Here is a 144,179-nt window from a genome sequence, read left to right as displayed (position 1 = left end):
AACATGAGCCAAAATAGACGTTGTTGTAAATGCTCGTTTTAAACTTTCGAACGCCTCGGTCGCCTTTGAATTCCATATGAACGGTTGATTTTTGTGTGTGAGTCGGGCGAGTGGAAGCACGACCTTGGAATAATTTTTAATGAATTTTCGATAAAAATTTGCAAACCCGAGAAAACATTGTAGATCACGCACTGAAAGGGGTGTTTACAAATCTAAAATTGTTTGAACCTTCATTGGGTCCATAGAGATACCAGTTGATGATACACCATACCCCAAAAACTCCACTTGATTCTAGGCAAAATTGCACTTTCTAATTTTGTGTAGAGACCATATTCTCGTAGTCGATGTAATACCTGACGAACATGTGTATCATGCTCCTCTTTAGTCTTCGAGTAGATCAAAATGTCGTCCAAGTAAACTATAGTGAAGATATCGAGAAAATCTCGAAAAATATCATTCGCCATATGCTGGAACACTGCATGTGCATTTATGAAACCGAATGGCATCACGGTATACTCGAAATGTCCATAACGAGTGTGAAAAGAAGTTTTCCATTCATCCCCTAGATGAATCCGAACTAAGATTGTATGCACTGCAAAAGGTTCGAGATCAATGGTAGAGCATATCTATTCCGGATAGTCACTTTGTTCAGCCCTCGATAATCCACGACCAACCGAAGAGACCCGTTTTTCTTCTTAACGAAGAAGATAGGTGCACCAGCAGGGGATCTAGAATGCTGGATGAATCCGTTTGCCAGATTCTCATCCATATATTCCCTCAAAGTCTCTAGCTCTACGGGTGAGAGATTATAAATTGGCCCCCATGGCGGTTCTTTCCCTAGTTGTAAGTCAATAGGGTAGTCGTATGGCCTATTCTCTTGCAGTGTATTTGCCTTCACCTTATCAAAGACGTCTAAAAACTCTTTATATTCTTTTGGTAATTGGACGTCCGGCTCTCGTAAGATGGGTGATGGGCTTGATGGAGTTGCTACGATTGCAAATACGAACATGTCCTCTTTCCCCCCCATCCTCACGTAACTGATGGAGAGAGATGGTTGATAACTTATGGGATCTAGTATCAAATATTGGAGTGTTGAGAGATGTGGGTGTAGTTCTTTTTTCTTGGGATTCCTCAATTGTTCTTTTCATCCAATCAATCTTCGGGTTATGTAGTTACCAAGGGAGACCTAGAACTGATGGGTGTTCTGGACTACGAATAATGTTGAATGAGATTATGCTTGCCAAATCACCAAGAAGTACACGAATTGGCTCGGACTCTTCGACTATATCACCTGATGCTATGGGACGACCATCGATGACTTCTACGGATACTGGGTTAGGGAGGCTATTCAAGAGGACTTTTTGTGTTAATGCAAACTCACGATCCATGAAACAAGAGTTGGCTCCAGAATTGAAGAGGGCAGAGGCTAGGACTCGATGACAAGTAGATGTGCTAAACTCAACTTGTGAAGAAAAAACTCGACTAACTTGATTTGATGAAATGGAACCACGACTAGGAACTAACTCTACATATCTAGGGTTGTCCAACCAAATGGCTCCTATTTTGGCCGAACTTACTTGTTTAACACATCCTCTAATTGGCTCAAGACATTGAATCTATTCTCATGGCATGGACTACTAGGCTTACTTATGTTATTAGAAGTAATAATGGACCTTGAAGTAGGGTTTAGGGGGTGTTGCGATTAAAGAAGCGTACATTTGTTCCGGTTGACAGTGCAACATTTGTTGGCGCTCCGAGCGTCGCTCAAATAGGCAATTATCACATCGCGCAGCTCAACTAATCGCCTCTGTAAGAGATTTTGGATCTTCATGAAAGGTAAGAAGAAGATCTTTAACATCATTACACAAACCTTGACGGAATTGATCCATCAGAGCCGCCTCATCCAAAGGTATATCTCTCATGCCAAGAGACGGAAATCGGCAACGTAAGCCGATGCAGGACGATCTCCTTGTCGGAGCCTTCAAATCTTGTTTATTGTCGTCCTAGTGTTGTCGGTATCTCCGAAGCTAGCTTGAAACTCCTTAACAAACGCCTCAAAATCCTCCAACAATGGTGATTTCTTCTCGAAGAGTGGTGCAAACCATGCTAGTGTTGTACCGCTTAGCAAGGTTCCTACTAATCCCACACGAGCAGCTTCCGTTGGGTATCGATTGGGATGTAACTGAGTAACCAAACTTACTTGATTCAAAAAGCCTCGAAATAGAGACCTCGTACCATCAAACTTAACAAGGAGGCTAATCTTCGGTTCTTTGGGGTAGTTTTGAACCCCCGACGCTTGTTCTCGTAATGATAATATAGTCGCCTCGAGTTGGCGAACCCGTTGTGAGAACTCTTCATATTGTTGCGCTTTCTTGGTACTCACATGTTGTAGGTCCCCGAGTAGCCTTTGATTTTCTTGCTCTAGTGCCACAAATTTATTCGTGAGCATGTCGAGCTCAGAAAGGACGTGCATATATTCTTGTTTGATCACGGACTCCATATCTTACCAGGGAAGAGAAAAAGAAAGAAAGAAGCTTATTAAGGTTCTTGGAAGAGAAAGAAATGAGGGAGGAAAGAAAATTTTGCTTCAAACTGTCAAGACTGAGAGAGAGAGTATATTGTAAAGATAATGTATTGCACTAGAAGATATTGTCAAGACTGAGAGAGAGAGAGAGAGAGATAGAGAGAGAGAGAGAGAGAGTATTGTAAAGATAATGTATTGCACTAGAAGATGGAATACAATAAACAACAAGGGAGCTCTAGAATGGCGTTAAACCAAATTGGTTCATCCCTTATTATTAGATGCATATTTATAAGTCTTACTAGGGTATTCTAGAAAATCTTAGAGTAAAGATTATGCTAGAATATTCTAGAACGTTCTAGAATATAGAGCACTCTCGAATATTCTAGAACATAGAGTACTTTAGAATACTTTATGATATTCTATATAGTTTATAAATTCTTTACACATAAATATATCATTACAATGGTTAAGAACTTCACACGTATATAATAAGGTTGTGGGTTCTATTCCTTGTAAATCCAAATCGTATGTAAGTGTCATCATGACAACACGTTCCCAATTGTAACTTTAATATTGGGGCATGCGCTACATAAATCCTCCACGACCTCAGTCGTTGCTCTGACCTTCCACCCGTGGTTTCTTTCTATTGGTCATCTCCCCGGATTGTAGAAATCAGATGATATGATGTTAATCTCGGAGTCGTGGTCGATGAGTGCCACACACGGTTCCATCTGATCACCAATTCTGACTGGAGCCTGGGTTGTCGCCCGATCCTAGTGTGTGCGGGTGTAATGGCTACTTTCCTCTTCATGACTACATTGTATGTCAGCTCTCCATACCCCGGCTAACAATGCAGTCTCCATATCTTCATCTTCCTCCCATATTGTGACGGTATTTACTCCACCCATTTCTTAAATCACTTGTCTTTTTCTACGAATCACATCAATGATCACTTCATGAAATTCCACCTTCGCGATCCCTAGTACTTCTCGGAGTGTTAACTCAACTTTACTATCGAGAATCCTAGATTCAAGTGCATGCTTTAGGTTGGTGGATGTTTCTATGTCGGAGGCGAGTTTGAATGACGGGGCGACCTTCTACTTACCTTTGTCTTCTTTCATTGCCTCCGCAGCAACTCGTTCCATTTCCCGTGTCTTTTGCTCTCGGGTCTCAGGTTTTCTTAAAAGTCCCGCTTCCTCAGTTCTCCTTCTCTTTTCTTCTGTTGTCACTTCGTGGGCATTCACCCCTGCTATCTTGGTGATTGCATTGAGTGACTCTACTGGGTCATTCCACCCAGTTCTACTCCTGATCTCATCGTCGACCTTCCGTAAGTCCTGTGGTTGGACTCGTTTGTCGTTAGTAGACTTTATCACTTTCCCCCAGAATTCTGATCCAATTTGGGGATCATCAACCTTCAATCCGGAAATAGTACATTGCCTGAACATTCATCGACTCTTTGTCCTCCATCACTTTCTTCATCCCACCTTTGCCAAAGTGGGTTTTTAGGGGTTTTCGGGTCTCCGAGAAGTGTATTCTCCCATTTTGATAGAAGATAACATTTCTTTCTAATGCTTCCTTATGGCTCTGACAATCCCTTTTTTAGTGCTTCGTGCTATCGCACCATATGCATCAACGGATGAATTCACCCTTTTCTCCTTCATTGGGCTTTTGTCTCACACCCAAGCTTTCACCCTTCTCAAGCTTTGTGAACTTGAGTTGTAGATCCCGCATTCCCTTTATCAGTTCATCAATCCCAGATTTTGGCTCCTTTCCTTTGCCAACATCCGTTCGGGTTCCCGATTCTTGTTTTGGATGTTCTTTGGTTGTTATCATTATTCTATTGTCATAGCCATCCTCCATCCTTAGCTCCCTCCTTAGTACTCGACAAGCCTCGGGTACTTTCGCCCAATTGGACACCAAACTAGTCGTGTTTGTCTGGTTTCTAGAAGGATAGTGATATCTTTTCTAAAAGATTTATCTGCCGCTCGGATGAATAAATCCACCTTTTTTTACTGTAATAGTTCTCGGTCTTTTACCGAGAGCGCATTATATCTTTTCTCGAACTCCCTCAACAACTCTGAGACTAAGAGTCCTTTACCCCCTTTCTCGGTCCATTCAAGAAAGCTTTTCTTTGACATTCTGGTTCGATCGTCTAGCATATATTCATCAAGTAATGCTAGACGAAACCCGGGCCAATCTTCACGGAATTTCTCTAATAATTCTGTTACCCTTGCTCGGACATCAACTGTGCACACCCAGTTGATATGTGACACTATCTGTACTCCGGTTGCCCCTCTACTGGCCATCTTGTATTCGTAGACCTCGAGGAACCGAGTGATGTCCTCGCCATCAAATCTGCTTATCCTCTCGATGACCGTTTGTACGGCGAGTGTTAACTCACTTTCTATCCGATTCATCGCACTTTGCTCCTGCAGCATCTAATTCATCATCGTCATCATGAAACTTGCCATCTCTTCATTGAAGCCCTTATTCGCCATCTCTGTGTTGGCACCTTTATCCGCCTTTTTCTTTGATTTTCCGACCTTCTCTTTGGAAAATTTTAACTCCGAAACTCCCCTTGTCGGCGACACTTCACGTCGGGTTCACCAAATTTATGTCGTAAAGATTGTGGTTGTGTGTCGCAACTGTCGGGGTTCTGTGACTCGGGGATGATCAGGATGACAAGGCATAATCGCAAATGGTGCGATGACAAGAAGCCGAGAAAGGAAGATAGATGCGACGTTGACGTGAAAAGAAATTTATTTGTAAAACACCACTTATAATATTTATTTGCCAAAAGTTACTTGGCAAACTTGAATTCACGACCTCTGTTTGAGAGGAAGTGTTTGAGGTAGACCACTTCAACTTCTTTTATTTCTATTTATTTACTTCTCTTTCTCTTTCTCTTTATACAAACCAAATTTATATTACAAAAATTGATTACCAAAAGAAATTGTTTTGAGAGGATTCAAACTCACAACCTTTTGTTTGCAAAGAGGCATTTGTGATACACCACTTCAAGTTCTTCCTTTCCTTGTATTTCTTTTCTTTTCTTTAACTTTTGTCTTTGTTTATGCAAGCCACCATCTTCTTTGGCAAGTTGTGCATCCCACACCCACGTGAGCTTCCTCACTCGCCTTTTCTTCCTCCTTCCTTCTCCTCTTCCTTTTCTCCCTCTACTCTTCCTCTTTAACCACCATGGGCGTGGCTTTTATAGGGTGGTCAATTGCCCTACCACCCTCTTGAGGCAATTGTATTTTTATATATATATATTATTATTATTATTATCTATTGATTCTACAAATTCGATTTTGTAGTTGTACATTTGAGAAATTATAGAAATAGCCCTCATTTAATTTTGACTCCCCCTTTTGACATAATTACATTTGTGTCCCGAGTAACATTAATCTTTCTGAAGGTTGTATCTTGGGCTCCTGAACTTCGATTCACAAACCGAAAATTTACATATGCTCCTCGTCATAAGCTTCATATGGGAAATGTACTTCTATAGATTTTTGACATTGTTTTGACATCATGAAGCAACAACTTCACAACAACGGATCCAAGAGGAATCAGGCATACCTTCACTAAAAAGATAAGAGTGAAGCTTCGTGTCGGGAAAGATGAGTTTCTCTTGCTAGAAGAAGAAGTCGCATTTCGGGAAATGCTCAAAAGACATGGGAAAGCATTTGCATTCTATCCAAACAAAATTGGATGGACCAATCCAAGGATAATAGAACCGATGGTGATATTCACAACACGTTCGCGTTCTAAAGTGGAAGGATCTCGCATTCCATTATTAGATTCCTTTTATAATCTTGCGATTTTAGGAAATGTCAAAAAGTTGATACACCAATATCACATGTCGTAAATAACATATAAATTTTGCCGATTTTTTGACATTTAACAAGTGTCAAAATGATAATTTCTAAAATTCAATAGTTTTTCGATAAATGTTTAAACATTGAAGATCTACTAATATGAAATGTAGTTAACTTAAGGAAAATCACAATGGTTAACTCAAATCACAAGTTAAGATTTATGGTTTCACTATCTTGAAGAGATGTAGGTACCAAAAGTCTCATCAACATCTATAAATTTAGTGCTCATCAACATCCATAAATTCAGAACTCCAAAAATGTAGACAATATTCATGAACTATCAAACCTAGATGTGAACATTAATATATCATTGGAACATATCACATAGTTATCAGGGTATCCACACTACTCTCCTCTTCTTCTTTTTGAGAACTCTCCTCCAAAATTTGTGAAGTAGTATCTACTCCACATAGGCTGGCAATGGTAAGGTCCTCTACTAGCTCGTCGTCAAAATCAATAAGCTCTTTAAGTTCACCAGCTAATGGAGCAATTGGTTCATGCGATGCATGGTGAAAACGTTATGGCTTTAATCCTCATGTGAATGAAATGCACTTGGTCATCCAACTTTTATCTGTGTAAAGTCATACACAATGATTATCATCCAACTATTTAAAAAACAGAGATTTCAGTACAATTCGATACTCAGATTCAAAGTGTTTCCATCACAATTTGGTTCGAGAAAAAAAAACTTTAAATCTAAATTCGTTACTCAATATCGAATTGTGATTAAAATATCACAATTAGAAACCTAACTTCGATACATAGTATTGAGTTCAGGTTTAAAGTATTTATTTATTTATTTTCGTAAGTGTCATGATAACACTCACATCATGCCTCGAAAGGATTTGAACCCATGACATTGTTGTACACATGTCAAATCCTTAGCCATTGTATTAATATTCTTTTATAGTTTTTAGAATATGAAATCTAATATCATAGGAATATTCTATATTACTCTACATTCTAGAATGACCTAGAATATTCTATACACTAGAACCTTCTAGAATACTCTAGAGATCTTCTAGATTACTCTACATTCTAGGATAACCTAGAATATTCTAGAGTGTTCTCTATTACTTATAAATTGGGATCTACCACTCACCCCAAACCTAAATTGGTTCAACGCCATTTTGTAGTACTCTGTTGCCTACTCTTTGTAATCCATTTACTCTTCAATATAATAATTCCTTTTCAATTATCTCTCTATCTTCTTTCTCTCTCTCTCTCTCTCTCTTGACAGTTTGAAGAACCAATTTAGGTTTGGGATGAGTGGTAGATCCCAATTTATAAGTAATAGATAACACTCTAGAATATTCTAGGTTATCTCTCTCTCTCTCTCTCTCTCTCTCTCTCTCTCTCTCTCTCTCTCTCTCTCTCTCTCTTGACAGTAAGTATCCAATTGTGATGAAAAATCATCACAATTCGAAACCTGATTGTGATGAAAACACCCTGTTTTCCTCACAACTCGATACTTAGTGTTGAATTTTGATGAAAACATCCCGTTTGCATCACAATTCGATACTTAATATCGAATTTAGGTTTACCGTTTCTTTTTTTCAAAAAAAACTATAATTAAAGAAAGTAAAAACTGTGAACGTGAATTCGATACTAAGAACCGAATTGTGATGAAAATACTTTGAATTGTACTGCAATTTGAATTCGTTACATTGACATATCGAATTGTACTGAAATCTCTGTTTTTAAAATAATTGTGTCAATGGTAATAATTGTGTATGACTTTACACATTGGACGTTTAAGGATGTCAACAATAGAAATAATAAAAGAGAAATTACCAAGTCTAGAAGGTGGCTCAAATTGAATGCAAACAAGATTTAGTGCACATAATTTGGAGACACCATCTGGTTTTCGATGAAGACAATGCTTTGATTGGTACATTTGAAAATGAGGAGGAAGAGTCACAATTGTATATTAGCTATAATAGTGACTCTCATGAAAGGAATGATCACAGTGATGCAAATAACTCCTAAATGTATATTTTGTGCAACGATATGTAACAAATTTAGACAACATATTATTCAATGATACTCAAAAGCTAATTGTTTTGAAGTCTTTCGCTTTTGATTTCTTTACGATCTAAAAAATTATTTGTTCTCATTTTTCCTTAAAAATACACAAAGTTACTTTTCGTATTTGGCGAAATTCTGACATTTTCCAATTTTAACCAAACAATGAAATTTTCAACTTTTTCATCAAGTTTTTGAGAACGTGAGATACTAGTATCAAGGTGTTTTGTGAAATGGCCAAAAATGCCCCAAAATCAAACGAAATATTCCTTATCCTTCCATTTGTGTGTGATCCTTCCACTTGTGAACGCGGACATGTTTCACAATACCGCATGTGTCGTGGAACCTAAAGCCGATATTGGTCCCAAGAGCGCACATTCCAAAATTAATCGAGCTCTTGAAAGATAAGGTTGAGATGGGAATTCTAGAACCGTCGAATGCTCCTTACTCAAATAGGTGCTTCATAGTACCAAAGAAGAATGGGACCTTAAAGTTCATACAAGACCTTCAACTAGTGAATAAGGTGACGATCCGCAAATTATGTTGGAATTGTCCAAGTACCGATGAGTTCGCAAAAGCATTTGAGGCAAGATCCATTTATTCTATTGGTGATCTCTACTCACGCTATGACTGATTTCAACTAGCAGTCGACAATAGAGACATTACAACGATGAGGACACCGAGTGGATAGGTACGAATGTGCACCTTACCTCAAGGTGCAACCAACTCTATAGTGCACATGGTAAATGCGATGAATAAAGTACTAAGAGATTGCATTCCCGAGATAATGATGTCATTTTTGGTGACATACAAATCAAGTGTTCTTTGGAAGAAGAAAAAGATGAATCAAAGGATGAAGTTGGGTGTCGAAGATTTGTGATAGAGCACATTAAGGATTGTGAGAAGGTATTGTAGAAACTAGAAGACATGAACCTCATGCTTTTGGGAGAGAAGTCTGCATTCGTGCAACCAGAAGTATTGGTAGTAGGGCACTTGTGTGGATCATATGGTCGGAAACTGTCTCCAACCAAAGTGGATGCTATCCAGGAGATGACGGAAGAAAGTATAACCTAGATAGAGGAGCGAAGATTCTTGGGAGCATGATTCAGTGCTACGCTCATATCGCCAAGCCATTATATGGATTACTGAAGAAAAGGAAGAAGTTTGAATGGCAACTTAGATGAGCATACAAATGCGATACGAAGATTGAAGTAACTACTACTTGAAGCTCCGGCACTACGAAAGGTTGACTATGTCGAAGATAAGCCAATATATGTGACCGTGGATACGAGCCCAACCAGGATTAGATGGGTTATCAATTAAGAAGACAAAGAAAAGAATCGATATGAGATTCGATTCGATTCGGTGTGAAGGTGTTGAGTGACCGACAAAGGAAGTACACTCAAGTAAAGAGGGGGCTATGGGGGGTTGTATCTTATGTGAACGACAACCGTGATTATCTTATTGGAATGGAGGTCATAATCGAGATAGAGTGCCTACCCATACTTGGTATGATTTCCAAGCACGCCACTTCTAACATCACTATGTTGCGATGGATTGCGTATATCAAGTGACTTAATCCAAAAATACGACATGTAACAGGAAAGCATAATGTGGTGGTAGATATGTTGTCACGAGCAATATATGACAAATAAACCAACCAAATTTGAATAGGGAATTCAATATATGTATGTGTAAAACTATTTAGAAAATATGGATCACCAAGATATGTGTGCAACATAGTCTATGATATATGTCCTTGTAACAAAAGAAATTTGTTTTCCCAATGTCCGTACGTGAGTTGTGTGACTTAGACAACTTCTTCGATTCAGGGCCTTAGGTTGGCCAATGCAAAATAGGTTTGCCCTAGCTTGAAAACTTTTTCTTTTTTTCAAGAACGACCAAATAACATTTCAATGATCGGAGACGGGAGATATAGAATGAACTAGGGAATCTATTTGGTCATGCCAAAAGACGTAGTAGTGGGAAACAAGTAATGTGTCTGGTGCTCTATTTTATAGTGCCCAAATGTGAGGCACATAAATTGGGAAATCACATTTGGAAAATAAATAAAAATATTGTGCATATCATTCTTCGAAAATTCCTGAACGGTGGTGGGGAGCATGTAAATCATGGGCGTTGTATCATTAGCTAGGTATATATATAAAGATGAATATTTATATATCTCATATCCAATTGGGAAAAAACACTAGTGGGAGCTATGGATAGACATTTATATCAATCATATCCCACTCGGAAAATGCACTAGTGACGAGAAAAAAAAACACCTAGCTATTGATTAGAAAAAGTACACCTAGCTATTAACTTGAGTAGATGTATGTATATCTACTAGAAAAAAGTACATTCCATAGAGCTTAAAAGCGGCAAATATACATAGCTTGTGAATGTAGGATAAATATACATTGAGAAAAAAGTAGACTCCCTTAAAAAAACAAGTCATATATATAGAAAATAAAATCACTCCATATATATGAATATTTGGAGCCATCAATTTGAAGCATAATATTTTTTTCTCTCGCACATCCCACTGGGGAAAAAAACACAAGTTTTTTTTTTCAAATTCTTTTTTTCTTTGGGTTTCCATATAGGCGAGGTAGTTCTAATCAGACATAGCTTGATGCCAAAAAGTAATCAAACTCTTTGAGGTGATTAAAAATATGGATGCAAAAACACAACCATACACACCAACGTATAGGTAATCTATAAGGAACACAAATTTAATTTAGAGTACGCGAACACATAGAATTCTAAGACATAGTTGTATATGATAAGAAAGAATAGAGAGAGTTGTTTTTTGCATAATGTCCGAATTTCGCGCTCCCATCGTTTCTGGATCGAGTAGTTAGGCCTCGTTTGTTGTTCTAGGAATCACTCAAACAAATATGTGAAAACATGTGTCGTTTGTTGTTCTTTATATCAACAAAAACCTTGGGCCCTACTCTGTTCGGAATTGATTGCTTTATTTGAAGTTGTCAAGTGATAACACACTTAATAGTTATCCCACCGCGTGGAATTGAATATTACAATTCATACTCTCGTTCCTTTCAGAATTAACCCACACACACTCATCAGAAGATTAGGAAAAACTACGGAAAACCTACTTCATCATTACTTATGGTTATGCACATAACACCTTGGGTTTTTTAATTGCTGGATATGGGTCAAATAACAAATATTCATTTTCGGGTGGTTTGAGAGCAACTACTCAATCAATCAGTTATGAAATCCCTTTTGCATTTTGCGTTTTCTCGATATCCCTACGTGTGATTCGCTGAATGAAATGAAGACGAATTTTTTTTCCAACTAAATAGTCATTTGGGCGAGATCGAACAAACATATCGCAATTACTAGATCAAATAAACATTATTTACCTTTTGTCATTATATATTATTATTCATTTTCCGTAATACATATTTACATTTACTTTTATCTATTTCTACCGTACCACGTGCCGCATCTTGGAACCTTTTTTCGGCTTGGTCCGCTTCATCCTTTTAGAGTGTCCCCTTTGTGAGAATCTTAATGATAGATGGCCAAAACTCCGCCTCCTCTTCTTGGCTCTAGGCCTCTTTCCCAACTCGAATCCAAGCCAATGTCGGGTAGTGGATGGCTTCGACATTCTACGTCTTAGCCTCTTCATACCTCTAACTAGAGTTCAAATTCAAGGGGCGTCTCGTTTTCATCGAATAAACCTTGTTTCCTAGAGCCAAATGAAAGCCTTCAAATTCCCTTCTTTGGTGGTCGGGGTTATCGCACCACATACATCTCTACAGAAATGTAGAGTCCGTCAATCGTAAGGAGAGCACATGTCATCTCTCCTTGCTTGGGCTATTTGGTGCTCCCTTACCATCTTCGTGAGTCCATCTATTCCCCAACCCCCAACTGGTTCTTCTACCACCTTCATTGTTGGCCTTGAGCCCACGTTTGCGTGTCCTCTACGTTCCATCATTTTGGTGCCCTTTGTATCATGCATAGGGTTCCCTTCCCACATACCTTGACTGCTTGATGATTCCCACCATACAATTGTCATTGCTTAGCAAAGCAACTACACTATCTTTTTACTGTGACCCAATCCGTGGTGTGTTTGTCTTCATTCTCAAGCAGGATGCCCTTCTTCTCCCTCTCTCGAGAATCCACTACCTTGAGGAACAATAGAACTTTACCGTGTCCGAGTATCCTCCTATCAAGTGTCAAGATGCAAGAGTCATGCGAACTGCTTCTCGATGTGTGAACACTACTCACTCTTCTCACCTCTCCCCAAGATGTCCTTTTGTAAAATCCCTTTTATTAGTGTTTCGTAGATATAGAGCTGGGGTTTTTTGTTCGTTTCGTAGCTCAGGAATTTGAGGATTAGAGTGGGGCGAATGTTCTGTGTTCTTCCAAGGAGGTATAAATCCCCGCGGAAACGAAGGTTTGAGGTGGGTGACTTTCGGGGGCTAAACCGCCAGCCCTGTCTGTGTTCCTCCTCTCCCTCCCCTCTCGTTTTGCAAATAATGGTGTAGAATTAATTAATAGTCATCAGATTTAATCACAGATTATTTGCACAAAACACACATGATTAATAATAACACCAGTAATGGAAGGTTAAGACCTTAAACATTTGATTTAATCAAGAAATGCTCCTTTTACGAAATGGGTTCACCAAATAATACCCACGAATATGGTGGTTTTTACAAAATGACCCCTAAGATTAAATGAGAAATACATGCAGTGGTAGATGGAGAATGGTTGAGCTTTTGATATAGAGTTGAGTCACCTCTTTGTCAAACTACAGTTCTCGATACACCACATACATACATCACAACAACGTGCAAGATAGTGAGTGATTAAGATTAAGTGAATGAAAACTTAACCTTAATCAATCACTCTACAGATAGGATGGAAGACTTAGGTATTAGGAGGCAAGATTTAAGCTTCAAGAAGAAACTAAAATTCCACAATAAAGTTACTTATATATAGCTTTCTTACTGTGGGTTTTTCTTGCTCTTTGCCCCTTTCAACTACGTTTGTTCCTTTCACTTGGTCCTTGATGTCCTTATTAGCCTCTGGATGTGGCATATCCAAAGTGAGAAAAGTGCCTAGAGGTCTAGTGTTGCAATAGAGGAAGATTTTGAAGGAAGATTGTCCTAAGAAAAATTGATGAAGATAGCTCAAGGGATGAGACTTGTCCCCTTGAATGATGAGGTTAATGGTTTGAACATGGCTAGGGTTGACGAAGGGAAATTCTGAGACATAATGAAGTAAAAAACATTTGATCTCGCATTACATGCCCTTGCTAGGACGAGAATAGGTGCATACGAAAAGAGAAAGCGATGATGCACATGATAAAAGAAGCGCCACTATTTTTATTTGAGGTAGGAGCTCCAAAATGCTAGCGAATGTGCAAGAGGGCTCATCATTACTATTAGAGATATGTACTAAAGTAAGCATTAGATAAGGATAGATCTAGGTAGATAGAAAGAAAGGAGAGAGAGAAAGAAGGGTGCCGATCCACCCGACCACCCCCGAGTGAAGGGATCGAGATGGACTCGAGCCTCGATCGGCGTCCCATACCACCTCCGTGGCATCGAGTCGTACCTGGTGCTGGCGCGCTCGCTACAAGAGTTGACCCACTACAAGACAGAGTCTCGACGTAGTCAACCAGATCATCAAATGAGGGTAGCTAGACCTCTTATTTATAGCGATACCCAAGGCCCCCAGCCATGTTCACACTTGGCCTAATGGGGTTGTCTCAATCCCGAGGATTAAAAAGTAATCCTCCCCTTCTTTAAACTCTCGTTTAACCCTCACACTTATCCACGTGTATAGAATACTACGGTAAATTCTCACCACGGGATATTATATGGTCATGCCTGTAACATACTCCCCCTCTTTAAAACATTGCACTCTTGCAATGGAAAGTTAGGGAAGTTAGTTCTGAGAGTATTCTCACGTTCCCAGGTGGCATCTTTTGTTGATTTATCCATCCATTTTATTTTAAATTCTCGGATTTCTTTAGTACGTAATTTTTTTGTTTTAACATCGAGAATTCTTTCTAGTACATGTGGTTTAGAAGATAATTCTTCAGAAGTAACCAGAGTTTCAGTTGTAACTGTATTGTCGCCAGAACCTAGAAGTTCTTTTAGACGACTCACATGAAAGACTGGATGAATTCCAACACCATCGGGAAGAGCGAGACAATAGGCTGATGACCCAATGCGTTTGAGGACTGTAAAAGGTCCACAAAACTGTGGGGCTAACTTAGCGCACTTACCCGTAGACAATGTCTTAGAATTATGAGGTACACGTAAAAATACCTTCTGTCCAGGGTTGAATACACGAGGTTGCCTATGATGGTCGACATAAAAACATGCTCTATCTTGAGCTGTTTTTATATTATCTCGTGCAATATGCAACATATATTGCATATCCCGAAGAAAGTTTTGCGTACTTCGCAACTCATCATGATGTATATTAACATCAATTGGGGCTCGTGGCTGAAAACCATACATCAACATAAAAGGACTATATCCCGTCGATGTATGCTTGGAGTTGTTATAAGCAAACTCCAAAATTGGGAGATAACGTTCCCATTTTGTCGGTTTTATACCAACATATGCTCGAAGCATGTCCTCAATAATTTGATTTACTCGTTCTGTTTGTCCATCGGATTGAGGATGATCCGTGGAGCTCATGCTCAACGTAGTTTCTAACTTCTTGAAGACTTGCGTCCAGAAGTCACTAGTAAACTTTGGATCTCGATCACTCACGATATCCATTGGCAGCCCATAAAAACGAAATAACTCGTCCACGAATTGGTAAGCCAATTCAGGAGCTGTTACCGTGGTTTTAGTAGCAATAAATCTGGCCATTTTAGTTAGTCGATCAACCACAACCCAGATGGCGTCATGGCCTTTTTGGGTGTGAGGAAAGCTAACAATAAAATCCATGGATATACTTTCCCACTTATTATTGGGAATGTCCAAGGGATGTAAAAGTCATGCGTCTTTAAGTCGCTCGGCTTTGTTAACCTGACATTGGTGACATTTAGTCACATAGCTATGTATGTCAGGACGCATCTTAGGCCAATAAAATTGAGTGGAGATGAGAACGAGTGTACGATGTATTCCAGGGTGCCCTGCTGAGGGTGCATCATGGCATTCAAAAAGAATCCTCTTTTTTACCTCGGGTAAAGCTGGAACACAAACCTTCCCATTACGGTAGAGCAGACCGTTAGCAATGTGGAAGTATTCCTTCGAGGATGTGGTGATGTCTGTTCCAGACTCAACTCTTGCCTAGTATTTTGCGAAATAACTGTCATCAGGATACTTTCCTCGAAGGTGATCATAAAGATCTGATGATATTTCAGTGAAGCTAAGCATGTTAACTTCACGGATGCGACTTAGTGCATCAGCGACAGTGTTCATGGAACCTTTACGATATCGTATGGAAAAATCAAAGTCCTGGATGAGATCAACCCATCGTGCCTTACGACCTTTCAAGTTTTGTTGGTAACAAAAATATTTCAAGGACTAATGGTCCGTAGTTACCACAAAGAGATTTCCAAGTTCCTCGAAATTAAAGTGATATGTGAAGTTTACACTTATCCACTTGTATTGAACCCTATAATCTTGATGGAAGACATGTAATTATGTTCACATGATCTATGCTTGAACAAAGATTGAGAGAGAAAATTTGACTTTTTAAACAATGCAACAAGTGACATTTTACACAAAAATATCTTAAATTGGCGTGAGACAGGTTTCAATTTCACACATTAAGGAGCCTGGGCCAACATCATCTTGAGAATTCTATGGTCATGGCAAAAAAATTGGTTCACTAATAGAGTTTTTTGTTTTGAGAGGAAGTTAAGGAGCAAAAGGAGTTTGTGAATGGCAAGGGCAAACTCGCAACACCAATTTTCAAGAAAAACCTTGGCATCTCACCAACCATGTGGTGGCATTTGCACTTTAAAGAGCAAAGAGAGAACAAGGGCATTTACAATCCAAGTATAAATAAGGACAACTTTTGAAGAAAAAAATGTTACAAGGGGCATCCCGTGTTTACTCTTATCAAGTGTTATATTTTAATGGCTTGAGGTTTTTACATGAATAAGGGCTTCATGGATCTCCATTACTCTATTTAATGCTCACCTTGTAGTCTACCATTTGAAGTTTTTATTGTGTGTCTAGGGGTTTCCCATCAACAAGTTGAGGTGTCTACATTGAAACCACTTGCCTCAAATTTGTTGTGAACCCTTCTGATTAAACTTCATGCATGGAACAATGGAATTTAGTATAAATCATGACGATAAGACTACAATTGGATTGGAATTTACATCACCCTTAAATTAATGACTTGAAACTATTGCACAATTCAAGACGACTAGATTCCCAGTTTTGTGTTTTTATAGCATTTCACTATTGATGCTTCACAAAACCAACAGTTTGCAAACACTTTCAACATACATGTATGGTTTCTAATTTAGTATTTCGTTAAACTCATATTCAATAAATATAAAGATTACTTGTTGTACAAATGTGCATGCCCTTTTAGCCAATCCTAGAATGGAAAACATACCCACTTTGATGCATCAAATGTAGATAAAGCAGTGACAAAATCACTGCAAGTACCGTGACTACATTATTACTATCATAAAAGGAGAGAAGAAATTTAGTGCAGGGCAAATGCACTCAAGCAATAGAGAGAAGTGGCTGGTATATAAATACAAATTGATGATCCATCAACCTAATATGCTTGATTGTCCTTGCCTAATTATAATTAGGGCAATAAATAGAACCCATGTAAACTGCTCTTAAGTTAATGCATTGATTTAGTGGAAATTCTATTGGAATCCTTGATCCCAAAAATATGGCATTACTTAAACATATGCTAAACATTTATATATGTATTGCATTACCTAATTGTAACATATGCCCTGAAAAAGTTCATTCTATATGACAAAGCATACATGTACATGCACTGTTAGAGCATATCAGCATATCCACACATAAATTAATGATGCAGACCATATGAAGAAGATATCTTTAAACCGAACAGCAAATATCAGAGAATCCTTTTACCTGACTGTCAAGAGAATATCCAATACACCATCAGAGGAGTACAGAAGCTGTATCATTCAAGCAAAATAAAAAGAGCACTACAAATAATTCATGGTAGCAATAAATTTACATCAAATCAAAAAGTACACTCAACCTTGTTTTCTTCTATATTGCATTATAGAAACATATTTTCATCTGCCTTCATCATCATTCCAATGAACGAGCAGTCCCACGCCATTTTATTTGAAAATCTATCAAACTACCTTAAAAGAACTGTATTACTTCTCAACACAAGCATGCGGATGGCATTACAATATGAAACATACATAATTAGTGAAACACACAAGATTAGCATAACAATAGTTGGATGGTTGTCCCTTTAATGAAAATACAGTCCAAGAAAGTTAGAAAAAATTCGTCAAACCAAAACATACAAATGAATTTCATAACCAGTGGAGTGAGTATCTTTGAATGTCTACTTGCACCCTTCAATTCAACTGTAGATTAATCGTCTCATCTAAGAAACATTATTTCCCATGCTTTGTGCTATAAAATCTGTTGGCAATCACTGTACATTGCATAAAGCATCCAAGGGGACGCTTTATCCAACATACAGCAACTTTTATAGCATAGGAGAAAAGTTGAAAATGCTTGTCAAACAAGCAAACAGAAAATATATGGCAGCCAGTTGACACAAACAAGACAACGTAAAGTGTTAATTCCATCTGATTAGATGTATGCATTTTCATAACATTGAAATTACCGTTATCCTTACTGCAGCTAATGTAAGAATACATACTGATCACATAGATAAAAGGCAAAGCAGACTTGTTCCTCCAGCACATTGTTCACCTGTTCTATACGAGTGCATACGCCATTTCCAGCATACAACAGTGTGCACAACTGGTAGACGTAATACAGGATGACTATGAAGCTATCTGAACCATGCAGATTTTTCTTCCTCATTTGATCGTTTGAAACCCAAATGTATAAGTGTCTGCCTGACTTTAGAGATGCATGTTTCTGCCCAGCTATACAAGTTTCCAGTTCTTTCTCAATATTACACTGTTTGTTACATACTTCACAAGTTGATGAGTTTCCTAATGAGAGAATCATGTCGTTTTCCAGAAAGATGTGATGTGACCTCAGATTTGTTTCCACACTTAATATGACTTACCTTACAAACCAGCTAATCTGTTCCAGATATACAGGGAATAGTTGTGCCATCATTTTCTTTCAAAACAGAAGAAGAAGAAGAAGACCGCAGGAGATCTTCTAGTCGAGCAGTTCGTAAATCCTTCATCATATTAAGAAGGCACAAACTATGCATTGTTACAAAGTTATGATGCATAAAATCCACTTTTGAAGATTGGCAAGCTTGTTCTTTATCATTGCCATTATTAATGCTTTCAATTCCAGGGCATATAGTTGCCGCTAACGCTAAATTCAAAGACTTCACTATACAATCATCCCCACCATTCAAAGACAATAATGATGTAATTAGTGGCTCAAAACAGAACTTCTTCCTGTTCTCTTTAAGCAAAATGTCAAATGATTCATTGCTACCAGAACGCTCCTTACGGGCCTCATTCTCCTTAAAATGGGCTTCATTCTGAACTTGACCGTTTTCAGTGTTCACTTTGGACAGGAAAAGGTTGCTGGAGTCTTCTGTAGATTTCTTGCAAATTCGCGCATGTCTTTTTCCATTCAAATGATTACTGAAGTCGACTTCACTTGTACATAATACTGAGCATCTATCACATTGAAATTTCTTGAGATCTAGTTCACATACAATTTCTTGCGTAGATGAAGGCTGAGTTGTATTACCTTTGACATTTCCTAATATTTCTGATTTAGATATTGTACTCTTCATGGGATCGTAACAAGTTTCTTCATTTATGCTTGAGTTTAAATCGAAAGCCTCACATTTCAACCTTTTCTTATCAAACAGGTTAACAAAGTGGTCTCCTCCACCATCTATTTCATCATTCATGTGGTTGGAGTTAGCAGATTGATTAGTTACTATGTTTTGAGTCCTTGATCTTTTCCCAGTGCAACTGGACAAATCTAGCAAGTTTCCTATACAGATTACAAACTCTGTGTTTCGAGGTTCATTGTTTCTCTTTTCATCTGTGCCTCTTAGACTTGTATCCTGTGGTTTATCATCTATTTCCTCAGCATCATGACCTAACACCTTACTCTTATTGTGTCGTATTGTATTCAGTGCTTCATGATTGCTCTCTTCTCCCGAATTAACTCCTTGCGCATGGTGATCATTGATAGGAAAAAACTCTATTTCTTTTGTTTTGCTGGATGGATCAACAATTTCTTGAGCATTCATCTCCCTTGGCTTCTCTTCATTGCAAGTTGTCATATCAGAGATCTTCAATGCCATTGTGTTAAGTTCACCTGACGAATAGTAATTTTCTTTTGTTTCGCTGGATGGATCAACAACTTCTTGAGCATTCTTCTCCCTTGGCTTCTCTTCATTGCAAGTTGTCATATCAGAGATCTTCGATTCCATTGTCTTAAGTTCACCTGATGAATAGTAATTTTCTTTTGTTTTGCTGGATGGATCGACAATTTCTTGAGCATTCTTCTCCCTTGGCTTCTCTTCATTGCAAGTTGTCATCTCAGAGATCTTGGATTCCATTGTGTTAAGTTCACCTGATGAATAGTAATTTTCTTTTGTTTTGCTGGATGGATCGACAATTTCTTGAGCATTCTTCTCCCTTGGCTTCTCTTCATTGCAAGTTGTCATGTCAGAGATCTTCGATGCCATCGTGTTAAGTTCACCTGATGAATAGTAATTATGAATCTAATCAAGAAGAATGTTCCGTACTATCTCCTTCATCATGCATGCAAGAATGAAAAACCGCATCCAAAATTATGTGTTTGTAAATATCATATTGTCATCAAAACATTGCCATGAAAGCGTGACAATCTCCTCACAAAGGAAATAGATAATTTCAGCACAGTCAGAATCTACATTTCTATCACAAAAGCTTCTATATTTCCATCGCAAAAAGTTATATTCTCCTTGGAAAATGAATCTATAATTTCATTGTAACATCTGTATTTACCTCGTAAACAGAATCTATGTTTCCATCACAAACAGATATATCCCCATCACCACTATATATGCACCATAAGTTTCATTGCGAACAGATAATAATCCATCAAAGAAGCGAAAAAAGAGAATATAATCACAATCTACATTCCCAACGGAAACAGAAACATTCCACTAGACCAACAAAACCTACACTTCCATCACCGGTGTATGTTTCATCCTACTCGTATAATATTCTACCAAAGAACAAGACGAAGATCCCAATTCAGCACAACAAACAAATTTCTTTGAAGGAAAGCGGTGCAAGAAGGATTCATGAAAGGCGGTCAGAGTGGCGAGAGGTAGCGCATACCGTCTTTTGCACAGGAAAACACAAGAGCGTCGAAGGAGGAAGAAACCCTAGGTCGCCATGGATCGATCTCTCTCTCTCTCTGATAAATTCTCCGAGGGAAGCAGATTAATTCATTTTAATGGAAAAGAATTCTCTTTGGACAATCCTCCTCCGAGACTCCAATTCCGAGAGAGAGAGAAAGAAAGAAAGAAAGATGTATTAACGTCTTGAGAGAGAGAGAAGAGCCCATATTGATGGATCTCGATGTAGCTCAATTGGTAAGGTTGGCCGATGCAGACCAGGAGATAATGGGTTCAACCCCCTGGATGTAGCTCAATTGGTAAGGTTGGCCGATGGAGACCAGGAGATAATGGGTTCAACCCCTTGGATGTAGCTCAATTGGTAAGGTTGGCCGATGGAGACCAGGAGATAATGGGTTCAACCCCTGGATGTAGCTCAGTTGATAAGGTTGGCCCATGGAGACCATGAGATAATGGGTTCAACCCCTGGATGTAGCTCAGTTGGTAAGGTTGGCCGATGGAGACCAGGAGATAATGGGTTCAACCCCTGGATGTAGCTCAGTTGGTAAGGTTGGCCGATGGAGACCATGAGATAATGGGTTCAACCCCTGGATGTAGCTCAGTTGGTAAGGTTGGCCGATGGAGACCAGGAGATAATGGGTTCAACCCCTGGATGTAGGTCAATTAGTAAGGTTGGCCGATGGAGACCATGAGATAATGGGTTCAACCCCTGGATGTAGCTCAGTTGGTAAGGTTGCCGGATGGAGACCAGGAGGTCATGGGTTCAACCCCTACATTCCATAGTGGCATCTCGTACATTAAGAGATATTTGTGGAGTAATAGAGTGGTGAGAGGAAATTGGGTTTTGAACCCAATATCTAGGGCTAGTAGTGTAACCACTAATAAAAGGAAGAGAGAAAGGGAGAAGAATGCATTCACACTCATGTGAGTACAATAGATTGTAATAACATCACGTTGGACATTCTTTCAGAATATTGAAACTTATCAGCCTTATAATGACACGAGTGACATAACATAGCAACTATTATTAGTAGTATATTGGTATTGCAATTAGCACTTGATAACAAAGTAAGGCATATGAAATCACAATAGTGTTAGGGTACCCATGTGCATGTTTAATGGCCATATTTGAATAAATCTCTAGTTATAGTGGCTTAATTAGAGATAATCTTTGTGTGTTGGTTAGCAAAAGGTGTATGGGTTCAAAGCTCTTTCAACCCAACATTGGCAATGCAACTTTTAAGTGTTGCAGCTTGTGGCATTAGAAACTTATTCTTAATTATTGGAAAGCTTGACATCATCTATGCATAATCTGTTTTTTGCAAAATAGTGAATATGAGGCTATGATAATGTCTTTGAGTTTAGAGAGAGAGAGATGTTGGGCTTAAGTACAATGTCACATGACATGTTATGTCTAAAATGGTGGAGTTGTAAGGCAATTGATGCCATTGACAATGTCGCTTAGACTAGGATGCCCATTGAGTCCATTATTATTTGTCATTGTTACATACCTGATTCTCGTTGAGATGTACGAGTTGGCAATAGTCTATGTTAAGAATTAGGTAAGTAATTAAGCAAAGATTAATTAGTACCTAATTATGTGATTAGTTGATAAGCGGAAGATTATGCGATATGTGTGTATGTGTGTGTGTGTGTGTGAGAGAGAGAGAGAGAGAGAGATGCACTTATGAACAACACAAGATGGGGGATGAGTAAGTATATTAAATTAGCATTATCATCATCATCAAATACAAAAATACCCACAATGAGGTATATATAGATCTCATGTGCAAGGGTGCACATGTGTGAGGATAATATAGGTACAAAAGTGTAAGTCCTATATTAAATGTACTTAGGAGTGGAGGATCTAGAATATACCACTTAAGTACAAGGTCCTATTTAAGGCGTTATAGTCAACACTTCTAACTAGATTCTATCTAGGTAACTACGAAATTACATGGTTGACTAACTAACTAAACAAGTTGAGCTTGAATCTCTCAACACGCCCCCTCAAGCTCAAGTGTGAGGCGTGCGACATCCGCTTTGGCTTTTGTCGGCTTCATGTGCTTCTTCGCCGTGATAATCTCGGTTCCTCCCCCTCAAGCTGATGACGAAGGCTTGTAGTGTGTGGACGAAGGTCGACTACTTCCACCCATCATGGGTTACGAGCCGCTTCGGCGGAGCTCTTGGGCTCTTGTTCGGCCGTTACCTTCATCGTGAAGGCGTAGTGATGGGCCATATACTCGTTGTAGCCAAGCCGAGTGACAGAATTCTTCTCTCTAGAAGAGCGTCAAAGTTTTTCGCTCGCCGATGTGAGCGCCTTCTTTACTCCGGGTGTACGCATGATGGGTACACCAAACTCATTGTCTAGTGAGGGAGCCTATCCATCCGAATCATTGTCATCGAGGTGGTCAACTTCGTATTCGGGCATCTTACCTTTGCCTTTGTCCAAGTTCATACTTGGCCGCGACGTGCTTTGGTCGCATGGGGGCTCTTGTGGCCCACTAGGCTTTGCCGTAATCGGACTTTCTTCGAACATGTGTTCGAAGCGATCTCCATCTTCTACCTCTTGTTCGGCGGATTCCGGGTTGAGCGGAGTCGGAGTCGAAGTTGTCTCTGGTGCGTACCAGGATGCAAACTCGTCGAATTCTACGTCTCGACTTACCCGAACCGCTCGGGTAGAAGGGTTGTAGCACTTGTATGCCTTCTTCTCGGACGAGTATCCTATAAGGATACATTCCTCCGACTTCGCGTCGGGCTTCTGTCGGCTTTCGTTCGGGATGCGTACATTCACAATGCTTCCGAACACCTTGAGGTGTGACAGGATCAGCTTCCTTTCGAGGAGCTCATAGGGAGTTAGCTCATGGACTCCATTGGTGGTACACCGGTTCATGAGATAGACGGTCGTGGATGCCACTTCGGCCCAATAGAAATTCGACATGTGCTTCTCATGCATCATGGCGAGTGCTACCTCAAGTATTTGCCGATTCTTCATTTCGGCTACTCCATTTTGTTGGGGTGTGTGTCGGCATGAGAATTCTCTCCGAATGCCTTCACTTTGGAGATAGGAGGTGAGTTCGTCGGAGAAGTACTCCTTTCCTCCGTCCGATCGTAGGCATCGAATGTGCCGACCGGTTTCTTTTTTGACTTGCCCCTTGAGCTTTTCGAAGTGGGAGAGCACTTCGCTTTTCTTCTTCATCGGGTAGATCCACGCATAGCGGGAGTAGTTGTCGATGAAGGTTACGTAGTATCGGCATGCACCGATCGTCGGCGTTTGAGCCGGTTCCCATACATCTGAGTGTATGACGTTGAGGAGGCCTTTGCTTGCGGAGCTCTCCTTCGGGAATGGGAGTCGATGTTGTTTGCCGAGTTCACACACTTCGCATACTCGGTCGACTCGTTTCGACTCGAATGTCGGAAGTCCGATGACGACTCCCTTGGTTTGCATCGCTCGAAGCCGTTGGAGGTTTATGTGGCCAATTCTCTTGTGCCACAACTCGATGCTTGTCTCGGTTTTGAGACCTTTAGCGTACATTGCCGATTTCACCTTGTTCGACTCGAGGATGAACATTCGACCATCTCTCCACCCCTTCGCTATAAGTCGGCCATCTTTCTCGATGAAACAACCTTCGTTGTTGAAGCGGACTTGCATGCCTTGCTCCACGATTTGGCCGACCGAGACCAAATTCTTCGTTATTGTGGGCATGTGCAAGACATTCTTGATGCAAGTTTGCTTGCCTTCTTTCCCGAATGGGACATTGCTGATGTGCCGAATGGGATGTGTGGTGTCGTCTCTCGTCTCTATGTAGCCAGGTCAATCCGGTGTACGCAAGTCATTGAACCACTCTTTGTGGGATGTCATGTGATGTGAGGCACCGGAATCGACGAACCACACGTCTTCCGAATTGGAGGTGCTTGTGGAGTTGGAGGCCGTCATAGAGTTCGCTCTATGCCTCATTACGAATAGTCCGCCATAATCATCGTATTCGGAGTTGACGACGTAATTTGTGAGTTGTTGACTTGTTGAAGCCAACTCGTTTCTTCTTTTTCGGCACTCCTCCTCGCAATGGCCGATTTTGCCGCAATAGTTGCAAGTTGCGGGCCTCATTTGCCGACCATGTTCGGCGTGGAAGCTCCCCCTTCTTTTGAAGGTTCCTCAATGGCTTCCGTGAAGGTTTGAGTTCCCTTCGTGTGATGGGTCGAATTGACCTCTTCTACCGCAGTGACCCCCTCCTCCGTGACCTCCTCCTCGGCCATCGTCTAAACTTGAGAAGAACATTTGTCCTTCCAACGTCTTCATCTTGGTTCGAACATGGTTCTCTTCGACCAATAACATTGATTGGAGGTCGAAGAATGAAGGAGGGTTTTCCCTCGCCAAGATTGCCGTCCTCAACGAGTCAAATCGTTGTGCGAGGCCACCCAAGCATACTTGAACCATCTCGTCTTCGTCGACGTTTATTTTGATGGAGCCAAGTAAGTTGCAAATGCTCTTGATCTTGGTGGTGTAGTCCGACATGGACATATGTCTTTTTGCCGAATGTTGTTCAACTCTTGACGGAGTTGAAGCTTTCGGGCAGTTGTGTTGGTGGCGAACATTTTCTTTAAGTTCGCCCACGCTTCTTTAGGCGTCTTGGCGTCTCGAATGTGTCTAAGCATGTGGTCGTGGACACATGTTGCCAAGCAATACATGACTCGACTCGCCGCTTGCTCCCATGTTGCGTAGTTGGCGTTCTTTAAGTCGGGTCGATTTTCTTGTGCACCATTGATGTAGCTCCAATACCCTTGGTCGACAAGGTATTGGGTCATCTTGTACTCCCAAGATGAATAATTACTCCAGTCTAGCTTTTCACTAGGGAGTGAGCTACCCATTTGTGTGTTCATTTTGATGTAGTGTCTTCCGTTTTGCTTTTCTCCCTTCGATCACATACACGTGCTACGTAACGGCACTACGGTAGCCGATAGCCAAATTTTGTCGTCGGCGTTTCAAACACACAATTATGAAGTCGGGTGGGCTTAGTGGATTTTCTAAACCACACGCTCTGATACCATGTTAAGAATTAGGTAAGTAATTAAGCAAGGATTAATTAGTACCTAATTATGTGATTAGTTGATAAGCGGAAGATTATGCGATATGTGTGTGTGTGTGTGTGTGAGAGAGAGAGAGAGAGAGATGCACTTATGAACAACACAAGATGGGGGATGAGTAAGTATATTAAATTAGCATTATCATCATCATCAAATACAAAAATACCCACAATGAGGTATATATAGATCTCATATGCAAGGGTGCACATATGTGAGGATAATATAGGTACAAAAGTGTAAGTTCTATATTAAATGTACTTAAGAGTGGAGGATCTAGAATATCCCACTTAAGTACAAGGTCCTATTTAAGGCGTTATAGTCAACACTTCTAACTAGATTCTATCTAGGTAACTACGAAGTTACATGGTTGATTAACTAACTAAACTAAGTTGAGCTTGATCTCTCAACAGTCTACATAGTCGAAGGTACGTTAGAGTTGAAGGTTCTGAAGAGTCGAGGATAAGATAGAGTCGAAGATAGGTTAGAGTAGAAAGCTATACAGAGTCGAATGTTCTATAGAGTCAAAGATTCTTCAAAGCTGAAGACTCCTCAATGTTGAAGATCTGTTAGAGTTGAAGGTTTGTTAGAGTCGAAGGTCGCGACAACCCGAACAATGGATTACACATAAGATTAGGATTCAGTCACGTAATTAACCCAAAGATCATGAAATTACAAATGGATTTTAGGATATTAAGTCTGAAATTGCTAGATTAAGAAAGAGATTCCCTTTATAAAATAGGGATTACAAGTTTTGGAGGTATTTGTTTACAACCAACAATGGTAATTTTCAAAAATTAATCATGAACTAAGAACCGTAAATTTCACAAAGAAGAAAGAAATTAAACCCACAAACAACAAATACGTTGTGGAGAGGAAGAAGAAGATCAAGAAGAAGAGAATAAGGGTGAAGCTTCAAGAGGACATTCATGAGTTTCGGTGTAATCTCCCAACGATCAACGACAATCTCGCCTCTTGTTGATGTAGGTCTTACTGCCCTATTGATTCACTACCCTCGCTTCTTAATCCGACAGAGCTTCCGCATCTCCCTTTTTGCCCCCCCTTTGTCTGTGTTCTCTTCACCCCTTTTATAGATAAAGCTAGCATTGGATGCTTTCTTTTTCTCTTACATGCTCTAATTTTTCCCTTTTGATGTCCCTCTAACTCAAAACATGTCTTTTCTATCACACCTTCAATCTATCCTTCAACTTTTTTAATATTTCTATTTCAACTTATTTCCCCCTATGTGCACCCCACATCACAATAATATCATGTGCCCTCTTTCTTTTTTACCAAGAAAATTGGTGTATCCCATGGAGATTTACTATAACGTATATAACCCATTCATAAATATTTTTTGGCTTGCTTTGAGGTTTCATCCTCTTCAGATCGACTCAATCAATACAAAGGTATACAATATACTTATTGGTGTAACCCTAGGTAAAAGATCTATACGATGGTCTATATTACTTTTAGGTGGTAACCCATGTGGTAGTTCACTTAGAAAAACATCACGAAAATTAGTTAAGATTTCATTGAGTAGTTGTTCAAAGTTAGATAAACATTCCATGACATAGTACGTAATATACTCGAATGCATTGGCAAACATTCTTTTTCATACAAATGCAAGCAAATGTGTATGTTATCAAAACATTCTTATGTTTATTTTATACTTTTTACCTTAAAAAAATTACCTTATAATAAATAATGAATACAAAAGTATGGTATTTACCATACTTCGAGTGTGTTTACTATACTTGAATGATTGAAACATTCTCGAGCACGAATGCACATATGGTACGTATGGTTCATACTATGCATGGCACTATTGATATTATAAACTTGAATATTCAAATCAACTACACAATAAATTAAAGTAGAATAAGACAACCTAAATATTAATGGAGAGGGAACAATTGAAGGAGATTGTTTTTTAACACATTGAATAAAATGGACACAATCTTTTAGTGTAATTGTTATTGAATGGTGAACCCAATCAATAGAAAAGAAGAGTTTTTATTAAAGAACATGGAATAACCTCATATTATATCAATGGTAGGAAGATTCATTACGTAGAAATCTACTTGTTTGACATAAGTATCTGTTGGACTAAAAGTCCTACTTTAACCATTTGTCTTAAGTGTGAACACTCCTTAGGAGTTAGGGATTAGTTACCCTTCACAATCGGCAATGGTTCGGTTTGGTTCGAGATGGTCCAAACCGAGCCGTTTAAACATTTTGAAACTTGAACCAAATCAAACCAAACCAGGAAACCGTTAAACTGAACCATTAAAAAAAATTCAAACTATTAAGCCATTAAACCGGTAAACCGTGGTTTCGTGGTTCGATTTTGGTTTTCAGCTTAGGTCAAAATTTTAAAATTTAAAATATTTCATTATTTAAATTATTTAAATTATAAATATTTTCTTAAAATGTGAGAATAAGGCATGAAAATAAAAAGTTTGTTTAAAATTAATTTTTAAATAATTTTTAATTGTTTTTATAAATTTAAAAATAAAAAATAAAAAACTGTTAAACCATTTAAACCATGGTTTCTAACAGTTGAAACCGAACCGAACCGTTAAAAAAACCCGAACTTGAATCGAATCGAACTGAATCGTTTAAACTGTTAATTTGCGGTTTCGCGGTTCGGTTCGGTTCAAACCGAACCGTTGCCGATTGTTAGTTACCCTAAGTATAAATAAGAGGAACTAAGCCTTGTAACAAAGTTCGGCAAGATTTGAATAATGCATTATTTCTCTCATGAAACTGTGTTACTGTCTTTCACCCTCATTCTTTGTGTAACTTGTTAATGATTAAACAATACACCATCTCTTTACTTGTCTTATGTTTGCTTGTTCCTACTAAGAAGATCCATATACATATTTTGCATAAGTCGACCAACCTCACACACTAGTCGACCAAGGCACCATATAGTGCCGTCAAGTGGTATCATAGCTTGTTGGAACTAAGCAACATCAATACAAAAAGATGAAAAGCTCTAGACTGAAGGAAAGGACTAGACTAGGCTAATCAAGACCTCCATGAGAACTATGCCTTCAACATTCGGCATAGGCTGTGAGATTAGGAAGTGCAACGGCAAAAATTTTGCCTTATTAACGGAAATGATGCAAGATGTGTTGATAATCAGACGCCAAATAGAGGTGATTCGACACAACAACAAGTCAAAATTGATGACGATAGAAGAATGGTGATCACTCGATGAAATAACGAGGTTGATCATCCAAATGCCAAGGAGACGATTGCATTAGCCCTATGGGAGAAGTTACAATCTGTGTATGAAAAGAAGTCAAGCTCGTAAAAAATCATCGTGATTCGGCAATTGTTCAGCATGAAGATGAGAGACACAGAGTCAACTACCTCCCATATCAACACCTTTAGTCGGGTGTTGACCAAACTCTCCTCACAAGGCCTGAATTTCGAAGAGGAAATCAAGGAACTTGAACTTCTCTCGAGCCTCCCGACGAGTTGGGAAGTTTTTTGTATGACAATCAACAACAATTCCTCCAAGCTAACATTAGAAGACGCAATCGGAGCAGTGCTATCAGAAGAGCTTTGAAGGAAATCGATGGTACTTACTGTCGTCAATAGTGTCGAAGCTCATTTCTCCGGGGGGAATGGCTCAAGGAACCGGCCGAGATCACAACCAGCTGAGGAGGAGGAATGATAAACAATGATTGAAGCTAAGAAGGGGGAAGCCAAATACCTACTACACACATTGCAAAAGGCCGGCCATAATGTTGCTGGTTGTTGGTTTGCCAACAAGAAGGGGAAAGGCTGGAAATTTGAGCGGAATGTAAAGAATTGGATATGACTCTTGTGCAGTGGAAGAGATGTGTGTTATGTGTTTTTATGTGTGTGAGAGAAAAGAGAGGAGAGAAGAGAAAACACAACATAGATAAAAGAGGAAATGAAGTACTCAAGAAGAAGGTGTATATTCACAAGGAGAATACCAATTACGAAATGTAGCATTACAAGGAGTCACAACCGACACTCTATGAAGTAGGAGAAGGGTGCTTTATATAAGGCCACCCTCTCTCTTCATTAATGCACTACAACAACTACACTCTCTTGGGGAATGTGAAGACTCATAGTCATGGTGAATATAGAACTCATTAGTTATGTGTCATAGAATATGATTATATGGCACATAGTTAATGTGTAGAGAGTAGTGGTGTGACTCTTGACCTTAGAGTGATCATAGATTCTCAAAGGGTGTGTTCATACGTTGTCGTGAAGATTTCCGGCTATAGTGTGAAACCGGGGTGGAATGGGCAAGTCGGTGGTGTGCAACATGTGCATGTGTAAAGTAGGAAACGGTGTATAGAATAAAGAGGGGGATTTATCCCAAATTGTTACGCATCCCTCTCCTTGTTCTATAAAAGGAAGGGAGCGCCCTTTGTAAAGGGGTTGCCCATTTTGAGTTAGGAGGGTATACCGTTAGATTTAGGGTTAGGCAGTTTCCCTTTTTCTTACTTCGTTCTAGGGTTTCATCTAGGTAGTTTTTCTTCTTCGTCGTCATGCGTGTGGAGAGTTCGTGTATGTTCAGGGTTTGCTTCTGCTCGGTCTCCTGTGCAAGACCCCGCTCGGCGTGATGAGCCTGAGAGCTCCCAATCGGCGGCTTGGCAGCAAACTGCTGTTGTAACCTACCCTACCTTGGTCTAGCTTGAAGCCGGGGTTGTATCTTTCCCCTTGTAATATATATACTCATATCTATTTGTGCATATTGGTGTATTTGGTGGTGTCGGGAGCATATCCCCTTGTTTCCCGTGCATAAGAGTCGGTGTCGCGCGCAGACTCTTTCCCCCTTCTTTCTCTCTCTCTCTCTCTCTCTCTCTCTCTCATGTTCGGTTGCCTCCGGGTCGTGTCCGAATTCGGTTTTCTTGGCGTCTCGTTCTCCCTCGTCCAAGACCCCCGTGGTCTCGCCTGTTTTACATGCACGCACGTAACAACGCGACAACGTTGCACTAGGAGTGGAAGGAGTTGTTACCAATGCAGGACTGGGTTTGTTGGGATAGCGACGATGGAAGTTGTCAATAAGAGCTTGGGCATTACAAACATTATCGACGGGTTCCCATGTGTGATCACTCGGAGTATAGCCTAGCCAATCAACTAGATAATACAACTTATTGCGCACAATCTTTGAATCAAGAATGGAGGCTACCTCATACTCTGGCCATCAGCAAGTTAGAGAGGAGGGGGTGGCGGCACGACACGATTGGGAATCGAGCTGGTGTGGTAAGGTTCCAAAAGAGAGTTGTGAAAGACTAGATGAAGCCGCAAACTTGCAGGAAGATCAAGGCGAAATGTTGCATCATTAATCCTCTTCATGATGACAAAAGGACCCAAGCGTTTATAATCTAGTTTATCACACGGTTGAGTAGTCTTTATGTGACGACGTAACAACCATACCCGATCACCAACCTTGAATGGAGATGGAAGACGATGTCGATCAGCATGGGCCTTATGTTGGGCTTGAGCTTTCTGAAGATGTGAAGACAACTCAGACTGAAGGTGTTGTAGTCGGTGGAGGTGTTGCTCTGCACTAGGGTTTGGTGAGATCACTGGAATGTCCAAGAGACACCATCGAGGATGGTTGCCAGTATAGGCATAGAAAGGTGTGACCTTGGTAGAAGAGTGTATGGTGTTATTGTATGCAAACTCTGCAAGATGCAATATATGACTCCAATCATCTTGTTGATAACTGATGAAACATCGAAGATACTGCTCAAGTGTTTGATTTGTGCACTTTGTTTGGCCATCAGTTTCGGGATGATATGTTGAAGAGAGTTTGCAAGAGATTCGGAGCCCGTCACATAGGTGCTTCCAAAAGTGAGAGATAAATTGCGGTCCACGATCACTAATTATGTCGTTTGGAAGACCATGATGGCGAAATACTTCACGCATAATGATATCTGCTATTTCTTGACTACTGATACTTTTTACGCAGGGTAGAAAATGTGCCATCTTGGTAAACCAATCCACTACAGTTAAAATAACATCAAAACCTTGTGAAGGTAGCAGATCTGTAATGAAATCCATAGTAATTGACTGCCATGGCTTGCTCGGAGTCGGCAATGGTTGTAACAACCCATAAGGATGATTCCTAGGCATTTTAGCTCGACAACATGTGTCACATGTGCGAACATAATCTTCAACAAATTGTTGTAAATGAGGCCACCAAAATGATCGCTTCACTAGCTCCATGGTCTTGGCAAAATACCAAAGTGTCCGGCCATATGGGCATCATGACAGTGCTCCAATACTCGAAGGCATGGCGATCCATCAGGGACATAAAGTAGATTCTTGTAGAAAAGTAAGTTATCTTGCCACTTGAACTCCTTATAGCGTCGAGATGTCGCTGGCAATGTGGAGCAAAATGCATGATTTGGACCAACGTGAGTGAAGACATCCTTAGCAAAATCATCAGAGTTAAGTTGTTGTCGAATAGTATCAAGAAGACTTGAATCCAATGGCGTGGCACAAACCGTGGTTGCTTGTAGCTTTGTTGGACCAAGGAGAACTTGCTTTTGATTATTGAAAGTTGGATCTCCTGGGCGAAGTGCCAAATATGAGCGTTGAGATAGAGCATTTGCTTCCCCTTGTTGGTTCCCTGGGCGGAAAATGATCTTGAAATCAAAATGAGTTAAAAATTGCGCCCACCGAGCTTTTTGCCTATTTAGCACTCGAGCCGTCTGAAAATATGTAAGATTTTTGTGGTCACTATAAATGATGATTTAATGAGGCGAACCTTCCAAGAAATGTCGCCATTGCGCAAAAGAGTCAACCACAACTAGTAACTCTTTATCATGCACCTCGTAGTCGATCTCCGCAACATTAAACTTTCTTGAGTGAAACACGACTGGATGTAAGTGCCCATCTTCACCTGGTTGTGATAGGATGCTCCCCAATGCAAAGTCGGATGCATCTGCCTCAATGATAAATGGCTTTTCTGGATCAACATGAGCTAAGACATGAGTTGATGTGAATGCCTCTTTCAACTGAGTAAAGGCTTTGTCTGCTTCAGGAGTCCAAACAAATGCTTGATTTTTCTTGGTCAGTTGAGTAAGCGGCAATACAATCTTCGAATAATTCCATATGAATTTGCGGTAGAAGTTGGCAAATCCAAGGAAACACTGGACATAGCGAACGGAACTTGGAGTGTCATTCCAATACTATTTGAACTTTTGTTGGATCCATGAAGATACCTTTGGATGAAATGGTATAACCCAAGAACTCAACTTCTTTGCCATATTAGTTGCACCTTCTAGTGACACTCAAGGGAAGTCAGAGGTCTACATTCCTAAAAAGTACCAAGAATATGTTGATGTCTTCGACAAAGTCAAAGCTAGTGTACTTCCAAAGCATCGGCCATACGATTGTCCCATTGATCTACAACCAGGAAAAAAGCCACCATGGGGTCCGATCTACAATTTGTCACCAACGGAGCTTGAGGTTCTTCGAGCATACATTGACGAGAATCTTGCAAGTGGATTTATTCGACATTCAAAGTCTCCAGCTGGTGCTCCTATCTTTTTCGTGAAGAAAAAGGACGACTCACTTCGTTTGGTCGTGGATTATCAGGGATTAAATAAAGTGACAATAAGAAATAGGTATGCTCTACCTTTAATTTCCAGTCTTCTCTTGGTTCTGACATTTCGATCGAGAGGGGTTGCCACATATTTGCACTCAATCATGCCGAACTTATATAACAAGTTGAGGATGTAGTGCCGTTGAGAGATCATAATGCCGGCCGGAGTTCGAATTACCTCGATGCCAAGGAAGTAATGTAATGAAGAGAGAGAGAAAAAAGATAGAGAAGAGAAGAGGAAGAAAAAAGAATACTCCAATATACTATTAAGAAAAGAATACAATCCTCTTAGACACCAAGAGGAACAACCCCAAATAACTACTTCAATATACTATTACTAAAATAGTCTTTTTGCCTTCTCTCTTTCTTCTACTAATCGTCTTCCCACTTCTTCTAATCTTCTTCTTCTTCTTCACTTCTTCTTGTAGATATTTTATCCTTCCTTGTAGATATTCTATTCTTCCTCCATCCCCCATATTGCTAAGAATACCGCATATTTATAGGTTTTTAGTTGCGTTATTCTTGCTTTTTTCTTTTCTTTTCTTTTACATATCCTCGATTGTGTGGTGCGTTTCTCTTATAATTATTTCTGGGTTTTCATCCAATTTTTTCATACAAGAAAGCTCTCTTTGTCAGCTTTCTTATGAATATTTTCTTTTGAAATTTGGATAAGAGATGAAGAAATTATGAGCTTTTTTCTCTACCTTGCTTTTTTTGCTTAATTTCCTGCGTTTTTCTTCTTTTTCATTTTTTCTGCTTTTTCTACTTTTATAAAACGCCTCTAACTTTATTCCTTTTCAATTTCATTTATCTTTTAACTGTTGGACCTAAATTCATATTGTGCTTTATTCTTCTATACCTTCGCATCTAATGTATTTGTCACGGTCTTTTCCTATGAGCAAAAATTGACTTCACATAATGCAACTCCTTCATGTCCGTCATCTCGAATTTGTTGGAGAGGAGGGACTTCACCTTGTTGATGTCGACTAAATGCTCACCTCCAATAACTAGATCATCCACGTATAGGATGATGACAATCAGGCTTCTAGAGTCGTTTCGTACGTAGAGGGAGTTGTCGAATTTCGACATTCGAAAGCCGATTTGATGAAGATATTGTGTTATCTTCGAATGCCAAGCATGCGGTGCTTGCTTAAGGCCATAGAGAGACTTCTTGAGTTGGCATACGACTTTCGGATGAATGTTGGATTCGAAACCGGGTGGTTGTACCATGTATACCTCCCCTTCTAATTCACCTTGAAGAAAGGCGTTCTTGACGTCCATCTGATGGAGGTGCCACCCTTTCGCCACTGCAAGTGCAATCACGGTTCGCACAATAGTCATCTTTGCCACCGGGTTAAAGGTCTCTTCATAGTCAACTCCATGTGTTTGTGCGTATCCTTTCACTACGAGTCGAGCTTTGTAGTGCCTTATTGTGCAGTGAGTGGGGAACGAGATCCCATGTCTCGTTTTTCCATAGTGCCTACATCTCCTCGTTCATTGCTTCAACCCATCGTGGATCCTTGATTACTTCCGAAAAACATTCTTGTTCTAGAACTGTCACCACCTTCATCATAAAGGCATAGTGGTGTGCCATATAATCGTTGTAGCCGAATTGGCTAACAAGATTCTTCTCACGGGTGGAGCGGCAGAGTTTTTCGTTTGCCGTGGCAATGGATTTCTTTACACCAGGTGTCCTCATGATAGGTACATCGAAGCCACTGAACTCATTGTCGAGGGAGTGAGTCAATTCGTTGTCGTCAAATTGATCGTCTTCATACTCCAACATTTTCACCTTGCCTTTGTCCATCTTCAAACAAGGTCGAGATGTGCTTTGGTCACTCGGGGGTTCTTGTCGCCCACTAAGCCTTGTCGTAATCAGAGTTTCTTCGAACATGTGTTCCAGCCGATCTCCATCTTCTATCTCTTGTTTGGCGGATTCCGGGTCAACTAAAAAATATTCGGGAGGAGTCGGCTCGGATTCATACCATTATGTCGATTCGTCGAAGACTACATCTCGACTCACATGAACCTTCCAAGTCGAGGGGTTATAGCACTCGTACCCCTTGGGGATGTTGTCGAATACAAGTGTATAATGGACGTATTCACACTATCCCTTTGTATAGATCAAGTTTGGGCCATTTGTGTAATTAGCATAAATGGTAGTTGCCCTAAGTCGGTCACTATATATAGTGACCTTGTAACCTTTTTGTAAGGTTGGTTGTATTATTGTTTCTATGGAATAGAAAGAGTCGTTTTGTGCCTCCTCTCTCTCTCTCTCTCTCTGTGCACGATCTTGGAAACTGTCATACGCAGGTACAAAACTCGAATCGAATGCTTCTTGATCTTCCGCATTGACGGCCTTGTCTCCAACATCTGGTATCAGAGCCTGCACAGTATTCGGTCCTTCAACCCGCTGTCGGTCGTCGTCTCAGCCTGCACAACATTCGGTTTCTTGCGTCATTCGAAGAAGAGAGAAGAAGAAGAAAAACGAGGCTTGCATCTCATCGCGTTAGATCATCTTCGCTTGGAGTAAGCCAGCAGGTTGTACTCTGTTCCTTGTGATCGTAACCGCTCGAGGTGAAATCCCCTTGTGCAACATTGACACGATCGTGCTCCACTCGGTTAAACGGCATCCGAAGAGGTCATCAAACGCTGCTCGCCGCTCATTGTAACCACTCGGTGCAGATCGGTCTCAAGACAACAACCCCAATTCGTGCTTCATCCGGCTGATCGACATTCGGGAGGATCAGTTGGATCCGTCTCTCTCGTCGCTGCAGTCACCCGAAGCAGAATCGGTCCAGACAATCGGTTTCAATAATCGGTATTTGGCATATATATTCGGAAACGAACCGGGCTCACTCCGACTCGGCAACATTCGGGAAGACCAGTCGGTTCTGTCCCTCAAGTTACCGGAGTCAATTCGAGCAAGTTCAACAATACATATATCCGAAGCCGAACCGACTCGGGTCCAAATCCGACTAGAACGATATCGGGTGAGCCAACCGGCTGCACTCCAACAAGGTTCGTAGTCAACTCCGAACCGAGCTTCGTCAACCGAAACCAAATTTGATGGCATCAACATCCGGCTCGTCAGAAATGAGTCTACGAAAGTTCGATGGATCGAACTTCAACTTCTGGAAGGAGCAAATGCAGGACTATCTCATAGTCAAGGGGCAAATCGATCCCATCGAAAATGAAGAACCTCCAGAAGGATACAAACCAATTGAGTGGCAGAAGATGGACAGAATCGTCCGCGCCACGATTCGGATGCACCTATCGGAATCGGTATACTTTACGGTGCAATCGTGTACGACAGCATTCGAACTGTGGAAAACACTGTCGGACACTTACGAAAAGAAGGTCGCTGCAACAAAGATGTTTCTGATCCGGCGCCTCTACAACTTGCGGATGAAAGAATCAGATTCGGTTCAAGCACATCTCAATGAGTACGAAAGCATAAGCTCCCAAATCTCATCTCAGGGGACGGCAATCGAGGATGAACTCAGAGCAATGATACTCATGAGCAGCCTTCCCTCATCATGGGAAACTTTCGTCACAACCGTGTGCAACGCGTCAACCACGGCTGTTAGATACTCCGAAGTCACGAGCGCAATCCTGACCGAAGCAGCTCGGAGAAAGTCTTTCGCCAAAGACTCAACAGACGACGCTTATGTAGTACAAGGTTCGACAAACCGATCGAACATACGAGGAAGAGATTCCTCACGGCAGCCGAACAATCAGCGAAGACGGAGCCAGTCACGGGATAATCGAATCTGCAACTATTGCAAGAAACCCGGACACATCAAAGCCGACTGCCGCGCACTCAAGAACAAGAACGACAAGTCTCAGAAATCAGACAAGAAGAGTGGCCGGCATGAGGAGATCAATTACGTCAGCTTCTCAGCTGATGTGCTACCAAACGACCCGAATATACTATCAATCGAAAATCCAGTCGGATCAGAAGTTCTGCTCACGACTGAAGAATCGAGCACATGGCTCTTAGATTCGAGCGCGTCATTTCATGTGACTCCTCATCGATCCCAATTTCGGCAATATACGACCCGTCACTCCGACTCAGTTCGAGTCGGCAACTCGCAACACTGTGACATCATTGGAATCGGCACAGTAGAGCTCAACCTTGCAGGTGGCTCTACACTTGTACTTCACAATGTCCGACATGTACTCGAGCTCTCAAGGCCATTGATCTCAGTCGGACAACTAGATGAAGACGGCATTCGTGCCGGTTTTTCTTCGGGAGGGTGGACACTCCACAGGGGGAACCTCTTGCTTGCTAGAGGACCCAAGATACACTCACTGTATCCGTTACATGTTACGCTCAGAGAGGGTAACCTGTTTTTGGTGGATATTCCTGTGTCATCACTATGGCACAGAAGATTAGGACACCTCAGCAAGGCCGGCATTACGCATCTATCTAGAGCCGGATACATCCCTAAACTCTCCTTCTCGGACCATCAATTCTGCGAACACTGCCAGTATGGCAAACAAGCAGCCGCATCACACCCGACATCAGCACCAAGAGAAACGAGACCTCTCGATTTAGTCCACTCGGACGTCTGTGGCCCAATGCCGCATCAGTCTCTCGGCGGTGCCTCTTACTTCGTCAGTTTTATTGACGATTCGACTCGAAAGGTGTGGGCTTATCCAATTCGCACCAAAGATCGTGTCTTCTCGATCTTCTCCGATTGGCTCGCTATGGTAGAAAATCAAACTGACCGAAAGCTGAAATACTTTCGGATCGACAATGGGGGAGAGTTCAAATCAGAAGAATTCGTCAAATTCTGCCGACAACGCGGCATCCGACGTGAATTTACGGCACCACACAGTCCGGAGCAAAACGGGATTGCAGAACGAATGAATCGGACAATCCAAGAACGGATAGTTTCCATGCTCCAACACTCTGGACTGTCGGATGGCTTCTGGGCAGAGGCTCTACTCACGGCAGTACACATAATCAATATGTCGCCAAGCAGACCTCTAGGACTTCAAATTCCTCAGGAACTATGGATCGGCAGTAAGCCGAATTACGACAAGCTGAGGATCTTCGGATGCGAGGCGTACGCCCTTATTCCGAAAGATGATCGCCGAAAACTTGTACCTCGGTCCAGGAAATGCATTTTCCTTGGATATGGATCAGACGGCGAAATGGGATACCGACTCTAGGACCCCGAACGCAGACAAATCGTTCGAAGTTCGGACGTTGTGTTCAACGAGTCGGCTATGAATCCATCAGTCGAAAAACCGATCGAAGTCCGAAGGGTAACATTTTCCGATGTGCCGACCCTTCAAGAAGGCCCCGCTCTTAACACACGGTCAGCTTCACGGGTAGCTGAACCTTACACCACCGACTCGGACAACTCTGACTCGGCACAGCAGAATAATTCGCTTTCGGACCATCCGACCTCGATACCCGATGCGACCAGTCCAATCATACCTCGACGATCCGAGAGACTGTTGCAACCTCCGGAGAGGTATTCTCCTGGAATTTTCTTCACCGACGCCGGCGAACCGACGTCTTACGAAGAAGCATCGACATCTGTCGATTCAGCCACCTGGCATCTGGCGATGGAGTCGGAAATGCACTCCATTCGGGCAAACAAGACTTGGGATCTGGTCGAATTACCTAAGAATCGACGTGCTCTTCCTTGCAAGTGGGTTTATCGACTAAAAGAGACGTCTGATTCGACCACCCCAAAGTACAAGGCCAGATTAGTTGCAAAGGGCTTCCGACAAGAATATGGCGTCGACTTCGATGAGATTTTTTCACCAGTGGTGAAAATGACAACCCTTCGTTTTCTACTCAGCGTAGTGGCAGCCGACAACTTGGAGCTGATTCATCTAGATGTCAAAACAGCCTTCCTCCATGGTGATCTTGAAGAGGAAATTTATATGGAGCAGCCAAAAGGCTTCGTGGCAACTGGCCAAGAACATCTAGTCTGCCGACTCAGGAAGAGTCTATACGGCCTCAAACAGGCACCGCGACAATGGTACAAGAAGTTCGACGACTTCATCCAATCGATCGGCTTCTCAAAAAGCGATGAGGACCATTGTCTTTTTACCAACACAGCTCAAGATGGATCACCCATCTTCCTCATCATTTACGTGGACGACATGCTAATTTCTGGACGCCACGCGGGCGAACTTGCCGATCTCATTCGGCAACTGCAGTTGAAGTTTGCCATGAAGGACCTCGGTCCGGCACGACACATACTTGGCATGAAGATTAGTCGGCATCGCGATAAACGACATCTTTTTTTGTCTCAGACCGACTATATCGGACGTGTCTTGGAACGCTTCAACATGCAATCAGCCAAATCTGCTTCAACCCCGCTCCCCATGAATCTTCGGCTCTCTCAGCGAGACTGCCCGACATCCGGTCCGGAGGGGGAAGATATGAAGTCGGTACCGTATGCACCGGCAGTCGGCTCCCTTATGTACCTGATGGTCGCGACACAGCCTGATATTTCTCATGCCGTAGGAGTCGTTAGCAGATTTATGCACAATCCTGGCCGATCGCATTGGAACGCAGTCAAGCATGTGTTCAAATATCTGGCTGGCACAAAAGACCACGGCATTCTTTTCGGTCCGAACTCAACCTCAGGCGTAGTCGGTTACACCGACTCGGACTTCGCCGGCTGTATAGACAGTCGGAAATCAACAACCGGATACTGCTTCAAATTCGGCAATGGAGCAATTTCGTGGAAGTCGAAACTTCAGGAGTGCACAGCGACCTCAACGACCGAAGCAGAATATGTAGCTGCGTCCGACGCTGCAAAAGAAGCTTTGTGGCTCGGCCGGCTGGCGCACACGTTTCGGCAAGTCGACCATGACTCGGCTCCAGTTGTCTATAGCGACAGTCAAGGTGCTGTTGCCTTGTCGAGAAATCCGGTTCACCACAACGCCTCCAAACATATCGACGTTCGATATCACTTCGTTCGGGACTGCGTCATTTCAGGGAAAATCGGTCTAGAGAAAATATCCACAACCGACAATGTCGCAGATGGAATGACCAAGTGTCTTTCGGCAGACCGCTTTCAGTCCCTTCGGCATCAGATGGGCGTAAGGACAAACCAGTCCGGTTAGAGCCGGACACAGCGCAGGATGGTTTCAGACAACTGACATCAGTTCCCTAATGATCGGCTTCAACTCTTCCGACCCGACCAGTCCAGTCTTCTGCCTTCGGACCCTGCCGACTCGAACAAAACTGATATGTCCGAGAACCTAGGTTTATACCTGTAATCTTAGATAACCCATGTATACGCCCATTACGGGGGAGTGTCGAATACAAGTGTATAATGGACGTATTCACACTATCCCTTTGTATAGATCAAGTTTGGGCCATTTGTGTAATTAGCATAAATGGTAGTTGCCCTAAGTCGGTCACTATATAAAGTGACCTTGTAACCTTTTTGTAAGGTTGGTTGTATTATTGTTTCTATGGAATAGAAAGAGTCGTTTTGTGCCTCCTCTCTCTCTCTCTCTCTCTGTGCACGATCTTGGAAACTGTCATACGCAGGTACAAAACTCGAATCGAATGCTTCTTGATCTTCCGCATTGACGGCCTTGTCTCCAACAGATGTGCAGGTATGCAATGGAGCCAAAAATCCGAACATGTGATATATCCAGATTCTTTCCGAAAAACATCTCGTGCGGGGTAACCTCATGCACGTCAGATGTTGTACACCGGTTCATTAGGTAGGCGGCTGTGTTGGCAGCTTCTGCCCAGTACGACTTCGACATGTGCTTATCGTTAAGCATGACTCGTGCTACTTCGAGCATGTGCCAATTCTTTCGTTTGGTTAATGTGTTTTGTTGTGGCGTTGTCGTGCCTTTCGGCTCCGGATCGTTTGCGTGAGTCGGGTGGGAACCGCCGAGGTTTTGGACTAGGAGAAAGAAGAATATGAGATGAGGCTAGTAATGAATAGATTATTACAAAGAGAGATAGAAATTTCGTGAATCCCACGAGTGTATTGTATTCGATTAATCAATATTTAGATAAGAATATGTATTTAGATTGAAAGAAAGATATAAGAAACTTGTGAATCCCACAAGTATAGATTATATTATTTTCGTGAATCCCACGATTATATTAATTGGTGTTTTAGGAAATATATCCAATTTCCCAAATATTTTTCACACCTATTACATTGTGCTCCCCATCCTTATGTAGTGATGGGAGAGACTAAGCATAGCTACATGCTTTTTTTCTAATATGTTCATGCACTCTAAATGTGCATGTGATGCTTTTCTAATCCTTGCTTTTATTTGCTAAATATAGTGCTCATGCACGCTAGATGTGCATGAGTCACTTTTTAGTCGCTTGCGTTTTTCTATAAAATATTCACGCACTCTAAAAATACATGATTTACCTTTTAATAAAGGTAGGCGCAAATAAAGCACTTATAGTTATTAAATCTATTTATAGAACACTAAAGATAAGGTAGCATAATGGTAAAGTTGAAGTTTGGCTACGTGGAGGTACATGGTTCGAATCCTACCCTATGCACGTGATAAATATCTTGATATTCTTATTTTATTTATTGGTGATAAATATCTTAATATTCTTATTTTATTTATTTATATGTAATTAAATCGGTTATATTATTTTTACTTTTTCACGTAGTGTACGAAATACACTACGACACTCGCCCCCTCCGAACCCGCACATCCTCCGGTATGTGCCGAAGTTGCCGATGCTCGTTGTCTCCCCTTCATCCTCCGTTTTGTCCCGCTATGTCAACTTTGTCTCTCCATTTTGAGTAGACCCATTCTTTCCACCCGAACCATTGTCGCCATCCGATCCACCATATTCTTTGTTCTCTCTCGTCATATTCTTGGCCCTTGTCATTCGTGGTAGTGTCTTTTACTGGCCTCTTTCTTGTCTTCATCAACCTTGACTTTTTTCCGGATCGCTCTCGTCCGATCAACTTTCGGTTTGATCGGCTTCCGATCGGATTCGTATTCGGCCGAATCGGAATCGGTTGTTCGGTTTTGATTGAGTCGGTCTCCTTCCGCCCCGGTTTCGATCTATCGGTTTCGGTTTCGGTTGGCTTTCTTTTTCTCGTTGTCACCAGCCTCGACCGGTCCAACCTCCGGTTGAGTCGGATTAGCTTCTTTTCGGATCGGTTTCGTCCGATCGGCTTTCGGCTAGGTCGGCTTCCATCCATATTCGCGTTCGGCCAAGTCAGACTCAGTCGATCGGTTTTGACCGAGTCGACCCCTTTTCGGGTCGGCTTTCTTTCGGGTCGTCTTTCGGCCGAATCCTCATTCGCCCGGTTCGGCTTTCGTTTGTGTCGTCTTTCGGCCGAATTCTCTTCCTTTCGGTTCAGCTTTCTTTCGGGTCGACTTTTGGTCGAATCCTCTTTTACCCGGTTCGGCTTTCTTTCGGATCGAAATCCCGTCCGGATCACCTTCCATCCAAACCGGCTTCCGATATTACCTTTCTTGCTGCCACCTCCCGTCTCTCCGGTCTCACGTTGGTTCTCGGACACAACTGCCGAAGTCTCTAGAATTAGTGGGTAGGAATCCTCGGTATTATCATCTTCCGTTGTTTCACCCATAGCCATGTTCTCCTTGGCTATCTCTCCTTCGTATGCATCGGCTTCGACCTTCGTTTCGTTGCCGCCACTTTCCTTATCTTCGGTGTTATGTCGACACCCGGGCTCCAGTACCGAAGTCTCCGAAACAATGGTGAAGGAATCCCTTCGTTCGTGCTCATTTACTTTGTCTTCCTCGTTGCCCTTCCGGTCCTCCACTTTTCCACCGACACATTCCGTCTCTCCGGTCTCACGTTGGTGCACGGGCACAGCCGCCGAAGTCTCTGGAACCGGTGTGGGGATACCCTTTCGTCCTCGATCTTCCTCCTCCTCGTCCTTTGTTGGCCTCGACTTTGGTTCGGTTTTAAGCTCCCCTTCAATGTCGACTTGCGACTTTTCATGCATCTCCGAACCCTTCCGCATCAAGCTCTCCTTCGGTGGTAGTCGGTGGCCGCTTTTCACCCACTGTTGACCGCCGTTCGTGGACCATGTCCTCGTCCGCTTCGGTCTTAGATAGTCATATGTGTCTCGTATAGCTTCTTCAAAGGACTCCCACATCGGGCTTTGTTGTCGTATCTCGTGGATTCTCTCTTGAAGCTCATCCGTAGCCACCCGGTTGAAAGATAACACTTGCAATCTTTCTGAGATACCATATCGCAACATCTCCATTTTGTAGTCACGTAGATAGCGTGACACGTCCTTTCCATCGAATTGCCCGTTCTGTTGCACGAGCCGTTGTACTACTGTCGTGATCTCCGACATCTCGCGTTGTTCTTGTAGCATTCTCTCGAACATCATCATCATCATGTTCATCGCCTCTTGTTGATTCTCCATCTCCTTGCCACCCGCCTTCACGTCGGGTTCACCAACTGTGTCGTGCCTTTCGGCTCCGGATCGTTGCGTGAGTCGGGTGGGAACCACCGAGGTTTTGGACTAGGAGGAGGAAGAATTTGAGGCTAATCTAGTTATGAATATGAATAGATTATAAGAAAGAGATATAGAAACTTGTGAATCCCACAAGTATAATTGTTTTAGTTTATCTAAATCGTAGTAATAAATTGAAATAATTTAGAATAGATTAGAGTAGATTGAGAAAAGAGATCAAACCTTGTGAATCCCACAAGTATTACATTAATCAATATTTATGTAAGAATATGAATTTAGATTGAAAGAGATAGATTATCTTAAACTTCGTGAATCCCACGAGTATATTTTATTGATTGTTGGTGTTTTAGGAAATAAAGCACTTATAGTTATTAAATCTATTTGTAGAACATTAAAGATAAGGTAGCATAATGGTAAAGTTGAGGTTTGGCTATGTGGAGGTATAGGGTTTGAATCTTGCCCTATGCACGTGATAAATATTTTGATATTCTTATTTTTTTTATTTATATGTAATTAAATCGGTTATATTATTTTTACTTTTTCACGTAGTGTACGAAATACACTACGACACTAGCCCACTCCGAACCCGCACATCCTCCGGTATGTGCCGAAGTTGCCGATGCTCGTTGTCTCCCCTTTATCCTCCGTTTGTCCCGCTATGTCAACTTTGTCTCTCCATTTTGAGTAGACCCATTCTTTCCACCCGAACCATTGTCGCCATCCGATCCACCATATTCTTTGTTCATTCGTGGTAGTGTCTTTTACTGGGCTCTTTCTTGTCTTCATCAACCTTGACTTTTTTCCGGATCGCTCTCGTCCGATCAACTTTTGGTTTGATCGGCTTCCGATCGGATTCGTATTCGGCCGAATCGGAATCGGTTGTTCGGTTTTGATTGAGTCGGTCTCCTTCCGCCCCGGTTTCGATCTATCGGTTTCGGTTTCGGTTGGCTTTCTTTTCCTCGTTTTCACCAGCCTCGACCGGTCCAACCTCCGGTTGAGTCGGATTAGCTTCTTTCCGGATCGATCTCGTCCGATTGGCTTTCGGCTAGGTCGGCTTCCATCCATATTCGCGTTCGGCCAAGTCAGAACCGATTCGACCCCTTTTCGGGTCGGCTTTCTTTCGGGTCGTCTTTCGGCCGAATCCTCATTCGCCCGGTTCGGCTTTCGTTTGTGTCGTCTTTCGGCCGAATTCTCTTGCTTTCGGTTCGGCTTTCTTTCGGGTCGACTTTCGGTCGAATCCTCTTTTACCCGGTTAGACTTTCTTTCGGATCGGAATCCCGTCCGGATCACCTTCCATCCGAACCGGCTTCCGACTTTACCTTTCTTGCCGCCACCTCCCGTCTCTCCGGTCTCACGTTGGTTCTCGGACACAACCGCCGAAGTCTCTAGAATTAGTGGGTAGGAATCCTCGGTATTATCATCCTCTGTCATTTCAACCATAGCCTCCTTCTCGGCTATCTCTCCGTCGTATGAATCGGCTTCGACCTTTGTTTTCTCTCCACCACCTTCCGTCTCTTCGGTCTCACGTTGCCTTTCGAACGCAACCGCCGGAGTCTCTGGAATCAGTGGTGGAGAAATCTCGATATGGCCATCCGCCATTGATTCGTCCATAGCCACCTTCGATTCGATGTCATCTTTCTTGGTGACCTCCTCAATCAAGTCCTCCTTGCTCTCTTTCACTGCATCAATTATGCAAACATCAATTATGCTTACCCCTTTTTCACCCGATGTTTCGGACACTTGTATTCCGAAATCTTCTTCTACACTTGGGTTATCGGCCTTATCCTTTGTCGTTGTTCTTTCGCAAGACAAGAGGGTAGCTTGTTTTACACCCTCTTCCGTCGGACCATCATGTTGTATTTCGGCCTTCATATCGGCTCCATCGTTTGTCTTCAATCGACCATCCTTCATCGGCCATGTCGTTGACAAGATTCTCATCTTCCTCTCATCATGTCTCCGGCATACCCTTTGGACTTCGGCCCAATCTTCGGTAAGACCATTCGTACCTTCATCGTCTTCGAGTTTGATCCCGATGTCCATCCTTTCTTTTCGATCGATCGATTTTACGAACATTAGGACTTTATCTTCTCCCACCAATCGTTGTTCCCGCTCCGAGAGTCGAGCAAAACGATGCTCGAACTCTAGGAATGCTTGTGTTGCACTTCGGTGGGTCTTCTCCGATGCCACCCATTCGTCGAATTCTCGCCGATCTTGTCCCTTCGATCTCTTGTAATCATATGACTCTCGTAAAGCTTCTTCGAATGACCCCCATGTCGAGTTTTGTTGCCGTATCTTGTGGATTCTCTCTTGTAGCTCATCCGTGGCCACCCGATTAAAGGATGTCACTTGCAATCCTTCCGGTATCCCACATCGTATCATCTCCGCCTTGTAGTCACGTAGATAGCGTGACACATCGTTTCCGTTGAATTGTCCGTTTCGTTGTACGAGCCGCTTTACTGCCCCCGTGATCTCCGACATCACTCGTTGTTCTTGTAGCATCCGCTCGAACATCATCATCATCGTTATGCTCATTGCCTCTTGTTGATTCTCCATCTCCTTGCCACCCGTCTTCACGTCGGGTTCACCAACTATGTCGTGCCTTTTGGCTCCGGATCGTTTGCGTGAGTCGGGTGGGAACCACCGGGGTTTTGGACTAGGAGAAAAGAAAAATACAAATAAGGCTAGTAAAGAATAGGTATAAAGAGTTATAAGATAAAAATCTCGTGAATCCCACGAGTTTAGTATATTTAGTCAATATTTAGGTAGTAAGAGAGAATTATTTTAGCAAATTCGTGAATCCCACGAATATTTTAGATTGATTGATCATTATAGAAAAATAATCAACAAAAACTACAATGTGCTCCCCATCCTTATATAGTGATGGGAGAGATTAAGCATAGCTACATGCTTTTTCTCATATGTTCATGCACACTAAATGTGCATGTGATGCTTTTCTAATCCTTGCTTTTATTTGCTAAATATAGTGCTCATGCACGCTAGATGTGCATGAGTCACTTTTTAGTTGCTTGCTTTTTTCTATAAAATATTCACGCACTCTAAAAATGCATGATTTACCTTTTAATAAAGGTAGGCGCAAATAAAGCAGTTATAGTTATTAAATCTATTTATAGAACACTAAAGATAAGGTAGCATAATGGTAAAGTTGAGGTTTGGCTACGTGGAGGTACAAGGTTTGAATCTTGCCCTATGCACGTGATAAATATCTTAATATTCTTATTTTATTTATTTATATGTAATTAAATCGGTTATATTATTTTTACTTTTTCACGTAGTGTACAAAATACACTACGACAACGTATGTCAACACGAAAACTCTCGCCGAATTCCTTCTTTCCGGAGAAAAGCCGAAAATTAATCGGAGAAGTACTCTTTTCCTCCATTCAACTGAAGACATCGTACATGTTGACCTGTTTCCTTTTCGACACCACTCTTGAATTTTTGGAAGTGTCCGAACACTTCACTCTTTTGCCGCATGGGGTAGATGCAGGTGTGCTTGAAGAAGTCGTCAATGAAGGCCACATAGTATCTGATGGAAAATTAATCGACACTTTCCAAACTTCACCTCTCGGCCACAACCAAGGAAACACACGAATCGTTGTTGCAGAAAATGGGAAATGCGAAAAATAGAGTGGACACACGATTTAACGTGGAAAACCCTGTACGGGAAAAAACCACGGGAGTACAAGACTCCGAACCAAAACTATGCACAGAGAAGTATACAATGGCGAGCTGCAAGGCGACGACCTTGAGCTCGCTGTCCTCGCCACAGGCGGCGGAAATACACAGAGGCGTCGACCTCTTCCTCTCTCACGCATCTCTCTCACGGCTGCTCTCTCTTCACTCCTCTTGAGTGGAAAAACAGAAAAATGAGTAGCAACGTTAAAACTGTTTGCCCTAAGTCATATTTATACACATATGACTTTGGGGCTATTTACAACTATAGCCTCAAGGGCCCTTGGCAAACATATTCACAGATATGTCCCCGCATCCGGATCTCTCTCCGGGTACATTCGTCATCCGGCTCCAAAGCCGGGGTCTTCATCATCCGGTTCCGAAACCGCAACCGGGCTTGTCGGCATTCATCTCCGATATCCGACCATCCCATCCGAAGGGACCGTAATCCCAACAAACTCCCCCTTCACTTCGGCATGGGATGTCTCTCCAATCCGATCCTCTTCCGGCATGCTTCCAGCTTGTCGGGTGTGAGCACCTTGGTCAGCATATCCGACCCGTTCTCGTCCGTGTGGACCTTCGTCAGCACGAACTCCTTGTCTTCTATCCTTTCCCGGATCCAGTGATATCTTCGCTGGATGTGCTTCGTCTGGGAGTGATAGGCCGCGTTCTTCGCAAGGTGGATGGCACTCTGACTGTCGCAGTAGAGTCGGTACTCCTCCTGCTCGATACCGAGCTCTCTAATGAAGTCCTTCATCCATATTATTTCCTTGCCGGCTTCAACAGCCGCCATGTACTCCGCCTCCGTGGTTGACAACGCAACCGTCTTCTGCAGCCTCGACTGCCATGAAACAGCTCCCCCTGCATACGTCATCACATACCCTGATGTGGACCGGCTGGTATCTGCATCAGCCGACATATCCGAATCGGTAAAGCCGTCGAGTTCGGGCTTACCGGAGCCGAATCGGAGGCACACGTTTGCCGTGCCCTTCAGGTATCGGAGTATCCACTTGGCCGCGTTCCAATGCTCTTTGCCGGGATTGCTCATGTACCGGCTCACCACTCCGACTGCGTATCCAATGTCCGGTCTTGTACACACCATTGCGTACATCAAGCTTCCGACGGCAGAGGCATATGGCACTTTCATCATGTCCTCCTTCTCAGCCTTTGTCTTGGGGCTTTGCTTGCTGGACAGCTTGCAGTTTGCCGGGAGGGTCGATCCGACCGGTCTTGCTTCCGACATGTTGAACCGTTTAAGCACCTTTGTCACGTACTTCTCCTGTGACAGCCACAACTGCTTCTTGCTCCGGTCCCGGATGATGTGCATCCCTAGTATTTGTCTCGCCGGACCCAAGTCCTTCATTGAGAAGGTTCGGTGAAGAGCCTTCTTCAGCATCCGTATCTTGACCTGGTCCCGTCCGACGATCAACATGTCGTCCACGTACAGGAGGAGTATTAGAAAGTCTCCTCCTTCGAACTTCTTCACAAACACGCAGTGGTCGGACTGCGTTTTGAGGTACCCTTCGTCGGTCATGAAAGAGTCGAACTTCCGGTACCATTGCTGGGGAGCCTGCTTCAGTCCGTAAAGGCTCTTCTTCAACCGGCATACCAGGTGCTCCTTCCCTTTCTTCTCGAATCCTTCCGGTTGCTGCATGTAGATCTCTTCTTCGAGGTCACCGTGAAGGAATGCCGTCTTCACGTCCATCTGTTCTACCTCGAGGTCCATGCTTGCCGCTATGCTCAGCACCGTCCGGATGGAGGTCATCTTCACTACCGGGGCAAATATCTCGTCGAAGTCGACGCCCTTCTTCTGCTGAAACCCCTTCACCACGATCCTGGCTTTGTATCTCGGGGGGTTTCCGGCATCTCCCGGTTTCAGCTTGAACACCCACTTGTTTCGAAGTGCCCGCTTTCCTTTCGGCAACTCCACAAGTTCATATGTGTGGTTCTCATGCAGGGAATCCATCTCGTCCTGCATGGCACTCAACCACCTGCGGCTCTGGGTGTCATGCTTTGCTTCTTCAAAGCTCTCCGGCTCCCCCTCGTCGGTTAGCAGCACGTGCTCTGGTTCCGGAAATCTCCGGGGGGGCCTTCTCTCTCTTAGAGGATATCTCCGTTCCGGAGCTTCGGTAACCGGTTCTTCCGATTCTTCTTCATCCGAATCCATTTCGGGATCGGGGCCGGTTCCGGTATCATTTTCATCTTCTTCGGCCGGTTCTGTTTCTTCACCGTCTTCGGCCGGATCCTCGAGTGCTAACCGGTCCCTCGCCGGTCGGGACTGCTCCTCGTAGAGTTGATCCTCACCGGTCGACTTGGAGCTCTTCATCTTCTTCTCCGACTCCCAGTCGGCGAGTGTCTTGTTCTCCATGAAGATGATATCACGACTCCGGAATATCTTCTTGTCGACCGGGTCCCATACTCGGTAGCCGAACTCGTCATCGCCGTAACCGAGGAATATGCATGGCCGGGTCTTTGGATCTAGCTTTCCTCTCCGGTCCTTAGCCACATGCACATATGCGAGACACCCGAACACCTTCAGATGCCGGTAGGATACTTCCCTGCCGGTCCACACTCTCTGCGGCGTGTCTCCGTCCAAAGGTACTGAGGGTGATCTGTTTATCACGTATGTCGCCGTCGACATTGCCTCAGCCCAAAACCCCTTGGGTAATTTCGCATGCGCCAGCATACTCCGGACCCTCTCCATTATGGTCCGGTTCATCCTCTCGGCCAACCCGTTCAGTTCCGGCGTCTTCGGCACAGTAAACTCGAGCCGGATTCCCTTCGAGCGACAGTACTCCGCGAACTGCCCCCGGTATTCCCCTCCGTTATCCGCTCGTATCGCTTTCAGCTTCTTGCCGGATTCCCTTTCCACTCTCGCGTGGAGTTCTTTGAAGACGCACAACACTTGGTCCTTTGTCTTCAACGGTGCCGTCCACAGCTTCCGGCTGTGATCATCAATGAATGTTACGAAGTACTGGGCTCCGCCATGTGACTTCGTTTCTACCTGACACACATCAGTGTGCACCAACTCCAATGGTGCGCTACGTCTCGTCGGTGGCCTTGAATGGAAGGAGGTTCGGTTCTGCTTACCGGCCAGACAATCGGTGCACTTCTCCAGGTGCACATGCTTCACTGGAATAAGGTTGTCTTCTGCAAGCCTCTTCATCCCCTTCTCACTCATGTGGCACAGTCTCTTGTGCCACAGCTCACCGGCAGTGTCGGCTGCCACGTTCAACTCTTCCGAACACAACCAGGCATTCATAAGGTATAGTGTGTTGACTTTCCGGGCCCGAGCCACTATCAGGCTCCCCTTGCTGAACTTCATTACGCCGTTCCGGATGCTACCTGTGTAGCCTTCATCGTCTAGCCTCCCGGCCGAAATCAGGTTCAATCGAACCTCCGGAACGTGTCTGACATCCTTCAGCAGCATTTTGCATCCGGTCGAGGTTGTCAACCACACGTCTCCTATGCCGGCAATCCGGCACGTACCTTCATTTCCCATCCGAACACAGCCATGCTCACCGGCTGTGTAGGATGAGAAGTATCTTCTCTCCGGGGTCAGGTGGAACGATGCTCCGGAATCGACCACCCAGGTCATCTCATCGCCGGCAATGTTTAGTTCACCTTCTTCGGTGATGAGCATGATTTCTTCCTCACTTGCCGCGAGTGCCGTCGTTCCTTTCCGGTCCTGCCCTCGCCGATCCGGACCTCTCCGGTCCGTGGCTCCCCGGTATGCACCGTTTCTCTCCGGTGACCTCTTCGAATCGGTGTCGTCGGCTCCGTTGTCCTTTCGGTAATGCCGACAATTCTTCCGGAAGTGCCCCGGCTTCCCACAGTGGAAGCATGTGGGTCTTCCTCTTGACTGCGACCGGGTCCCCGACTTCTCCCGTCTTTGCGGACTCCGGTTCCATTGTCTTCCCCGTTCCGATTCGGTAAGCAGCGCCTTCGAGTCGGAGGCCGGTTCTTTATCTCTCCGACGCGCTTCTTCGTTCAAAATACTTGTCTTTACTGTTTGTAGGGACAAGTTATCTTCCGTGCAGGAGGTGCTGAGAGTCACCACCAAGTTCTCCCAGCTTTCCGGCAGTGTACACATCAGAATGATGGCTTGCATTGCATCCTCCAGCGGGAACTTGATCGCCGCAAGCTGGTTCACGAATCCCATGAACGTGCTTACGTGTTCCACCATACTCTCGCCGTCCCGGTACTTGAGGTTCACTATCTTCCTCATCAGGGAGGTCCGGTTCAACGCATTCTTCCTCTCGTAGAGGCCCGACAGCTTCCGCCACATCTCATATGCGTTGATGTCGTTCGCCACATGTTGTAGAACGCTCACGTCCACGTATTGCCGAATGGTTGCAACGGCTTTCCGGTTCAGAAGCCTCCATTCCGACTCAAGTACTCCCTTCGGTATTTCCGACCTGTCAATCGGTTCGTACAGGTCCCGAACAATCAGAAGATCCTCCATCTTGATCTTCCAGTCGGCGTAATTCTGCGCATTCAGCACCATCATCCCCGGCTGCCCTCTGCCGCCGCCTTCCATTTTCTGCAGCAGCTCGCTCTGATACCAAATTGATGGAAAATTAATCGACACTTTCCAAACTTCACCTCTCGGCCACAACCAAGGAAACACACGAATCATTGTTGCAGAAAATGGGAAATGCGAAAAATAGAGTGGACACACGATTTAACGTGGAAAACCCTGTACGGGAAAAAACCACGGGAGTACAAGACTCCGAACCAAAACTATGCACAGAGAAGTATACAATGGCGAGCTGCAAGGCGACGACCTTGAGCTCGCTGTCCTCGCCACAGGCGGCGGAAATACACAGAGGCGTCGACCTCTTCCTCTCTCACGCTCTATCTCTCTCACGGCTGCTCTCTCTTCACTCCTCTTGAGTGGAAAAACAGAAAAATGAGTAGCAACGTTAAAACTGTTTGCCCTAAGTCATATTTATACACATATGACTTTGGGGCTATTTACAACTATAGCCTCAAGGGCCCTTGGCAAACATATTCACAGATATGTCCCCGCATCCGGATCTCTCTCCGGGTACATTCGTCATCCGGCTCCGAAGCCGGGGTCTTCATCATCTGGTTCCGAAACCGCAACCGGGCTTGTCGGCATTCATCTCCGATATCCGACCATCCCATCCGAAGGGACCGTAATCCCAACAGTATCGACATCCGCCGAATGTAGCCGTCTGAGCCGGTCCCCATACATCGGAATGAATCATGTCGAGTATGCCTTTGCTCACGTTCCTCTCCTTCGGAAACAGGTGCCGATGTTGCTTGCCGAATTGGCATGCTACACATACACCTTCAATCTCTTTCTCTTTGAAGGTTGGGAGTCCGATGATGACTCCTTTCGATTGCATTGCCTAGAGCTTTTGGAGGTTGATGTGGCCAATCCGCTTGTGCCACAACTAACAATCGGCAATGGTTCAGTTTAAATGGTTTAATGGTTTTTTTTTTAATTTTAAAAAAATTATAAAAAATTATAAAAAATCTAAAAAATGTTTTTAAACAATCTTTTCATTTTTAGACCTTATTCTCCCATTTTAGGAACATCTTAAAAATTTTAAAAAATTTTAAAAATGAAATATTATAAATTTTAAAAAATTAAAATTTTGACCTATGTTGAAAACTGAAACCGAACCACGAAACCGCAGTTTTTACGGTTTAATGGTTTAACGGTTCGGTTCAATCGTTTCGTGCTTCGGTTCGGTTTGGTTCAGGTTTCAAAAAAATTTAATGGTTTGGATTGTCTCGAACTGAACCGAACCGTTGTCGATTGTTAGCCACAACCCAATGTCGATGTCGGCTTTGGTGCCTTTTGCAAACATGGCCAATTTCATCTCGTGCGAGTCGAGAATGAACATTCGGCCCTCTCTTCGTCCACGAGCGATGAGTTGACCCTCTTTCTCGATGAAGCAACCGCCTTGATTAAATTGAACTTGCATCCCTTGCTCAACAATTTGGCTGACAAAGACCAAATTCGTCGTAATGGTTGGTACATGCAAGACATTCTTAATGTAAGTTTGGTTACCTTCTTTTCCGAATGGAACACTGCCGATGTCGTGTGGTTTTTCACATACAATATGAAAACTAGTAAAATAATTATTGAAGATTAGCTTAATGGTTTGATATGGAAAGATAGATGTCTTCAAGATCTTCATAACGCCTTTTACTACACATGAAACGAATAAATAAGTATTAAGATATGTGAATATAAAGTTTAAGAAGATAAGGAAAATAGAATTGTGAAATATCCCACATAGATAGGAAACTTTAGGATCTATCGATATAAACAGATTGAGAACCATTAGTTTTTATCTATGTGTTGAGAGCACAAAAGGAATGGTTGGATTTGGACCAATTTGTCTACATGGACAAATGTGGCGAAAGAACCGGCGTCCGAATGGAGCCGGCAACCGGAAATCGGATGGAGTTGGCAACCGGATAGAACCAGCAACAAAGTTGGGAACCAGAAACTGGATGGAGCCGGCAACAGGATAAAATCGGCAACATAGTTGGGAATTGGAAACCGGATGGAGACAGTAACCAGAAATCGGATGGCGACGGAAATGGCAACCGGCAACCTATTGGACGGAGCCGGTAACCGGCAACCGGACGACAACGGAACGGAAACCGAATGCGGATCAGACGGATCGAATGGGCGACGGTCGAGATGAACGGATGATAGGATCATGGGGCGAATTAAAGTAAAGAAAAGTAAAGTAAAAGTGAAGGCGAAGCAACTAAAAAAAGAGGCCATGCAACTAAAAGTAAAGGCAAAACAACTAAAAAAAGAGGCCATGCAACTAAAAATAAAGCCCAAGCAACTAAAAGTGGAGGCCATGCAACTAAAAGGGGGGGCTCTCCATTTTTATTTTTTTCTTCTCGGTTCCATTATCTCATGAAGCGATAACACTCATAAACCCTAATTTTCCTTACGGAAGCGATATCACTCATAAATCCTAATTATCTTATGAAACCCTAATCTTTTATCGAAGCGATAAACCCTAATTTTCTTTACGGAAGCTATCGCTCACATAAACCCTAATTTTCCTTACGGAACGTATCTCTCAAAAACTGGAACCCTAATAATTTCCTTACGGAAGCCATATCTCTCACATATAACCATAATATTCCTTACGGAAACCATATCTCTCAAATAGCCCTATTTTTTTCTTATGAAAGCCATATCTCATCAATTTGAAACCTAATTTTCTTATCGAAACCAAAAACCCTAATTTTTCTTATCTATTAATCTGGGATAGATTGTAAATTTTCTTTTCCTTTACTAATAAACTTTATTAAATTTTCTCATTTTCGTTAATTCTTAAAGTATAAACACACGAATGTGATATCCTCTAGTCGGAGGCCCCGGGGTCCTGCCTCAAGTTCAAGTATCCTCGTCATTTTTTCGCGACACTGATGTGTTGAATAAGATGAGTAGTGTCGTCTCCTGTTTCGACATAGCCAAGTTGATCCAACTCTCGAAGTTCTTGGAACTATTCTTGATGAGACGTCATATGGTTCGAGGTACCAGAGTCGACGAACCATACATCTTTCGAACTAGAGGCACTATTCGAAGTAGAAACCGACATAGAATTTGCTCTATGTCACATCACGAACATTCTGCCACGATCGTCATAGTCGGAGTTGGTGACGTAATTCATGAGTTGTCGGCTTGTGGAAGCCGACTTGCGTTTCTTCTTTTTGCACTCTTCTTCGTGGTGGCCGATTTTGCCGCAATATCTACATTCGATTGAGGTTTGTTGGCTCGGACCGGAATGGAAGCTCCCCCTTCTTCTAAAGGTTTCTCGATGGCTTCCGCCTTGTTGCTGAAATTGCAAGTTGTTTTCGTAAGTCAGACCTCGTCCGACTCATCCTTGGCCGAATCCGCCTCTTGCTCGGCCATGTCCTCTTCCTCCGTTCGAATATGTGTAGAGCATGTGGCCTTTCGAGGCCACTTGCTCCCATGTTGAGTAGTGGCGTCTTTCAGGTCGGGTTGATTTTCTTATGCTCCTTTGATGTAGCTCCAATATCCTTGACCGACAAGGTATTGGTGCATCTTGTACTCCCAAGATGCAAAGTTGTTTCAATCCAACTTCTCACTAGGGAGAGCGCTCCCCATTTGAGTATTCATTGTCGATGGAGCTTTCTTTCTTCTTTTCCTTCTCTCTCGAACACGAGCTATGTAGTCGCACTACAATAGCGATGAGCCAATTCTTCTTGAATGTCGGCGTAGAACACAACACACGCGGATGGGCTAGATCAAGCTACCAAACAAGTTTGATACCATGTAAAGAATCATATATGATTCTTGTGCAGCGGAAGAGATGTGTGTGTATGTGTGTGAGAGAAAAGAGAGGAGAGAAGAGAAAACACAAGATAGATAAAAGAGGAAATGAAGTGCTCAAGAAGAAGGTGTATATTCATAAGGAGAATACCAATTACAAAATGTAGGATTACAAGGAGTCACAACTGACACTCATTAACCCACTCTCTTCATTAATCCACTACAACAACTACACTCTCTTGGGGAATGTGAAGACTCATAGTCATGGGGAATATGGAACTTATTAGTTATGTGTCATAGAATATGATTCTATGACACATAGTTAATGTGTAGAGAGTAGTGGTGTGACCCTTGACCTTTGAGTGATCATAGATTTTCAAAGGGTGTGTTCACACGTTGCACTAGGTTGAGCTTGATTCTCAACACGGAATACAAGCTCTTTCGACTCAAATTACCTTTCGATTGGCAACCAAATACACATTGCTGAATCCCAGTTAGGAGAAGTCCTTTCACTAGAAGGCTTGTCGACTAGAGAGATTTTGTTCAGTGCACAAGATGCACAAATGTGGCAGCTCAATTTGGGCACCACGGTTTCTGTTACCCCCCAAAAAGAATGGTTTTCGGACTAATTAACCGGTGCCGGCTTTGTCTGACTCGACAATGGGCAAGAGTGTTGAATTGTTGGAATATACGAAATACCCATTCGATTGCCGAATGGAAATGTGATTACCTTGCACCAAGTCCGACACGTACCCGAACTAAAAAGGAGCCTTATCTCCATCAACATGTAAGTTGAAGACGGGTACAAGACGACACTTAGTGAGTCGTCATGGAAAATTGCAAAAGGAAACCTTCATATCAACCATGGCGTCAGGTACAACAACCTTTATCAACTCACTATGATCAGTCGGGAGGGATCACTAAATGGAGCCGAATTGCTGACTCCATCATTGTGGCATGGTCGACTCGGCCATGTGTCACAAACTGGGCTCGAAAGGCTTTTGGTACTCAGCTACATCTCAAAGCTCAATCATGTCGAGTTTGACTTCTGCGAGCATTGCCAATATGGGAAATAAACCCAAATTCCTCACTCCACACAGTATGAGACGGTACGAATGCCACTAGAACCGATCCATAGTGACATTTGTGAGCCGATGCCCGAAAGATCTCTAGGTGGCACGTAGTGTTGAGAATCGACCGGCCACAACCGGTTAACACTTGTCCGTATGTGGGTGCAAAGATCGAGAACGCTAGTGCCCAGACAAACAGAAAACAAAAAGTACAGAGACACAAATATTTATGTGGAAAATCTGAAAGGGAAAAACCATGGGGTCCACAAACCCCAAGAAACAAACCACCATATGAAGAGAGGAATACAAGGAGACTTTGAGGCAACGACCTTGAACTCGTCTTCCTCTAACATACAACGGTAGAGTTACAACACAGACACACGCTCTCTCTCTCACTCTCAATTGGTACCGTTGTTGTGAAGATCCGACACTATGTGTGGATCGTGAGGCGGAACCGCCGAGGTTCTAGACCGGAAGGACTCGAAGCACACACTAGCTTTAGTGAGAAATGATTTAAGATGGATTGAGGGAGAGAGATTGAGATAAGATTAATATGGCGAGAGATAGAGAGTGAGAGAGATAAGATCGAACTTTTAACTTTAGATTTGAGAGACAAGATATATAATCAAATGGAGAACGAATTTTTCTTCTTCTTAAATTCTTGAAAAAAAACATAACATCCCTTTTATCCTTTTCATCCATCCTCTTATAGACACACCCATGCACATGATGCATGTGAGGGTACAAGTCATGCATACAATGCATGTTTAGCGAGAAATGATTTAAGATGGATTGAGGGAGAGAGATTGAGATAAGATTAATATGGCGAGAGATAGAGAGTGAGAGAGATAAGATCGAACTTTTAACTTTAGATTTGAGAGACAAGATATATAATCAAATAGAGAACGAATTTTTCTTCTTAAATTCTTGAAAAAAAACATAACATCCCTTTTATCCTTTTCATCCATCCTCTTATAGACACACCCATGCACATGATGCATGTGAGGGTACAAGTCATGCATACAATGCATGGAATGCATGTGATGCATGTTTGCCATTTGGCGCTCATGCATCACATCTCACTCAATTAAGCTCTAGTATGAGAATTTACATGTAAAACTATAATGATAGGGAAAACAATTCTAAAGAAATAACATAGCCTAGTGGTAATTCTATAAACTCTCAATGTGGAGGTGCAAGGATCAAGTCTTCACTTGCACTCCTTTTGAATATACACACATATATATATGTTTTTTATTATTAGTCACCGTCGTCGGACACCGTTGCCGGATTTGTCCAAAACACATAGTTATATGCATTCAACTTCATCTATTCGTTAAGTCATACAACTTAACTTTTTCTATACTCCACACATAAACACAAAGATAATAGCTTTTGCTCTTCATTATATATGGTGGGTTCCTTATTTGTCCTGTCTATGTGGGATATCACATATTTTTCTCTTCTTCTTTGCAAACTTCATACCCACACAACTTGACACTTAGATGTCTGTTTCCTACGTAGTAAAGCACATTTAGAAGCTCTTCAAGACCTCCATCTTTTTGTATCAATATATTAAACTTATTTAAGATAGTATCTTTACTATTATTGTTTTATATTTCGTGAGAAGAACCACGCTCGATTTCGTATGTTCCTTACAAGTTTCACACTATTGCCGAAAATCTTCAAGACATCCACCCCCACCAGACCACACGTCCTCCGGTACGTGCCAAGAAGAGAGAGTGCAAGATTTCAGCGACGGTGATTAATCAGATTCTTCCACATCTTCATTCACATTTGCCCTATTACCTTCATCGTCGAGGTGATCGAGGTCAGGATCCTCGTCTTGTCTTTTCTTGAAAATTTTTACTCTTTTCCCCGCAATGGGTATGGCCAGCCTTGATCCATCTAGCTCCGCAAGGTGGTATGTTGCATTGTCGTTGGCACTTATCACTATATACGGTTCGAACCATCTTCTTGCAAACTTCCTTGTTGTACTGTGTTGGTTGTCAAGGTTGTTGTCGTAGACCAATACCCAATCTCCTTCTTCGATCTTCATGGGACGTAGTCGATGCGTCTTGTCGAACCGAATTTTGTTCTTCACTTGGGTTGCCTCCAACATCTTTCGCGCTTTTTCTAGATCTTCAGGTCTCCTTTCAAGTTTCCTTATTCGTGCTGCTAATAACTCTTCTCGGCTCATCTCGTTCTCCCATGGTATCGCTACCCATGAGGCAATCGTCCTTTCGATGGGCATTACTGGCTTTTGTCCATACATAAGCTCCGTTGGCATATACCCCGTCACCGAGCTGTGTGTCGTTCTACAGCCCACAAGGCATAGGGTAATAGTCATGGACAATTCCCTACTCGACCGTTGCATGCTCGTACGATGGCTTTGACGATAGGTCCATGCCCTCGCTCGATCTTCCCATTCGCTTCTGGATTGTAGGCAGTCGTAAGGGAGAGCTTCACACCTAGTCGTTCGAAGAGCTCCGTTGCTTCGTGTGCATCCAACTCCCCTCGGTCGGCAACTATCTTTCCCACACATCCGTATCGACAGACAACCTCTTCGAGTAGAAATTTGCAAACAGCCAACGTCGTTTTATTTGTCAAGGCTCGTCCTTCCACTTGATTTGTCAAGTCTTCTCTTGCCAGAGCTAAGTACTTCATTTGTCCCACTCCCATTGGCATTGAGACCAGATCCACCAACCATTTGAAGTATATGGTGAGCGGGTATGTCGGTCGTAGCTCATCACGATGATGGATATTCGAATGTACTTGGCATGTTTCGCATGTGGTCACGAAATGGAGTACATCTTTGTACATGCTTGGCCACCAGTACTTCTCCTTCAACTTCTTGAACGTCACCCATGTTCCTCTATGACCTGCCCAGGCACTCTCGTGGAATTCGGTCATTAGTGTCACTTGCTCTTCTTTCTTCACCACCATTCAACGTGGTATTCCTGTCCTTCTTTTTGGGTGTCGCCAAAGGAATCCTCCCTTCAAGAAGTATTGGTAGGCTTTCTTCCGGATTTGTAGGGCCTCCTCCTTCATCAACGAAGCATCCGCCGTCATCGTTCTTAGGAATCTATCGATAAGTAATCACTCCCCTTCGTACTCGTCCTCGTTGAAGGCGTGGAGGGTTAGCGTGCCCTTGTCTTCCGCCGATAGTGGAGCCATCTTGAAGAAGTCGAGGGTGACGTCTTAATCTTCCGAAACCATGTCACCTTCATTCTCAAATCTTGCCCTCGACAGCATGTCAGCCATGGCGTTCTTCTTCCTTGCAATATGGCGGATCTCTGGGTTTGAAGACTTGATATAGGCGATCCACCTTAGCATAGCTAGATCTGGTGTTGCACATCCTGAGATCATTCCGAGGATTGGGAGACAATCTGTCTCAATTATTACTTCCGATCCGATCAGGTCGTCTTTGTCCGTCTTCACTGCCGACACAATACCCCAAAGTTCTCGCTTGACTTGGGCGTATCTTTGTTGTCGTTCGCTGAGAACCTTTGCTCTGAACCGGATGGCATACCGCACATTATCTTCTCCTTCTTGGTTGATGACCCACCCGATTCCAGTTGGGCTCATATCGACAGTCATATAAATCGGCTTTCCTTCGGTATAGTCGGATTTTCTTAGTGTTGGAGCTTCAAGAAGTAGTTTCTTCAATCTTCGCATCGCGTTCGTGTGCTCGTCTCGCCATTCGAACTTCATTCTTTTCTTTAGCAACCCATATAAAGGCTCGGCGACATGGGCGTAGTGCGGAATCCAAATATGGTAAAATGCGCATGCTCCAAGGAACCTTCGAACCTCCGTTTGGTTTACGCATTCTTCTTGCATATCTTGGATCACGTTCACCTTGGATGGCGAAGGCTTCCGGCCATATGCCCCACACAAGTGACCTTCCACCAAGATCTCTAGTTGCCCGAAAGTGGATTTTCCTCCCGAAAATGTCAAATTCGCATCTTCGAGCCTTTGAAGCACCTTTTTGCAATCTTTCATATGATCCACGACAAACTTTCTACACCCTTCCTTATCTTTCGATTCATCTTTCTCCTCATCCAAACATCCTTTTATCGGAATATCATCCAAGAATGGCATTGTGATATCCGGGATGCAATCCTTCAAGACCTTGTTCATGGTATTCACCATATCAGCCACCGAGTTCGTTGCACCTTGAGGTAAGGTACACATCTGCACAAGCCCGATCGGAGTCCTCATGGTTGTAATGTCACGATTGTCGATCGCCAATTGGAATTAGTCGTAGAGATCGCCAATGGAGTAGATGGACCACCCCGCAAACGCTTCAGCAAATTCGTCCACGCTCAAACCGATTCCAGCATTCCGAATTGTCACCTTGTTGACGGGTTGAAGATCTTGGATGAATCGCAATGATCCATTCTTCTTCGACACCGTGAACCACCTATTAGATTAAGGAGCATTCGACGGTTCTAGAATACCCATATTCACTTTCTCCTTTAAGAGCTTGATCAGCTTCGGAAGGTGCACTCTTGGAACTGGTATCGGTTTCAAATTCCAAGGCACATGCGGCACTGTGAAGATCACCATCGGCTCTATAATCTTTGGGTCAGCACATCCGATTTCCTGGGGAGAGAACACGAAGGCTTTCCCATGCCTTTCAATCATTTCAAGAAACTTTCGCTCCTCTTCAGGGAGGAGGAAATCCTCCCTTCCAACTCGTAACTTTCCCTTCGTCTCTTCAGTGAAGATATGACCTATTGTCTTCGGATCTCTTAAACTTGGATCATTAGCAACTTCCTTCATCTTTTGCCAGCTATCTTCCGGTAACGGAACCGCAACTGGCTTGATCTTCTTATCCACCGTTTTATATTTTGTGTTGACTTCGGTTTCGTCCATCAAGATGTCACGATAGTATTCATCGATGATAGCGTACATGTTGACAGATTTAACCGAAATCATGCATTGGTGGTCAAGATAGCTCAAGTCCACGACGTCCTCGATTTCGCCGATGGTGTCGTTAAATGAGGCTTCTTCCATAATATGTATGAGTCACAAACTCTTCTTCTTCTATTATGTTTTCTTCTTTCAGCATCTTCTCGAATTCTTGTATTCGACGCTTGTCCTTCTTGTCGGGTAGTACTAGTTTACATGTGCCACTAGGTGTGACACATGTTGCTTCTCCTCGCAATCCACGCTCTCCTCTTTCTTGTGGGGACTTGTGATCGCTCAGACTATTTGTGCCCCATGTTTCAATAGTCCGCTCTAAAAATCCGAGGATTCACCTCCAAGACTATCTCGATTTCTTTCATGATTAGCTCGCATTATTAGGAATTGAACAGATCTTTGGTTGTCAAGACTCTTTATTCGAGCAAATGCTGCACCATTGTCGAACACTTTGATTTCCATCCGAGATGATGTAATATACGGTTGTCCTAGGATGACAGGATGCGACGCCGATTCTTGCACGAAGAAGTGTTGATCCATCTCCACATCCCCAATCGCGACTTTAACATTGGGACAAGCTCTGTACAAGTCCTCCGTAGTCTTTGTTGTCGGGCGAATCTTCCATCTGTGATTTGTATTGATTGGCCATCTTCATTTTTTGTAGAAGTCGGTTGACATGAGGTTTATCTCCGAGCCGTGGTCGATCAAGGCTACCATTGTCTCTTTCTTCTCCCCGATCTTCACCGGCTTCTCCGTTGTCGCTCGTGCCCAATGAGGTCGGGTATAGTGGTTGTCGACCATTTCTTCATCGACTTCGTCTCTTGCCATCGTTATGGCATTTGCTTTCGCTTTTAGTGGCTTCTCTTCGTCTTCGTTCGATTGTTGCCTTCTCCACTTAACAAGGTCCACGATCGTGTCGTGGAACTCCTTCATAATGCTGAGTAATTCCCTCAAGGACAAGGTCACGTGGTTGTCAAGAACGTGTTCCTCGAGAATCTTCTTTAGGTCTGTCGTCTGCTCTATGTCCGACCTTAGCTTATAGGTAGGCATAGTCCTTGTCTTTCGAGCGGGGTCTTCGACACCAATCTTCATGGGCCGAACCGTTTCTTCGACTCGTTTGCTTGACTCCGCTTTTCGGCTAGCATCTCCTTCCTCCATTTGCAAAGATTGACTCGTTTTTGCATCTTCTTTCTTTTTCGTGTTCCTTGTTTCATGTCTTTTTGATGGGCCTTGCTCTTCTATTCTTTTTCTCTTTTCTTCGACAAACACGTCATGGTTGTCGCATATCACTTCCGCGAGTATGGTGGTGTCATCCACCGGATCCGACCACCCGGTTATGCTTTGCATGCTTCGGTCTGTAAGCTCTACCTCGTTCGATGTGACCTTTCCCATCTTCTCATACTCGAGAACGGAAGACCAAAACTTTTCTCCCACTTTCGCAGCTTCATTTCTGTCTTTCCCGACTCTTATTCCGACCGTTGTAGCATAGTGCATCGCATCCACATGAGTCGCCTCAACATCTTCTATAGATTTCTTCATTCTTCCTCTTCCGAAATTCACCTGCAGGGGTCTTCGAGTTTCAGTCGAGCAGATCATGTTGTCATCTATGTATACGATATTTTGTCGGATCGCCTCTCGAAGGCTCGCGCAATCCCTTCTCATGTGGTCCATGCCATCGCACCACATGCATCTAAAGGGTTCTTTTCCTTTGGGGCCCCGACGATTCCTGTTGGCTAGCGTGACCATCTCGAACTTCTTCGCCAGTTCTTCGATGATGTCATCACCAATCTTCTTTTCTTCCACGTCACTTTGTTTTGGCGGCTCAACTACTTTCGGCGGTCTTGCTTTCTCCGTGACAGTCGATCCCGTCAAGTCGGTGTCATCAACCCATTGGCGACGCTTGTCGAGCCTATTGCACGCCCGCTTCACCGCGATCCAGTCCGCTACAAGCCCATTTGCTTGGGTATCGACTTCGAGAAGAGTCCCCAATTCTCTTCTATCCTTCATGTCCACAGCTTTCAAGAAGTACAAAGTCTTGTCCTCTTCAAGCAGCACTTGGTCCGTGTTGGGGAGATGACGAAACATTTGGTCGAATTCGTCGTACACCCTCAAAGCGCTCATCTTCTTATTCTTCTTTTCTATCCACTTCATCAAGGCATGTTGAGTCATCCTTGACAAATCTTCCATCGCGAACTCCGCTAATATCGCTTTCTCGAACTCCAACCACATTGTCTTCCCTACTTGAAGCTCGATGACGCGCCTTTGGATGTTGTTGGCGACAACTCTCTTGAAGCTTGTGATTTGACGTTGTCGTGCCTTTCGGCTCCGGATCGTTGCGTGAGTCGGGTGGGAACCACCGAGGTTTTGGACTAGGAGGAGGAAGAATTTGAGGCTAATCTAGTTATGAATATGAATAGATTATAAGAAAGAGATATAGAAACTTGTGAATCCCACAAGTATAATTGTTTTAGTTTATCTAAATCGTAGTAATAAATTGAAATAATTTAGAATAGATTAGAGTAGATTGAGAAAAGAGATCAAACCTTGTGAATCCCACAAGTATTACATTAATCAATATTTATGTAAGAATATGAATTTAGATTGAAAGAGATAGATTATCTTAAACTTCGTGAATCCCACGAGTATATTTTATTGATTGTTGGTGTTTTAGGAAATATATCCAATTTCCCAAATATTTTTCACACACCTATTACATTGTGCTCCCCATCCTTATGTAGTGATGGGAGAGACTAAGCATAGCTACATGCTTTTTTTCTAATATGTTCATGCACACTAAATGTGCATGTGATGCTTTTCTAATCCTTGCTTTTATTTGCTAAATATAGTGCTCATGCACGCTAGATGTGCATGAGTCACTTTTTAGTCGCTTGCGTTTTTCTATAAAATATTCACGCACTCTAAAAATACATGATTTACCTTTTAATAAAGGTAGGCGCAAATAAAGCACTTATAGTTATTAAATCTATTTATAGAACACTAAAGATAAGGTAGCATAATGGTAAAGTTGAAGTTTGGCTACGTGGAGGTACATGGTTCGAATCTTGCCCTATGCACGTGATAAATATCTTGATATTCTTATTTTATTTATTGGTGATAAATATCTTAATATTCTTATTTTATTTATTTATATGTAATTAAATCGGTTATATTATTTTTACTTTTTCACGTAGTGTACGAAATACACTACGACACTCGCCCCCTCCGAACCCGCACATCCTCCGGTATGTGCCGAAGTTGCCGATGCTCGTTGTCTCCCCTTCATCCTCCGTTTTGTCCCGCTATGTCAACTTTGTCTCTCCATTTTGAGTAGACCCATTCTTTCCACCCGAACCATTGTCGCCATCCGATCCACCATATTCTTTGTTCTCTCTCGTCATATTCTTGGCCCTTGTCATTCGTGGTAGTGTCTTTTACTGGCCTCTTTCTTGTCTTCATCAACCTTGACTTTTTTCCGGATCGCTCTCGTCCGATCAACTTTCGGTTTGATCGGCTTCCGATCGGATTCGTATTCGGCCGAATCGGAATCGGTTGTTCGGTTTTGATTGAGTCGGTCTCCTTCCGCCCCGGTTTCGATCTATCGGTTTCGGTTTCGGTTGGCTTTCTTTTTCTCGTTTTCACCAGCCTCGACCGGTCCAACCTCCGGTTGAGTCGGATTAGCTTCTTTTCGGATCGGTTTCGTCCGATCGGCTTTCGGCTAGGTCGGCTTCCATCCATATTCGCGTTCGGCCAAGTCAGACTCAGTCGATCGGTTTTGACCGAGTCGACCCCTTTTCGGGTCGGCTTTCTTTCGGGTCGTCTTTCGGCCGAATCCTCATTCGCCCGGTTCGGCTTTCGTTTGTGTCGTCTTTCGGCCGAATTCTCTTCCTTTCGGTTCAGCTTTCTTTCGGGTCGACTTTTGGTCGAATCCTCTTTTACCCGGTTCGGCTTTCTTTCGGATCGAAATCCCGTCCGGATCACCTTCCATCCAAACCGGCTTCCGATATTACCTTTCTTGCTGCCACCTCCCGTCTCTCCGGTCTCACGTTGGTTCTCGGACACAACTGCCGAAGTCTCTAGAATTAGTGGGTAGGAATCCTCGGTATTATCATCTTCCATTGTTTCACCCATAGCCATGTTCTCCTTGGCTATCTCTCCTTCGTATGCATCGGCTTCGACCTTCGTTTCGTTGCTGCCACTTTCCTTATCTTCGGTGTTATGTCGACACCCGGGCTCCAGTACCGAAGTCTCCGAAACAATGGTGAAGGAATCCCTTCGTTCGTGCTCATTTACTTTGTCTTCCTCGTTGCCCTTCCGGTCCTCCACTTTTCCACCGACACATTCCGTCTCTCCGGTCTCACGTTGGTGCACGGGCACAGCCGCCGAAGTCTCTGGAACCGGTGTGGGGATACCCTTTCGTCCTCGATCTTCCTCCTCCTCGTCCTTTGTTGGCCTCGACTTTGGTTCGGTTTTAAGCTCCCCTTCAATGTCGACTTGCGACTTTTCATGCATCTCCGAACCCTTCCGCATCAAGCTCTCCTTCGGTGGTAGTCGGTGGCCGCTTTTCACCCACTGTTGACCGCCGTTCGTGGACCATGTCCTCGTCCGCTTCGGTCTTAGATAGTCATATGTGTCTCGTATAGCTTCTTCAAAGGACTCCCACATCGGGCTTTGTTGTCGTATCTCGTGGATTCTCTCTTGAAGCTCATCCGTAGCCACCCGGTTGAAAGATAACACTTGCAATCTTTCTGAGATACCATATCGCAACATCTCCATTTTGTAGTCACGTAGATAGCGTGACACGTCCTTTCCATCGATTTGCCCGTTCTGTTGCACGAGCCGTTGTACTACTGTCGTGATCTCCGACATCTCGCGTTGTTCTTGTAGCATTCTCTCGAACATCATCATCATCATGTTCATCGCCTCTTGTTGATTCTCCATCTCCTTGCCACCCGCCTTCACGTCGGGTTCACCAACTGTGTCGTGCCTTTCGGCTCCGGATCGTTGCGTGAGTCGGGTGGGAACCACCGAGGTTTTGGACTAGGAGGAGAAAGAATTTGAGGCTAATCTAGTTATGAATATGAATAGATTATAAGAAAGAGATATAGAAACTTGTGAATCCCACAAGTATAATTGTTTTAGTTTATCTAAATCGTAGTAATAAATTGAAATAATTTAGAATAGATTAGAGTAGATTGAGAAAAGAGATCAAACCTTGTGAATCCCACAAGTATTACATTAATCAATATTTATGTAAGAATATGAATTTAGATTGAAAGAGATAGATTATCTTAAACTTCGTGAATCCCACGAGTATATTTTATTGATTGTTGGTGTTTTAGGAAATATATCCAATTTCCCAAATATTTTTCACACACCTATTACATTGTGCTCCCCATCCTTATGTAGTGATGGGAGAGACTAAGCATAGCTACATGCTTTTTTTTCTAATATGTTCATGCACACTAAATGTGCATGTGATGCTTTTCTAATCCTTGCTTTTATTTGCTAAATATAGTGCTCATGCACGCTAGATGTGCATGAGTCACTTTTTAGTCGCTTGCGTTTTTCTATAAAATATTCACGCACTCTAAAAATACATGATTTACCTTTTAATAAAGGTAGGCGCAAATAAAGCACTTATAGTTATTAAATCTATTTATAGAACACTAAAGATAAGGTAGCATAATGGTAAAGTTGAAGTTTGGCTACGTGGAGGTACATGGTTTGAATCTTGCCCTATGCACGTGATAAATATCTTGATATTCTTATTTTATTTATTGGTGATAAATATCTTAATATTCTTATTTTATTTATTTATATGTAATTAAATCGGTTATATTATTTTTACTTTTTCACGTAGTGTACGAAATACACTACGACAACGTGCTTCAGACACGTCTTGTTGATTCATCTCCCTTTTGTATGCGTCAAGGAACTTCGTAATGTTCCTTCCATCGAATTGACCCTCGAGCTCCACGACACGGTGGACGGCCTTCTCCACGCTTGCATCGTTGTCTCGAAATCTCATCATTTGTTCGACGATCAGCATCATCCTTTCGAAGTCTCCCGCTTGATTGCTTGAGGACGCCATCTCCAAGTATCGGTTGATCCTCGATTTGATCCTTGAGGCGGACCCGTCGGGGTTCTGGACCGGAAGGACTCGAAGCACGCACTAGCTTTAGTGAGAAAGGATTTAAGATGGATTGAGGGAGAGAGATTGAGATAAGATTAATATGGCGAGAGATAGAGAGTGAGAGAGATAAGATCGAACTTAACTTTAGATTTGAGAGACAAGATATATAATCAAATGGAGAACGAATTTTTCTTCTTCTTAAATTCTTGAAAAAAAACATAACATCCCTTTGATCCTTTTCATCCATCCTCTTATAGACGCACCCATGCATATGATGCATGTGAGGGTACAAGTCATGCATACAATGCATGGAATGCATGCGATGCATGTTTGCCATTGGGCGCTCATGCATCACATCTCACTCAATTAAGCTCTAATATGAGAATTTACATGTAAAACTATAATGATAGGGAAAACATTTCTAAAGAAATGACATAGCCTAGTGGTAAGTCTATAGACTCTCAATATGGAGGTGCAAGGATCAAGTCTTCACTTGCACTCCTTTTGAATATACATATATATATATATATATATGTTTTTTATTATTAATGTATTTTTACAAGGCATTCCTCCGTCCCGTCGTTTTCTCGTCGGCTCCGTCAGTCACGGTCGTCGGGTGATGTCGGATGTCGAACACCGTCGGTCGCCGTTGGACACCGTTGCCAGATTTGTCCAAAACACATAGTAATATGCATTCGACTTCATCAATTCGTTAAGTCATACAACTTAACCTTTCTATGCTCCACACATAGACACAAAGATAATAGCTTTTGCTCTGCCTTGTATATGGTGGGATATCACATATTTTGCTCTTCTTCTTTGCAAACTTCATACCCATACAACTTGACACTTAGATGTCCGTTTCCTACATAGTAAAGCACATTTAGAAGCTCTTCAAGACCTCCATCTTTTTGTATCAAGATATTAAACGTATTTAAGATAGTATCATTACTATTATTGTTTTATATTTCGTGAGAAGAACCACGCTCGATTTCGTATGTCCCTTACAAGTTTCACACTATCGCCGAAAATCTTCACGACACTGTGGCAATAACCAATTACAACTTTACAGCAATAATGATCATACTCCTCATCACATAATGATTGCCCTAGGTGTATTTATACTAATACAACATTCAGGGCTATTTACAAATATAGCCCACACGGGTTCATTAACTCTATTTACAGATATAGCCCTCTGATTCGGTTATTAGCTGAATCGATTAGGATTCAATTATTCGGTGAAGACCGAATCGAACAATCGATTGCTTTTTCGATCCCTTCTTCAACTCGTGCTCCTCTTCCCATCCATGCCTTCGGTCCTGCTCTAGCCGGCCGCTACCATTGCAAACTGATCTGCCTCATCCACCATGCCCACCGGGCGGATCCGCCTTTGTGTATAGCATCCGGTTGTCAATGGGTGCACTTGTTGACGCACCGGTGTGGTTCTCCTCTACAAGGAGCATCAATTGTAAGTCAAAAAATGACGGTGTATTCTCCCTTGTACATACCGCCGTTCGGAACGCTCTGATACCAAGACAGATCTGCACCATCTCATCTTCCTCTATAGTGACGTTGATAGAGGCAAGTGAGTCACAGATCTCTTTGATTCGGGCCATGTAATCGACTACCGACATGTCCTTCTGTTGGACATTGTTCAACTCCTGTCGGAGTTGCAGCTTCCGGGCCGTAGTGCTTGCCGCAAAAACCTTCTTCAAATTTCCCCAAGCTTCTTTTAGCGTCTTGGCATCTCGGACATGGCTCAGCAGCTGGTCTCCAACACTGGACGCAAAGCAGTACATCACTCTGCTTACCGCTTGTTCCCACACTAGGAAGTCCTTATGTGCCGCATCAGGTGTTGTGTTGTTAACTCCGTCGACATAGCTCCAGTAACCATGCCCAAGTAGGTACTTGTGCATCTTGTATGACCAAGATGCATAGTTGGATCTGTCGAGCTTCTCCACCGGGAGCGAGCTAGCCATTCCTCTGTCCATTACTTCTCTTTCTGTTTTTAGGGTTTGTCTTCAGATGCTGATGTCGGCTGCAGAGGTTCTCAACCCTCGCGCTCTGATACCATGTAAAAAGAATAGTGTGCGGAAGCAATAGAAAACCGAAAACAGAAATGCATGTTTAATGGAGAGCTTGAATATACACAGTACGCGGGAGAGACAGAGAAAGAGCAGAACATAAAACTCAATTCAAAAATCAACTCTAAAACTCTGTACATACGACATGCTCAACATCACTATTCATACAAGTCCTAAGAGAACTGACAGAAGTACAGTGTACTTCAATGCTCACACGAGCGTCTGACACTAACTACAAGACATTAACTACCTAGTAGTCTAGTTGCTACTAGGCTTCTGGTTACTGCTTGATCCGGCTAACCGGCTCCCCAGCTCACCGGCTCACCGATATGGCTCATCCTCTCAAATGCCGATTCGGATCCGGTTGAGCTTGCCGCTCAACATGGGGTTACTTGAGCCGAATCAGAGGCACACATTCAAGGTGCCTCTCATGTACCAAAGTATCCATTTGATCGTTGCCCAATGCTCTCTCCAGGATTGCTCATATATCGGTTGATGACTCCGACTGCATATGCGATGTCTGGCCCAGTGTAAACCATTGCATACATCAGGCTTTCGACTGTTGAGGCATACGGGACCTTGCTCATCTCAGCCTTCTGCGTTTTCGTATTCGGACATTGACTTCTGGACAACTTGTTGTTTGTCGACAGTGTCGAGCCGACCGGTTTCGCATTCTGCATGTTGAATCTCTAGAGCACCTTCGACACGTATTTCTCTTGTGACAACCATAACAGCTTCTTTGTTCGATCCTGAATAATGTGCATCCCCAGGACCTGCTTTTCCGGACCCATATCCTTCATCGCAAACGATTTTCTCAGGGCCTTCCTTAAACTTCTAATTTCTTTGAGTCCTATCCGAAAATTAACATGTCGTCAACATACAATAGGAGGATGAGGAAGTCTCATTCATCATATTTCTTAACAAAGAGACAATGATCGGCTTGTGTCTTGTTGAAGCCATGATCCACCATGAAGGATTCGAATTTTCGATACCATTTCCGGGGAGCTTGCTTCAATCCATACAAGCTCTTCCTCAGTTGGCATACCAGGTTCTCTTTACCTTTCTCTTCGAATCCTTCCTACTGCTACATGTAGATTTCTTCCTCTAAATCTCCATGTAGGAATGTCATTTTGACATCCAATTGTTCGACTTCTAAGTCCATGTTGGTCGCAATGCTCAGCACTATCCGTATGGATGTCATATTCACTACCAGGGCAAATATTTCATCGAAATCCATGCCCTTCTTCTGATGAAAGCCTTTCACTACAAATACGGGCCTTGTATCTGGGTGGATTCCCACCATCTCACGGTTTCAATTTATATACCCACTTATTTCAGAGTGTCTTCTTTCCTTTCGACAACTCGGTCAATTCGTATGTCTAGTTCTCATGCGTGCGGCGAAGTCACACGAACTAAGGTCAAGGGGAGTTTGAGCAAGTTTTTATAAGGATTGTGCGACAATGTCACACAGATTAAGGATACGAGGAATAAAAGTTGAAAGTAATGTGCGAGAGAGATATTAGTAAAGAGAAGAGATAGAGACAATATATGATTAAAGAAGTAAGAGTTATGATAAGATTATGTATTATATTGAAAATCCAAGATTTTACCAGCTTTACAATGCTAGATCACAAAGATGAAACTTTTCCCCTATCAAACTCCAGATTTGAACCCTTCACTTCAACTTCGAAAGACAAGACACTTCTCGAATGAGCTAACTTTCTTGATTAATAAATTATTTGATTTCTTACTTTCTCTTCATTGCTTTCCTTCTTTTCCCTTTCACTCTTTTTATAGGTGCCCCCATGCATACAATGCATGTGCGGGTACAAGACATGCATGATCGCCATTTGGCGTACATGCATTACATGTGATGCATGATAGACATCTCGCTCATTTGAGCTCTCATGTATGAAAATAGACATGGATAAGTACAATGATGGAAAGCAATTTTAATAATAAAGAACCTAGCCTAGTGGTTGTACTTTGTACTTGGTAGATAAGGTTGAGGGTTCAAGTCTCTTAAATTTTACTCAATACAATATTTAAGTTTATTTTTATATCGTGAAGCAAATCCTTCATGACAGCGGTGCCTACATCATTGGTTTCAAGGATGAACATTATTCCATCCCGGCGCCATTGCACAATGATCCGGCCTTCCTCCTCAATGAAGCATCCGTGGTGAGTGAACCGAACCTGCATTCCTTGATCCACGATCTCGCCGACTGACACCAAGTTCTTGGTGATCGTCGGTACATGCAGGATGTTCCTCATGATTCCCTTTTGGCCAATATGACTCAGAGGGACATCCCTGACATGCTCAATGGGGTGTGGGGGTGTCATCTCCGGTTTCAACCACCCACGAGTTCTCCGGCTTCTCAAGAAAGGAGAACCACTCTTTGTGGTTCGTCATATGATTTGAAGCTTTGGAGTCCGCATACCAAACTTCTTCCTACTTCGAGTCAGAAGCTCCCATCCAGTTGGCCTCATGCTTCATTACGAGGGTCGATCCTGACCCAGCTCTAACTGAGTCTCCGACGAAGTGCGATCGGTGACGCCTGTCTGCATCTTTCCGGCTCGATTTGGCTTTGTCAGAATCGGCTCTTTTCTTCCAACACTCACTTTCTCTATGGCCCTTCCTGTCGAATACAAGTGTATAATGGACGTATTCACACTATCCCTTTGTATAGCTCAAGTTTGGGCCATTTGTGTAATTAGCATAAATGGTAGTTGCCCTAAGTCGGTCACTATATAAAGTGACCTAGTAACCTTTTTGTAAGGTTGGTTGTATTATTGTTTCTATTGAATAGAAAGAGTCTTTGTGTGTCTCTCTCCTTCTCTCTCTCTCTCTCTCTCTCTCTCTCTCTCTCTCTCTGTGCACGATCTTGGAAACTGTCAGACGCAGGTACTCAACTCGAATCGAATGCTATTTGATCTTCCGCATTGACGGCCTTGTCTTCAACATTTGGTATCAGAGCCTGCACAGTATTCGGTCCTTCAACCCGTTGTCGGCCGTCGTCTCAGCCTGCACAGCATTCGGTTTCTTGCGTCATTCGAAGAAGAGAGAAGAAGAAGAAAAACGAGGCTTGCATCTCATCGCGTTAGATCATCTTCGCTTGGAGTAAGCCAGCCGGTTGTACTCTGTTCCTTGTGATCGTAACCGCTCGAGGTGAAATCCCCTTGTGCAACATTGACACGATCGTGCTCCACTCGGTTAAACGGCATCCGAAGAGGTCATCAAACGCTGCTCGCCGCTCATTGTAACCACTCGGTGCAGATCGGTCTCAAGACAACAACCCAAATTCGTGCTTCATCCGGCTGATCGACATTCGGGAGGATCAGTTGGATCCGTCTCTCTCGTCGCTGCAGTCACCCGAAGCAGAATCGGTCCAGACAATCGGTTTCAATAATCGGTATTTGGCATATATATTCGGAAGCGAACCGGGCTCACTCCGACTCGGCAACATTCGGGAAGACCAGTCGGTTCTGTCCCTCAAGTTACCGGAGTCAATTCGAGCAAGTTCAACAATACATATATCCGAAACCGAACCGACTCGGGTCCAAATCCGACTAGAACGATATCGGGTGAGCCAACCGGCTGCACTCCAACAAGGTTCGTAGTCAACTCCGAACCGAGCTTCGTCAACCGAAACCAAATTTGATGGCATCAACATCGGGCTCGTCAGAAATGAGTCTACGAAAGTTCGATGGATTGAACTTCAACTTCTGGAAGGAGCAAATGCAGGACTATCTCATAGTCAAGGGGCAAATCGATCCCATCGAAAATGAAGAACCTCCAGAAGGATAGAAACCAATTGAGTGGCAGAAGCTGGACAGAATCGTCCGCGCCACGATTCGGATGCACCTATCGGAATCGGTATACTTTACGGTGCAATCGTGTACGACAGCATTCGAACTGTGGAAAACACTGTCGGACACTTACGAAAAGAAGGTCGCTGCAACAAAGATGTTTCTGATCCGGCGCCTCTACAACTTGCGGATGAAAGAATCAGATTCGGTTCAAGCACATCTCAATGAGTACGAAAGCATAAGCTCCCAAATCTCATCTCAGGGGACGGCAATCGAGGATGAACTCAGAGCAATGATACTCATGAGCAGCCTTCCCTCATCATGGGAAACTTTCGTCACAACCGTGTGAAACGCGTCAACCACGGCTGTTAAATACTCCGAAGTCACGAGCGCAATCCTGACCGAAGCAGCTCGGAGAAAGTCTTTCGCCAAAGACTCAACAGACGACGCTTATGTAGTACAAGGTTCGACAAACCGATCGAACATACGAGGAAGAGATTCCTCACGGCAGCCGAACAATCAGCGAAGACGGAGCCAGTCACGGGATAATCGAATCTGCAACTATTGCAAGAAACCCGGACACATCAAAGCCGACTGCCGCGCACTCAAGAACAAGAACGACAAGTCTCAGAAATCAGACAAGAAGAGTGGCCGGCATGAGGAGATCAATTACGTCAGCTTCTCAGCTGATGTGCTACCAAACGACCCGAATATACTATCAATCGAAAATCCAGTCAGATCAGAAGTTCTGCTCACGACTGAAGAATCGAGCACATGGCTCTTAGATTCGGGCGCGTCATTTCACGTGACTCCTCATCGATCCCAATTTCGGCAATATACGACCCGTCACTCCGACTCAGTTCGAGTCGGCAACTCGCAACACTGTGACATCATTGGAATCGGCACAGTAGAGCTCAACCTTGCAGGTGGCTCTACACTTGTACTTCACAATGTCCGACATGTACCCGAGCTCTCAAGGCCATTGATCTCAGTCGGACAACTAGATGAAGACGGCATTCGTGCCGGTTTTTCTTCGGGAGGGTGGACACTCCACAGGGGGAACCTCCTGCTTGCTAGAGGACCCAAGATACACTCACTGTATCCGTTACATGTTACGCTCAGAGAGGGTAACCTGTTTTTGGTGGATATTCCTGTGTCATCACTATGGCACAGAAGATTAGGACACCTCAGCAAGGCCGGCATTACGCACCTATCTAGAGCCAGATACATCCCTAAACTCTCCTTCTCGGACCATCAATTCTGCGAACATTGCCAGTATGGCAAACAAGCAGCCGCATCACACCCGACATCAGCACCAAGAGAAACGAGACCTCTCGATTTAGTCCACTCGGACGTTTGTGGCCCAATGCCGCATCAGTCTCTCGGCGGTGCCTCTTACTTCGTCAGTTTTATTGACGATTCGACTCGAAAGGTGTGGGCTTATCCAATTCGCACCAAAGATCGTGTCTTCTCGATCTTCTCCGATTGGCTCGCTATGGTAGCAAATCAAACTGACCGAAAGAAGAAATGCTTTCGGATCGACAATGGGGGAGAGTTCAAATCAGAAGAATTCGTCAAATTCTGCCGACAACGCGGCATCCGACGTGAATTTACGGCACCACACAGTCCGGAGCTAAACGGGATTGCAGAACGCATGAATCGGACAATCCAAGAACGGATAGTTTCCATGCTCCAACACTCCGGACTGTCGGATGGCTTCTGGGCAGAGGCTCTACTCACGGCAGTACACATAATCAATATGTCGCCAAGCAGACCTCTAGGACTTCAAATTCCTCAGGAACTATGGATCGGCAGTAACCGAATTACGACAAGCTGAGGATCTTCGGATGCAAGGCATACGCCCTTATTCCGAAAGATGATCGCCGAAAACTTGCACCTCGGTCCAGGAAATGCATTTTCCTTGGATATGGATCAGACGGCGAAATGGGATACCGACTCTGGGACCCCGAACGCAGACAAATCGTTCGAAGTTCGGACGTTGTGTTCAACGAGTCGGCTATGAATCCATCAGTCGAAAAACCGATCGAAGTCCGAAGGGTAACATTTTCCGATGTGCCGACCCTTCAAGAAGGCCCCGCTCTTAACACACGGTCAGCTTCACGGGTAGCTGAACCTTACACCACCGACTCGGACAACTCTGACTCGGCACAGCAGAACAATTCGCTTTCGGACCATCCGACCTCGATACCCGATGCGACCAGTCCAATCATACCTCGACGATCCGAGAGACTGTCGCAACCTCCGGAGAGGTATTCTCCTGGAATTTTCTTCGCCGACGCCGGCGAACCGACGTCTTACGAAGAAGCATCGACATCTGTCGATTCAGCCACCTGGCATCTGGCGATGGAGTCGGAAATACACTCCATTCGGGCAAACAAGACTTGGGATCTGGTCGAATTACCTAAGAATCGACGTGCTCTTCCTTGCAAGTGGGTTTATCGACTAAAAGAGACGTCTGATTCGACCACCCCAAAGTACAAGGCCAGATTAGTTGCGAAGGGCTTCCGACAAGAATATGGCGTCGACTTCGACGAGATTTTTTCACCAGTGGTGAAAATGACAACCCTTCGTTTCCTACTCGGCGTAGTGGCAGCCGACAACTTGGAGCTGATTCAGCTAGATGTCAAAACAGCCTTCCTCCATGGTGATCTTGAAGAGGAAATTTATATGGAGCAGCCAAAAGGCTTCGTGGCAACTGGCCAAGAACATCTAGTCTGCCGACTCAGGAAGAGTCTATACGGCCTCAAACAGGCACCGCGACAATGGTACAAGAAGTTCGACGACTTCATCCAATCGATCGGCTTCTCAAAAAGCGATGAGGACCATTGTCTTTTTACCAACACAGCTCAAGATGGATCACCCATCTTCCTCATCATTTACGTGGACGACATGCTAATTTCTGGACGCCACGCGGGCGAACTTGCCGATCTCATTCGGCAATTGCGGTTGAAGTTTGCCATGAAGGACCTCGGTCCGGCACGACACATACTTGGCATGAAGATTAGTCGGCATCGCGATAAACGACATCTTTTTTTGTCTCAGACCGACTATATCGGACGTGTCTTGGAACGCTTCAACATGCAATCAGCCAAATCTGCTTCAACCCCGCTCCCCATGAATCTTCGGCTCTCTCAGCGAGACTGCCCGACATCCGGTCCGGAGGGGGAAGATATGAAGTCGGTACCGTATGCACCGGCAGTCGGCTCCCTTATGTACCTGATGGTCGCGACACGGCCTGATATTTCTCATGCCGTAGGAGTCGTTAGCAGATTTATGCACAATCCTGGCCGATCGCATTGGAACGCAGTCAAGCATGTGTTCAAATATCTGGCTGGCACAAAAGACCACGACATTCTTTTCGGTCCGAACTCAACCTCAGGCGTAGTCGGTTACACCGACTCGGACTTCGCCGGTTGTATAGACAGTCGGAAATCAACAACTGGATACTGCTTCAAATTCGGCAATGGAGCAATTTCGTGGAAGTCGAAACTTCAGGAGTGCACAGCGACCTCAACGACCGAAGCAGAATATGTAGCTGCGTCCGACGTTGCAAAAGAAGCTTTGTGGCTCGGCCGGCTGGCGCACACGTTTCGACAAGTCGACCATGACTCGGCCCCAGTTGTCTATAGCGACAGTCAAGGTGCTGTTGCCTTGTCGAAAAATCCGGTTCACCACAACACCTCCAAACATATCGACATTCGATATCACTTCGTTCGGGACTGCGTCATTTCAGGGAAAATCGGTCTAGAGAAAATATCCACAACCGACAATGTCGCAGATGGAATGACCAAATGTCTTTCGGCAGACCGCTTTCGGTCCCTTCGGCATCAGATGGGCGTAACGACAAACCAGTCCGGTTAGAGCCGGACACAGCGCAGGATGGTTTCAGACAACCGACATCAGTTCCTTAATGATCGGCTTCAACTCTTCCGACCCGACCAGTCCGGTCTTCTGCCTTCGGACCCTGCCGACTCGAACAAAACTGATATGTCCGAGAACCTAGGTTTATACCTGTAATCTTAGATAACCCATGTATACGCCCATTACGGGGGAGTGTCGAATACAAGTGTATAATGGACGTATTCACACTATCCCTTTGTATAGCTCAAGTTTGGGCCATTTGTGTAATTAGCATAAATGGTAGTTGCCCTAAGTCGGTCACTATATAAAGTGACCTAGTAACCTTTTTGTAAGGTTGGTTGTATTATTGTTTCTATTGAATAGAAAGAGTCTTTGTGTGTCTCTCTCCTTCTCTCTCTCTCTCTCTCTCTCTCTCTCTCTCTCTCTCTCTCTTTGTGCACGATCTTGGAAACTGTCAGACGCAGGTACTCAACTCGAATCGAATGCTATTTGATCTTCCGCATTGACGGCCTTGTCTTCAACACTTCCGACCACAGTACCAACATTCTATTTCGGCCTTTCCTTGTCGGTTTCCTGCGCCACTTTGACTCCCCCTAATTCCAGAGGGTTCGGAATTGCTGTTAGCATTTCGATTATGCCTTCGGTTTTGTTCTTGTCGGCCACCTCCATTGCATGCTGAAAAGAATGGCGTGCGGAAGCAATATAGGAAAACCGAACAACAGAAAACGCAGGTTTAATGGAAAGCTTAGGTTTTCACAGTACGCACGGGAGAGACAAGGAGAGAGTAACACACGAACTTAAATTCGAAAAATAATACTCAATCTGTACATAGGATGTGCTCAGTGAGCACTTTTATACAAGCCCTGACAATGGGCTGACACAAGTACTGACAGTACTTGACTGCTCATAAATGAGCCTCGACACTTACTCCCAAAACTATTCCTTACGAGGAATATCTTTCTAACGGCCTTCTGGTCTACGCACCAATACGACCTTTCTACGCACCGGTCTGTGTACCGGTTTTATGCACCCAGTCTACGCACTGGTTACACATCGTATTACGCACAAATGTTGAGCTTGTCTCTCAACACTCCCCCTCAAGCTCAACTTGAGGTTCTGCCTGCTCTGCCGGACCTACGCTTCGGCTTCTCCTAGCTCCACGCCTCACTCGCACTCCTCGGCCTGTTCGACTCCTCGCGCTTCGACCCTTCTGGTCGGCTTGTCTGCTCCCACGGCCCTTCACAGGTCCCTTGCTGTCGCGGTGTTGGCGCTTCTCCTGCTGCCTTCTTTTCCGCTTGGCCCTCAGTTGATTCAGTGTATCTGAATCAAACATCCGAACTGACTCGGCTACCTCCGATCGGTTTTCGCTCTCGTCCGAGCTCTCATCCGAGTTGGCTGTCTCCAACTCGTCTCCGGTCTTCTCGCCCTTGACGGCGTCATCTCCCCCATGCCTGGTTGGCTTTGGCTCTTTCTTTTGGCTACTCCCCTTGTCTCCGCTTTCGGACTCTTCCGCGGATCCGCTCTCGGCTTCTTCAGCCGATTCGAGGTCTTTTCCGCTCCTTTCCTGCTCCCTTTCGTGGTCATCTGGGACGTTTCTCCCCCTCAAGTTCGGCATGTCGAAGTGACGCAACCCAAGCGCACTCGAAAATTGCCGCAACTTGTCCAGACCAAGAGGCTTGGCGAAGATGTCGGCGGTCTGCCGATCTGTCGGAACATATTGAAGTTTGACTTCACCAGAAAGGACACGCTCACGGACAAAATGGTAGTGCACCTCAATGTGCTTGGTCCAGGCGTGGAAGACGGGGTTCTTCGCGAGTTGGATGTTGTTGAGGTTGTCGCAGTAGATCGTCGTTGGATCGCACACCTCCACCTGCAGATCCTTAAGTAGCCGCTTCAACCAGGTGGCTTCGCATGTTGCGACAGCTGCTCCTCTATACTCGGCTTCGGTGCTCGACAGTGCAACTATCGGCTGCTTCTTGCTACTCCACGCTATCGCGGCACTCCCAAGAGAGAACGCATGTCCGGACGTGGATCGGCGATCGGCGACATTGCTAGCCCAGTCGGCATCAGTGTAGCCGACCAACTGCGGGGCTGTATCGGTCCGATATAGCAGTCTGCGGTCCTTAGTGCCGCTTACGTACCGCAGTACGCGTTGCGCACACTGAAGGTGCTCCTCGGTAGGTCACGCTATGAACTGACTGATCACCGCGACCGGATAACTGAGATCGGGTCGGGTGATGGTCAAGTAGATAAGGCTTCCGACAACTTGTCGGAACCTTGTCGGATCACAAACCTTGCCGGAATTGGGGCGAAGCTTGACAGTTCTATCCAGAGGAGTCGAGACGGACTTACAGTCTGCCATCCCGAATTTGAAGAGCATATTCAATGCGTAATGACGTTGGCTGATTAGTATGCCTTCGAGGGTGCGGATCACTTCGATCCCGAGGAAGTAATGAAGGTCCCCAAGATCCTTCATGTCAAATGATGCCGCAAGCTGGAGCTTCACCCGGTTGATTTCACCTAGGTCGGCGCCGGTGATGACCAAGTCATCAACATAGAGTAAAATACTGACCGGCCCGAGTCGACCTTTCCGAATGAACAATGAGGAGTCCGATTTTGACGTCGCAAAGCCCATCCGACGTAGCCGATGCGTGATTTTTGCATTCCAGGCACACGGGGCTTGCTTCAATCCGTAAAGGGACTTCTTCAATTGACATACTACCGACGTGTTCGTTCCGGAGTGAAATCTGGGGGGTTGTACCATGTACACTTGGTCCTCAAGCTCACCTTGTAGGAATGCATTCTTTACATCCATCTGATGTAGATGCCACCCCTGGCCGCGGCTACCGTGAGCAAAACACGGACGGTCGTCATCTTTGCGACCGGCGTGAACGTCTCATCGTAGTCGATGTCGTGTTTCTGCACATAGCCTTTTGCCACTAACCGGGCCTTGTATCAGTTGACGGAGCCGTCGGTGTTGTACTTAACTTTGTACACCCACCTACATCCGATCGGCTTCACACCCTTCGGTGCATCAACCAGGTCCCAGGTCTCGTTTTCCGCCAATGCGTGCATCTCTTCCTCCATCGCGGCGCGCCAATTCGCGTCCTTCGCCGCTTCTGCGTAGCTCTCCGGCTCACGCACTTCCGCTACACGGGTCATGTATGCATAGTGATGCGCCATGTACTCGTTGTATCCGAACCGCACAACTGGGTTCTTTTGGCGGGTAGATCGGCATAATCGGTCATTTGCCGATGTCGAGGTCTTCTCGGCCGACGCAGACTTCGTTCCTGAAGGCCCGTCGCCGCTTCCCTCGAAGTCGAACTCACGTCGGTCCGACCCGTTCCTGTCCGTGCCGGAATCCGACACCTTCTTCTTCCCTTTCTCTTCGCGCTCCTCGGCTTCCTACGCGGGGAATGCACGGCCGAGTCTCCACTACTCGCCGGCTCTTCATCGGACTGGTCATACCGACTCAATCATCCATTCGGTCCACTTAACCGAACCAAAATCGGTCTCTCTTCGAGGGTCCCGATTTCAAGCTCAGCCGGAGGCACCTCGGCCTCGTTGTCCTCGTCGTCAGAACTCGGATTGGAGGTGAGGTCTAGAGTCGGAGGCAAGTATCAGGACGCGGACTCATCAAACACAACGTCGCGGCTCACGCGCGGTTGTTTGGTACGCGGGTTATAGCACTTATAACCCTTCTGCTCGTCCGAATAGCCGACCAAGATACACTTCTCGGCTTTTGCGTCCAACTTCCTCCTTTTCTCCTTCGGCACATGTACATATGCAATGCTACTGAAAACTTGTAAGTGTCGCAAGTTCGGCTTTCTTCCAAAGTATAGCTCGTGCGCCGACACTTTTTCTCCGATCCGGTTTTGGATGTATACAATGGTTCTTACCGCCTCGGCCCAATAGAACTTGGGCAAGCTCTTCTCCTCCAGCATTGCGCGTGCAGCTTCCACAACTGACCGATTTTTTCTCTCGGCCACGCCGTTTTGCTCCGGCGTGTATCTACAACTGAATTTGTGCCGAATTCCCATTTGTTGTAGATAACCGTTGAATTGACCGGAAAAGTATTCTTTTCCGCCATCCGACCGCAGGCACTTGATCTTTCTTCATGTTTCCATTTCCACGAACCCTTTGAGGTCCCAGAAACAGTTGAAGACTTCGCTTTTCCTCTCAATGAGGTAGATCCACGTGTGCCGCGTGTAGTCGTCGATGAAGGAGACAAAATATCGGCTCCCGCCAAGACTAACGTTTTGTGTCGGCCCCCACACATCAAAGTGTATCAAGTCTATAGCTTGTTCCGGCTCCGGTTACGCTCGTTTGGGAAAGGAAGTCGGTGTTGCTTCCCAAGCTGGCAGGCTTCACAAATTTGTGCCTTCCGGCCACTAAATTTGGGCAATCCAAACACCACTTGTTTCGATTGCAGGTCTTGAAGCCGCTGGTAGTTGACGTGGCCTATCCGTTTGTGCCATAAGTCGATGTCTAACTCGACTTTTTGTCCCTTCGCGAACATTGTGGTGCCACCGTCAGTAGAGTCGAGGATAAACATCCTCCCATCTCTGCGCCCTTGCGCAATAATACAGCCTTCTTCCTCAATGAAGCACCCAAGATGCGTAAACCGAACCTGCATCCCCTGGTCGATGATCTGCCCGACCGACACCAGATTCTTCGTGATGGTCAGGATGTGTAACACGTTCATAAGTTTCCCTTTCTGCCCGACATGGCTCAAGGGAACTTCACCGACATTCGCGATCGGATGCAGAGTGTCGTCTCCAGTTGCGACTACTCCTGGTTACGTTGGTTTCTCAAGGTATGAGAACCACTCCTTGTGGCACGTCATGTGGTTTGACGCGCCGGAGTCAACATACCACACCTCGTCTGATTTTGGGGCGGACTGTTTCATTGAGTTGGCTTCGTGTCTCGTCACGAAGACTGACCCTTTTCCGGCTTTTCCGAATCCTTCGGCGTAGTGCGATCGCTGCGGATTTCCTTTGTCGGTATGTCCAAAACCAAACCTCTCCGACTCGGCGCGCTTCTTCCAGCACTCGCTCTCCCTGTGGCCTTTCTTGCCATAGTACCAACATTTCGTGGCGGATTTCCCTTTCTGGTTCTCATCGCCTCGACTCCCCCTGTTTCCGGAGGGTCCGGAATTGCTGTAGGTATCACTTCGGTGCATTCTTCCTTGATCCCGTCAGCCGCCTCCATTGCGTACCGACTCGCCTCGTCCACCACGACCACGGGGCCTTTCTCCCTCCATGTACAACATCTTGTTGTCGGTGTGCGTGCTCGTCGACGCACCCGCGTGGTTCTCCTCTACCAGGAGCATCGACTGTAAGTCGAAAAAGGACGGCGTATTCTCCCGGGTACATACTGCAGTTCTGAACGCCCCGAACTTTGATGCCAAACCCCCGAGACAGACCTGGACCATCTCGCTTTCCTCGATGTTCACATCGATGGAAGCTAAGGAGTCGCATATGTCCTTAATCTTCGAGGTATAGTCAGCCACCGACAAATCGCATTGTCGTAGGTTGCTCAACTCCTATTGAAGCTGAAGCTTCCTAGCTATGGTGCTCGCGGCGAAAATCTTCTTTAGATTTTCCCATGAACCCTTGGGCGTTTTTGCATCCCGAACGTAGCTTAGCAGTTGTTCACCCACACAAGACGCGAAGCAGTATAGCACTCTGCTCGCCGATTGTTCCCACGCCGGGAAGTCTTTGTGTGTCGAATCGGGTGCTGTGTCATTTGCTCCATCGACATAGCTCCAGTAACCGTGTCTGAGCAGGTACTGGTGCATCTTGTAGGACCAAGATGCGTAGTTGGTTCTGTCGAGCTTCTCCGTTGGAAGCGAGCTAGCCATTCCTCTGTCCATCGTTTTTCTTGTTCTTCTTTGTTGGTTTTTCCTTCAAGCAAAGTCAGTTGCAGAGGTTCTCAACCCTCGCGCTCTGATACCATGAAAAGAATGGCGTGCGGAAGCAATATAGGAAAACCGAACAACAGAAAACGCAGGTTTAATGGAAAGCTTAGGTTTTCACAGTACGCACGGGAGAGACAAAGAGAGAGTAACACACGAACTTAAATTCGAAAAATAATACTCAATCTGTACATAGGATGTGCTCAATGAGCACTTTTATACAAGCCCTGACAGTGGGCTGACACAAGTACTGACAGTACTTGACTGCTCATAAATGAGCCTCGACACTTACTCCCAAAACTATTCCTTACGAGGAATATCTTTCTAACGGCCTTCTGGTTTACGCACCCGTCTGCGTACCGGTTTTATGCACCCAGTCTACGCACTGGTTACGCATCGTATTACACACAAATGTTGAGCTTGTCTCTCAACACATGCCGACCCACCTCGTCTGCCACGACCATGTGACCTCTCTTCCTCCATGTACAACATCTTGTTGTCAGTGTGCGTAGTCATTGACGCACCCGTGTGGTTCTCCTCTAGAAGGAGCATCGATTGTAAGTCGAAAAACGAAGGTGTATTCTCTCTTGTACATACCGCCATCCGGAATGCTCTGAACTTTGACGCCAGGCCCCCGAGACAGACCTGCAACATCTCATCTTCCTCGACGGTCACATTGATGGAGTCAAGTGAGTTGTAGATGTCTTTAATCCGGGCCATGTAGTCGGCCACAGACATATCCTTCTATCGAACATTTCTCAACTCCTGTCGGAGTTGCAGCTTTCGGTTCGTGGTGCTTGCAGCAAAGACCTTTCTCAGGTTTCCCCAAGCTTCCTTTGGCGACTTGGCATCCCAAATATGGCTAAGCAGTTGATCGGCGACACTAGAGGCAAAACAGTACATCACCTTACTTGTCGCTTGTTCCCAAGCCGGAAAGTCCCTGTGTGCCACATCAGTGTTGTATCGTGGGCTCCGTCGACATAACTCTAGTAGCCATGCCCGAGCAGGTACTAGTGCATCTTGTACAACCAAGGTGCGTAGTTGGTTCTGTCGAGAGCAAGATAGTCATTCCTCGGTTCATTCTCTCCTTCTTGTTCTTTACCGATCGTTAGGGTTTGTCTATTGAAGTCGTTTGTCGGCAGCAGAGGTTCTCAACCCTCACGCTCTAATACCATGAAAAAGTGAAAGTGCGGAAGCGTAGACAAAACCGATTGAGCCGCATAGCAACAGAACACAAAGATGAAGGTTGTGAATGTTAATGTGCAGAAGCGTTAGACAGAACCGGCTCAGCCGGATAGCAATAGAGAATAAGATGAAGGTTTAATGGAGAAGCTTAATGCACAGAGAGTATACGCAGGAGAGACAGAGAGAGCAGAACGTAAACGTAGATTCAAAAATCATAAACACACTTTGTTAACTCTGTACATACAATGTGCTATAACAACACTATTTATACAAATCCATAAACGACTGACAAAAGTACTTACAGGTACTTCAATGCTCATATGAGCGATTGACACTAAGTACGAGACAATGATTACCTAGTAGTCTAGGCTACTACTAGGCTTCTGGTTCCCGCTCGAATCCGGCTCTCCAATCTGTCTCCCCGATCCGGCCGGTTGTTTCCGGATACCATCCAGTTACCGATCCGACTCTTAGTTCCAGATGCCGATCCGGCTCAGGATTATCCAGCCGATCCAGATCCAGTTGAGCTTGCTCACTCAACAAAGGTTTAATGGAAGCTTAACATAGTACGTGGGAGAGACAGAGTTCAAGCAGAAACCTTAAATTTCAAAATTACTCAAAGACTCTGTACATACAATTGTGCTTTACAACACTATTTATACAAGTCCTTAAAGGACTGACTAAAGTACTGACAAGTACTTTAATGCTCATACAGAGCATCAGACGCTGACTCCCAAAAATATGCCTACGTACTGTCGTGACTTGAGAATAGGAGAGAGAAAAATAAGATGACAATAGAAGGTAGAGAGAGAGAGAGAGAGAGAAAGAACACTAGAAATGGAAAGAGAGTTTATATTATAAGAGAGCAAGGATTACAAAGAGTAGGTTAAGGGGCTACAAACTAGTGTTGAACCGAATGGGTTGTGATGAATGAATAGACACCTATTTATAGGTCCTTATGGAGTGTTCTAGAATGTTCTAGAATATTTTAGATATTTATGATATTTAATATAATCATGGAATATCCTAGAATGTTCGAGAATACTCTAAATATCTTGTAATAACTAATAATACATTTATTATACTGATACATCATATATGTTAGTATAATGGTTAAAGGTTTAACATATAGACCAAGATGTATTGGGCTCGAATCCTTGTAAGGCCAAAATGTATGTCGTCATGACATTATCCCCCCTTTTCGACGACGAGTTCCACGAGTCGGAAGACAAGATTTTGGACTTGGCTTATGAGGATATTTGTTGTGAAACGCAGCAACCATTTCGAAGGCATTAGCAAGATTCTCAAGAGGTTCCCATGTTCGATCATTAGGTGTATAACCTAACCAGTCAACCAAATAATACAGTTTGTTGTGAATGATCTTGGAGTCGAGAATGGCAGCAACTTCATATTCGGAGCCATCCGAAACTTCGATTAGAGGTGGGGGGTCAAGACGAAATGCCACATCATTGATCTTACCAGATATCACATATGGGCCAAAACGTTGATAATCCAATTTGCAGCAAGGTCGGGTTGTTTTAATGTGACCTTGTAAAAGCCATACTCGAACTCCCACTTGAAACGTAGTCGATGAATCACGTCGATGACGGTCGGCAACCTTCTTTTGAGTGTTTTGAGCATCACATAAATGGTGCAAAAGGATATGTTGAACTTCTTGGAGTCGAGTGAGCTGATCTTCAACAGCCGGGTTTGTCGGGAGTTCGGGATGTTCAAGCATAGTCCAACGAGGATGGTACCCAATGTTTGCAAAAAATGGGGAATATCCAGTAGAAGAATGTTCTAAGTTGTTGTAAGCAAATTCCGCCAAATGTAATAGATCAACCCAATCATCTTGTTGATAGTTGACAAAACAACGAAGATATTGTTCTATTGTTTGGTTGGTGCGCTCACTCTGTCCATTAGTTTCTGGATGGTAGCTGGAAGAGAGTTTGCAAGAAGTATGTAAGAGTTTGAACATGTGTCGCCAAAATTTTGAGATGAACTGGGGACACCGATCACTGATAATATCATCAGGAAGACCATGATGCCGAAACACCTCTCGCATGAGTAACTCAGTTGTCTCTTGGCTCGTAATGGCCTTTGTGCAGGGAAGAAAATGTGCCATCTTGGTAAAACGATCTACTACCATGAGAATAGAATCAAAACCCTTGGAAGGTGGTAGATCCGTAATGAAGTCCAATGAAATAGATTTCCATGGACTCTCAGGAATAGGCATTGGCTGTAATAAGCCATATGGATGATGTCGAGGTTTTTTGGATCGGCAACATGTATCACAACTACGAGCATAATCCGTAACAAAATGGCGAAGTCGTGGCCACCAATACCTTCAAGATATTAACGCCAAAGTCTTGTGGATGCCAAAATGTCCAGCCATTGGTGTATCATGACTTTGTTGCAAGACTTGGAGTCGAGAAGGACCATCAGGGACATATAAGAGATTTTGTCGAAAAAGAAAACCATCATGCCAATTGAACCGGTTGTCGTCTTGATGAGGATTTTGAGATTGTGAACAAGAAGCACGATCTGGGATAATGTGGTTCAGAATATCTTGGGCAAATTCATCAGTCTCAATATGCTCCCGAATGGAGTCTAGAAGACTTGAATCCTCGGGTGTGTCTATAGCATGAAAAGCCATTAGTCGTAGACGGTCAGGACCAAAGAGGATTTGCTTCTGATTTTCAAATGTGGCCTCTCCTGGTTGAAGTTCTATATATGAACGCCGAGATAAAGCATCTGCTTTGCCTTTTGTGTCCTAGGGCGATATAGAATTACGAAATAAAAAAGAGTTAAAATTTGCGCCCAACGAGCTTGTCAACGACTCAAGACTCGAGCACTTTGGAAGTACGTTAGATTTTTGTGATCATTATAGACAATGATTTGTTGAGACGAACCCTCCAAAAAATGATGCCATTGTTGAAAAGAATCCACAATGGCAAGAAGCTCTTTGTCATGAATCTCATAGTTGATTTCTGCAGCTTCGAATTTCCGTGAATGAAAAGCCACAAGGTGCAGTTGGCCATCATTGCTAATCTGGGATAATACGCTTCCTAGTGCGAAGTCGGATGCATCAGCTTCCAGTATAAAGCGCTTCAATGGATCAACATGCATCAAAATTGGTGCAGATGTAAATGCTTGCTTTAATCCTTTAAATGAAGAGTTTGCATTTATACTCTACACAAATGGTTGATTCTTCTGTGTCAGTTGAGTGAGGGGCAATACGATCTTTGAATAGTCTTTGATGAACTTGCAATAAAAGTTTGCGAACCCTATAAAACATTGTACATCTCGCACAGACTATGGTGTTTGCCAATCCAAAACTGTTTGAACCTTTGCTGGATCCATAGAGATGCCATGTGAAGAGACTATGTACCCCAAAAATTCCACTTGACGCTGGTCAAAACTGCAGTTCTCCAATTTTGCATAGAGACCATATTCACGCAACCGTTGCAAAGCTTGTCGAACATGTATATCATGATCCTCTTGAGTTTTTTAGTAGATTAAGATATCATCTAGGTAAATTATGACGAAAATATCGAGGAAATCTCGAAAAATGTCATTCGCCATATGTTGGAAAACTATTGGTGCATTTGTGAGACCAAATGGCATCACTGTATACTCAAAATGGCCATAGCGAGTACGAAAAGCAGTCTTCCATTCATCCCCAGGACGAATTCGAACAAGATTGTAAGCACCTCGAAGATCTAACTTTGTGAAATACTTAGCTCCATTGAGGCGTTCTAGAAGGCTCGAAATCAATGGTAGAGCATATCGGTTTCAAATAGTTACTTTATTCAATCCTCAATAATCCACGACCAGACAAAGCGAACCATCTTTCTTCTTAACGAAAAATATGGGTGCGCCGGCAGGAGATCTTGAATGCTGGATAAACCCATTCACCAAGTTCTCATCGATATATTCCTGAAGAACCTCTAAATCCGTGGGTGAAAGGTTATAAATTGGCCCCCATGGAGGCTCTTTTCCGGGCTGCAAATCAATCGGGCAATCATATGGTTGATGCTCTGGTAGTCTATTGGCCTTCACCTTATCAAAAACATCAGAGAATTCTATATATTTCTTCGGTAGTTGGACCCCCGATTCTTGTGAGCTCGATGTGGGAGTTGCTAAAACTGTGAACACCAACATGTCTTCCTTCCATCCTTCCTCACATAATTGATGTATAGAGATTGTCGAAATCTTTTGGAATGTCATATCCTTTGTTGGAGTTTTAAGAGGCTCAAACAGTATTGTGACCTCTTCAATGGTTCTTTTTCTCCAATCAATAGTTGGGTTATGTAGCTCAAACCATGGAAGACCAAGAACTAGGGAGTGGTCTGGACTACTAATGATGTTGAATGAGATGACACTAGCCAAATTGCCTAGGACTACATGAATTGGTTCAGACTCTTCAACTATATCACTTGATGCTATGGGGCGTCCATCAATGACTCCGACTGACACTGGGCTTGGGAGCTTATGCAACTGAATATTATGCATTACAGCAAACTCACGATCCATGAAACAAGAGTTGGCTCCAAAGTCTAAGAGGGTAGAAGCTGGGACTCGATGGCACTTGTGTAGAGAAAACTCGACTAACTTGACCGGATGAAATGGAACCACAACTAGGGACGTACGTTACATGCCTAGGGCTGTCCACCCAAATGGCTCCGATTTTGGCCAGACTTACTCGTTTAACACATCATCTAATTGGCTCAAGACATCAAATGTATTTTTATGACAGGAACTACTAGGCCTACTTGGGTTACGAGAAGGCGGGGCAAAAATTGAGATGGGATTGTCATGAGCACTTACTTGGTTAACTTGTCGTCGTGGTTTATGTGGACAATTCACAACAATATGCCCTGGACCACCACAATAGAGGCATAGACGATTCTCTTGCCGTCGTTGCTTTTTAGCATCCAATAATGGTCCTCGACGTCGTGTTGTCTCGATTTCCATTGGAATAGGGCCTTCCACCACACTTGACTTTGATACTTGGGGTGGAGTTGCAACCACCGAAGCATATGTTTCTGTTGGTTGAAAGCGTAACATTTGTTGGCGCTCAGAACACCGCTCAAATAAGTGATTGTCACATCGCACGGCCCGGCTTACTGCTTCAGTAAGAGATTTTGGATCATCATGGAAGGTAAGAAGTAAATCCTTCACATCATTGTGCAAACCTTGATGAAATTGGTCCATTAATGTCGCCTCGTCCCATGGAATATCACATGCTAGAAGGCGAAAATCTGCAGCATAAGCGGAAGCAGGACGATCTCCTTGTCGTAATCTCCGAATTTTGTTTATTGCAGTCCTCATACTATCAGTGTCTCCAAATTTAGCTTGGAACTCATTAATAAACCCTTCAAAATCTTCTAATAATGGTGAGTGCTTCTCTAGGAATGGTGCAAACCACGCTAATGCGGTACCCGTTAACAAGGTACCAACTAGACCCACACAAGCAACATCAGTTGGGTAACTGCTAGGATGCAATTTAATCACAAGTCGTACCTGATTTAAAAATCCATGAAATTGAGACCTTGTACCATCAAACTTGGCCGGCAAACTAATCTTGGGTTCCTTCAGCAAGGTTTGAACTTCCGCCGCTTGTCGTTGCAATAGAGTAGTCTCCAATTGATGCACCCGTTGAGATAATTCTTCATATTGTTGTACTTTCTCAACATTTACTTGTTGTAGGTCTCCCAACAATCTTTGATTTTCATGCTCTAGTGCCACGAATTCGGTTGTTTGCATTTCGAGCTCGGAGAGAACACGCATATATTCTTGCTTGTTGACGGACTCCATAGTTGCGATAGAAAATTGCTAGATTTGCTTGAATAAGGTTAAGATGAGAAGAAGAAGTTGGAGAAGAAGAAAAGAGATAGATTCGGTTCAAATTGTCATGACTTAAGAATAGGAGAGAGAAAAATAAGATGACAATAGAAGGTAGAGAGAGAGAGAGAGAGAGAGAGAGAGAAAGAACACCAGAAATGGAAAGAGAGTTTATATTATAAGAGAGCAAGGATTACAAAGAGTAGGCTAAGGGGCTACAAACTAGTGTTGAACTGAATGGGTTGTGATGAATGAATAGATACCTATTTATAGGTCCTTATGGAGTATTCTAGAATGTTCTAGAATCTCTTTAGATATTTATGATATTTAATATAATCATGGAATATCCTAGAATGTTCTAGAATACTCTAAATATCTTGTAATAACTAATAATACATTTATTATAACTATACATCATATATGTTAGTATAATGGTTAAAGGTCTAACATATAGACCAAGATGTCTTGGGCTTGAATCCTTGTAAGCCAAAAATGTATGTCATCATGACACGTACTAGGCTAGATTCGTAAGCCTCTAACAGCCTACTGGTTACGGTTTAATTTAGATTATGATCCGGTTCTCCGATCCGGCTCTGGCTTATTCAGTCGATTCGGATCCAATTGAGCTTGTCCGCTCAACACCTTTACTATAAAGGGAGAAGGGAGTGTCCTCACAAGGGATATAAAAAAAATTATATATCCTAAGATAGGCGGGAAGATATATCGAGAATAATATGATTGAGAGAAGGTAGAGAATATAAACAATCTTTTTAAAGATACAAAAGAAGAACCAGCTTGATAGTTATGGTGCTCACCTTACAATGAAATGGCGAAGGTTCAAGTTGTGGCGTCTTTGGAAAATAGATGGAAAAATTGTGGTTTGTTTCTTAAAAAAGAGAAGAGTGGATCAATGCTTTGTGGTGATTGGCTTACAATACAAAGGGCAAAGATTCAACGACACTCACAAACATTTTGTAACCTCTTTCATGAAAATATTATAAATTTCTTACATTCTCTCAAATATCAATTTTGAGCTTATTGTGTTATCTCTCTTTACTACATCTCTACTCACCCTTGTTAAAACATGTGAATAATAGGAGTTAAGTTGGGACAGAGGATCCCATGTAATAAGGGATTTATCCCACATTGTTACACATCCCTCTCCTTATTCTATAAAAGGAAGGGAGCGCCCTTTGTAAAAAGGGTTGCCTATTTTGCGTATGAAAGGTATACCACTTAGTCTAGAGTTCTTATCGTTTTAGGGTTAGTGTTTCGTTTAGGGTTTCATTATTCATCCTCGGTTAGGGTTTTCTCATAGTCGTTTGGTGCGGCCCATGCGGCCACCATTGTTGTAATCATTCGTTTGTTTTAATATAACTTGTTGAGCATCTTGCCTCGGCCGATCTCTCCTTCTATGTCATGGTCTTATTCTTGCCTCTTCTCCTCTTGAGCTAAGCTTCCAAATTATATCTTATTCTTTCTCCTCTACTCCCTAGTCCGAGACCCCGGTGGTCCTGTCCCTTCTACACGCACGCGCGTAACAAAGCGACAACGGATCGGCAGGTTGCCGACATCTTCACCAAGCCGCTTGGGTCGGACAAGTTGCAACACTTTTAAGAGATGCTCGGCCTACAGCATCTCGATGTGCCGCACTTGAGGGGGAGAACATGAACGTGAACGGATGGCATCAGACAAGGAGCCGGAGAGGAAGAAAGAACCAAAGGAGGAGATGAGCAGAAAAAGGAAGCCAAGTTGACCAAAGGAGTCAGCACATCTGAACAAGTCGAAGCAAGCAGCAGTGGCGGCAAAGTAAAAAAGGACAGAGCCGACCAGAAGAAGAAGGCCAAGACCCGGTCATGGTCTGATGTGGTGAAGGACCTGAAAACCGGAGACGAGTTGGAGAACACCAACTCGGACAAGACCTAGAACGAATCAGAAGTGACTGATTCAAACAAGAGCTGGAATGAATTGGAGACAGCCAATTCGGTTCAACAGATGGATTCGGAAGAGCCAGATCTTCTTTAGGCCAAGCAAACACAAACGCAATGGAAGTCGATGCCAACACGGAGGAGCCGACAGGTCGACAAGCGCCAGAGTTGTAGCAGCGAGGGAGCTGAAATGGGCCTGTTGAGCAGACAAGCCGACCAAGGAGATCGAGGTGCGTAGAACCAGAAGGGTCGTAGGCAAACGAGACCGGACCGGATGAGGAGCGCAAGCAAGGCGGAACGACGCCAAAAGGAGCCGGGTGGAAGGACCGGCTGCCACAGACACTAACACCATGATCCAACCTCAAGTTGAGCTTGAGGGGGAGTGTTGAGCGAGCAAGCTCAACCGTATCCGGATCGGTATCCAGAACGGAGAACCGGATCGGTGTCCGGATGATATCCGGAACCAGGAGACAAATCGGAGAGCCGGATTCGAGTGTGAACCGGAAGCCTAGTAGTAGCCTAGACTACTAGGTAATCATTGTCTCGTAGTTAGTGTCAATTGCTCGTATGAGCATTGAAGTACATAGTACTTCTGTCAATCCTTTTGAGGACTTGTATAAATAGTGTTGTTTAGCACATTGTATACAGAGAGTTTTCAAAGTGTTATTTTGAATTGAGTTTATGTTTTGCTCTCTCTCTCTCTCTCCTATGTACGCGTACTCTATGTGTGTGTTTGGCTAAGCCGGTTTGTCAAACGCTGTGAAGAATAGGGCGGAATACTATTCGGCCACAACCGAGTCCTAGATCACTTCTTCAGGGATCAAACATAGAAATGGGAATAGTGATGAATGCTCGTACACCAAGAGATAGTACATAGGATGTTTACGTGGAAAACCCTAATAGGAAAAAACCACGGGAGCCCACAGACTCCGAACTATCACTGTATGAGAAAGGTACAAACAGAGACTCGGAGGCAACGATCGCGAGCTCTGTTTCTTCACCAAGCGGCGGTTACAACAGAAACCGTTTTGTATCTCTCTCTCTCTCACACACACACTCTCTCTCTGATACTCGCACTGTACAACAATTATCTGCATACAACAATATGACAACAACAACTAAAGTGATTGCCCTAAGTCATATTTATACTTATATGAACTTAGGGCTATTTACAATAGGCTTACTCAAACATATTTACAAAATATGTCTTCTCTTCCGGAATGTGAGTAACTAATGGCAACAAGTGTTATTCGTACAAATAGCGCTTGCCAAATTGATGTGAGGGGCTCAGTAGGATCAAATACAACCTTTGATGGGGATGATGTGATGTTTCAATAAGATATGTTCAACATTATGGTCGTGCTTTTTTGTTTGTGTGAAGCCGTTGCTTGGTCGAAGTAAAAAGTGTTGGTTGAATAAACAAAAGAATAAGGTGGCCTCTATGGGGCTGAAGATGACAATTAGAAATTTGTTAGTGGTCAAATATGAACTCTTAGGAGTTGTGGGGCATGGCATGGATGGTTGTAGGTATTTGATATAAAATTGCCACATTCGAACAACAGTCACTATATTGTCCACTACAATAGGACGAGTTGTCATCATGGTCACCAAGTGCTACTCATGGGGTGTAGTGAACAATGTCAACCACGACTGTCTATTTCTAGCTAGGGCTTGTGTGACCATTTTATTAGCTCATCCTTGGTCAACTATTGAGCAACAATAGCTAGGCCCAACCACTTACGTAGGAGGTCGGTCAAGGTATATGGCATTCCATCTTCCAATGGCCAAGAGGTTTGAAGCATAGGTTAGTAAATATATGCCGGAGGTGGTTGGGGCTACAGGATGGGGGGGGGGGGGGGGGGAGGGTACGACTCACTTAAATCACTCAAGGCACACATAGGTCAACACTTAAATATAGCCCTCGTGCTATCAGACGAGATAACAGTTATGGTTACCGAACATGTTTCCAAGAAAGATCGCTAGATACAGAGTGAAAGGTGTGGGCGGCAAAGCGCCCCGAACAAGGTAGTCGTGCGGTGCGTAAGGTTCCTCTCCCAAACCCTCTCTACGTCCCCCCCCCCCCCCCCCCCCCCCCCCCATTGTGTGTGAAAAAGGGAAGGAAGGAATAGAGTGGTGTAGCAGCATGATGGGTCGTGCACGCACGCAACTCACACGTTCACCCCCCCACCCCCCCCAACGAGCCTCCGGTTCGGGATATGAACCTCCGGCTCGGCAAACGAACCTCATCCCCGCCCCCCCCTTCGGTTTGGACGGCTCAGTCAGTCGGCTCCCCACACGAACCTCCGCCTCGGTTCCCCTCCTCAGGAAGCCTTCATCACCGGGTACGCTAAGCTCTTCGCGTTTTTGCAGAAACCTCCCCCTCCCCCTCCCCCTCCCCCTCCCCCCGTCTTCTCTTCTATCATTTCATTTTCTCATTTTTTTTGTTTGATCCTCTTTCTTCTTCCAAGACTCAAATCTATTAGTAGGCGGAGGAGGAGTCTTTCCCCTTCGCTTTGGGCAATGCACTTTGATCCCTTCCACCATCTCGTGCAGAGACAGAAGCAGCTTTCAGGTCAATCTTAACAGACTTTGTCTCATAAACATCCATTAAATTAGTTCATTTTAGTTTTGAACTCGACTTTTTAACATTCTCTTCTTCTTCTGCATACATACATTCATCAAATTTAGCTCCATTTTTTGAACTGGGGTTCTAAGGTAGTCGTATATACATGCGCTCAAGCACAGACACAGATACTTGCATTACATTGGCCCAAATTCTCAAATAGATTTTCAAACGAATCTTTCAAAAGCACAAAATACGGGTTCGTCATAAAGAATTAGAAGAGATATTTTCAGAACTATAAGAGTTGAATTTGTGTAGAAATGTTTTGGACCTCTTTTGTCACTTCATTTGCTGTTCACATCCTTCTAAGGCAGCTCACTTACTTACCATCATCACCTTAGAAAACTTGCATATTTATATATAATTACTGACTTCCGATATTTGTATAACTATGTTTATTGTGATCTTTACATACTTTCGATCAGATTTCGATCGGATCCACAGCAATGCACATGGAACATCACATGGATGTTATTGACGAGATGTACATAAGCTAATTGATGAATTTGTCTCTGAATTTACACAGTCTAATTAGAGACATAGATTAGATGGAAGTGATGAATTTGAACAGGCTGAATGAGTTACATATCAGAATGGCATTGATGAAATTGTACCTGGTTTTCCACAGTGAATTCAATACATTTTTAGATGTTATTGATGAATTTATACCTTATTATAGGCATCGTTTAACTTTCCACCATGGCCTTTCGTTGAACGGATACAATTTTAGATGGTGTATTTAGAACAGAAAATTCTAGATCCATTATTAATGAATCCCACTGGCAACAAAAAGGAAGATAGTTGGGGGCGTGAACTTGCAACACAAATATAGCTGAACCTTTGGGTTTCATAGGTAGTATTATTAGCTTTTTTAATTGAACTATTTAACCACATCCATGATGCTTTGTTTTGGGTTAGCTGATGCTTGCCAAACCTGTGATGCTAACTACATTTGGTCCGATGTTTAGGAAGGTAATCATGAAATGGGTGTCTCGGTTTAGAGACAAGGTAGTCTTGCCACAAGCTGAAACAGCAATTCTGGGCAATGGGGAGCCATTTGTTAATGGTTCTTATTCCAATTTGAGGTATTCAAGTGATTCTTGCAATGAGAGAATGTCCAGATCGACATTCTTGACTTTAGCATGAACTAAATGTGGTAGTATTCCCTTTCTGATAATATTTATTTTTTGTGTTATGCAGAAATGAGTCAGAATTGGAATTTAGAAGGTTGTGGGAGGAGTTTCGTGCACCTGCTTCTGAAATGGTATCTTATGTTCCACATCTAAAAGGCTTGCATGCTGTGGATTAAAAATTAAACCTGATTTCTTGAACGCGATTTTCCAGACTCTACAATGGGCTCTTTTATTGTATAGAAACTAAGTGCAATCAGTGGTAAGAGAAGTTAGGCAACTGAATCTGTTAGATACACTAGCTGACTTTTCAATTGAGATTCACCATGGAAACTATATGGTGAAAATCCCTTTATCTGCTACATACAGCAATATGCAATTTACCAAAATGCCTATGAGTAGAAACCTTGTCTTTATAGTGGTCTAACAAGAGCAATGTCATGTGAAGCCAAAACATTATCAGAAATTTGAGATCCCCACCTATGCGCTATGAGAAAACTTAGATGTAAATATTATAGGCAGATTTAGAGAATCATCACCGAGTTCCAGGATTCACAGCTTTTGACCTTGATGAGGAGATACTCTCGATTCTACAGAGACCCCAATGTAGGTCATTTTGGGCAGATTCCTGCATGTCTGCTTTGGTTGCTCCATTATTTATTCTCTCTTCCATTGTAACTTGTACTAAATAGATCCTCGTGCTCATGTTGCGTTCTATGGTTGCTTTTCCATGTACCACTTATATAATACCTGGTACATGTAAATTACACAGCAGATCTGACATGTAAAACACCTCGGTCATCTCTCCAAGTAGAAGGATCTTTTGAATTTCATCAAGTTTGGATATAATTCTATAATTTGAATATCAATTTAAGCAAAGCTCCATTGACGAAGTATATACTTCATATGGTTGGATAATCAAGTGCAAAAGGAATCATAGTTTGGTACTTTCCAGTTTCTGCTCTCTGAGTATTTCTTTTTGTATAGATTAGATATTACAAAGCATCAGGATTGGAACGTTTTTGGGTCTCATAAGTCTCTTTGGCAATGTAAAAGAGTTACTATTTCTTTCTTTCACGCTTTTTACACAAATCGCATGGATTTAACATTAGGCCTTCTTGCATGGATACACATCTACCTCATGCTGTGTGATGGGCAGGCAGGTCAGGAATTTGTCATATCAGTTAGAGGTTGAGATAGGCTGATATGCATGCAAACCCATGGAAGAACGGGTCTGTCGTTTATGCCATTGGGGAACTGGAAGTGGAAGAACACTATTTTTGGCCTATGTACGATTTTTTATGAAACAGGAGGGAAATACCATAGCCTCTTCAAACAAGGTTTGCCTCACTATGTGAGGTGATGGAATATGAATACCAATAGTGCTTGAGACTGAGCTTGCAAGAACTCCAGAGAAATGAGTCGTTGAAGGACAACAACCAGACAAGCTCATTGATTGCGAGCCGTCACAACTTTCTTTAGCTCCATGACACCTTCTCATGGTACAAATCCATCAAGGCCTACACTAATGGGGTCTTGACCAAGACACTTGTAGATTAGGCAATAGAAAATTTTCATGCTCATAGATCCCACTATTTGAACCATGGCTGCCATTGTTATCGATAGATGAAGGCCATTATTTCCTTGCACTAAAAGTGCTTCCTTCTCTTCTAAAATTGGTCCATGTTGGAAATCTTTTGAACGTAGAAGTTTCAGTCTATCTAAGTTTGGAATCTTAAGAGCTTAGCTAACGAAATTCTTTAGCTACTTATATCTAGTTATAGTTATTATGGGTTTGTTGTGCTCAAAGTTGAGATAAAATTTTAAGATCTAAACTCTCATTTGATCTCATTGGCCATGTTGGCCTCTTAAAAGATGTAAATATGTTTTAAAAGACGTTAACATATCTTTCTTTCTTCTTTCTCTTTCTAGCATTGATCTCTAGGAAGCCCAAACCTTATCATATGTTTTGGTATGGATAACTAGATAGTAGAAGCTGGTGGTATTTGTAATCATGATTTGCCCCATTGGAAAATTTCAACCTCCAAACATCATTAATGTATCTTTCTTTTTCTCTAAGAGCAAAGATGGGGGTTACCCCATTAATAATTGAGCCATTATTCCGATTAGTGACCAGTATCCAACTTTTTTGGGAGCTCCCTACATGAACGTACTCAAGGTTGGCACTTTTGTCATCAAAACAACTTGCTGAACATGGAGGTACTCATTGTTGGTATGCTGAAACCCCAAAATGGTTCAAGTCACACATAAATGCACGACCGCCATTCCAATATACCTTGGATTGTCCCCATATAAACATGACCAATGTGGAAAAGAATAGAGTGATCCAAATTGATGCTATCAAGTTGGAAAACAAAATAAACATGGATCAGCCCCACCACATCTCTTGTAGCAAGATGACCCACTATAAGACACTTTCTACACACATCAGAGGATGAGTTCATCACAGCCTCTCTTATATGGACATACATCTGCCCTATCCACCAGGAGTGTGATAGGGCAGTTGTGAACTTCTTCACATCATTTAGAAATTAAGGTAGGCAGATATGCATGAATACCTCTACAAGAAAGAAGAAAGAAAGATATGTAGTCAGATATGCATGAATACCTCTACAAGAAAGAAGAAAGAAAGATATATTAACGTCTTTTAAGAGGCCAAAATGGCTATAAGACCAAACAAGAGATTACATTGTAAGTGTTTCCTCATCATTGAGAACAACAAAGCAAAATAAAATAAATATTACTCAGTAAATATAACAGTAAATAAGATAAAAAGAGACGAGGGAATCTGGTTTTCGGCACATGTGAGATTCTCAAGTTAAATATATTATAACTTTTGTTTTCGAAAGATCCCTAGCATAGGTTGATCTAGAATGGAGATGTCTCCGAAGCAAGGGAAGCACTAACTCAACCTTATTTGAGGATATTTCATCCTTAAGGTATTGTGTCATGTCATCCTTGACATGGCTTGTTATGTCTTTCTGCATCTCTTCTAATAACTCAATCTTGAGAGAGGCATACAACTCTCTTTTCTGTTTCTCTATCTCTTTTTTCATTTCTTCTTTTAGTGCTCTTCCTATATCCTCACTGATAAATGTCAATATGGGATGCTGCTGTATGCGAGGATATAACATCATTATAGTAAGTGAATTCCCTGATGAAAATGATTCCCTACCAGATGCCTAACTGTTGTGGTAGATTACTAACGAGTTTAAAATCATCATTATATCATGTGACTCTCCCTTGTGAAAATGGTTCTCTAACAGATACTATTTATATTGGTAGATTAGTAATGAGTTTAAAACTGTCTTTTATTCTTTGCAGGAGAGGGATGAGGCTTTGGCAATGGCAGTTGATATCTTTTGTAAGCTAGCAAGACAAGCGGAAGATTCTACACTTCTTGTAAATTTGTAAGATTTCGGTGAAACAGACTTGGATATCATGAAATTCTCCATCATTTTTGTTTTTCTTCAAAGTTCTTTGTTATATTCCTTTTTAAAGTCTAAGAACCTGGAGAGTCTTATTTCAGTGTATGAGTGCAATATCAACTGGCACTATTGCATGGCCGTCCACTAGTATACATTAAGATTCTGGAAATTTCTATGCTACTTGCTTGTGGAACAGTAGATCTGGGTATCAGTTCGAGGATCCTCGGATTATTAGCCACTTATGGAACAGTAGATGCTTAAGATGTAATAAATATTGGGCAACATAGCTATTTTTGTCTCTTAGAGACCCTGTATTTTTCTTAGCTAGAGTTTGATCTGTCTACAGGGAGAAGTTAGATAGTACATACAAGGTATGTCTATATAAGGCTTATGCCAAGTTTGGGCTCTCCAAGGATTTGTGAAGGATGCCTGATGAAATTGGCTGCTAGATATTACTTTTTCTTGTTTGCTTTGCCCTATCCAGTCTTGAGCTTTGTCTCAGTAATGATGGGTTCTCTTTACAACAATATGGAAACCATGTTCAAGTTAACCTTAGTCTCGATAACTCTAGTCAACTTGTAATAACTCCAATCGTGGTTCTGTCTTTATTGTTCCATTTCTCACAATATATTATTTCCTACAGCAATGGTATGCACCCATGATTCAGAGTTCAATTAAGACTCATACCTGCAGTCATCCTGAGTTGTTACTGCATTATTCCTAATGTTATGCAATCTATGAAAATGATATCTTTTCATTTTCTTCTCAAATGTCAAGTTTGATTTTTTGTGTGCTTTTAGATGGTGAATAAAAAAGACAATGAGCTTTTTCCTCTATGGGTGTGAAAGTTTACAGTAGAGCTCTTCAACTGCTTGCCACATGAATTTCTGTTTAGTTTTTCTTTTCTTTTTGGCAGACTAGTTGATGCACGCATATTTTCATTTGTGGTGGCTAAAGCTCTAGTTACAGAAATCGAAAAACTAAAAAAACTGAGCTCAACTGGATGCTGTGATGTTGAAAAGATTTTGCATCTATTTATGGAGTCTTCAAAGGTAGTAATAATGCAGCATCCTTGTAAATTGTTATTTCAGTTTTTATGATAAGGTGGAACTGACATTACTCAATGGTGCAGGATGAGAGAAGTATTGGTGCAAATATGCTTTATGCCCTTGAAATCCTTGTATCTCCAGTAAGTATTTTTTTCTATTTGACAATGGCATTTATTTCTGTAGGTTGAAATGTTGCAAAATTAATCTGTTTTAACTGTGAATTCCAAATTACCTTGGCACAATATATTTTCTTGTTCATTGCAGAGGTCAGGTCCTCATTTGGGGCTCATGTGCCTATTACTGCAGCTTTGTAGTAGATTTTGTACAGGTGAATGGCACAAAGTTTTATAATCTATATTCGCAGGTTGCATTGGATGCAACACAAGTAGCGTTAAAAGACTTTTGGCTTACCAGGGCTATCATGAAAGTCAAGTGAATGAAATCTTTTAGCATCCCCGTTGGTTTGTATACCACATCATGGGACACACCCAATTGCTGGACTTGGTTAGAGCCAGGAGTTTCAGATAGATATCTTCAATTCAGATGTGGAATCCAACCTCATTCTGAATTCTCTCAGGAGAGAACTTACAGAAGATCAACTGCATAACGTTTGACTCATAGAGAGAGCTCTCTTACCTATCTTTCCTGATGATCTTACAATTTATTCCATCAAATGCAATACCTAGTCTCATTTACTTGGTTTGGTTCTAAAGGTATTGTTACTGATATCTCGGTCCACAGTCATCTGCTTACTCCTACACACAAGAACCATTCTTTAGCTGAGAATGTTGGTCAGTAATTGTTTACGCTGATAGTACACTGGATACATGTACTCAAGCTACTTGGCATACAACTAATTGTCCAGAGAGACAGTTGTGTATCTATGATTCAGAGATATTAAATCGATTGTTAATAGCTAAGTTGCTTACAAGAGGCACATTCCCATACATAACACGTGGAAGCCTTTTGTGTGGAGAATCCTTCAGTGTGTGGAGGGGTCATTATTCCTGTAGATAGCTATGGGCCTGGTTCGGTTTCTTTGCCTTGAAACCAAACCGAACCAAACCAAACCGTTTATGAACTCCCAAGCCACTTAAACCAAACCATTTAAAAAAATGTAAACCAAACCGTTTAGTGAAATGTTGATTGAAACCAAACCGAACCATTTCATCATAAATTTAAACCTAACTATTTAAGTTAAATTAATTAAAAACTTAAATAAATAAAAATACATTAAATTAAATAAGCATTTAAGTTAAATTAATTAGAAAATTAAATAAATAAAAATAAATTAAACTAAAAAACCTTTACATTAAATAAACATTTAAGGTAAGTAAATTAAATCAATAAAAAAACATTAACGAAACCATTAAGTTAATAAACTATTAAGAAAATAAAACAAAAGTCAATCAAAAACCAATAAACCATTAAATCAAACCACTTAAACCTATAAACCGATGTTTTAGAACCAAACTGAAGTAAAACCAAACCATTTAAATATATTGGAAATGATGAACCGTTAAACCATAGCTTAACAGTTTGGTTCGGTTTGAGCCAAAACCGAACCCATAGCTACTGGTGGATGGGTTTCTTGGTCCATTTCCATCTATTTCTTGTGGAATTATTCTTCCTAGGTTCTCTTTGTTTATATCTCTTCAGCAGATGGCCACAATTTGTGTTTCAACATACCTTGGTGCCTAAGTAATGATCTTGTTCTCTTGACAACTCTCATCATCAGGCAATTGTGCCTTCTCACTCAGGTGGACTAATTTTCTCTGGAGTTGCAATTCCAATGGATTTTCCTTTTATACTTCTTCCTCTTTTAGCCCACATATTTCGTTTTGCTAGTTTTACTTAAATGTTTGCTAGTTTTTACAGTTTTATACAAATATATCGCATTGTGTTCTCAGAGTTATGCCATTTGGTAATTTCAATGGGATCTACGTATAGCTGATATAAGCCTTGTTTAGAAAAACATATAATCTCTGGATTGCACAGAATATAGTACACAATTTTTATGCAGTAAAAAGAAACAGAAATAGACAATAATACTATTTCTTCATGTCTTTGGCTGCAGTCTTTTAATGTACAGCCACTGCTAGATGCAGGACTTCTTTCTTGCCTCGTGTGGGTTCTACACACTCTTTTGCAGAAACTGGTGAACGGAAAAGATGACAAATTGTTTCTTGATCCATTTTCAGAGCATGCGTATAAACTAATGGTTCTATTTCTGAACTCTTCCTAATTTATTGAATATTATGCTGTCAAGGTCAAATTTAAATGGATATATTCAATCCTCAATGCTTGCAAGGCATACACTAACACTTATTCAGTTTTAAAACACAACCCTGTATCTCATATGTTATTTCCTTGCCTTAGGGGAATTGACTTTTTTTTCTTCTATATTTTCTTGGCTAGGTGGAAGGATGTATGGTTCACATTATTAAGGCTCTTGCTCAACATCCAGGAGCAGCTCAAAGCTTGACCGATGATGATTCATTGCAGCTGTTGTTTGATGTTGTAGTCAAACCTAACATCCAATCTGCCAAGGATACCGACTCCATGAAGTTCTCTTTCTCTTGTGTTTATCTACATCAGCAAGCTCTACAGGTTCTTTCTTTCTTTCCCAATGAAGTGTAGGCTTGGGAGTTTCCAAATTCTAACCTCAAATGTACTGGCAGATTCTAGGACTCCTTCTCAGTACTGACAATGGCAGCTCAGCTCAATACATTCATAGGCATCAACTGGTGGGAAAAATTCACATGAGGATTATATTTGACAGATACTTCCTTTATTCACATGTACTTTGTGGTTATGAGTTTTTCAGATGCAAGTTCTTGTCAAGTATATACAAGAATTTGATAACAGAGTTCAAGATGCCGAGGTTGGTGTGGCTATTGTAGATGTTTTGCGAGAATGCGTAGAGCTTTCATACAGACCACGTAAGCCCATTTCAGTTTTGTGTCCTTTTCAAATTACTTGTATCGTTGTCTTCTTTTTTCTCCACGGGGTGTGATGGCAAATGATGAAAACCAATGGCGGGTGGGGGTGACAAGGATGGCCTAAACCACTAGACAGATCCCAGACCTGTTTATTTTCTAGATTTAAAAGAAGATCAACATTGTCTTTTGTTGCATGTGCAGAATCGTTGGTAAGGCTGAGGGATGATCTGCGTGAAACACAAGGGTATCGATGCCTTCTACAATTCGCTTTGAAAATTGCAGAAACATATAGTATCCCTGAAGATGACAGGGTAGGAGAGTCAGAAAAGTTTGCTAATGCTGTAGACAATAGTACCATAAGCCTTAGCACAGAAGAAAAAGCGAAAGACTCCAAGGGTACTTTGCCTCATGTTCTTACACAGTTATTAGATATATTAGTAGAATTTTCTCAAGTAGGGACATCAAAGGCCCAAAGCATTATTATGGGGGTTAAAAACATGGGATCAGAATCATCTGCTGCTGGCACTCATTCTTCTAATTTAGGCATTGATGGGAGGCATATGGATGGGAAAGTCAATGACACAGAGGCTGTGCAAGTTTTGCAGGATATTTTTCTAAAAGCTAATAATGTACAGCTACAGTCGGAAGTTCTGGATAGGCTGCTGCATATTTTTTCCAGCAATGTAGAAAATTATGGCCTATGTCAAAGATTACGTACCCTTCCCCTTCTCATTCAGAATATGCCTACCTTCCCTGAGATACTGCAAGAACGATTACTAAAGATTTTGGAATATGCTGTTATAGTGGTGAACTATATTCCAGAGCAAGAGCTGCTTTCTCTCTGCTGTTTATTTCAGCAACCTCTACCTGTTACTTTGTGTAGGAGTATCTTGTTGTTTTTTACTAAAGTGCTTTCATTTGACAAAGGGTACAACAAGATTCTTAGAGAAGCTGGAGCATTAGACGTCCTTACAGAAGATCTTAAGAAACTGGACACTTCATCGATGCTAGACTCCCAGATTCTTAAGTCTCAGGAAAGGATGTCAATCAATAAGGATGTAGCCAAAGAGAGAATCTTGAGGAGCCTGTCTTTTCATTCCAATGCAGGCATATCATCATATAAGGCACAACTCTTTGGTGAGGAGAGTACACTTGCTATTGCTTGGGATTGTTTGGTTGCAATGCTGAAAGGTTCCGAGGGGAATCAAATGGCTTTTAGAAGAGACAAAGGAGTTTCCTTAATACTTCCACTCTTAGCCCAGTCATGTCATCGTGGTGGTGTCATACGATTGCTAAACTGTCTTATCTGTGAAGATGTCAACCAGGTCAGTCTTGTTTTTATGGAGACCATTGAATATTGGATTGGTTTTCAACAAGTTCATAATTGGCAATCAATATCTGATAAAAAAACATGATTCCTAATTGACTAATAATCTATTTTGTTATATATGCAGTCCCATTCTGAAGAGTTTAGTGCACTTATTGAGATGGCAAAAAATGGAACTGCAAATCTTATAGGTCAACAAATCAAGGTGGACATGGAGACAAAGAGAGACATTTTGTGGGCCATTTTTCGGATACTCAGTGTAAATAATGCATGTACTGACGTGTTTGGTGCAACTACTGGTTTTGACCTGCTTTCCACAGTGTTACATAGCTTCCAAGGTCTTGATTTCAGTCTAAACACTCCCCTGGATGTGGTGAGAAAGAATAAATCTTGTCACATTGATGTCTTTGAGGCATTGATAAATGTAGTTAAAGCAGCAGTTTCAGGGAATGCTGTCAATAGAGGGAGGTTGCACAAAGTCATTTCCTCACAGGCTTTCAAAGAAGTCTTATGTGACACAGGTTTATTTTCCTTGGAACATGAAGAACTAGTTGCAGACCTGCTTCTAAGCCTAGCTGTAGAGAAAAAAGGTCCACCTGGAGAGCTTCTGATTTTGTGCCATCAGAGTGCACGTTCACATTCAGAATTAGATTGTACTGCAAAATATGGAGATTGTACAGTAGCTTCAATCAATGCACTTGAAACTGAACAGTCTACTGCAGATTGGTCTCACCTTGTATTAAATGCAGGTGCCATTATGGTGGTGCTAAGCTGTTTGAAATGCTTTTCATATCAGTTGCAGTTGAAAGTTTTGGGAGTGATAATGACGCTTGCAGAGGGTTCTACACAGAATCAAGACTCTATTACAGCTGCTGGTAAGTTAATTCTTTATCACATTGTATACATGCAGGTGCATAGGTAGAATAGCTAGGCATGCAAACCAAGGAACACCTATTATTTAAGATTTCACAGATATTTATACAATGGTGGCACTTAATTCAATTGATTCTACCACTCCATACTGCTCTATATGAATTTCTGAACATGCCTGTACAGAATTTTAGCAGTGATGGTTGGTCTACATCTATAAGTGTGGAAATGTTTATTATTTAATTGACTTATTATTGTTGCTATTTTTGCCAAGTCTCAAACTGTTAACATTTTCCACGTTCTTAGATGTACTTTTTCTCTCTTACCAGAGAGTCAGCAAAAATCTCTAGATGCTCTGCGTGCAATTCATGAAGATAAGGTCTGTGTGATAGTAAAAAGATGAAGATTTTGATGCTTAACATAACTCAGGCATAAGCAATTGTAGAAAATGCAGGGATCTTAGACTCTCACACAGCAATATCACTTAGAAAACATAAGGAAATATCTGTAGATTAGGGAAAATGAGCGCTGATTACAAAGATGTAGAATGGTTTATATAACCTGTTTCTGCAGGTAGGTGGAAACCCAACGGTCACTTTATTAGGTTCACACTATTATAACTATATTCACACCTAATAGCTACCTAACTAGGTTCATACTATTCTAAGTATGTTCACACCCAACAATTACTTAACCAGGTTCACACTATTATAACTATGTTCACACCAAAGCTTTCATAGGATACACATTAAGTGTAACAAACCCCCCAAAAGTAATGTGGTCATTATCCAGGTGTTTAGGGTTTAGGGTTTAGGGTTACTATCAGCCCAATCACTATCAGTGAAGGCTGTTAAAGTAGATGAATTTCCTTCTCCATAGAAGAGGCTGAAATCCATAGTGCCTTTGAGGTAACAGAAAACTCGCTTGGTTGCTTGCCAATGCTTTATTCTAGGGCTGTGCATAAACCTGCTTAATTGCGAAACAGCATATTGAATGTCAGGTCACGTGTTGCACAAAAATATCAAACAACCTACAGCTTGCTGGTATAAGAGTACATCAGTTGGTTCTCCTTTGTCTCGGTATGAGAATTTGAATCCTGCTTCTACAAGGGTGGAGATTTGCTTGTAGTCTTCAAACTTGAATCGTTGTAGGAGCTTCTCGATGTACTTTCATTGACTGAGAAAAATGCCCCCCTCAACAATAATAAATTGAATGCTGAGGTAGTAATGGAGATGACCAAGATCTGTAAGTTCAAATGTCTTACTAAGATCAGCTTTGAAATGGCTGTTTACAAAACTGAGTTGAAGAAGATGAGCATGGATCTTTGCATTCCACGCTCGAGGTACTCGCTTCAAGCCGTACAAAGCTTTAAGTAGCCTGCAAACTTTAGTTTATGTATCTTTAATTACAAAACCTGGAGGTTGAGCTACATAAACCTCTTCTTCTAAATCTCCATTTAAGGTGGTTTTAATGTCTAATTGGTGAACCTTCCATCCCTTAATTGCTGCTGCAGCAACTGTAGCTCTGATTGTAGTCATCTTTGAAGTCGGGGCGAAGGTTTATTCATAGTCTATCCCCTCTTTTTTGGAACAGCCGTTTGCCACAAGTCTTGCTTTAAAATGATCAATGCATCCATCCGCATTACGCTTGACTTTGTAAATCCACTTGGTGGCAATTGCTTTTCTACCTTTAGGTAAATCACATAACTCCCAAGTGTTGTTCTTGTAGATGGACCCAAGTTCTGATTTTATGGCTTCAACCCAATGGTCATGTGCTAATGCATCCTTAAGAGAGAGTGGTTCCTCATCACAAATTTCAGCGATAAGAGCATGATGCACATAATGCAGTTCATCTTGCTAAATAGTAGACCGGGTTTTACCCTGAAGAGGAAACTTGAGTTTGGTGTCCATAAGGGTGTTAATCAGCCATTTAGGAACTGTTCTTGCTTGCTGAGAAGAGGCTTGTTCTTCCTCCAATTCCATGTCACGATCATGTGGGTTAATGACCTGTAAGTCAGCATTATTATCAACAATGTTTGATTGCTCATTTTCAACCACATTGGGATGTTGCAAGAGATCAATTTGAGCATTGCTTGGCTGATCTACATCTTTGTTTGGAACATGTTGTTGCAGATGCAAAACCTGCACATTACCTCCATGAGGTTGGGTTATCGATCACCTTCAAACACAACATTTTGGAGCAATGGTAGCAAAGTATCAAATGCATCTGGTTGATCAAGAACTGGCTCTTTGGAGCAATCCACAAATGGTTGAGCTTCATTTTCAGCAAATATCACATCTCGGCTGATGATGATCTTACCAGTAGTGGGCTGAAACAACCGATAACCTTTGCTTTCTTTGCTGTAGCCAACAAAGATGCATTTTGTTGCTTTGTCTTGAAGCTTATGGCGCTACTGTGGTGTGGCACAAATGCATAAGCCAAGCTTCCAAATATTCTCATGTGTCCAACATTTGGCTTGTGACCAGTCTAAGCCTCATATGGAGTGATAGTTGTTATTGCTTTTGTGGGGCATCTATTCAAAACGTAGTTTGTACACATTACAGCTTCCAACCAAAACTTATGAGGTAGCTTCTTACCGTTGAGCATGCATCTTGCTATCACCATGAGAGATCTATTCTTTCTCTCAGCCAAACCATTTTGTTGTGGTGTGTATGGAGTGGTGCATTGATGGATAATACCTCTGTCCTTCAAGAAAACATTGAACTCTTGAGATATGTACTCACCCCCTCTATCGATGCGAAGAGTAATTCTTTGAAGCATGAAAAGACATTGGATTTCTCCTTCAAAGGATAAACCCAAGTGTGTCGGGTAGTATCATCAATGAATGTAAGAAAATAAAGATAACCTCCAATTGATGGTGTTCTCATTGGGCTGCATACATCACTATGTACAAGTTGAAGTTTGCGTGTTGCCAAAACATTTGCATCTTTTGGAAATGAAAACTTGTGCATCTTTCCTAGAATACATCCCTTACAAACATAATTAGATGGTACATGAATGGAAGGAAGATTGCGTACCATATCATGCTGCAGTTTTCTGTTGTTCGAACTTTCGTTGCTGTAGATGGAGAGGTTTGATGTCTTCTTAGGTGGGAAGAGATAAACAAAAAGATCTGTGTATGCCTATTTGGAAGGATAGGATAGAGAAAGTAACCTAAACCTGCTCTAATGCCATATGTAGAATTGCAGGGATCTTAGACTAACTCTCACACAACAAGATCACTTAGAAGACTTAAGGAAATATCTGTAGATTAGGGAAAACGAGCGCTGAATTCAAAGATGTAGAATGGTTTATATAACCAGTTTTTACAAGTAGGTGGAAATCCAACAGTCACTTTATTAGGTTCACATTATTATAACTATATTCACACCTAACAGCTACCTAACTAGGTTCATACTATTCTAAGTATGTTCACACCCAACAGTTACTTAACTAGGTTCACACTATTATAACTATGTTCACACCAAAGATTTCATAGGATACACATTAAGTGTAACAACAATTACGTTCAATCATCAGTTTCTATTTAACGGGTGGCGAGTTGAGTACACAAAGTCAATATTTATTGATAGCCACATTTACAGATCCCTATTTATCCTCGAAAGAGACATTCACACTCTAGAGTTTCTGAAGCTTTGGTGCCACTTGAGAGAGAATGTATTTATATATAGCGCCAAGGACCAAGTCTCCTCAATGCAGAAGAAAAATAGGAAGGCCACTAGTTATGAGAATCCCCCAAGCTAAGGACAAAACATCAGTACCATATAGACAGAAAGAGAATATATTTTTTTACTGTCCACAAGAGACCGATTATGATCTTTGAGATAGCTAGAACTGAGTTGGGATCAGCCCCACTAGTCACAGAGAAAGAAGAAAGATATATTAACATCTTTTAAGAGGCCAAAATAGCCTATAAGACCAAACAAGAGATTGCGTCTTAAGTGCTGTCTCATTTTTGAGAACAACAAATTAAAATTAAATAAATACTGCTAAGTAAACATATAAGTAAATAAGTAAAAGGAGACTAAAGAATCTTGTTTTCGGAACATGTAAGATTCTCAAGTCAGATATCAGATATATTGTCACTCTTGTCTTCAAAAGTTCTCTAGCATAGGTTGATCTAGAATGGAGAGGTCTCCGAAGCAATCGAAGCACTTGCAATGGTGGGAGATAATGGCCTTTATTTGTCGATGACAAGGGTGGTGAGATCGTGGTCCTTGTGGCCGGGGCCTACGTGCACAACAAATTGCCATTTCCCGATCTATGCCTTTGTTATGTCCTGGTCAGGAGCCCATTTGTGTAGCCCTTGATTGACTTGTATCATTAGTAGGAGCGATGGGGCTAAAGGCCAATTTAAAGAGGCAATGGTATCTCACTCTTATTTCATAAAAGATATGACAATAACAAACATAGTGTTCTTCGGATTCCACTCCTTGATAACACAATTGGCAAGTTCTTTCTTCTAGAGGTATCCATGCATAAGTGCCTACCTCAATCTCTAACTGATGTGATGAAGTTCACATCTGCCTTATCACACTGCGCAACGCTGTATGTCCCTATAAGATGGCCTGATGATGAATCCGTCCTCCGATGTGTGTAAAACGTATCTTGTATTGGGCCATTTTCGTACCAAGTGGTATTTTGGGGCTGATCCATGTTATCTTGTTTCCAAGTTAATAATATTAGTTCGGATCACTCTATTCATTTCCACTTTGGTCATATTTAGATGGGGACAATCCAAGCTATATTGGAACGATGGTTGTGCATTTATGATTATGCCATGTGACTCGAACCATTGCTGCTTTTCAGGATGCCAACAATGAATGTCTCTATGTTCAGACAATTGTCTTGATGACATAAGTGCCAACCTTGAGTACCTTTAAGGAGCTCCCAAAGATGTTGGATATAGGTGACTGCTCAGAATAGTGACTCGGTGATTATAAGGGCTGCTCCCATGTCTACCCAGATTATATCATGGGGCACCGATGCTTTGCTCCTTATTATGCAGGCAATCATTGACACTAAAGGTCTCTCTAAATCTTTCCAATAATTTGCCTTGTTAAGACTCAGTCCTCATGTTTCTACTCCATAGAGAAGAGTTGGTGTCACAAGTGTATCAAATAGACACAGTTTAGTTTGTGGCTCTTGGAACTGCAAATGTGCGCATTATCTTTCGAGAGCAGCAAGGGTTGCATATCCATGAGAAAGTCAAGCACAAGAAGCTTACCACACCCTGTAAATGTTACTCCTAGGTATGTGTAGGAGTGTGTGTATGCCACCCTTCCCGCTCCCAAGAAGTGTTCTTGTTCTGATCTTGGTACCCATGCTTGGCTGGTGTTAAGCACCATCACTTTAATTTATCCATGTTTATTGACAAACCTTTGTCTGTCCAAAATAGTTTCAAGGAATTTAGATATCTTTGTAGTCCCTCCAGTGAGTCGGAAATCAGCACATCATCAGCATATAGTAATATTTGTATAGCTATACCCGTTAGGCATGCGCTAGAACTCCCAAATCTCTCTACGTAATGTGATACCTCATCTATAGACCGAAGAGAGTGAGTGAAAGTGGGAATCCTTATTTCACTCCGATTGTGCTAGCCACCGCCTTTGACAAACCATTGGGAGACTGCACTTTTCCCGACATGAATTCATACAGTGCATAGATTCCCCAATTGCATATCTGTAGGGATAGCAAGGACTTCTAGCTGTTGCATAAGCCAAGCATGTGACGCAGTGTCAAAGGCTTTTTGGAAATCCACCTCTGGCTTAACAGCAGTAATTTCACTCTCTGCCCACATACTCAATGCTGACTCTAGGATCGAGCCATATAGTTTAGCCAAGTAATGGGCAATCATGATTGTCCTATGGTTGCTTGGCATCATGGAGTCTCCACTCTTGAGGATTGGCACAATGGTATGTTCTGTCCATCTAGTAGGGAAACCTTCATACATGGCTCTATTAAAGATGTGAATTATCCAGTCGCTGCTTTCCACAGTTGGCGCTTTCCTCATGTATGTAGTTGGCAGGTGGATGTGAAACTCTTTTCTAAGATTATTCTCCGACAGTATTAAACAATATTTCCTCTTAAAAGATGATCTTTCTTTCTTTCCTAATACAGACTTAATCAGGGAAGCACACATCCACGCACTCAAATTTACTATGCCGTCCTGATGCAATCTTCTGGAGTAAAATATTTGAAGTTAACACAATGACTTTTATCTTACTGAATTTCTCACTGATTCTATTCTCATGTCAAATACACATTAGACATTTTGTTATTTTTATCTAAGCTTCTCGAGGAGAGTTCCTCTGCTTTGTGACATTCATCTCTTCAGAACATTTAATATACTTTCCTTGTAAGCTATAGGTCTGGATTTGAACTGTGCACCTATGCCAATTTCAAAAACTAGAAGGTTTTTCTGAATGGGTCCTTGAAAGAAAGAAAGAAAGATATATTAATGTCTTTTAAGAGGCCAAAATGGCCTATAAGACCAAATAAGAGATTACATCTTAAGTGTTGTCTCATCTTTGAGAACAAATCAAAATAAAATAAATATTACACAGTAAATAACATGAAAAGAAAATTAATGAGGGAATCTGGTTTTTGACACATGTGAGATCCTCAAGTTAGGTATATTGTAGCTTTTGTCTTCGAAAGATCTCTAGCATAGGTCGATCCAGAATGGAAATGTCTCCGAAGCGAGGGAAGCACCTACGATGGCAGGAGATAATGGCTTTTATCTGTCAATGACAAGGGTGTCGAGGTCGTGGTCCATGGGGCCGAGGCCTACGTGCACGGCAAATTGCCATTGCCCGAACATAGAAACACATAAACCAGCTATATAGGGGAACATCTGCATTGGTCCTATTTGATTGAGCTTCTGCATAAAAGCTCTCACCTCATCATGATTACAGTTGAGTTGTATACGAATGCATAGAGGAGAATTTTAGTATTCATACTAATGTTTGTTGCCATAGGATGTGTTAGTTTATTGTTGGAGATTGCTGATACAATGGATGGAGATATGCCAATGCTGGAACATATCCTAAACATTGTGGAAATCCTTGGCTCATATAGGTATCCTCAAGCGTATATGTACCTATTTGCATGAGTTTCTACATAATCTATTTTCCTGTTTCTAATCCTTCAAAACTTCAACATGATCATTTTTGCAGATTGTCTGCATCTGAGCTAAGAACTTTGGCAAAGTGGGTATGGTTGGGGAGAGATGCATCAAAGAAGGAATTTGGGCAAAAAACTCTTCATTCCATCAAGAAGCTGATTCAGCGACAGAATATGGCTTCTGAAAACAGCTTTCTAGTACCCTTTATGGAGATGTCACCGGGTCGAAATGGATATGCCTGCATGGCAATTTCACTCGGTGAAAGGGCTTGGCCACCCCCGGCAGGATATTCATTTTCTTGTTGGATACGGTACAAAGGTTTCCTGAAAACGAAGCATAATATGACAGATGTCTTATCGATTTCTAAGAAACGTCATTCAAAGTATAGAGCAGGTGCATCTGAAAGGGAATATGCTAAAATCAGGATTTTTTCAGTAGGCTCTGCAGAGGAGAAGAGCCAAGTGTATGCTGACTTGTATATGGACGATTCTGGAAGTTTAGTTCTGGCAACAGGTAATTCTAATATACTGGCTTTCAACGGAGTTTACCTTGAAGAAGGTGTCTGGCACCACATAGTGGTGGTGCAGAATAAGCCCAATGCTCTGACTGGTTTATTTCAATCCAGTGCTGCTTGCCTCTATGTAAATGGGCGACTCCGACAAGCTGGAAAACTTGCATACTCAGCATCACCAGTTAGAAAAACACTTCAGGCAACAATTGGGGCACATCCAACTGAAGTTGAGATATTGCCAGTGCTTTGGAGTCTTGGTTCATGTTATCTGTTTGAAGAAGTCCTTCCGGCACCATCAGTATTTCTGATGTATGCTTTAGGAAGGAGTTACCGTGGTCTTTTTCAGGACACTGACTTACTGAGGTTCATACCATATGAGGCTTGTGGTGGGGATAACTTGGCAACTTTTGAAGCATTGGAAGTAGAGCTAGCACTTGGTGCTTCTAATCAGAAGGTGGAAACTACTCGAAGAAGAAATCCAAGTAGAACAGAGGGAAGTGGCGTTGTTTGGGACCTAGACAGACTAGCAATTTTTGCAGCACAACTTGCTAGTAAGAAACTGGTTTTTTGCTTTGATGGAACTTCCATTGATGCAAGGGGCTCAGGGTCTCAAGCTGTTGTGAATCTAGTTGATCCATTATCAGCTGCTGCTTCACCATCTGGTGGTGCGTGAAAGCTGTTTCTATTAATTTATCATCAATTGCTTCCCACTACTTTACTCAAATGTTTTGGGCTAACAGAATTTTAGACTGCTTTTTGTTCAGGCATACCGCGTATCGCAAGATTGTATGGTGATATCAGCATATACCAGCCATTTAGCATCGGTGAAAATATCAGTAAAATTGGTGGGGTTGTAGTAATATTGGCTCTTATTGAAGCTGCTGCAAGCAAAGAGATGTTGCATGTAGCAATTTCTTTGCTGACTAGTGCTCTTCATTGGAGCCCTCACAATGTTCAAGATATGTCAGTTAGTAAAGGCTATCATCTCCTTGCTTTATTTCTTCGTCGCCATATGTGTTTTTTTGATATGCAGGACCTTGATATGCTCTTTAAGATTGCTGTGTGTGAAGCCTCCTCTGTCAACATATCTGATGTACTAGTTTCAGATTCTTCCATTAATTCTATGACCCTTAGCTCTTCTACATTTTCTGATAATGTGAAGAATCCACTTCTATCCAATGTAAGTGGAGATGCAGTTTCTCCTATTGAATCCCAGATAGATACTACAGATTATTTTCAGCAAGAGATAATGAGCCATGTCTCAGACGTAGAGGCAATTGATCTTCCCACAGAAATATCAAAGAGCCTTCTTCTTTTCAACTCAGAGATGATGGAGTACGTTCTTCTAGACTGGACTCTGTGGGTTGCTGCTCCTGTCACAGTTCAGGTTGCTTTACTTGGTTTCATTGAGAGTCTTGTGTCAATGCATAGATATAGAAACCACAATCTGACAATGCTACGGCGTATCAATATCATACAACACCTACTGGTTACTTTGCAGCGAGGTGATGTGGAGATCCCTATCTTGGAAAAGTTAGTGGTTCTCTTGGGAATTCTATTGGAAGATGGCTTTCTTGCATCTGAACTTAAGAGTGTGGTTGATTTTGTGGTGATGACATTTGAGCCCCTAGAAATAAGACAGAGGTCTGCTATACCGAGGGAACCTATGGGAATGCAAGTTATAGTCCGCAACATGCTACTTGAAATGCTTATTGATCTTCAAGTAACTATTTCTTCCGAAGATATATTAGAGCGATGGCACAAAATTGTGTCTTCAAAGCTAATCACATTTCTTCTCGATGAGGCTGTTCACCCTACAACCATGCGCTGGGTCATGACCTTGCTTGGGGTATGCCTATCTTCTTCAACAACCTTTGCAACAAAGTTCTCTAGTAGTGGTGGTTTTCAAGGGCTTGTACAAGTTCTTCCCATTTTTTTTGACTGCCCAGAAGTGTATTACATTGTTTTCTGTCTTATATTTGGTAAACCCGTTTACCCAAGGCAACCAGAAGTGAGAATGCTTGACTTTCTTGCTCTAATGCCAGATAATGGAAGTTCTCAAGAGCTAGTGTTCACTGACCTTCTGGAAACAATCATAACCATGTCAAAAGCAGCTTTTGATAGAGTAACTTTACAATTGCAATTAGCGGATGAGATGGGGGATCAGATGCAGATAAACTTTTCACTTGATGAGAAATTTAGAGGTCTTGTAGATACCACAGAAGAACTACAGGGCGAAGCATTATTGCATAAAACCTACGCAGCAAGATTTCTTAGTGGTGAGGTGGCTGCTCCTGAAGTAGTAACATCAATTTTACGCTATATGGTAGATCTTGCAAAGATGTGTCAGCATTTCTCAAGTGCACTTCGGCGACAAGAAATTTTGGATAGCTGTACAGATCTTTATTTTTCAGCAATCAGGTATGATTTCCTTCTTCAATGAGCTAGGTATTAATTGCGATCAGTGGGATTTCATTGTATTCTAGTTCCACATTTCTTCTTCGTAAGTTGATATTATTGGATCAGGTCTGCATATGTTATACAATGTTCCAAGCATGAGGAAGTGAGGGAACTTTCAAATTGCGCGGATTTAGATGATGCTATGAGCTCCAATATCGCATCTTCAGATTTTACTTCCAAGCAACTAGTTTCGCATTCATCTCGTCAAGTGCAAGAGGTCAGGTGCTTGACTGTGAAGGACACTGTTATGAGCATTACACGATCGATTTCAGGCTCCAAAGAATCAAACAATAGTCCAAACTTGGAGGATGACAGCATTCATTCAGAAGATGTTGTATGTGCTTTGAATATCTTTCCTTTGGACAGTGTTGACCATTTGGTCGTGCTCGCAGCTGTTTCAACACCTGCTGACAATGAGGAGCATGTAGAAAAAAATATTCCATCTCCAACTGTGGAGACTGAATATAACGGTTCTCCTTTTGTATTATCTCCAAACTCAACTATTTCAGAAGCATCTCGTATGCTAACAGCCAACAAACATGTAGATTCAATGTCTATCAGTCCTTTTGATCGTTCACTGTCACGGATAAGAAGATCAACATATAGTGAAACCAATGTAGGTACTGCTTCTCTGACTTCACTGTCCACACGCTCTACATGCACTACTAGTTTCCATTCTGATATCTACTACAAACTAAGTGCAACGGATGCTGCAAGTGCAACTGAAGAAGAAATTCCAGAGAAAAGCATCCTGAAAATAAAGCCAGAGTTCCTCTTGAAGCTAGATTCTTTAGGTTCAGGTGGTGGTCCTTGCTCTGCAGCGGCCGTTTCTGTGCTAGATTTGGTTGCTGAGGTGCTTGCAGATGGTTTATGCGATCAAGTGAAGGCCGTGCCCCTTGTAGAAGCAGTCCTGGAAGCAGCACCATTATTTATTGCTGCTGATAGTGTGCTCTGTTTCCAAGGTTTGTGCTTAAGTCGTTTGGTTGGGTTTTTTGAGCGCAGGTTGTTACGTGATGAGGAAGAAGTGAACAAAAGATTAGATAAGGCTAAATGGTCTGCAAACTTGGAGGCTTTTAGTGTTCTACTGGTAGATCGTGTCTATATGGGTGCTTTTGCTGAACCTGGATCAGTACTCAAGGTTTTAGAGTTTTTATTGTCAATGTTACAACTTGCTAACAAAGACAGGAAATTGGAAGCAACAGTTAGTGGGAAGGGATTTCTATCAAGGAACAAGGGAGGGGCTCGGCAAGTTGAATCATATGTGCTAGGATTATTTAAAAGCATGAACCGCATGATTATGTATTGCTTCACACCATCATTTCTAACTGCTGTTGGAGAAGATGAATTCATCTCTTCTTGTTTAGCAGGAACTGAATACAGTAGGCCAGAAGATGGAGATGGAATATTTCTATCATGTAACATAGATATATGTACCGTGCTCCAATTGGTTATTGCCCACAGGCAACTGATATTTTGTGCAGTTAATATGGACACTGATCTAATCTGCTGTCTCTGTGTCAACAGCATAACAATGCTGTGGGACACAAGGCCATCTGTTCGTACTCATGCTGTGGAGATTATGAGATGTTTGATAGCCTTCCGATCTCCTGCTTTGGAAGAACTACTAATTGTAAGGCCGAGCCAAGGTGAACCTTTGGATATCCTGCATGGTGGACTGGATAGGCTGTTATCTAAAGACTTGGCTCAGTTTTATGTGTGGTTCAGAAATTCCAGAGAGGTAATTTCGAAAGTTCTGGAGCAGTGTGCTTCGATAATGTGGATGAAATATGTTGCAAGTTCTGCAAAACTTCCAGGAGTCTGGATGAATTTTGGCGAAAGTAGACGAAAACGTGAAATGTCACGAAGGCTCCGGAAAATATCAAAGGTTGAAGACCACCATTGGAACCAGATGAATGAAAGACGCTATGCTCTTGATGTGGTAAGGGATGCAATGTCAACAGAACTCAGAGTTTTGAGACAGGACAAGTATGGTTGGGTTCTTCATGCAGAAAGTGAATGGGAGGTACACGTTCAACATCTTGCACATGAATGTGGGGCATTACCAATGCTGAAGGTTACATCAAAGGAAGAACTGGACTGGGAACTCTGTACAACTGAAGGTCCATATCGTATGCGCAAAAAATTTGTGCGCTGTAAAGTAAAGATTGATTTGTTCTTTACTAACAAACCCCAGTTACTCTTGGAATCTGCACAGGATGACAAATTAAATACTGCACTGAATGATGTCAAATGGGATGTCATGGATCCTGATTATGACTCGTTTTTTCATCTCTTCTCGGTTGGTAATACAAACCAAAACATGCCAAGTTATAGTAATAAAGACTTGTTAGAAGGCTTGGAGGATGAAGAAGAGGATAATAAAGGAAGAGAGGATAGTAGCACATCTTCCTCAGTGCTACTATCCTCTTCCCAAAAGCTTGACAGAAGTAACAGTGTTTTTTCTGCTCAAACCAGTAATGTTGGAGACTTTTCAGTTTCTTGTCAAAGCTCTCCAAGACAAGAAGACTTCGATAAAGATGTTCCTGATGATGGTGAATACCTGATTAGGCCATTTCTAGAGCCTGGGGAGAAGGTAAGGTACCGATACAACTGTGAAAGAGTTGTTGGGCTCGAAAAGAAAGACGGATTGTTTCTCATTGGAGAAATGTGTTTGTACATTATAGAAAATTTTTACATTAACGATACAGGGCACATCTGTGAGAAAGTTAGTGAGGATGAAATGTCTGTGATTGATCAAGCACTCGGAGTGAAATATAACTCAACTGCTGCCTCATTTCAAGACCTAAAGCCAAGTAGTTCTTGGAAAGAAACTTCAAGTGAATGGTTAGGGGCTCGAGCTTGGGCATACAGTGGAGGTGCTTGGGGGAGAGAAAAATCTCGAAGTGTTAGTCATATGGTGCATCCTTGGCACATGTGGAAATTGGACAGTATTCATGAACTTCTGAAGCGGCGTTACCAGCTTCGACCTGTTGCAATTGAACTTTTCAGCATGGATGGTTGCAATGACTTGCTTGTGTTCCACAAAAATGAGCGAGACGAAGTTTTCAAAAATCTTCTTGGAATGAATCTTCCAAGAAACATCATGTATGCACATGATCTCGTTATTCTCACGTCATCATGAATAGCATCTTCTTATGTACTGTCTTGCATTGTGTAGGTTGGATACTACAATTTCTGTGGCAGCAAAGCAAGAGAATGGTGAAGGAGGTCGGTTATTCAAGATGATGGCTAAATCATTCAGCAAACGGTGGCAGAACGGTGAAATCAGCAACTTCCAATACTTGATGCATTTGAACACTCTTGCAGGACGCGGATATAATGATCTCACACAATATCCAGTTTTTCCCTGGGTCTTAGCCGATTATGACAGTGAGCATCTAAATCTTGATGATCCAAGAAGTTTTCGCCGATTAGACAAACCAATGGGAGCTTTAACTGCTGAAAGGGAAGAGGATTTTAGAAAAAGGTATAGTTAGCTAAATGATCAGAACTTAGTTTTTCTTCCCAACAGGTACTAAATATCAGTGCTGTCAATGAGCAGGTATGATAGCTGGGATGATCCTGAAATACCAAGCTTCCACTATGGATCACATTATTCAAGTGCAGGAATAGTGCTATTTTATCTTATTAGAGTACCACCTTTCAGTATGGAGAGCAAAAATTTGCAAGGAGGCCAATTTGATCATGCAGATCGTCTTTTCAGCAGTATAAAAGACACATGGTTAAGTGCAAGTCACACAAACACCGCAGACGTTAAGGAACTTATCCCTGAGTTCTTCTACTTGCCAGAAATGCTGGAGAATCCCTTTGATTTAGATTTTGGGTGCAAACAATCGGGTGACAAGGTACACCCTGAACAATATAAATCGAAAGTAATGAAGTATTTGTACCGTGGACATTAGTGAAAAATGTGAGGCAACTCAATAATATAGTGTTCATTTGTCACATACCCGTATAAAATTCATTACAATTAATCATAGGCTTCTTCTTGCATTATTTCATATCAGTGCCTGTATCCTATTAACATGTTTTGAGTGTTTTATTTATAACGAGAAGTATAATCAAATGTCATAGTAAGGCCTTGAAACCATAATGAGGTGTTTCATTAGTGGATGTGAGATTTTTGCTGTCTGAAGGTCCATATTTTTCATGAATAAAAATTCACCCTTTTATACAGTTTCTCTATACACATTTTGTTGACACCTTTATGAGTGTTTCAATATGAAAATGAGAAAGGAACCTCTGTTTTCATGTATTCCAGTGCAATAATAAATCTGATCTGATGAAGTTATGAAGTTATTGGAATTAGGGCTGTGGTTCAGATGGGTGTAGATATCATGTGTGGCACACATCAATGGCTCTGACTACTATCACCTAGGGCCTAGGGATGGGATAGTTGATTGTATTTCTCATAATGGGAGAAAGTATCAGTGCAAACGAAGTGTCTTGAAGGCTCTGCTAGGTGGTTCTAAAATTGTCTCTTTGTCTATAAGACCATAACATTCTAAGAGGGTTTCAATAGATCAAACTCCAGCAATTGGTGTAGGACACATCCACCTTGGCACTTTCAAATCAAGGTCATTATCACCTGACAACAAAGGTGATAATTTCCTTTCTCAGAAGGCCACCTTGGACCAACCAACGTTGGAGAGCTTTTGACAAAAGTTTCAGTACATCTAAGCTCACAAATTTATATCCTTAGCTCAAGGGAATATATGCATTTTTTCTCAAGAGCATGGAATGTCTCTTTGTATACCTGTAGCCAAGTTCTTCAGTTATGCCGTTACACTATACTTATTCTTAGTTGTTGTTCTCCAAGATGTTACAAAAGTTGTAAATGTAAGCTCTCGTTTGATCTGGGAGATGTTAATATCTCTCTCTTTCTTTCTGTGTCAAGAGAACTTCTGTGTTTTCTTGTGTCTGATAGGACTAGCCCTGGGAGTCGTTTTGTCAGTGCACTTAATATCACTCTATAAAGAGAGAGTGGTATTTTCCTTGCATATCATAATATGCTGGGAATTGGCATCCAAAATGCTCCTCAAATGTAACATTATGTCGGCAACTGTGGCAAATTGGATGGACAGTTCATCGATACAACGAAGCTTCAAGTTTAAATAATAGACGTTAATATTCCAGCATGAAAGACTCAGAAATAGGAATAGAGGGCTTGTTACCATAGGGAGCATGCACATTCAATTTTTTTATTAGCAGTTGGGATACCCACACTTGGCAGAGAAATGTCTGGTGAGAAAGTACAAAGTGAATAAACACAACCAAAAAGTAATACAAATCTATAATATAATGTGATCAATGTCCCAGATGACATTGAGATAATCATTGCAGTCTAGAAGGATAATGATATATAACTCAACAGGTAGTTGTTAATGCCTGTTCAAGAACAGGCATCGAAATGTCAATAATATCATAATGGGCTTGACGTATGTTTTATCTCACCATCTGCCATGTGCTCAATATCTGCTTCTCTTTGGTCTGATTAAACTTTATTATATTATTTTTTGCTTATGGAACAACATTAGTGATTCCAGAGTATTATTTGTCGTAAGATATGTTATTACAATGTTTGAAGCATATGGTTTGTTTACAGGTCAGTGAGGTTACACTGCCTCCATGGGCAAATGGAAGTGCTATGGAATTCATACGCAAGCATCGTGAAGCTTTGGAATCACAGTATGTATCAGAGAACTTGCATCATTGGATAGATCTTATTTTTGGATTTCGGCAGCAAGGCCAGGTAGCGAACTGTTAGTTAATGTGCTTTCACAATGAAAATCCTCATTATATTCAATAAGTTACTTATAATAGTATGATGGTTTTAGGCTGCTGTGGATGCAACAAATGTCTTCTTTTACTTGACATATGAAGGAGCTGTGGATATAGATTCAATTTCTGATCCTGCTATGAAGGCCTCCATTTTAGCCCAAATCAATAATTTTGGTCAAACTCCACGGCAGCTTTTTCCAAAGCCTCACCCACAGCGAAGGTTGCGACAGAAACCACCTCTGATGAATGTCTTGAGACAACATAATCTTCTGTTTCCACAGGAGATAAGAACTTTGACATTCCCCATTTCCCATATTGCAGTTTTCCATGAAAAAATATTAGCTGTCGAGGTGAACCGAATCCTCAAGCCACCTTCATTCAGCAAATATGTGGCTTGGGGCTTCCCTGATAGAAGCCTCCGCATTTTTTCCTATGATCAAGACAAGCTTATCTCAACACATGAGGGTTTGCATGGATCTGGGCAATTAAAATGTGTTGATGTGAGTAAGGATGGAAGAATCTTGGTTACAGGAGGTGAAGATGGGGTGGTATCCGTTTGGTGTTTCCGCATACATGGAGCACGAAGACAGCAAGATTTACAATTACAAAGGTCTTTGTGTGCTCACTCTGGGAAAATAACCTGCCTAGCAGTTTGCCAGCCCTACAGTCTAATTGTTAGTGGTTCTGAAGATGGTACAGTTATTCTCTGGGATCTCAGCAGCTTAGAATATGTACGGCGGTTACCACTGCTCCCTGCTGCAGCATCTGCGGTACATGCAAATGAAAAGACAGGTAATATTATTACTGCCTCTGGCACAAACTTCTCCGTGTGGAGCATTAATGGTGTTTGCTTGGCCACAAGAAATACTTCCCAAGTTCCTTCTGACACCATCATTTCGATAACAAGTTCTTGTTTCTCGGATTGGATGGAAACAAACTGGTTTCTGACTGGCCATCGTGGCGGCTCAGTTAAGCTCTGGCGTATGGAGCACAATTCTGTCAAGGACATAAATGGAATGTATAACAGAAATCAGAGTTCTTTGGGTGCGTCGGATAGTCATAAATGTAATGAAGAAACTTATGAGTTGGCATATGAACAACGTGAAGGAGAAAAGGGGATTCCTTCTAAAGATTTAGAGTATCAACTTATGCAAGTGAAAGAGCTAAAGTGGCATAAACAGTCTGTCACATGTGTGTATTTAACAAATGATTTGAAACAGCTTTTCAGTGGAGATTCAGGAGGGCATTTAATTTCCTGGATGTTGCCAGATGAATTGGTAAAACTTGCATCACTGCAAGACAAAGATGACAGGCTATAATAATGAATGCATGCAAGTTTCAATTTCTCAGTTTGTAGATATACGAGGAACTCAAAGTGTAGATGTCTTATTGGCTCCAAAAATAAATGATATCTGGGTATGGTTCTTCAGAATGCTGACTTGAGGTGAGGATGAAGAGACATTAATGGAAGATACAATATCTATTTCTATGTCATTCATGCCTCAGGTGCACTTGAGGAACTCAAAGTGTAGATGTCTTATTGGCTCCAAAAATAAATGATATCTGGGTATGGTTCTTCAGAATGCTGACTTGAGGTGAGGACGAAGAGACATTAATGGAAGATACAAGCCTCCATTTCTAAGTATGTCATTCATGCCTCAGGTGCACGTTCCATGTTTTTTCACTTGCAAGCTGATACCATACATCACATTATATGTAAACATCCAATAATTAAAGAAATCAATTCCTTACCCTTTCCAAAGCCAGGCTGGGTTTTTTATTCTAATTGTTATTACTGACAAGATATACAAAGCTCAAAGCCCAATATTCTTGTAGTGTAGAATGTACCATAATATTTGGTTATGAAAAGGGACTCCTTCAGTGAAGCACACCAATTTTTAAGTAGAGGTATAGTTCAGATTTGTTTTGTTAATGTGCACATTTGAAGGTGTCAAAAAAGCTTTCCACGAATAAAAGAATACTAGGGTGCGTCTTTGTTTTTGAGTAGATGAACTCATCATTGCATATGATAGGAAACGTAAAAGTACTTGTTTATACGTTTTCATTCTTGAAAATATTGATTTATCAATATGCTGAATTGAGCAATCATGGAACTCTTGCTATCAACATACTCATCTATGTCAAGCTATTTATAACACAAAATATATTAGCAAACTCAGTAAGTTAATCATCAATGTAAATGTAACAAGACAATTTCTTAACATCTGTTAAAATTTGAACCTGCATTATGCAATCAATTTTGTTTCATTAAATGATTAAGCTGCAATGCTACAAAATACAGCAAAGCAATCTAGAACAATCTTTCATATCACTAAATCACATCATAAATGTTTGTATATAATAAGACAACATGGCTCCACCTGTGCAAGAGCTGAATTGAAAATGATATTTAAAAGAAATGTTTCTCAAGAGCTGTCTTAGTAGTGAACAAAATTTCATCCACGCTGGATCAACACGACAAAAGGATACATGCTATTGCACAACTCTACAAATGACCTTGAATGAATGTCATACCAACAGCTGTGCACAAGTCATAATGCAAGGATGCGAAAATGCTGCTATTCACAAAAGCTGAATTGAAAGTGCTAAAATTAAAAGAAACGTTTCTGTTTGCAAGAGCTAATTAAAAGTGCTTAAGTCAAAGATTCAGGTTTGTCATAGTAATGTGAACAAAATTTTATCGACGCTGGATCAACGTGACGTAAGGATACATGCTAGTGTACAACTCTAGGAATGCCTTGTGAATGAATTTCTAGGAATGCCTTGTGAATGAATTTCATACTAACACATCTTGTCTCTCAAAGAAAACTCAGGGCCAGCAGCAATGGCAACCATACAGCCACACTCAAGGAGCTGCTTAACTTCTTCGGTGATCAACACAAGTGAGTTCCATCTCTCCTGAGCTTCTCAAGCCAAACTATTGGGTAAAAAAACTCTGCTCTAGAAAGCGTACAACTAATAACATTACCCTTTAGGGGCATTTGAGGTTAAAACATCACCAAGCTGTTCTGCATCACTTGCAGTTCTCAATTTGAATAAGTACAGCCTACCCTTTGTAGCATCAGATTCCCTATGCCCCTCTTCTGTTTCTGTTTTCACGTCAGCTTCCTGTGAAGTTGTAAAACAGACGAAAACAGAAATGTTATGCACTAAATAGCAATAAAGGTTGGAATCTTGCCCTTTGCTAACCTACTTAGCACACAACTTTCTTAATTTACATGATTACACAATAGAGGATGAATGAATGCTTCTTGAAGGATTATGAAAACCACAAATAGTATCGGATGAACTACTTATATGACAATCCACCCAAAATGCATACCGCTGAATGAAAAATGCCAGTAACAGTGTTTTTCTGCACGTTCATCTTCATGTTTGGATACAATAACGCATTCAGAAGTATTCTTCCTACCTGCAAAAAACAGTTGCTAGCTAATAAGTAAAGCATTTAAACATACATTGTTTTATTAGATAAACATGGTGTATTTAATAACAATTGGTTGAATAAGTACAATTTCCAGAAGTTGTGTACATACCATAGCTTTAACTGCTTGGCATAATGGCCTAGTCATTAATTTAGTAGGTTATTAAATTCCAAAAGATATCTATATAATACATCTACCATTTATTAGACAACGTGAGAAGGCAGAATTCACTTAATTAATTGGCAAGCCATTTGTAATGTTGGACTGAAGAATAATTATGTTTCAGAGAAAACTGCATTGAAGAAAATTGGCTTTGCAATCGACATGGTGGAACTTCACCCCCATACAGTTATTTCATTTGAGCACGTAAGAATGAGAAACAGTACCACAGTATTATAATACATAATGCAGAACCAGAGCAGCCTCGGAGAAACAACATAAAGCTTGTAAAAGGATCAACAATCCATATTTAAATATTGTATCACCCTGCTCACTGTCTAATAGTCCCTATTATATAGTGTGAGCAGCCACACTTCACCTCATTGATTAGCCAAATATAAGGTTAGATTAAAGACAAAAAATATATTACAAAGACAAATTGTCTTGAAGAAGACTGGCTTTACTATTGAGATCGTGGAACCAACTTTTACCACTATATAAAGTTACTTCATTTGAGCACCCAAGAATGAGAAACAGTACTACAGTATCATAATATATTAAGCAGAACCAGATGACTCTAGGAGAAGCAGCTTAAAACTTATATAACGATCAACAGTCCATATTTGAAGATATCCCCAGATGAGAAATCATATGGGAGTACTTTTTTGTACACAAACCCAGATAGAATGCTCTAATTGCTAACTTACTGCAAGATCATGATATTTCTTTATTTTAAATGTAAATCAAAATGTGTATTACTCTAGAAAACATACATACAACCCAATCTTGCACAAAAGTGTGCTTTTGATACTCATCAACACAAACCTAGGAATTCAATACAACACTGGCAATAGCACAAAATGTGTCCGACTCTATGGGTGCTGAATAAAGAGATCTGCTTCCCATTTAACATTTAACTTTTCTGATGTTTTCATAAGTTTATTCATTTAATTTCTAGCATTGTACATTGTAAATGTAATGAAACAAGAACTCGCTCCATTTCTAGTGTTGTACATGGAAAATGTTAGGAAACAAGAACTCACTTCATTTCTGACGACCACGGTAGCTTTTGCATCTTTTGTCCCTTTCTCCACACCTTCCCTGGATTTCAAGGTCAGGTTTCCCATGCCCAACTCTTTCCAAGCCTTGTCAGAATTTGGTTCACCCTGGAAAATGCAGTTTCAACAATCCATAAAGATGAAACCATGTAGAGCTTTAAAATATGGTTTACATGACAAACATTAAAGAAAACTGCAAGACAGACCATAAATCAAAGACATTCGTTTTCAGAAGTATTCAGTATCATATAATGTAAACTCAAAAGCATTTCTAAAGCTGTGAACCTCATGACCTTGCAAACAAGAAATACGTTAGGAATTGGGAACCATATATATACCTTAATATAAAGTTTGCATTTTATTTCATAAACTAGTTGTACTCCAGGCTCTTCTGCTCGCTTCAATGAGGGACTGCTGGGCTCAGGTGGGCCATCATCTGTATATTTAAGAGTTGTAAAATCATGAAAAGAGTGAAATATAGAAGAAATATATAGATAAAATCTAAATTAGCCTCCACAACAACAAATGTGTTCATGTTTCAGAAAGTCCAATGACCAAGAAGCCTCTCAAGCTTGAAAGCCCGATGTTTGTCACTGTGCTTAATACCCTGAGGATTGACAACAACCAGCACCTCATGACCAGGTACATGGGACTTCCATCATCTTTCTACCTTCACTTATGCACAATAAGGATGTCCTAAACTGCTTTGGTAAACTGGCAAAATTCCAAAAAGAAAATGCCGTACTCATGGAATACAGGTGCTGTGGATTTGCAATTCACTTTGTTTTATCATATTCTGATTGAGTATTGCATAGCTTCAGTGAACCTATATAAATATACATAGTTTCCATGGGTTGCAGCTTGCAAGAATTACTAATTTCGGTGAATGTATGGTATGCATAAAGCTCAGGATAAAAAATAGATAAAATAGTATATTTTGCGCTGTCTGGACAGGAGCTGCACGTACAACAAAGTTGACAGTGAATGGAAGATGGGGCAGATGGTAAATATTGCTAGAGATACTAATTTCCCTGAATGTATGGTATGCATAAAGCTCAGTATAGAAAATAAATACAAAAGTATATTCTGCGCTGTGTGGAGAGCAGCTATACGTACAACAAACTTGTCAGTGAATGGAAGATGGAGCAGATGGTAAATAAGCATTACTTATGCCCCCAGAGAATAGACAACAGGCATCCTGACCAATAGCAAGGAACTTTTCAGTTCCATAAACATCTGCTATTACTTTTAACAACCGTAAAAAATGAATCCACCCAGCTCAGAACTGGAGAAGACAACAGTAGAGAGGAAAGGCTGAAGCTCTCACAACCTTCACTACGATGAAAGACAACAGTAGAGAAGGCTGAATTCACATGCAGAAGCTCATGAAACAGCCAGACACCCATATAATGATCTTGTTTGCACTGTCCAGTACACATTAAAACAAGGGCACACAAGAAATCAAACACACATTTTGGTAACCTTCCTTGGCTGCTACATCAGTAGTACAATATGTCTACTTCATATGCCACAAGTGAAATCTGGCCAAATGAATTGAATTATCCGTGCATGACATTTTTATGTAGAGCACTTGACAGAAACCTGGATACCTTACAGCCTTGAAACATTCAATTCTACAATCATGTAACAGGAACAAAGGGCAATTAAATCATGTTTGATGGATACCATCCTCTTGTATCTCGTTGCCATTGTTTGTTGGCTGATATGGAATATTCAATTTCGGCATCCCTGGTGATAGCAAAGAGCTCTTGGTTAATTTTATTGCAGTCAGATAAGGAATTACCATAATAAGAGAAAGAGCTTATAAGTAGCACCAGAAGAAATTGAGGTTGAAAAAGGGTTAACAACAGGAAGTGGTAAAGGCTGTCTGTAAAAAGAAGTCTCAGAGATAGATTTGCCACTTTGATCTGCAAAATTACTTTGAAAAGTAGGTGTTGCTTGTAATTGAGGAACTGTGACTTTCCTCCCAGATGTACATGAATCAACCACATCTTTGAAGTCCTCCTGTGTTGCATATGAAATCAAAGAATGAACGCCAAATAATATGAAGATCAAATCAAATTAAAGAATGGACTCAATTCCAAATAAGACGCCTAAACGTATCAATGTCAGGCAATCTAGTGGTAAAGTTATGTACCTACCAAGAAGCAACTGTGCATAAAAAACTAAAACTGCTTTTGATGCCTCAATGCACACTTGATACTGTTTTCAAACAACGAGGTAACTAAAAAGAAAAGCTAAAGTGATTCTAGAGTTGAATTTAGCTAAAACTGACACTAGGCAATCATTTTAACATTGTTTAACTGCAATGAATGTATGTTTGAACTTCAATTCTAAACATCAAGGCTGTCATTTAAAAACAGTAGCATTATATGCATATATGTTCATGTTCAAACAAAAAAGTCTCAAAAATCAAGAGTGACTTTCATTGATGAACCACCTCGCATATGTCTCTTGACTATACCTGAATCTTTGATGCATGCCTTAGATAATCTTGAATCCCTTCCTGCCAAAGCTCGTGTGGATGCTCCTTCAACTGTTTTTCTACCCAGCTGTAAATATGGAGATTTTTAATTAGTATAAATTATGTCTACGATTAAGGATATGTTTACCATATTTACACAGGCATTTACTAATCTACTAATAATTGTTAAACTTTACAATGTTTAATGTGAGTATCCAACAATAGTGCTAAGAGAACTATATCATTTACTAAATCAAAGCAGTCCAAAATACTTATATGCACTGGTAATACATGCTCCTGATGAGCCAAATGACCATCATAGACATTACATTCAAGTCAGTTTCTAGCATCTCTTTGTGTTCTACCTAATAGGTTTTTTGTACCCTCATGTTGGTGGTAAGGCTCACTCTACCTCCACATGTTTACTGATCCCATGTGCCATGTTTATGAATGTGTGCCACATCAAAAGGGGGAAAGTGTTTACGTGGAAATAATGTCAAGATTCTGAAATTTCATGGGTTATGGATACTTTAACAACTACGTTACTAAAACTGCAACAAACAGTTTGTTTAAACTGGAATGACGGTTGAGGTTCTAACATTTCATCGACTATGAATATTTATAACAATCAACTTACTTAAATGTCGATCTCTTAATACTTCATAGCCCATAGTTTAGAAATTAACTCAATACTCATTGATTTTATCAGTGTCTCAGTAAAAAAATGCAATTAACAGTGATTATCATCATCCATCACGAAGACTAAATAGTGCAGTACCCCAAAGACATCACGGAGTTTCAACGCATGCACAAAAAGTTATATAGCCATCAATAAAAGAAAATAAATTTTATTCATTTCCCAAAAAACATAGCAGCCTACATCAAAAATAAAATAACTTGCAAAGCAAAACGAACATAAATCAGTAATGCACCTGGTAAATTGAGTATTCAGTGCTCTGACATATTGAATATACTGTTGAGTTCTAGCTCCGCCAGTTTGAAGCACAAATGGAGATTCCTCTGGAATATTCTGCTGTATATAACGATAAGTTATCTTGATGCTTCAGAAAAATAAACAATCCACTATCCCAGAAAACAACTCATTTATCCAAAACTGTTCAGTTCTAGAAATGCCAAAAAGGTTAGAACATACGTGAAAACTTAGAGATTTTGTATTCCTTTACATGGTAAACCATGTCATTATATTGTATATCCTGATCAAACAGTTTAAGTGAAGTTTGCATGATCCTTAGCAAGTCATGAATCCAGTCAGATGATAGATTCAATTAGGTCTTTCAATCTCATCATAATTACAGGAATTAATTCTAATTCCCCTTTCTTGTTGTATCTCTTTGCTGTGTGTTTTTTTGGTTTAGTTGGAACTATCTTTAAACTCATTCACTTCTTGAATGTCCAGTGTCCACCATGATGGATTGGCAGCAATGTGATATGATGAATGGGAGTGCAGACAGCTTTCCATGTTAATGGAAACATTCAAAGTAACCTTCAGGGAAATAGTAAACTTAGAAACAGTAACCTTAAGTCTGCAGTTGATGGGTCCAAAAATCTCAGCATAGGAATTTCCTTAAAATGTTCATGCTTTCAATCACCAGACATAGCAAGCACTACGGGGCATACAAAAGCTAAAAACATTAGCATACAAAAAGTTACACATACCATTGTTGTAGAATACTTAGCATACACTGTGTAGAATAGTGCATGCTACGTATTCTAAGTTTTTTGTAAAATACTTAGAATACGTATTTTACAGATAAAATACGTTAAATACTTAGAATACATGTAGAATACTTGTAAATACGTTAAAGGTTTTTTTTCAAAAAAATATTTAAATTTTTTTTTAACTTTTTTGAAATGATAAATACTTGCTAGATATGTTGAATACGTGAAATTTTGAAAAATGGCAGTTCTAAAACATGGAATATGTGTAGAATACTTCAGAGTATTCTAACACGTATTCTAAACATAGAATACACGATTTTTAACTATGACACGTACACATCAGCATACATATATACATATGCATGCAAATATAGATACATATATGTATAATATACACATGCACTTATACATTTAAACATACAAGCCTCCAGAAGAACATAAAAGAAATATATTTTAACTGGTTCCTCCCAATGGCAATGGACAAAAAAAGCTCAATTTCACTACATGCAAAGAAAACAAAGAGATCAAGAAATAGTTCTAAACTATTTCAATTCGTGTTTTATGCAAAGGGGGCAAATATAGAAGACCTAGTTTCAAAAAGAAGAAAACATTAGAAGAGATAAATGATTGACAGATTCTTTGGCACTTCTTGATGGAGACAAAAACAAAATGAAAAGAGATTATTTCATCCATAAAACATACAATCATCTGATGCTTCTGCTAAACATAAGGCTGATATATCAAGACGCAACTAATTCTGTATCCTAAGTAGCTAAAGCTCACGTGGACGGACGATTGGAAAACAAAAAGGAAGGAAACGGAAGTACAAGAAAACAAAAACAAAACTAGAGTTAACGGCGAGAAAGACGGGTACTTACTTGGCGTTGCGAAAGGCTGTGGTTTGTGTCAGCCTCGGTCTGTCCGAAACCTACAGCTCTGCGCTTAAAGGTAGCCATAGCTGTCAGATCCTATCGCTCTGTCTGTCTCTCTCAGTCTCTGTGAGTGTGGGTCGCGCGCGCGCGCGCCTACTTACGTCTTTGGCATACGGACACACACGCACTAACTATGTAATCTTAGTTAGTCTTCTTCTTCTTCTTCTTCTTCTTCTTCTTCCTTCTCTGCTTCTCTCGATTCTCTCCAATAATAATAATAATAGACTGTAGACAAACGAAGAAGAAGAAGAAGAGAATGAAGAAAGATGTATACATACGTAGCTCGTTTCTATTTGCAACCAAATCATAATTAGGCCTCCTGGTGAGGGTGAGGAAATCGCGGACACGGACGGTGCATGACACGTTTTGAATGGCGTGTGTGATCTGCACCGTTCAATCTCTATCCACAAAAAGCGCGCGCCTAAAACTTAACCCGGGTCTGACAATCGGATCTGTCACATCTAACTCGGCTCTGACAATCGGATCTATCACATCTAACACGTCACATCTAACCTGGGTCTAACCTAACCCGGGTACCTAATCCTAACGCGAGAACTTAAACCTAACCCGGGAACACAAACCTAACCCGGGTGCATGCACCTAACCCAGGGTACCCGATTAAAATTTCTGAAGAGATCATTGTTTAAAAAATATGCTAAGATTACTCAAAAATATCAAGCCTAATTTTTATAATACAAAATTGCACGATTTTACATATAAAAATCACATGATGTAATTTAATAAAAACTATGAGATCAAGGCTCTTGTTCAAAGCATGGCAAGATACACCCACAATTTTTGCAACAATTTGCATTGGAGTCTCTTGAAGTCAATGTCAAACCATCACAATGCAAACACCGAACCTTCTCAGTGTCACATATTGGCAACTGCCTCTTAGCACGACGAGCACCTCTTTTTAGTCTGTTAGTGTGTGTTTTGGTCGTGTTTGGGGAGCTGCCAATAAGTTATTGTGAAATGTTGGGCATGGCTCCTCTTTTCACAACAATTTGTTGCTTCCAACTTATTAAACCTCCCGATGCCATATTGGTTGTTGTCGATGCACCCATAGATAAGAGCAATTCCTTTCGAAAATCTACCTTGAGTTGCTGACAACGCTCAAGAGCTGCACTATTCATTGCTCCCCATCCTTGCTCGAGAAGTTGAAGTGCTTCCATAGTTTGATGTGCTTCTAACTTTATTTCCTCCCTTTCGTCAACTTCTACATTCATCTCGACTTCTACTTCTTGTGTCGACTCTAGTTCTCTATCCATTGTGGCATCATCCATTCGCATTTGGGTTGCATGATATATAAATGGTAATTATCCACATAGTGATGGCATAGGTCTCTCAACGATCATCCGAATGGCAAGCAAATGCTTACATTTACTTGCAAAGTCTTGACAATCACAATATGAACATTGGAGCGAGACATTGTACCGTACAGTGGGAGTGGTCATGCTCAATATTCGAAACCAATATCGGGCCTCGTCCACAATGTGCATTGAGTTGCTATTGGTCACATATCTTTCTAGTATCCTCTCAACCTCTTTAAGTCTTGACCTTTGATCCTTACAATTTGCACGGGGTTGGAATCTACCACTCTCACATATCTCTTGTCATTGCATGTACCATTCTACCACGGTCCCGCCGATGCAACTGCTAGAGACACTCTCCCCAATTAAAACATGCACAAGTTCAGTAATAGAACGGTTTATTCTAGGACATGACTTGAATGGCATCCATATACATAAATGCTCATGATCCCATGTTTATCCCCTTCATTCACTCTTACATTCAAATGAAAACTACATCCAGAACGCTTTGAACCCTTGCGCAAGCGAGAGCATCAGACCACTCATCGAGGCACACCTGAGTGATGACAATCATATCTAGTCACATGCTTGCCTTTTGGGACTCCTCTCCGCAAGCATGTATGATACTTTATTTGAATATCTGCCAATGTATCATCTAACTTACTAGCTTCTACCTCTATCACTTCTGTGGGCATTGTACTCTTATCATATTTACTTACACTTGTGCCTAACATGTGAATAGAATTCACCTTTTGTATTATCTAACATCCACATTGGTCAATTAGTGCTTTTATGTATGAACTAGCTATTCCATGATTGCGAAGATCCATGGCCCAATGTTTCTTCAACTCTTTAAGAGTTTGTGAGAGTGGGTAATGGGATGTCCCCCCATGTGTGTGCAATATGATGGGTCACCATTGCTCTACATATGATACCCTTAGATGTGGCGACAACTTTAAGTAGATTTCATGCTCATTTTTTAGCATGAGTCGAGTCTTCATGCGCCTCCATGCTAAGATCATGAGAGGTGCTCCCTTTGAGGTCTCTTTTAAAGATTCTATCGTAACCTTTATGTGTCCTAATAAATCTTTAACCATTAATTTATACATACCTTCATTAAACGCAAAATACCTTGGCGAACAAAACATGAAGGGATCCAAGTCGTCCTCGATGTCGACATCGTCCGACCCTTGACCATCAATTGATTCATTCGAAGTGGCTGAATCTGAGAACGAATCCTCCAATTCGAATTTTGAGTCAAATAGAAATTGTGTTTCATCCACTAACCCACATGAATCATCCATGATCACAAGTTTGAAATGAGAGCAAAGTGTTAACAAGAACAAATTATGTGTAATTGAGAGCAATATGATAATGAGAGTAGTATGATAATGTGGAGCAATACGATGATGAGGGCGATAATATGATCCTAATCAGAGCAATTATAATTGTCTGATTCAATTCATGTGATTATGGTAGCTCTAGTAGAGTTAATTATTTCTGTATCGACATTATATAGTCGTCTAATGCGTCTAATGGAGGTGATCATTCTCTAAATGTTGAAACAGAATCAACGTAGTTGGATAGAATCTGGCCTCGGTTTAGGTGGATGGATCCAATAAATTGATCCCAGGTTAGGTGCATACAAATACTTTTTCCTTGGGTTAGGTAGACATACATTACTTTCCTCGGTTAGGTGCAGACAAATACTTTTTCCTTGGGTTAGGTAGACATACATTACTTTCCCTAGTTAGGTGCAGACAAATACTTGTTTCCCTGGGTTAGGAAGACATACATTACTTTCCCGGGTTAGGTGTAGACAAATACTTTCCATCAATTTTCAATTTCCATGTATACTATTATTGACAAATATCTATTTGCCCAATTATGACATAATATTGAAAGGTGCAACACGTCTGATGGATTGTTTATGGCGTAATATGCACGAACAAAAACTACAATATGCACAAGAATTTATCAAAAAGTGTTGCTTTGTATTGACATGTAAAATACAATATATTGTGAGCAAAATTACATGCCGAAATTTACAATACCTACAAGGCATTCATATTGCCCAAAAGGGCAAAACAATCGACTTTAATACTGAGAGTCAAAACAAGTTTGTTTACTCACGCCATATGGCTTTGACAAATGGACCAATATTACGTCTCCGAGATACAAGTGTGGCTATTACAATAAACCCAATAACAATACCGAAGGGTATAATAACAACTTGTACAAGCCATATAGAGGATGGCGAAAAACAAAATGAGGTTACAAGTTCAGAATCCCAAAACACATCATGCCCACTTAGAATCATAACGCGTAGAAGGTAGACATCATCATCACCGTACCAATGTAGAACCAATAATCAAGGATGACTATAGAAAATGGAAATTATAAGATACTTATGAAGTTTGGTGATTTGAGGCCATAAGTGAACTCTTCGACAAACATACGAATTGTTTGCATTACATAATATCTGCAATCTGTTCCATTGGGCTGAGTTGGGATATGGATTTCAGTATATCGGTTCTCAAGTATGATGTTATGGTCTACGACGGTGCTTTGGACTTTGGTTATAACCATTTCTACCAAACTCTTCAATTCCCTAATAGTAGGATTATTCATTGGGTCAATAAATACAACTAGACTTGTTACCTTGTCTGCATGTAAATCGGTTGGAGCATGTCGCATCTTTACCCAAAGGACCCAATGCCCTTCATGCACTATGGGTATGAATACAAAATCGCATTCGGGCACTTGTCCAAGGATGTCGTTGGCCTTATTGGTTTGCTTGTATAGTTGAACCCAAAGTGGATCAACTATCCAATATCAGTCGGATATGTGTTGTGGTTGGGTGTATTCCATCCACATATGGAAGACATTCATGGACCATGTTGATGCCATCTCTCCGTGGGTGCACATTGATTGCAATTCATGTTCCCCAATGTAAACAGACAAATTCAACCTTCTACAAAAAACTTGGAATCTATTTTGCATCATAATATTACAACATGAGAATACCTTCGAATGTGGATTGTTAGGACACTAAACCAGAATGTGCGACTAGAATACCTGGTGAATGTCTTTCCATTTTGTTGACCGTTGGCGGCCAAGTATGTAATGAGGAAGGGGCGAGCTAGTTTCTGGATATATAATAATATTATTAGTTATAAGAACGGACGGATCCGGAATAGCTATCCTGATCCGGATCCGGACCGATTCGTAGCTAATTGCCGGTTAGGCACCGTTTTATAGCACAAAATTGGATTCCTATAAAAGGATTCGGGTATCAATGTATTTAGACGACAAAATATTAATATAAGAAAGTTTTGTTATTGTATCTTGTGGATCTTTATGTTCCTATTCCGTTCTGCGCTTAATGTGTGGATCTTACGTGTGCAATGGAGGTGTGTTGTGAATCCAGATACCGAACCAGAAGATAACCGGTTATGATTGTTAGTGATGAATCCCTTACCGTAACCACCCTTTCGTGAAGTGTTCCAAAGGGACACCTTGTGTTAGAGGAAAGTCCAGTCTAGGAATAACACATATTTTGGCGACCACGATTACTGCAGCAAGCAGCGAACAACGAGGGGATGAATGACTAGGCCAATAAACGACCCAGTTGCCGAATGAGCAAGAAGACTAGCTTGAGAGACTGTGGAGGTGGGAGGCTTACCAACAGGCGGTTGAGGAGATCCGATCGGATTGGTCTTTTTCCAGTGTGATTCGGCGGGTCACGGAGGAGTCACTCCAGTTACAACACAATCCATACCTGGACGAAGGAAGCAGTTTAAGCGTTTCTTCGATCACCGTACCGGACATCTTGTGCCGGTTGGTAACGCTCCTCTCATCACTAGCACTATTCTTCCTCCTCCTGGTTGCTCCGTGGTTTGATTTGCCAGACCGGTGGTGCTTGCCGATTCAACAAGTTATACTCGCACCGATCCATTGTGTGGTTTCTAGAATGGCAAAGCAGGCATTGAGAACGCATGGTGCACTCCAGCGCCGAGTGTCCATCATTCAGGCAAGTCATACATTGAATTGCTTGTCGAAAGCGGAGGTCTTCATCAGTTTGTAATGTTCGTTGGAGTGCCCCCATCGTCAGCCATGAGCTAGAGTTTTCCATTTCCCTAACTTGGTCTATGACTTGGTCGACGGAACTCGTGCGGAAATCAATGACTATGCACACCGTTTGTAGGGGTTCCTGGAGTGCTGCTAGGAATATCGCCTTAGTCTCTTCCTCCAGTGGTGCCCGATTGAGTTGGATGTGCATTCTCTAGAATCGGATTACAAATTGTTGAATGTTCTCCGTGGGCTCCTGCTTGATGGTATAAAATAGGCCGACCATTTCCCGTTGATCCACCTCTTTGTGAAAAAAGTGTAAGAATTTAGTTCTCAAGGCCTCAAACGTTGTCATGGTACTGGGATCTTGCGTCAAGCGCCATCTGGCGGCGGGCCCTTCCAAGGTCATGCCGAACTCCGCCATTTTGGAGTATTACTCCTTAGGGCCGGACAATAGCCTAACACAGGGTGTCTACAGAAGACACTTCACCAAAAGGTGTTACGGTGAAACAGAGTAAGACCGACGATTAACCAGACCTTAATCGGTTACTTAAGCAATATATCATTAATCTTAATACACGCATAAGATAGAAAGTAATTAGCACAAAACAGTAATCAATACACAGAGATAAGACAATAGAGCTATATTAATTATCCGTCCCCATTTACAATGTAACCGGGCCTTTTTATAGATCACCGGCTCTGCCTACAAAACGGTACCAACCAGCACACTAATATGAACCGGTCCGGATCCGGATCGGCATACCGATTTCAATCCGTCCGTTCACTTCTCTAAAATCTACTTAATTACTTAATATCCTAATAACAACTTCCGATTATTCCTCCCCTTTCATATTCCGGACTGTCCTCCACTCCTTGCCGGCTGGCTAACAAGCGTCTGCACCAGTGGTTCTATCCGTATTTCCTCCTCTACACTTGTGGGAGTCTGGTTTGGGTCTCTTTGTAGCGCCTCATTCACCACGACTACCGGAGCAGGGGACATAATGATAGGTGTGGCCGCTGTCGTAACCTTCGAAGATACGTCTTGTTCGTACAGACTCCCGTGTTGTTTCGCGGAATCGCTATCTGGCAGGATGATGGCCTCCGACTTCCTCGCCTCTTCTGCCCTTTGATGTTCACTGTCGATGTCGTGCAGCTGGCGGAATGTGTTGGTCTTGGCTTTCACTGAAATCCTCTAATAGTTGTGCCATTTCTTCGGTGTGGCGATCGACTGAGGACTGGTAATCTTGCGTAAGGTCTTCATGAATCGTAGCGATGCTCTCTTCGCTTATCTTGTAAAACCCTTTTCCTTCCTTATCCCAGTTTTCCCAGTCCGCTTTGTATGTGTGGAGTTCCGTTGCCTGCGGCGCCCATCCGGCCCATCCTCTATCTAACGCCGCTTGTAGTTGGGCCGTAAACCATTCTTGTTTTGTTTCGAGGAGGATGCGGATACGGTCCGTGTTTAGGCGCGTGCGGGCCTGTAAGTCCTCAAGAGCCTTCTTGAGGTCCCCAATTTTCCCCTTGTTGGTTGCCACTGCTTTTTCATAAAGTGTCTTCATTTGTGTCTAGATTTGTGACTCCTTCTCATGAAGCTCCTCTAGCGGGCCCATCTTCTTGTTGAGGCATATTTCGACATCATGATTGAATTGACGCTCCTGCTCGAGTTGTTCGTCATACCACTCTCGCTTTTTTTGTGCCACCTGTTTGAGTGTCGTGATGGTACCTTGCAGCACCACCTTGATGGCTGGATTGTGGTGATCAACCACGACTGGGCCTATGCGAGACTCTGTATAATTGGCCAAAATCTCTAGGCCGTATGTGCCCCGCATCCGATTTTCTACGGTCTGTCGTAATTTGTCCATGGTCAACGTAATTTCGCAATCGACCAGTGTTTGCCATATCGGAGCTGGCATCAATATCGTGTCTTTCGTATGTGTGGTAGTGTGGCCCAAATCTTTCTTCATGTGTTCCACGTTGGCTTCATTTGCCTTTTCTACCCAGGCTTGTGCAGCTTTGTGGATCTTGTCTTGCTCCGCCTAGTTCGTGTTTTTCGCCTTACTGCGGGTTGTAACCTGTTGGACGTCTGTCGTGATCATATTCACCGCTAGCCCTTTCCCTTTATCGGAGCGTGGGCATTGAGTTGTGTAATGACCTGGCTGTTGACAAATAAAACATTGGATGATGGACTCACCTTTTTTAACGACCGAGGCTGCGGTGGTTTCCATAGGTGCCGTCTGTTCTACCCGGGGTCGCTAGAACCACCTATTGTTGCAGGGCTTCTGGCGATACTCACGATGACTATCCTGGCGTCGTTCTTCCTCCGAGCTTTCATCGTGGTTACGTTGGTTTCGTGATTGGCGATTACCCCCGTACGAATGGGGTTCCACCTGTCCGCCGCAATTCTTGGTGGTATGCTAGTTATCATAGTGACGTCCCCCCCGAGGATTGTGGCAGTCATTGCTGGGATACTCCTCTTCATCCAAATAAGGATTGTTCTTGTGACAGAGACGGTTTGGCCTTCCCGCACGCTGATTCCGCTTCGTGTTACGGTAGCGCTCCTCGTGTCAACCAGGCCGTTGAGGCTCCATACGGCGGACTAACGGTGTCGTGAAGATTTTCGGCAATAGTGTGAAAATTGCATGGAACGTACAAAATCAAGTGTGGTTCTTCACACGAGACATGAAACAATAATAGAGAAGATACTATTTTAGATTAGCTTAATATCTTGGTACGAGAAGATAGAGGTCTTCAAGAGCTTTTAAATGCATTTAACTACATAAGAAACGAACATCTAAGTGTTAAGTTATGTGGGTATAAAGTTTTGCAAAAGAAAAAGAGAAAAATAAAACTGTGAAATATCCCACATAGATAGGAAAAGTTTAGGCTCCAACTATATAAGTAGATTGAGATCCATCATATTTCATCTATGTGTTAAGAGCAGATAATAAATAGTTGAACTTAGCCACTTTTGTCTAGATGGACATATGTGCCTAAGTCGTTGGACGTGGCTAAATGCGTGAACTGGTCGGTGAAGAAACTCAAACCGGCCGACGATAGGACCGGAAACCGGATGCATTCGGCAACTGGTGATCTGACGGATACGACAATTGGTGACTGGACGTGGATCCGACAACCGACGATCGGACGAATCTGGAAACTGGCGACCGATAAACGGCAACCGGCGGCGGAACCGGCTACCGGTGACCGACATCTGGCGACGGAACCGGTGACCTCGGGATGCAGACCAAACCGGCTCGGGATGCGGACTGAACCGAGCCAAACCGAACGAATGCAAATCGGTCGGGTCGGTTGATCGCGGTGCATGGTGTTTTAAAGATATTTGGTCCAAAAGCCTAATAGTATTTTGTACATAAAAGAAGGAGATTTAAGCAAGAATCGAACTTAACACTTCCAAGATAGGAAGCAATGGGCTTACCATTAAGCCAAACCATTTCTTTAGGGATTATATTTTTATCATTATAGCTTTACATGTAAATTCTCATGTGTGAGAGCTTAGATGATGACATGGCAAGCATGCATTGCAAGCATTTCATGCATTCTGTGCATGTCTTCCACCCTCACATGCACCATATGCATGGGGGCATCTATAAAAGAGTGGAGGAATCAAGCAAAAAGGGGATTTCTTTTGAAGGGGGCTTTGTACTTTATATCAAAATTAATATTAAGAAGAAAATAAAAGTAAGAAACTCGTTATCCAATTGATGTATCAATCTTGTTCTTGAAATCTAAAGTCAAGAGTTCAATCTTAATCTCTCTCAATCTAAAGGCAATCATTATATCTTATCTCAATCTCTCTCTCTTTCAATCTATCTTAATTCCTTTCTTGCTGAAGCTTGTGCAAACTTCGAATCCTTTCGGTCCAGAACCCCGACGGTTCCACCTCACGATCCGCGCATAGTGACGGATCTTCATGACATAATTAAGTGGTGAACCCGACGTTAAAGAGGCGGTAGGAAGGATCAAATCGAGGATCAACCGATACTTGGAGATGGCATCCTCAAGCAACCAAGCGGGAGAGTTCGAAAGGATGATGCTGATCGTCGAACAAATGATGAGATCTTGAGACAACGATGCGAGCATGGAGAAGGCTGTTGACCGTGTCGTTGAGCTCGAGGGTCAATTTGATGGAAAGAACATTACGAAGTTCCTTGATGCATATAGAAGGGAGATGAATCAAAGGGACGTGTCCGAAGCGCGTCAAATCACGAGTTTCAAGAGAGTGGTCGCCAACAACATCCAAAGGCGCGTCATCGAGCTTCAAGAAGGGAAGACAAATTGGTGGGAGTTCGAGAAAGCGATATTAGCGGAGTTCGCAACGGAAGATTTGTCGAGGATGACTCGACATGCCTTGATGAAGTGGATAGAAAAGAACAATAAGAAGATGGGCGCCTCGAGGGTGTACGACGAATTCGACCAAATGTTTCGTCGTCTCCCTGCCACAGACCAAGTGCTACTTGAGGAGGACAAAACTTTGTACTTCCTAAAGGCTATGGATATAAAGGATAGACGAGAACTGGGTACTCTCCTCGAAGATGATACCCAAGCAAACAGGCTTGTAGTGGATTGGGTTGTGGTGAAGCGAGCATGCAATAGGCTCGACAAGCGTCGTTAGTGGATTGATGACACCGACTTGGCGGGATCGACTATCGCGGAGAAAACAAGACAACCAAAAGTAGTTGAGCTGCCCAAACAAAGCAGCCCGGAAGAAAAGAAGATTGATGATGACATCATCGAAGAGCTAGCGAAGAAGTTCAAGATGGCCACGCTAGCCAACATGAATCGTCGCGGCCCCAAAGGAAAATAAACCTTTAGATGCGTGTGGTGCGATAGCATGGACCACATGAGAAGGGATTGCGCGAGCCTTCGAGAGGCAATCCAACAAAATATCGTATACATAGATGACAACATGATTTGCTCGACTGAAACTCGAAGACCCCTACGGGTGAATTTCGGAAGAGGGGGAATGAAGACATCTATGGAAGATGTTGAGGCAACTCATGTGGATGCGATGCACTATGCTGCAACGGCCGGAATAAGAGTTGGGAAAGACAAAAATGAAGCTGCAAAAGTGGGAGCAAAGTTTTGGTCTTCCGTTCTCGCGTATGAGAAGATGGGGGAAGGTCACATCGAACGAGGTAGAGCTTGCGGATCCGGTGGATGACAACTCCATACTCGCGGAAGTGATGTGCGACAACCATGAGGTGTTCGTTGAAGAAAAGAGAAAAAGAATAGATGAGCAAGGCCCATCAAAAAGACATGAAACAAGGAACGCGAAAAAGAAAGAAGATGCAAAAACGAGTCGATCTTTACAAATGGAGGAAGGAGATGCTAGCCGAAAAGCGGAGTCGAGCAAACGAATCGAAGAAACGGTTAGGCCCGTGAAGATTGGTGTTGAAGACCCCGCTTGAAAGACAAGGACTATGCCTACCTATAAGCTAAGGTCGGACATAGAGCAAGTAACAGACTTGAATAACGATGGCAAGAGACGAAGTCGATGAAGATATGGTGGATAACCACTATACTCGACCTCATTGGGCATGAGCGACAACGGAGACGTCGGTGAAGATCGGGGAGAAGAAAGAGACCGTGGTAGCCTTGATCGACCATGGCTCGGAGATCAACCTCATGTCAACCGAGTTCTACAAAAAAGGAAGATGGCCAATCAATACAAACCACGGAGGGAAGATTCGAGCGGCAACAAAGTCTACAGAGGACTTGTATGGAGCTTGTCCCAATGTTAAAGTCACGATCAGGGATGTGGAGATGGATCAACACTTCTTCGTGCAAGAATCGGTGTCGCATCCTGTCATCCTAGGACAACCGTATATTACACCATCCCGGATAGAGACCAAGGTGTTCGATAATGGAGCAGCCTTCGCGCGAATCAAGAGTTTTGACAATCAAAGATCTGCTCAATTCCTAATGGTGCGAGCTAATCATGAAAGAAATCGAGATAGTCTAGGAGGCGAATCCTCGTATTTTTAGAGTGGACTATTGAAGCATGGGGCACAAATAGTCCGAGCAATCACAAGTCCCCACAAGAAAGTAGAGCGTGTGGATTGCGAGGAGAAGCAACATGTGTCATACCTAGTGGTGCATGTAAACTAGTACTACCCAACAAGAAGGACAAGCATTGGATACAAGATTTCAAGAAGATGCTGAAAGAAGAAAACATAATAGAAGAAGAAGAGATCGTGACTCATATTATGGAAGAAGCCTCATTTAATGACACCATCGGCGAAATCGAGGAAGTCGTGGACTTGAGCTATCTATACGATCATCGCGTGATTTCGGTTAGCTCCATCAACATGTACGCTATCATCGATGAATACCATCGTGGTATCTTGATGAAGGAAGCTGAAGTCAACACAAAATATAAAACGGTGGATAAGAAGATCAAGCCCGTTGCAGTTCCGCTACCAGAAGATAGCTGGCAAAAGATGAAGGAAGTTGCTAACGATCCAAGCTTAAGAGATCCGAAGACAATAGGTCATATCTTCACCGAAGAGCGGAAGAGAAAGCTATGAGTTGGAAGGGAGGATTTCCTCCTCCCTGAAGAAGAGCGAATGTTTCGCAACATGCTTGAGAGACATGGGAAGGCTTTCACATTTTTCCCACAAGAAATCGAATGTGCTGATCCAAGGACGATAGAGCTGATGGTGATCTTCACGGTGCCACACGTACCTTGGAATTTGAAACCAATACCGTTTTCGAGAGCACACCTACCGAAGCTGATTGAGCTCTTAAAGGAGAAGGTGAATATGGGAATTCTGGAACCGTCGAATGCTCCATATTCTAATAGGTGGTTCACGGTGCTGAAGAAGAATGGATCATTGTGATTCATCCAAGATCTT

The 144,179-nt window shown here is 42.2% G+C and overlaps 3 protein-coding genes across 5 annotated transcripts; 1 reads left to right on the top strand and 2 right to left on the bottom strand.

The window, feature by feature from the left end:
- Positions 1-18,202: 18,202 nt before the first annotated feature.
- LOC147865054 (uncharacterized) lies at positions 18,203-21,021 on the bottom strand. The gene is made up of 2 exons (XM_087317785.1): positions 20,915-21,021; positions 18,203-20,288 (listed from the first exon to the last, which is right to left on the bottom strand). The coding sequence occupies exon 2, from the start codon at positions 20,272-20,274 to the stop codon at positions 18,682-18,684; it is 1,593 nt and encodes a 530-aa protein (XP_087173911.1). The 5' UTR covers positions 20,275-20,288; positions 20,915-21,021; the 3' UTR covers positions 18,203-18,681.
- Positions 21,022-95,301: 74,280 nt separating this feature from the next.
- LOC147865053 (protein SPIRRIG-like) lies at positions 95,302-123,914 on the top strand. 2 transcript variants are annotated; one of them, XM_087317783.1, is made up of 21 exons: positions 95,302-95,422; positions 96,204-96,326; positions 96,442-96,558; positions 96,674-96,737; positions 99,949-100,034; positions 100,969-101,104; positions 101,185-101,241; positions 103,179-103,322; positions 103,520-103,711; positions 103,783-103,848; positions 103,929-104,043; positions 104,245-105,368; positions 105,498-106,245; positions 113,242-113,341; positions 113,440-114,563; positions 114,663-116,319; positions 116,425-119,463; positions 119,537-119,845; positions 119,921-120,224; positions 121,985-122,131; positions 122,217-123,914. In XM_087317783.1, exons 3-21 carry the CDS (start codon positions 96,452-96,454, stop codon positions 123,477-123,479), a joined length of 10,782 nt encoding a protein of 3,593 aa, XP_087173909.1. In that variant the 5' UTR covers positions 95,302-95,422; positions 96,204-96,326; positions 96,442-96,451; the 3' UTR covers positions 123,480-123,914. The 2 variants fall into 2 exon arrangements, with proteins under 2 accessions (XP_087173909.1, XP_087173910.1); XM_087317784.1 differs by lacking the exon at positions 95,302-95,422 and having other exon boundaries at positions 96,188-96,326.
- Positions 123,915-125,122: 1,208 nt separating this feature from the next.
- LOC147865052 (Pleckstrin homology (PH) domain superfamily protein) lies at positions 125,123-132,029 on the bottom strand. Of its 2 annotated transcripts, none has more exons than XM_087317781.1 (9): positions 131,867-132,029; positions 130,241-130,341; positions 129,309-129,396; positions 128,659-128,848; positions 128,510-128,572; positions 127,162-127,259; positions 126,809-126,931; positions 125,504-125,593; positions 125,123-125,289 (listed from the first exon to the last, which is right to left on the bottom strand). In XM_087317781.1, the coding sequence occupies exons 1-9, from the start codon at positions 131,942-131,944 to the stop codon at positions 125,146-125,148; spliced, it is 975 nt and encodes a 324-aa protein (XP_087173907.1). In that variant the 5' UTR covers positions 131,945-132,029; the 3' UTR covers positions 125,123-125,145. The 2 variants fall into 2 exon arrangements, with proteins under 2 accessions (XP_087173907.1, XP_087173908.1); XM_087317782.1 differs by having other exon boundaries at positions 130,241-130,338; positions 131,867-132,024.
- Positions 132,030-144,179: the final 12,150 nt, after the last annotated feature.

Source organism: Azolla caroliniana, unplaced genomic scaffold, assembly GCF_043228905.1.
Source record: "Azolla caroliniana isolate FFs.n. ecotype wild unplaced genomic scaffold, voAzoCaro1.0.p SCAF_4, whole genome shotgun sequence".
Lineage (NCBI taxonomy): Eukaryota > Viridiplantae > Streptophyta > Polypodiopsida > Salviniales > Salviniaceae > Azolla > Azolla caroliniana.
Note: the sequence above shows the minus strand (reverse complement) of the source record. Positions and strands in the feature narration are given on the sequence as shown.

Coding starts and splice junctions, on each gene's coding strand:
- LOC147865054 (XM_087317785.1), bottom strand. CDS start 20,274: ATGGCATCGAAGATCTCTGACATGACAACTTGCAATGAAGAGAAGCCA.
- LOC147865053 (XM_087317783.1), top strand. CDS start 96,452: ATGAAATGGGTGTCTCGGTTTAGAGACAAGGTAGTCTTGCCACAAGCT. Junction 96,559..96,673: donor GGTTCTTATTCCAATTTGAG/GTATTCAAGTGA, acceptor TGTGTTATGCAG/AAATGAGTCAGAATTGGAAT. Junction 113,342..113,439: donor GAAATCCTTGGCTCATATAG/GTATCCTCAAGC, acceptor TCATTTTTGCAG/ATTGTCTGCATCTGAGCTAA.
- LOC147865052 (XM_087317781.1), bottom strand. CDS start 131,944: ATGGCTACCTTTAAGCGCAGAGCTGTAGGTTTCGGACAGACCGAGGCT. Junction 129,397..130,240: donor CTGAATACTCAATTTACCAG/GTGCATTACTGA, acceptor CCATATTTACAG/CTGGGTAGAAAAACAGTTGA. Junction 127,260..128,509: donor CAACGAGATACAAGAGGATG/GTATCCATCAAA, acceptor TTAAATATACAG/ATGATGGCCCACCTGAGCCC.